Source organism: Pelobates fuscus, chromosome 2 (genome assembly GCF_036172605.1).
Source record: "Pelobates fuscus isolate aPelFus1 chromosome 2, aPelFus1.pri, whole genome shotgun sequence".
NCBI classification, from domain to species: Eukaryota; Metazoa; Chordata; class Amphibia; order Anura; family Pelobatidae; genus Pelobates; species Pelobates fuscus.
Window position 1 is genome coordinate 314,477,718 of NC_086318.1, and position 144,179 is coordinate 314,621,896.

Here is a 144,179-nt window from a genome sequence, read left to right on the forward strand (position 1 = left end):
AGCTGGTAAAGACCTAAGTATAGAGTCTAAGTTGTAAGGGTTCAGCAGCATGTAACTGCAAAATCAACTAATAGTTTGCAGTTTAAATGAAAACCTATTAGATAACTGAATCTGTGCCTTCGAGGGCACCTATGCTATGATATATCAAGCTTTAAAAGCTATGTCGTTCACAGACGAAACAGACAATTGCTTACCCCACTAATATCATATAGATACAACAGACTACGTTATCCGCTGCATGATATACTATACGACCACCAAACAAATACCATGCTGCTTGACAGCCTCCATGGCCTACTTAAAGATGATGATTCCTGGATATGAGACATCAACAAGCCAACATGGGACTAGGTCCAGCCTTACCTGCTGATAGATATTTAGAGCTGTGACTGTACTGTGAACCAGTGTGATGCTGAAGCACATTTGGGTAGTAGATGTTCTACTTCAATATAAATAGTATCTATCTTCCAATAGAGCTGTTTATATAGGAATTCAGTGTGAGGTTTCTCTGGCCCTCCGGGATCCAGACAAGTGGTCCCCTAGTAGCTTTCTCCAGGGCCAGTGCAAGGATTTGTGTCCACACAGGAGAAAAAACTATTTTGCCACCCATGCCACAGAATACTGTGAGTTGTATTGCTTTGAAGCTCTGAGTTCTAATTTACATTGTCCTCCTTGACAGAAATGTGCAGTGTGTTTCCGTTTTTCACAGAACTCCACAACAATAAAACTTGTAGAGATGTGCAGTATGTATGATTTTAACATGGAGGTCTTTAACATTAGACCACCCCATAGGAAACCATTATTCAATGCTTTCCTATGGGTATTTTGGCGACGTTAAAGGTCCTCACTTGGCGTGAGGACGTCCAGCGGCGTTTAAAACACTTAGACAGCCACTAGAGGAGGACTTAACCCAGCAAGGTAATTATTGCAGTTTAAAAAAAACTGCAATAATTACACGTGCAGGGTTAAGGGTGGTGGGAGTTGGCACCCAGACCACTCAAATGGGCAGATGCCTGGAGTGTCCCTTTAGTAAATAAGTCCGAGGGAAAAAAACAATAAATAAAAATTTACATATTGTTTGCAAGGGCCCTTCCCACATGTTAGAGCTCACAAGAGCAAAACGTATGTAACAGTAGTAAACAGTATGAAGAGAAAAAAAAGTAAAAATGAGTATCGAGCAATAATCAACCAAAACATTATAACATTATAGTAAGTACGGGAGCACAACAGTGTAATAGAGTGAGGCAATTGCTGTTTGCTCATATAACTTTATTGTAAATAGCGTTGGTGGCAACCTGTGAAAGATATAATTAGCTAGTGCAGTATGCCCAGCACTATATAAAATAATGCTTGTAATGGAATATATTTTCATTAAATTGAGATTCAGTCCAGGCTCTCTAGAGCTATCTTGAGTAGATATGTAACATTTAATTAGTTTCAAACACCAGGTAAAAAGCAAACAAATAAATAATATTAATACAAAAAAGAAAAAAAGGTAACTTCAAAATATTAACAAACTGGAAAAAGAGTCTCATGTGATGTCCCCATAAACTGGGTCCCCCAACCCTTCTGGACATGGGATCCAGGCTCAGGGAGGATAAAGATAGCCATAGAGATCAAGACCCTCAAAAGGCTAGGCAAGCCTGCAGCAATAAAAAAAACCTGTTGCCAAAAATAACAAAAACATATAAACCATTATACAGAAACCCCCTTCAGTACATAGGACATATCAATAGACATAACACTCCTCCAAATGTGGAGCAGCAGACACATGTATAGTCAGGGACACAATACTACAACAGTGCATCTCCCCACACATTGGCAGTGTAATCCTCACACATGGACCTTCATCGGGATCGGGACTCTCCAGATCAAGTCCTCCTGCGCAATGGGAATCAGGTAAGCCATGCCAGATTTAAGCCCCACCCACCACTAAGGCTCAGACAGCACCAGCCATCAATACTCTGAACATTGTAGACAGAATTTACTCAAGAGCACCACTGGACTGCTTGCCAGGCACTCCTCGTCACCAGCTGCTTGGCTAGTGCAGACAGGTCTCAGATGACAAACTGCTCTATAAAAAAAAAATCCAGTGGCGGCTCTAGACTTAAGCACAGCTCAAACAGTGCAAAAGCCATCTTAATAAAGTTATTATATGAATTTTTCTTTTTCAATTTTTCTTTTTGAAGTGCAAATAATAGCAAACAAGCTGATGATGCCACGACAGCAAAGACAAGCAAAGTCATTACAGACAATTAGAGACAATTAAAGATAGTAACCAAAGAAAAGAGTTACTTGCGCACTATCCAAAATTCCTATTCATATTTAAATAAATTGAGGTTTTGGTACCACTCCAATGGTCATTTGATGTAAGCTCCCCTGCCAAGTCAAGGCAAAACTCTTAGGCGGGTCCTACTCTAACAATTCACCTTGCTTGCTTCAGCTTCAGGCAAAAATAATTCTAATGAGACAGAGGGCTGGGGGGAATGAAACACATTGAGGGAATGGGGGGAGGCGGGGAGAGTGAGACACGTGGACGGATTGGGGCTAGAATGAGACATGTGGAGGGGCTGGGGCTAGAATGAGACACGTGGAGGGGCTGATGGGGATAAGACATGTGGAGGAGCTAAAGGGGAAGAATAAGACACATGAAGGGGATATATAAGACACATGAGGGGAGCCAGGGCAATTTTTACACGGGGGCACAGTAGTTTTTAGTTATGCCTCTGGGGCACTCTCTTTATTTGACCCTGTAACTTTCCAAAACACCACAAAACCTGTATATGGGGGCATTGTTACACCCGAGGGCATACACATATGTGTATTTTTTTTGTAGTAAAAGCAGTATTATGACATTCACTATTATAATGCCATGCAGAACTTGGGCAGTAACATTTCTTAATTTCTCACAGTTTTTTAAATTTCATCCCTATCAAATTATGTTTTATATATAAATATGTGATGTGGTGGAATGAAATACCTATTTTCCTGAACAAAGAGGTAAAAGTATGGCTCAAATTAAAGGTATTGTTCTGGTTCAGAGCTTGGACAATTCCTTCCATCCTTAAACCCTTTGTCAGGAGAGGACTGGCAACTTGTGGCCTGAGAGGGGCAAAAATAATTTAGCCCACAATGCAATTTTACCAACCCACCTGTTAATTAACATAAGTAATAGACACAAGTATACAAACAAAATAGATGTGTTGATAGACATACAAGATAATTGAATAGAATTGAAGTGCTATGAAATTGGGCATCTAGATGTGAAATGTGGCTAGAGAGCAGCCCGTGGAGCTATTGCCTGTCCACTTGACACTTGGACATCACTAATCAATAAGAAAGATCTCCCCAACCAAGCAAGCATTTATTAAAAGGAGTACATTAAATGCATAAACCTTGTATTTCATGTCAAAAAGCATTAAATGCATGATTTTGGTATATCTTGCCAATAAGCAGTAAATGCATAAACCCTGTATATCATGCCAATGAGCAGTAAATGTATAAAATTTGTATATGATGCCAATGAGTCCTGTGTCTCAAAAAAGCCTGTCTGTGGCATCTCTCAGCCACCAGCCTCTCTGTAACATCTTTCTGCTCCCAGTCTTTCTGTGACATCTTTCTACCCCCAGCCTCTCCATTCCATCAATCTGCCCCAGGATTTATGTGCCATTGTTCTGTCCCAGACTCTCTGTGCCATCGCCCTGCCCCCAGACGCTCTGTGCCATTGCCCTGCCCCCAGCAGCTCTGTGCCATAGCTCTGCCCCCAGCAGCTCTGTGCCATAGCTCTATGCCATATCTCTGCACCGGCAGCTCTGTGCTGTACCTGCCTCCAGCAACATGCCCAGGCACCCAGATGGCATCCCCAGCATTTGCTCTGCAGCCTAATGTGAATGCCCAGCAAGCACCAAGTGCGTATTAGGCCTTCCCCATATGAAAACATTAACCCAAGATGCAAGACCTTGGACATTTAACACTACTGTTTGTATTTCTGACCCTATAGTGTCCCTTTAACAATGCAAAGTAAACATTTGCAATGTTTTAGATTTCAGGGTTAAAGGGACTGGGACACTGCCCCCTGACCAATTCAATAAGATGAAGTGGGCTGGGTGCCTATAGTGTCCCTTTAATAAAGCTGGGACTACTATTGGAGTACATTGCAGGAGTGGAATGTAACTGGAAGCTGTGAGGCATTTGGTCTGCTTGTTAGTGTTTAGGGAGTACTGTTAGTTCGAGGAGAGATTTCTGTCTCTTCTCCTCCCTCCCAGAACAAACTCTATGTCCATATGCCCTGGCTGGGAACTTTCCTCATTATATTATCACAAACACAGCAGCACTAAACCCAGACAAACACACAGCCTTGTTTTTTAAGGTTCTACCTCTCAGCCTTCCCTCTCCAGAAAACCTTTGCACAGAGGTGACAGCCTGATAAGAACTGGAAGCAATACATATATGACAGTCACACCAACTCAGCCGTAACTGGAAACTCTGCAAAAAAAAAAAAAAAAAAAAAGATGCACCCTTCACAAGGCACATTGGAATAAGCACAATGAACAGTTAAAAGAGTGGGACTGCACAGACAGCAGACAGTCTGCCCTGGTACGAGAGTCACAACATGGAGCCACTCTTTGACTATGTGGGGCACTTTGGAAGGTAAGTAATGAAACTCTTCTTACTAATATGGAGACTGGAGGGAGCATGGAGATAAAAATAAACAGGGCTTGCTGTGTGTTTAGCTGGGTTAAGGGGGGATTAGAAACAGAGGCTGACCAGTCTGATAGTGACCTGCTCTGCCTGAAGTCTCTGATAGTGACCTGCTCTGCCTGAAGTCAGTTTTCAACGTTATTGCTGTAACTTATCATTTAGTAAGGCCAGTTTCCCACACCATGACAAAAACCAATGATATGATTTCTGTGTTTGTTTATAATTGTTTACAATCACACATATATTGTTTTAAAGACAGATAGGCTATAACCAATCATTCAGTATGTGACTACAATGTAAACTGTTGTGGAGTGTTTTTTTTTTTTTTTTTTTTTACAAATATAGGTGATATATCACAGGGAATGTTTGTATCATTGTTTCCAAACTAAATTATTGCACCATTTTATTATTGTCTTATTTAAAAGCATGCTGTAGTTTTTTATGATGCCAGGAGTACCATGGCCCGTTTCCTGGGTACGTGGCAAATCATTTTGCAATGGTTTGCCCTCTTACTTGAGTCCCTGCGGAGCGCCATGAGTCCTCTATGGTCGGTGATGACATCTGGCTTCTGCAGACCTGCGAAAGCCAGAAGTCAATCCCTCCATCTATTCAGTTTCAACTGAGCAATAAATACAGAATTGACATTGGTCAGCCCAAAACTCTTGTTGTGAGCTGGTAAATAAATCTCCAGCGATGGTCCCGGAGGTGGAGCTATACGTCTGGCAGGAGAGGGGTTAAACTCTGTATGTTTAGCGTTTCAAACCAAAACATTGCACATGCAGACTCCAGGCACCACGACCACTTCAAGTCACTGAAGTGGTTATAGTGCTTAGAATAACACTTTAACAGTGATCATGGAATCCCAAATCACCCAAGGAAAGTACATATTTTTGAAAAGTAGACATACTAGGGTCATTGATATTTTATTTGCCCAATTTTATATCCAAATTCTGCGAGAGCCTTCTTTAATGTTTTTGTGTGGTGTGTATAGCAGCATTACATTGTTGCTGAAAACTTAGATCCCCAAATTCTGCTCTGGATTACCTCAAAATACGTTATCTATGAATAACTGTTTGCTGGTGATTTGTGACTCTTCAAGCTTAATGTTTTGACTGATTTATTTGCTCATCAAGGTTATTCATGAGTGTGAATTGTTGGGCACATTTTCTTGCCATGGTTCACAGATTTAAGTGAGAATAAGCAACAAAGAGAGGAGGAAAAGGAGGAGCAATAATATATATATATTTTTTAAAGCTATATTTAAATATTAATTATTTAAGAGATATATTGTGAAGGAATACCCCATCACTGTTTGGCTATTTCTGTTCGGTTTGCTTCATGTCCCAGTTTTGTTAGTTTATTTTGTTCAGTTCCCAAATTGAGACCACCCCAGAGACCAATTAGAACGTGGAACGTTATGTATCTTGTACGAAAACCGCAAAGGAAATAATTAATAGAATACTCAACTGGGTGGCCGCCATTCCATCGTATATGTGAATGCACGTGGCTGGGACAATGGATGTCGGCATCTTGTCTCCCGAACGCTGGCAACGGAACCTGGTCGTCGAGTGCCCGGAACTCATTTCGGCCAGGCATTCCCGCGAGTACTGGTCACCATGGATCTACTGCCCGTTCTAGTTCCCGTTCACTTAGACGAATGGCGTTCAGGAGTTACTCTCCACGAACCAGCTTTCCGATTTTGTACAAAATCTCACGAACGGAGACCAGCTCTTGCCACAATTTCCATGGAACTATTTTGGGCTTCTACCTCGTGGCAGACCGGTCAGAAATTCCCTGCAGTGCTGATCGAAAACTACCGAACGGATCTGAGGATTTTTTAATATATTGTTCACCCAGATCCCAGCTTCCCATGTATTTTGGGGTGTTGTAATATTGTTCATTTTTCTATGTCTGGAGATAATTGAGTTTAGTGCAGTTCTTGACTCAAATATCTCACAGGCACAGAGGAGGAGTCTTCTCCCAGCATTAAGCCTTGGCTCATGTATGGGGGGTTATGTGATACCGGCGATATTATAACCTGTGGATTATTGGCTTGTTATTATAGGAAAAGGATATCCGTGGCGGTGATACCTTGGCAGACCTCCACTTATATAAATATAGATTTTCTTTTTACTGCTTCCCATTTCCCTGTATTGAAACTTCTCACTTGATCTGTGAATAAAATCAACATTTAGTGACTGTCCCATAACCATCAATCATCTTTTTTCCCCATCAATTATCTCTTTTTTTGGAACTCTGAATTAGGAATCAAACGAAACTGTTCATCCATTGTCTGTTTTGGTTGGTTCACAATACATCAGTATTGTGTTTCTGAGTTATTTTATTGGGATGAACCACCGATCACTCAATATTCTGATGAAATTCATTTGAAACCAAATGGAAGTATGAGAAATGCTTGTTGCAGAGAAGCACAAGATAGAGATAGAGAGCAGGAAAGCAGGAGAACCATTGCTATGATGTCTCTACTGCTCTACTGCTCTCTGTACACAGTACTGGAGACCATATCTTCAGAAGGATATTGATACCTTAGAGAGAGTTCAAAGAAGGGCTACTAAACTGGTTCATGGATTGCAGGATAAAACTTACCAGGAAAGGTTAAAGGATCTTAACATGTATAGCTTGGTGGAAAGACGAGACAGGGGGGATATGATAGAAACATTTAAATACATAAAGGGAATCAACACAGTAAAGGAGGAGACTATATTTAAAAGAAGAAAAACTACCACAACCAGAGGACATAGTCTAAAATTAGAGGGACAAAGGTTTAAAAATAATATCAGGAAGTATTACTTTACTGAGAGGGTATTGGATGCATGGAATAGCCTTCCAGCTGAAGTGGTAGAGGTTAACACAGTAAAGGAGTTTAAGCATGCGTGGGATAGGCATAAGGCTATCCTAACCATAAGATAATGCCAGGGACTAATGAAAGTATTTAGAAAACTGGGCAGACTAGATGGGCCGAATGGTTCTTATCTGCCGTCACATTCTATGTTTCTATGTTTCTATGTTTCTCTTTGTCATCCAGTCCTTGGCTTAGATTAAATTAAAATAAATACAATCACAGAATCAGATTGTCTACCTCTATGATGTTTACTTGGCTATTTCAGTGGAAGTGCCACTAGTGTCTGTCCGAGTTACAGTCACTAGAGGGATTTAAAACCCTGCAATGTAAACATTGTCATTCTTGCAAAACAGAAATGCTTTACATTGGAGGATTAAAGAGACAGGCATATGGCACCCAGACCACTTCATTGAGTGTCCCTTTAAGGGAGTACCTTATTTTTGATATATCATATAGTTAATGCATTGAAGTTATTGAAAAAAAACATCACCTATCTGGACCTGGAGCTCCAACTCTGACCAGCCCTCACTGAGCTGGCAGGTAAATTAACAGATCTCCCAGAATGGCCGTGTGCCTCCTCACTTCACACGTTGGGGATCTGCACAATTATAAGGTACAGACCACTTTAAGAGTGCCCTTCTGGTTCCCCAGTGCTTCTTGATGGCTCGGAGTGCCACTTGGTGAGTGAGGTAAGAGTGATGAGGTGACTATGTCCAGCTTCTTCAGGCTGATCTCTTAGAAATGTTTAAATCTTTTACATTGAGTGTGACTTTAAACTTTGCAGGATAGAGAAGTGTGAGTTTTACTTTTTTTTTTTGAATAAGGAAGAACACAATGAATGTCAGCTTTTACCCTTTCAGAGTCTGATCAGGCACACTTGCGGTTAACAAGCCATAGATGTGATCCAAGGCCAAATTGGGGTTAAAGGATGCCCAATGAAAAGCCTAATAAAGATTATTTGAGCAGGATTACATTTTGTAAACCAAGGAGCAGATAACAACACATCATGAAGGTGCTCTTGGAGCTCTAGTGAATTGTATGTTAAGATGGCGGCAGAACTATTCAACAGTGTTGTGTTACAAAAGAGAATGGACATATTTGGGTAAATTTCAAAGTTTTTGGATTATATTTATCACACTTTCTAAATGTATTACAAGTGTAATAATGTAAAAATGAACCATGTATACATTTGGGATTGCAAAGAACACCATGGGATTGAGGTGCTACATATTGTTATTGTCATAACATCTTTACCAGCACAGTATGTTGCACTACCATGAGGTATATGTAAGCCCTAGGTGGGCAAATAAAGTGTTTCTTTTGTCATAGAATTTGATTATTTTTTTTTTTTTTTAAATGGAAGTGGCACCAGAAAAAAAGACATTATATAGGAAACAGTAAAACTCCTAAATATAGCTTTTCTCCCCTAGCTCTTCTCCCTCAGCTTCTTCACAGAAGAGGCCTCCTCTGTGATGGTCCAATCCAATGCTCCTCATAGAGGGGACGTATTGTGCATGTGTGGCAAGCATTGCCCTTGCATTCAAACTTTGAATCAATGCATTCTGATGGGGCTTGGACGTCACGCCACCAAGTTTTAATTCCAATAGGGACACTTAATAGTTCTGGTGTCTATGGCTTGTCCCTGCAGGCTGAGCACTGTAATTACTGCCTTTTCAGAGAAAATCCAGAGTTTACATTGCTACCTAGGAACACCTCTAGATGCAGCCACTCACACGGCCACTATATTTGGATTCCTGAGTCCTGACGCTATAGTGTTCCTTTAACCCTGGAATATAAACATTGGAGTTTCTCAAAAACCACAATGTTTTATTAACCCTATTAAGGGTTAATAATATATAGGGGTGTATATAAAAAAATACCCCTTGCTGTCCTCATTAGAGATGTCTTTGCCATAGGCTCAAGGAAGCAAGGTGAATGGTTAGAGTTAGGACCCACCTGGGGGGTCTGCCTTGATGTTGGCAGGTGGGCTTATCCTCTCATGGCCATTGGAGGTAACTAAAAAAACTCAATTTGTTTAAGAATACATATGGATTAAGGAGAGAGCGCAGGTAACTTGTTTTTCTTTGGGTTTTTTATATTACAGTGTTTAGAGGACATCGAGGACAGGGATACTGGACCCACAACACTTCATTGGGATGAAGTGGTCTGGGTGACTATAGTAACAAACATCCCCACATGTTATATGTTGTAACACATGCTAAAAATACCCTGCCAGGCTTTAATTCTTAAAGTCTTGTATTGTATTTCAGTGGAAAACTGCCTGCAACTCAAAGGATATAGATCTAAGCAGAATCTTACTATAGGCTAATTGCCCTCTGCCCCCCAAAACATATATAATGTGGGGGTTTATACACTGCATTGGAAATCGAGGAAACTTGCTGTTAAATATTGGAAAAATTCTCCCCATGAAGTATATTTTACCATTTCAGCCATTGTATCCTAAAACCTGCATGGTCATAGTACAGGGGTTTCCAATTAATTTTTTCTGTGGAACCCCCTCTCCCCCCACATTTTGTACTGTAGCAATACGCACTGATTTCTACAAATACAGAGCAGATTATAGTACTTAGGAGAATGTGTGCTTCTTTGTGTAGAGTTGGTGTTTGTATATAATTTTAGCATTTTAAAACAGGGGTTTGTTTGTTTGGATGTAATGTTTGCATATGCGTGCAGCGGTGTGTTTGGATGTAGGGTGGGATTTTAAATTTACATTTGTGTATAATATTGGCATTTGATTCCTTGTATATAATTTTGGAGTTGGAGTTAAGGGATGCCTTTGTATGACAAATTTGTGTTTGCAGGGGTGTGTTTGCATGTTTTGTTGGTGTTTGATTGCTAGGATGTCTGCACATACACTGTCACATACCTACTTACACAGATATACATACACATTAACAAACAGAAACACACTGACACATACACACACTCAGATATACACACTGACACATAGATACCCACACACACTGACAGATACACAAACTGGCACATACACACACATATACATACTGCAGGCACACTGATACACACACTGGCACATACTGATTTATACACTGACACACATATACACACATGACACATACACACAAAAACACACACACTAGCAAATACACACAGGCACACATATACACACACTGACATACAGATTCACACACCTTGATAAACAGATGCACACACTGGCACATATATACACAGATAAATACATATTGGCACAAAGATAAACATTCTGGTACATACACACACACACACACTCAGATACACACACTGATATATACACTTGCACACAGATACACACACTGGCACATATACACACTGATACACGCACTGACACATACACACACAGATACACACACAGGCACATACACACACAGATACCCACACTGACAGATGCACATTGATACATAGGTGCACACACTGGCACAAAAATACACACACTGGCACATACACACACTGACAGATACATTGACACACAGATACACAGTGACACATACACACACACAGATGCACACACTTACTCACAGATGTACACACACTGACACACTGATACACACACCTTGACACAGATACACACACTGGCACATACACACAGATACACACACTCACTCACTCACAGATACACACACTGAAACACTGATACACACACAGCAACATACACACACCTTGACACACAGATACATACACTGACACATACACACAGATATTGGCACATACACACACTGACACATACACACACACACACACAGATTCACACAATTTAATTTAATTATAACCACTGCAGCCCGATGTAGTATTTATAGTGCTTGGACTGTTTCTTTAATTTAAAAGAAACAAAAAACCTAATGGAGATTGATTTTAAACATTAACAGAAAGCTAGATTTCAGTTCAGGATCCAGAGGACATACCAAGAAGGAAGTGATCACTGGAAGAAAAAATACAACATAGTTTATTTGGTTCCAGGGCCTGGTTTCTGGTTTTCTGTTACAGGACTAGGATCGGAACCTGGCATCAGGTCCTGCATTTGCTACATATAAGCATTATTGGTTTTGTAGTGACAACAATTACATTTCAATTTGAAACATTCAGTATTAACTACTTGCTACTCTGATAACCAGACCTTGTAGTTATAAGGATAATCATCTCCTGCCTTATCAGGTTGTGTGCAGAGGCTGGAGAAAAGCATAGAAATAAGCTGTGTTTAATGCAAGGAGTGTTTGTTTACATTTCATCAGATGCACACTTCAATTTGTTTATTCTACCGCATTTTCACACTTCTTACAATGTTATTTAAAATTTGCTTGTGTCCATAAGTAAAATATACTACCGTAAAAACTAGTTATTTTGTTTCTTTAAATTACTTTTTTGTTAAATGAGATCCACCTGACAGAATTATATAATGCCACTACAAATTTGCAAAGTTGTATCACACGTAAAATCATAAAAAATAATAATAATAATAATAAAAATCACTATTTAGTAGATACACCCCCCTTATACAAGCATGCATTTTTCATGCATGTTTTCTTTGGGGGCAGTGACCACTCTAGACTTTTTGAGGCCTTAGGCAAGACTCAAACATGAGGCCCCCACTAACACCCAAAGTGAAAAAATAAGAAGGGGTTGCATTGTGTGTGCATAAGGAGCTGTAGTTAGTTGAGTGCCGGGCTTGCAGCACTGGATACAGAGAGATAGTCTTTATATTCATTGCAGTGTTATGACTCCCTGTGCTGCTGCGTTGTGAGCTCTCTAACTGAGTTATGGCATAATTTGCAAACTAAATAAATTTGCAATAAAAAATGTAATTATCCATTATGCTAATCATTTATACACATTTGTGGGGTAGGGTTGCATAGCCTGGCAATCGTGTATACATAAGTGCTGGTGTGAAGGGATTATAGGAATCAAAAATCAACATTTTAGTTGAGCAAACTTTTTAGTTGAGTTTGCATTGCCCATACCATACCATACCATACCACCCTCGCATGGCAGTCCTGGACACAAACACATTAATACATGCATACATACATATACACACTATGACACACTGATGCACAGGGACACACATTGACAAATCCAAAGATTGATGATATCCGCCATGGAGGAAGGACCAGCCATAGGGTCGGGACCAGCTGCGGCAAAACAGGCAAAGCGTAAGAAAAACGGTGAGTAAAAACACATGGCGACCTGGGATTTGTTGAGCCCTGCTCTAATAGAAAAATACATTAAGTGTATAAATGCACTGAAGCACAGAGAAGCTCCCCTAAGGAGATTCTTATCCCTGAAATTCCTTGATCCCACAACAATGGACAAACAGCAGGAAGTGAAGTAGACTGATCTACAGGGACCTGGAGAGGGGTATATCTAACAGAGACCCTCTCAGTGTCCTTTAGAGAGTGTGTTAGAAAGAATCTCCTCCAGGCCCCATTAGAGACTACAATGGAGTCTAATAGGCTTGGAAGGGGGTCTTTCTAGCAGATGCTATCTCAGTGTCCTTCAGAGAGTGTGTTCGAAAGAATCCCCTCCAGGCCCCATTAGAGACTACAATGGAGTCTAATGGAGCCTGGAGGGGGGGTCTCTCCAACACTCTGGTTCCTATTCACAATATAGCAACACAACATAGCTCGCTGATACCTAGGCCAAGTTGGCTCCTCTTACCTCAATTACGGTTGCTGGTTGGCAGGGTGTGGGCTTGGTGGCTGCGGCTGGCAGGCTGTGGGCTTGCTGGCTCCGGCTGGCAGGCTGTGGGCTTGCTGGCTCCGGCTGGCAGGCTGTGGGCTTGCTGGCTCCGGCTGGCAGGCTGTGGGCTTGCTGGCAGGCTGTGGGCTTGCTGGCAGGCTGTGGGCTTGCTTGCTCCGGCTGGCAGGCTGTGGCTTGCTGGCTCCGGCTGGCAGGCTGCACCTGGCAGGCTGTGTGCCTACTGGCTTTGGCTGGCAGGCTGTGTTGTTGCTGGCTGTAGGCCTGTGGCTTGCTGGCAGGCTGTGGGCTTGATATAGGCAGGCTGGCTGGCAGCCTGTAGTGGCCGGCTGCTGGGCTGTGGGTGCCTGTGGCCGGCTGCTGGGCTGTGGCCGGCTGCTGGCCTGTGGGCGGCTGGGCTGCTGACCTATGGGCGGCTGGGCTGCTGACCTATGGGCGGCTGGGCTGCTGACCTACGGGCAGCTGGGCTGCTGACCTATGGGCTGCTGGGCTGCTGGCCTGTGGGCGGCTGGGCCGGCTGGCTTGTGGTGGCCGGCTGGCTTGTGGTGGCCGGCTGGCTTGTGGTGGCCGGCTGCAGGGCTGTGGGTGCCTGTGACCGGCTGCTGGGTTGTGGCTGGCTGCTGTGGCCGACCTGTCGCTGGCTGCTGGCCTGTCGGTGGCTGGGTAGTTGGCCTGGGGCCTGTGGCTGGCTGGCTAGTTGGCCTGGGGCCTGTGGCTGGCTGGCTAGTTGGCCTGGGGCCTGTGGCTGGCTGGCTAGGTGGCCTGGGGCCTGTGGCTGGCTGGCTAGGTGGCCTGGGGTCGGCTGGCCTGGGGCCTGTGGCTGGCCGGCTAGTTGGCCTGGGGTCTGGGGCTGGCTGGCCTGGGGCCTGTGGCTTGCTGGCTGGGGCCTGTGGCTTGCTGGCTGGGGCCTGGGGCTTGCTGGCTGGGGCCTGGGGCTTGCTGGCTGGGGCCTGCTGGCTGGGGCTTGCTGGCTGGGGCCTGTGGCTTGCTGGCTGGCCTGGGGCCTGTGGCTTGCTGGCTGGCCTGGGGCCTGTGGCTTGCTGGCTGGCCTGGGGCCTGTGGCTTGCTGGCTGGCCTGGGGCCTGGGGCCCTGTGGCTGGGGCCTGGGGCCCTGTGGCTGGGGCCCTGTGGCCCTGTGGCTGGGGCTGGCCTGGGGCCCTGTGGCTGGGGCCCTGTGGCTGGGGCCCTGTGCCTGGGGCCCTGTGGCTGGGGCTGGCCTGGGGCCCTGTGGCTGGGGCCTTGTGCCTGGGGCCCTGTGGCTGGGGCCTGGGGCCCTGTGGCTGGGGCCTGGGGCCCTGTGGCTGGGGCCTTTGGCCCTGTGGCTGGGGCCCTGTGGCTGGGGCCCTGTGGCTGGGGTCTGTGGCTGGGGCCTGGGGGTCTGTGGCTGGGGCCTGGGGGTCTGTGGCTGGGGCCGGGGGGTCTGTGGCTGACCTGGCTGGTTGCTGGTTGCTGGGCCTGGGATGTGAAGAAGATGGCCGACCCCTCTTTTTTGTAGTGTGGATTCCGGTCCCGTGCAGGCGGCGCCCGTCGATGTCAACGCGTCACGTAGTGACGTCGACGCGCCTCCGCGCACAGGACCGGGCCCCTCCTCCTCCACCTCCTCCTCCTCCTCCTCCTCCTCCTCCTCCTGATACAGCGCCGGGCCCGGGCCCCGATCTCCCCGATCTCCACACACTGAATAACTTTGCAGCCATGCACATTATGTGCACGGCTGCGGCGGGCCCCCCTCCCGGCCGGGCCCTCGGACCACGTCCGAAGTGCCCGACCGGTCAGTCTGCCCCTGGCCAGAAGAGAGAGAGAGCAGTTGAACATGTGTGTTAAGAAAGGCACAAGACAGGGGGAGAGAGATCTGATAAGGTGATATTGGACAGGAGCGAGCAAGCAAGTGGTGGGGCGAGAGGAAAGGAGAACAGGATAATCAATAGACAAAATACCAAAAAGACATTAACAGGGTCATTCATTAAAGAGACACTATAGTCACCAGGACAACTACAGCTTATTGTATTTGTTCTGGTGAGTATAATCAGTCCCTTCAGGCTTTTTGCTGTAAACACTGTCTTTTCAAAGAAAATGCAGTGTTTACATTACAGCCTAGTGATAACTTCACTGGCCACCCCTCAGATGGCTGCAAGAGGTGCTTCCTGGGGCAGCACTGCCATTCAGTGTCTCCTCCCTCTGCATGGAGACACTGGACTTTCCCTATAGAGATGCATTGATTCTATACATATGTATGAGGAGATGCTGATTGGTCAGGGCTGTGTTTGACTTGTGCTGGCTCTGCCCCTGATCTGCCTCTTTGACAGTCTCAGCCAATCATATCTGGAAGCATTGTGATTGGCTCAGAGAATCACTTCTTATGATGTCAGCTAAGCAGTCAGATCACGGGCAGAGTCAGCAGCTGCAAACTTGAACAAAAAGTAAGATTTTACTACACTTCGGGGAGTGGTGCGGCGGGGCTGTATGGTGGTTTTAACACTATAGGATCAGGAATAAGTTGTGTCCTGACCCTAAAGTGTTCCTTTAAAGTGAGAATTAAAGTTGAATTAAAAATAGGCAAAATGGACAAAATCATCTATGCATCTGGTTTTGCTATTTGGGCCTAAATTTGAAATTCAATATGAATTTACCTGAAATTCTTATTTTAGTCAATAACCCTGTATATGCTGCTTTATGGAGCGCTGGAAGAAACCACAAAGTTGTAATATATGTATAACAGTTAAAGGGTTACGCCAAACTTTTTTTAATGAATAATGCTCTATTGTGCATTATTTTTTTTATTTTCCTTCCCCTATAACTGGAAAAAAAAAAAAGATTACTTACCTGGACTCCAGCATTGTGCTAAGTTCCCCCTCATGACATCATGGCAGCTGCACGTTGTAGAAAAGCCTTTGATTGGACATTTACCGTTTGAGAGCACATGCGCGCACATTTAGCGGGGTGGTAGGGGAAGAGGAAGTAGAGAGCAAGAGGACAAAATTAAAAATAAAATTGAGCTGATTGGGAAAGCGGAAGGGCTGCACACAAGCAGGGAGGGAGGAAACATCCTGTGCATTCATTGCCTGTGTAACCGCGTAACACCTGCCTTCTGTATGTGCTGACTATGGACATATTTTATGTACAGAATTTACATTTGGCAGTCCGCAACAGAGTTCCAGGCTGTCAAAGTCATATGTACTGGGGGAGGTGTAGCATGCCCCCTGCACAAAAGTGCCAATATATCAGTATGCAAGCAGAAAATCTGAAAATGCTGAATCTTACCACCGTGATCACTTCTAATAGAAGAAATGGTAATGGTAGTTGGAGTAACCCTTTAAATAAGCATGTCTGAGATTATGTTGTCTAGTGTCATAATGCCAACACCGAAACATGCACACTACTATAAAACTGGAATAAGCTTTTCATGGCATATATCTTATAGTACTAGGTTTCAGATTTCGACTTTCTGCAACTGAAAAAAGCTATGTTTAGTCTAAAATATGTAATAATTTTAAAATATTTGAGAGATTTATGATTTGTTTTTACTTGTTTTGTTATGCTGCTTTTTTATTTGATACATTTTGTGAATTGTCTTTTTTTTTATAAAATACAAATTTAACACATATTTAAAAAATAAAAAATAAATGAACATAAACATTACTCATAAAAATACTATATATTTATATGCATAAGCCAAATTATGATATATTTATATGCATAGTGAGTGGTATCTTGACAAAGTGTTTTTTTTTTTCTTTGCCATGTTACTTTAAACACCTTTAAAGGAATGATCCAAGCTCTAAAACCCTACAACTTCTCAATGAGAAGAATTGAATTGGCCAGGAGATCAGCATTAGTGATGATCTCGCAGGGCTGAAGACTTTCTCTCTGTTGGATAAGAGATAAGTAACTTATTTCATTAGAGAAATAGTTGAAGGTCAGGGCATAGTTCTAAAATAACAACAACAAAAAACCCACTCCATTACAAATACATATATTTGTTTTTAACGTGAGTGTCCTCCTTTAATATAGTGACGTACCTATAATTATAGTTTATCTTTACTTTATATCATAGGCCAGCTTTACAAATATCTCTAATAATAGTTAAAATTTTCATGGATTTTATGTTTTATTTATGTGATCTGTAACCTATCTTTTCCATTCTCTGTTTTTCACAGATTCCAGGCATACATTTATTTCACTTCTATTTTTCAAGCAGTCTCATGTGGGATCCACTACTTGGCTTCAGTATTCATGGCTGTTACCCCAAAATTTATATGCAACCTTCCAGGAAATATAAGTACTATATTGCTACCAAATTCCTCTGCTTCAGGGATTGGGAACTTGTGGGGAGCTTGGATTCCATCAAAAGATCCCATTGTTTTCCAGCTGGGAAATGGAGATATTTGGGAAGTTAATCAATGCAGTCGATTTAAACGGGAAGGAACATTGGACCTTGTGTATGCATATGAAGGAAATAAAACCATGTTCTCGTGTTCTGATGGATACCTCTATGATCCCACAAACCTGGATAGTAGCATAGTTACCGATTGGGATCTGGTGTGTGACCAAGAATGGCTTGCTAAGCTAGTTCAGCCCACCTTTATGTTCGGAGTACTGATTGGCGCAGTGATTTTTGGTGATATTGCAGACAGGTACAGTATTAGCAGATCAAGCTAATAATATGCATTTTGTAGAAAAGTAATGATGAAAAAATACAGCACCGTTGTTTTAGGGATTCCATAATATTAACACATACTAGAATGGTATTTCTATACCTGAGTTGTGCATAAATTGTCACAATTTATACACAATACAGGGAATATCATTGCACACTCATGTTATAGAAGCTACATTTTCAGAAAGTATCTCACCCTAATGAAAAATGTGGTTTTGGTGTTTAATCATTTTAATATTACCATGTGATTCTTGGCTATTCCCAGATTCAATGCATAGTGGCAGGCTTAGTAAAACATGGCCATATGGTGTGATTAAATACCATTTTGTTTTGATAGTGTGTATAGTGTAGCAAATAAACCCTATATGTAAAGGATGATATTAATGTGAACCTGTCATGACCCCTGCGGCTTCCTACATCCCACCCATCTCCTATTGATTGGCTCTGCTCGACGCAACCAGGCATCAGCTTTAGAACAGAATTAAAGGATCACTATAGGGTCAGGAACACAAACATGTATTCCTGACCCTATATTGTTAAACCCACCATCTAGCCCCCCTGGGCCCCTCATGCCTCCATAAACATAGTAAAAAATCTTACTGTATTCAAGCTTGAAGCTGTAACTCTGCATGTTCTTAGACTCAGAAAACAAGCAGTCTGCTGACATCATCAGAAGTGGTAGCCTGATTCAATCACAATGCTTCCCCATAGGATTGGCTGAGACTGACAAAGAGGCAGATCGGGGCAGAGCCAGCATGATTCAAACACAGCCCTGGCCAATCAGCATCTCCTCATAGAGATGAATTGAATCAATGAATCTCTATGAGGAAAGTTTAGTGTCTGCATGCAGAGGGAGGAGATACTGAATGTTTGGATGCATTTTAGGCAGCAATGACCGAGGAAGGATCTCTAACAGCCATCTGAGGAGTGGCCAGTGAGGTTATCACTAGGCTGTAATGTAAACACTGCATTTTCTTTGAAAAGACAATGTTTACAGCAAAAAGCCTGAAGGTAATGATTCTACTCACCAGAACAAATTCAATAAGCTGTAGTTGTTCTGGTGACTATAGTGTCGCTTTAAATGTCACCTATTACCAAATTAATTTTTGGGGGGGCAAGACGTGCAGTGGTCTTGCTAGAGAAATAATCACAGCAACTACATTGCATGAGATGTGACAGAGAGCAGGAAAGTCTCCTGTAGGAGGGTTCCTCTGTTATTTTCTCTCAATGAGTTCTTATTATCTATGCCATGATTTACTTTACAGGTGAGAGATGGGACTATGCATGTTTTAAATAATATTTTAATATAATCTATGCATTTGATAGCATTTCTGCCAAAACAACTAATATTTTTTTTTATTTTACTTAAAGAAAAGTTGTGTTTACCCCTGTATAAAGTATTATTTGGTGTATAAAGCATTATTTTTTACTCATAGAAAAAAAAAGACAGGAAGAAACACTTCTTGAGAAAAGTGAACAAAAGAAAGTTTAAAAGAGGTCATAATGTTTGTTTCTTAAAGTAGAGTGCAAAAGAGAGAGTGAATTAATAGCATGTAAGGAGTGCCGGATCAACATCTATTGCTTTTAAAGATATTGCGTTTATAGAGTTTTCTGCTATCTGTGATGGGCTTGGACATTTGAGTGAAAAGGGTAGTATGATGCATTCCAATTAGTAATACATATGTGCTACATTCCCTGTTGGAATTCATTGCCTCTTCCCTGTTGGAAAAGAAAGTGATAATTTTGTCCAGGAATAAAGATTGCGTGATTGTGGATGGAGGAGTTAAAAAAGGAATTATTGTCCAGCCATCAATTTGCAGTTCTTTAAATGTAATTTTATATTTTCAAAGTTGCCAGAGAACAAAGACAAAATGCTGAATCCACTCTACCCACTAAACACATAGTTACATAGTTACATAGCTGAAAAGAGACTTGCGTCAATCAAGTTCAGCCTTCCTCACATTTGTTTTTTGCTGTTGATCCAAAAGAAGGCATAAAAACCCAGTTGGAAGCACTTCCAATTTTGCAACAAGCTAGGAAAAAAATTCCTTCTGGACCCCAGAATGGCAGTCGGAATTATCCTTGGATCAAGCAGTTATTACCCTACATTGAAAGATTATATCCTTAAATATTCTGTTTTTGCAAGTATGCATCTAGTAGCTGTTTGCATATATGTATGGACTCCTTATTGTTCTTACAGTAAAAAAACTTTCATTTGCCTTAGATGAAATCTTCTTTCTTCCAGTCTAAACGCATGACCTCGTGTCCTATGTAAAGTCCGGTTTCTGAATAGATTTCCACACAATGGTTTGTATTGGCCCCGAATATATTTGTATAATGTTATCATATCCCCTCTCAGGCGACATTTTTCTAAACTAAATAGGTTTAAATTTGTTAACCTTTCTTCATAGCTGATATGTTCCATTCCTTTTATTAATTTTGTAGCCCGCCTCTGCACTTTTTCTAGTGCCATAATATCCTTCTTCGTCTTACATCTTATACCTACACCCATTCAAAAAAAAAAACCTCTGTTATAATTTATATATCACTACATTTGCTGATCCACAGAGTTAGTAGCCTACTTCCTCTGCCCCCACTCATTGTCCTCTTCCCCTTGTTCACATCTCTTGCTTTCCCCAAATTGAAATGACCTTTTTCACAATCCCACATTCATTATACATGTGTTGCATCCCCCTCCTCCTCCAACCCCCCCCCTCAGAACACAGTACAGTTCTCTGACTTCATGCTCCAATTGCTTATTCCATCAAAGTATCCCATCCAACGCAATTCATCATCCTTAATTTATATACTTCTTTTAATTTTTAACAATCTATTTCCTCAATACTTTTTTTTGCCCTGCACTATTACTCTCTACCCCTGTCTCTCTCCATGGCCAATTAACATCTGTGTCTCTCTCAATGCCCTCTACCACTGTCTCACTTCTTATGATCCCCTAATTTTTGTATCTGTCCCAATTCTCTTCTCTTCCCCAAGTATCTGCCTCCACCATCCATGTCCTCCACTAACCCATGTGTCTGCCCTTATGTCCTCTTCTACGCTTTGTGTAACATATGCCACCATAATCATATGGATGCCCCCATGTCCTTCACTTCTGTCACTCTCCATGCCCACTCTCACTGACCCCCTAAACCCAGAGTAGGGCATGAGATAGATATACTCCAGTTTTAAACTATAATCCCCATCATTTAATCTATCAAAGCATCATATGAGTTCTAAAACAGCTGCGGGGTCTACCTTTTGGCTAGCTGTGCCCTAACATTGGTGTTTATGTCAATGGTCTTCTCTACACATTGTGTTTCACTTAATCACTTTGCTGACCCACTTGTGTCTTTTCCAGTTCTCTGTACTGTGTGTTTCCCTATTGCCATGTTGCCCATTCACTGTATTAGGGAGTTGCAGTTGCTGCACAAAGAGCAGGATGCAACTTTCTGTTGAGCCGTACTACCCTTGTTCCAGCAACTTTGTTTGAAGCAAGCAGATATCTATATATTTTTATTATGCCATGTGAGGATAAGGGGCAGCCCCTTCATCTAAGTCTAATAGGCTAAACTCAACTGACTCACACAGCGTAGTACAGAGAAAGCAAACCTATGCATGCATGCCAGAGGTGGTGCACCAAACATTTTTTTTATCCAATTATTTTTTTGAGCACAGAATAGGTACAAAAATATAAAGACATTGTACGATCACAATCAAGGAGTAAACAATCACATGTACCAAATTTCTGCATCATTTATATTAGAAAAACAAATAGCATACCTCCCCCCTACCCTAAAACTAAAACAAAAAACAAAACTGAAAAGGAGATAAAAGAGAAGTAGAAGGTGAGGGTATTCCTCTTGGGATTAGGAGACCACGGAATCCTCACATACAGAATGAATGACATATTCCAGACCTTTTGAAAATATGGCATAGTATCTCTGACTTTAGCATCAAATAGTTACCTTTAATGTTAAGGAGAAAATTAAAGGAACAGCATCCTGTATCATGATTTAAGGCAAAAACTTTCCTAGCTGCTAATGTTATTTTATTCAGTTACACCAAAACTTTTTGATGGCATGTTACACCTTTCCCAGACAGCCAAACAACTGCTGTTTGGCAGGGTCAGTGCAGGCTGATCATAAGTCCATGAGATTTTTTGTTGAGCTGCCTTAGCTTGGGTCTAGCCTTCGATTTGCACAAGGATCTAAATTTAATGAGATGGGAAGGAGCTGCGACTGGAGGGCAGGAGCAGAGGCAGCCAATTACTCCTGTGCAAGATGCACTGTATTGTGCTGAAGTAATGAAGACCATAAGTGGGAGTGCACAATGTGTGTGTGTATGTGTCAATGAGTGGTCTATGTGAATGCATGTACGTGCATGTGTAAGTGTGTATCGTTGAGTATGTGGGTGTGCATGTCAATAAGTGTGAGTGTGTCAGTAAGAGTGTATACATATGTCAAGGAGTGTGTAGAAGTATGTGTGTGTCATTTTGTGTGTATATATGTCAGTGTAGTGTGAATGTAAATATAATTGGTTGTCACTGAGAGTGAGTGTGTATCTGTGTCAGTAATTGTGTGTCAGTGAAGTGTGTGTATGTCCGTCTGCATGTGTCAGTGACTGCTTCTGTGTGAGTTAAAATGTGTTTGTGTGTTGGTGAATGTGTGTGTAATCCATGTCATTTTGTACAGACAGTAGCGCATAGTCCTTTTTTTTTTTTTTTACTCAAGAAACTGCCTTTCCATACTTACATTTTTATGTTGGATTATTTTGAATAGTTTCACATAGGCTTGTGTATAATGTGCTTCACATTTTCACTTTACATATAATTAAAACAACAGTAGTCAAATAAGACTTAAAAACTGATTCAAAATTAGTACAGATCACTCTCCAGGTACAAGGTCAGCTGTGTATGGAAGTTTTAGCATAGGAGCAGTACACGCCACTACTTCAATAGTGTCAATTAAGATCTTTCAGAAGCCTTGAAAGAGGTAGTCTTAACACTGCAAAATAAAGATTGGTCTGTGTGCATATAGTGTCCCTTTAAATACGCATATTACTGTGGGTATTATTACTGTGAAACTTTGTTATTCACTCAGACACATGAACAATATGGAGCTCCTAAAAAAGAGGGACATTGGGATTGAAAAGAGGGTCAGAGAGATTTGGGCCCAAAATACGGACTGTCCCTCAAATAAGGGAAGTATGGATACATATACATGTATATCTTATACACAATGTAAATAAATTATATCAAAAAATAATAGAACTTTACAACATATTATAATAGATTATAGTAGAACTTTTGATAAAAAACAAAACGTTTGCTAGTGATATTAATTTGTTTTACATTTAGTGTGATAAAAATATTTAGTTTTGTCCATTTTAAATTTCTGCATACCATACATTCCACAAAAATATAAAGTCTAAGTGTAGAAGATAAAAGAGAAACTATGCGAACAAGCAGCACAATATCTTAATACATATTCCGTAAGTAACCCCCAGAGCTCCTGGAAAAAGTAATTTCCCCACTGAGATTCAAAATCAGTTTGAGTCCGTTTCACTTGATGTCCTGGAGTAATCTTTGTCTATTTCTTCACACGGAACAGAATCAGTCAGTGACATCTGAGTATGAACTGTTCTCATCTTAACACTGTCACCACTATTCTTGACAGCTGGCGAGAGTTTCTCAGTATGGATTGCACAGTTTGTTTTTCACTAGAAATAATGGGTCCCATGTCACACAGAAATAGATGTGTGTATTGGTGAGATTATTAACCCCTAAAGGACACATGACATGTGTGACATGTCATGATTCCCTTTTATTACAGAAGTTTGGTCCTTAAGGGGTTAAAGCTCGCAGATGGTATGGAGTCTAGTATATCCTTTAAAATGACTTCTCTCTTTGTGTTCATAGGGTTTCTTACATCCCCTACTGTTACTGTATAAATATGTAATAAAAAATTTAAGGTATAGAACTTCAAGGTTCAAAGATATTAATTTCACAATTACATATGCAAAAATGTTTTGGAAAAAAAACAACAACTCTTTGTTACGTATTTTATACGTTATGTAAAGAGACACTATAGTCACCAGAACAACTACAGCTTAATGTAGTTGTTCTGGTGAATATAGTCAGTCCCTGCAGGCTTTTTGCAGTAAACACTATCTTTTCAGAGAAAATATTGTGTTTACATTACAGCTTAGGGACACCTCTAGTGGCCACTCCTCAGAGGCACACTAGAGGTGCTTCCTAGGTCAGTGCTGCACATAACGCTCAGTGTATGCACGCTCTGCAAGTAGGTGCCGAAATGTTGATAAAGGCAACCCCAACGTTGATAAAGGCAACCAGTAGGTGCCGAAACATTGGGGTAGTTGGTGGCGTATGTTTCTGCCTTGAGGCTTGTAAGGTTTGGATAAATAATTTTTGATTGCTATTTGCCTTGTGCTGTTACTTTGTTCCTTGCTGTACAAAAGTAATTTTTTTTGTTATTTGCATACTTATTAAAGGATTATACTGATATGTATGGTTGTTATAGTGTGCATTCTGTATTATATAGAAATTATCTGTTGTAAAGCACTGTAAAATATGTTAGCGCTATATTAATGATAATAATAACAATAATAACCACCAAACGCTGGATTTTCTTTCTTGTAACACTACAGGTCGACAATGCAGCCATTATCAGTTTCGGTTTGTTTTGGGACATTTGCCAGTCCAGTTTGCTCATTTGGGCTTAAAGAAAACAATTATCAAAACTGATCCTCTACTTTTAATACATTACATATATAGATCTAGGATCATAACTCCTAGGTTTAGACCCAAAATCGATTTTAGTGAGTTCACAACAGTTGGATCACCTACATCATATTCATCATCAATATGGAAATGAGGGAGCAGCGCTTTACAGATAGTTTCGAATCCGGGAGATCGTCAGTGGATATGTGGAGAGAAAAGAACCAAGAGAAAACAATATAGTGTAGTATCTTCTGTTGGTGAAAGGACTATAAAAACACACTCACAATTTTCAGGAGCTATAGATCAGCTCCAGATTTGCTGTTTTATTTTTGCATACTAATTTACAACGGTGATCCACAATTTCTACTGTGATCAGATCGAGATACAACATCTGCCAAGGCCCTACAAGACCACCACAAACAAAGGTGGGGATTGTACCGCCCAGGCGCTACTATCTGGAGCTGATCTATAGCTCTTGAAAATTGTAAGTGTGTTTTTATACTCCTTTCACCAACAGAAGATACTACACTATATTGTTTTCTCTTGGTTCTTTTCTCTCCACATATCCACTGACCATCTCCTGGATTCGAGACTATCTGCAAGTGCTTCCCGCTCATGTCCATACTGAACTGTACTTTTTACCAGAAGGAAGAGACTCCTTTGGTTTGGGTTGTTTTAGCTGCCTACTAATACTCTCATTAGTGCTAGAAATTGTTTCTTTGTTTTATTGATAATATTCATCATGCTCAGTCACCTACCTCATTTTCATCATGCCCAATCCACTGCTGTCTATGTACATTGTGATTAATATATCATTGTACAGTGGACAAATGAGTCACTGGATACTTTTTCAACTGAAAAATGTCTTAAACATTATTGGTGTCTCTATCTATAAGTTTAATAGCCACTGATATAGATAAGATACACCATGAAAAATACATATAATAGAGTAGTTTACTGCAGTGGTATCCCCATTTTTACCACTGGTAAACACAAGGGATAGGAGAGGAGGTTGTAAACACACAAGGGGATTCATAATACAAGTGGGTGATGATGGTTGGAGAGACTCAATGGACAAGGAAGGGGGTAAGAGAGACATACAAGGGAGTGATGGTGTTTGGATTGACACACAAGCAGGTAAGGGATGCTGAGAGTCCCATAATAGAGTGAGGGAAAGTAGAGAGACACACAAGGTAGTGAGGGGGGCTGGAGAAGGTCTGAAGAGACACACAAACAGATAATGTGTGGGTGGGAGAGATGTATAAAGGAGTATGTCCTCCAGCAGCAGTTCCCCTTATCACATGATTTGATTGAAATTGTTTTGCATACCTATAGTAACCAGGTCATATCTCTTTATACACAGCCCGGTTTTGTAATGTTGGATGAGTGAAGCAATCACCAAATGTGCATGTACATAGCCGTGAATTCTTTCTCTCCAGAGAGTAGACCCTTCCCTACTAAGTAGATGACGTTCAGACGTTGCACAAAGTCAGACAAAACAGACATGGTAATAAGTAAAACTCTTCCTTTGTCCAAAACTGGCTTATAACTGCCCAATTTTTACAAATCACTGCAGTTATAATATCCACTCACACGTTCAGAGAGTGGATGCAGGGTATTCTCTGCACCATAAATCTTATAATTCAAAATTGTTATGGTGCTTAGATTGATTCTTTCAAGGCCAGTAATTTCTTGGCTCAGAAATAACATTTGGCGGTGTGCTTGAGTACGTTATCATCCTGCAAAGTTAACTACCTTCTAATGTGTATTAATTTAAGCAGATAAGATATTTGTGCAAGTTTCACAATCAGTCCTTCCACATCCGTCAGTGGTCACACTATCAATAATGATGATTGTAACTGAGGTCCATACATGAAAAAGCCATACAACTCATGTTACGCAGATACCGTATATATTCGAGTATAAGCCGACCCGAATATAAGCCGAGGCCCCTAATTTTACCCCAAAAAACTGGGAAAACGTATTGACTCGAGTATAATACTAGGGTGGGAAATGCAGCAGCTACTGGTAAATTTCTAAATAAAATTAGATCCTAAAAAAAATTATATTAATGAATGCAGTGTGTGTAAGAATGCAGTGTGTGTGTAAGAGTGCAGTGTGTGTGTATGAGTGCAGTTTGAATGTGTGTATGAGTGCAGTGTGAGTGTGTGTATGAGTGCAGTGTGTGTGTGATGCAGTGTGTGTGTGTGATGCAGTGTGTGTGTGTGTGTGATGCAGCGTGTGTTTGTGTTGCAGAGCCTTGGTGGGGGGTGGGCATTTTTATTATTTTTTTAAAAATTATTATTTGAAATTTTTTTGTTATAATATAATTATTATTTTATTATTATTATTATTTAATATTATTTTATTTATTCTTTTATTTTATTATTATTTTATTTCGTCCCCCCTCCCTGCTTGATACATGGCAGGGAGGGGGGCTCTCCTTCCCTGGTGGTCCAGTGGCATTGGCAGTTCAGTGGCGGGGAGAGGGGCTGGCAGAGAGCACTTACCTCTCCTGCAGCTCCTGTCAGCTCCCTCCTCCTCCGCTCCGGTCCGTGCAGCTCCCCTGTCAGCTCCCAGTGTAAGTCTTGCGAGAGCCGCACTATGACCCCGCGGCTCTCGCGAGACTTACACTGGGAGCTGACAGAGGTGCTGAAAGGACCGGCGCAGAGGAGGAGAGAGCTGACAGGAGCTGCAGGAGAGGTAAGTAAACAGCCCCCTGTCTGTATTATGGCAATGTAAATTGCCATAATACAGACGTTGACTCGAGTATAAGCCGAGTTGGGGTTTTTCAGCACAAATAATGTGCTGAAAAACTCGGCTTATACTCGAGTATATACGGTATTTTTTGATACATCCAGAAATCCAGAATTTAGTCTAAACCACCATAAGGTTTAAGTACCTTTTTTTTTTTTTTTTTAATATAACATTTTGGAATAGGCATTAGCTAAATATACAGACAATGGTTAACTGTACAGTAAACAGATAATGAATTTCACTTACAAGGTGTTCTCGTTTTCCTTAAAGGAACACCCAAGGAGCTAAAACCAATTCATGTCACTGAAGTGATTCTGGCGCCTTGATTACAACAGCGACTTCTTATGATAAATGTTAAATCGAGTTTAGCACTCAGCCTACCACTGGCTGCTTATAGCGAGTAATATTTAATAAATGGACGTATACTATAATGAAAGGTAGTGCTACCTATAACTGGTATGAACAATGAAGAACTTGAGGGAAGTTAATCTTAAAATCATCTCAATCTCCACAGTTTATACATGTGCTTGGTTATTGCTGCGCAGCTTATATAAGGGGCATGCAACATCCATGGAAAAGTCATTAGAGTCCCAATTAGCAACCAAGAATATGTATCCCCTGGAGCATCTGGGAGATGTGTGCAGCTTGATAATATAATAATTAGTTGGGTGTTGCAACACTGCCGATATGCTTTGGTCTATACATTTCATTCGTAGATATACCACAATTAAAAACTTCATTTCATTGGGATATATATTTTTTCTGGTTGTTTATTCGATTTATATATTTACACAAGACAATAAAGAGAATTTCTCAATTGTGCATATACGTTTGGAATTAATATGTGGGGCCTTATGAGGAGCAGACAATAAAAAAATTTGGCCCAGGTATTTAAATACAGAACGGAGAAGGGCCAGAGAGGGGGCGTGTTAAAAGAGCTAAAGAGCTCTTGCATGGGGAAAAGACCATGTGTTTGTATATTTAATTAAATGCTTGTTCTTTCCTTGCTTGTGCTTTGTCTCTGTTGTCTTCATAATTTGAATGCCATAGGAAAAAAGAGGGACGGAGTTCAGAGACGGTACTATGTGAGGGAGAGAGGCTGTGTGGAGTGTTGTGTGTGCATAGGTAAGCTGTGTTTGGGGGTGTGAATTTGGGGGAATTCCGCTTGTGAGTTGGACACTGCTTGTGAGCTTTATGTGTGGAGGGGACACAGCTTGTACATTTGCATGGGAGAATATGCTATTTTAGGGATTGTGTGACAGTGGATGGGTTTGTTCTGTGTGTGCATTGAGATGGCTGATTGTGGTGTATTCTGTAATTGTTTGTTGTGGGGATGGGGAGCTAGTGTGTGGAGAAATAGGGGATGTAGGGTATATGCATGGGGGGGGATATAGGCTGTAATGTGTGATTGGGGAGAATTGGCCTGTAGTGTGCAGGGAGCTATGTGGTGTGTGGCGTGGGTGAGGCTGTAGTGTTTGTGCATGGGAGGGATAGGGTCTGTGGTATGTAAGGGATGAACTGCAGTGTTCTAGATGGTGATTGGCTATACATTGTTGGGGGGGAATTGGATTCAAGTCAGAAGTCATAAGGGGACATAAAAACCTTAGATTAGCATTATAAATTATTTTAGAAACTACAGTTTAGTGCCCCCTCCCATTTTCTTTCCTTGTGCATGGTGGTTCAGTTGTTGAAGTTTATTTTCTGCACTCTGGTGCTTGCAGACTGGGCAATAAAATGTGTCAGAGTGTTGCTGTGATATCCTGCGGCAATGCTGTGATACACTGACTAGAGTAATTCATGTGGTCTGCACTCATCGGCTTTGCAAACCACAAGTTTCCTGGGCCCTCTCTTCATAAATGAGCTGGCTGGTGTGGGACATCTCCCTGGTAGCCAAAGAGCTCCCTATCTTGGCCAGTGCCCAGGAAAGCACCATGCCGGGGCCAGCAATGGAGGTCTTTTGATCTCCCCTGTCAGCCTCAGCCCATGTCTATTGTGTCCCACCGGGTAACTTCATTTGCCATTTGAAACCACTTTTAACACCAGGAATTTTCTGCCACTACAAATTTCTATTTTTTTTTTAATTACCTACTTAATAGACATGCCCCTAACTTGTAGTCTCCTCCCTGTAATTAAACAAACAAACGAGCAACTGAAGTGCATGAGTGTCATTTCATTAAATAATTAAGTTGTAATTTTGTTGTGTTCTGCATTCAGTTGTTTGTCATTCTGAAAAATGTCCAAAAGCTGTCATTTTAGACAAATATGTAGTTGTCAAAAAATGAATGCAAAGTCTAGATATTTCTACGAAAATTCTACTTGAATTAACTGTGAAGAAAATAATTTCTTAAATCACTTCAATAAATATGATCAAAATAATGATTGAATTTAACCAAATAACATTGGTTTCTACTAAATAATGTCACATCTTGTCTGTTTTGTTTGCTCTTCTGTGCAAGAAATAGATAAGCAACAGGTTCCTGGCTGAGCGCTAAGTCAGTAATTGTTACATATTTGCACCTAATTTGAGGGACTATGTAGAAAACCATCTGTAATTCCTATACAGCTATTAGAGTATGATTTGGATTTTTGCAAGCTTTTTTTTCAGAATTGAATGCAGTTATATTTTACATTTCTTTCTGCTTGAGTTCTACAAGGAATCCGACCATTTTTAAGTGTAGGTATGAACCAGTTAATTGTTTCCCACTATTTCTGTGTGTTCTACAAAGGCAGATCTACATCTGATCTGCACTTTACTAATCTTCATAGTTTCCACAAACTTTGCTCCTATTTTTTCAGCACTTCCAAATAATAGATGAAGCAGGCAGAGCCGGACTAGCGAAACAAAGCAGCCATGGAAAAAAAAATCTATGCCAGCCTAATAGGTCAATCTCACTGACACACACAGACAAGTTTACTGGTACACACACATACATTTAGTACACTGACACACACATACTCTATACACACAAGCACACTGGCACACACACATGCTCACTACAGACAAGTTCACTAAAACACACACATGCTCACTACAGACAAGCTCAGTGACACACACATGTACAAGCTCAAACACTAGCAGACACATACACACAAGCTCACTGACTAGCAAGCACACTCACACACAAGCTCACTCACTAGCAGGCACACACACACACACACACACACACAAACAAGCTCACTCACTAGCTAGCACACACACATACAAGCTCATTCACTAGCAGGCACACACGCATGCTCACTCACTAGCAGGCACGCACACACACAAGCTCACTCACTAGCAGACACACACACACACACACAGAAACAAGCTTACTCAGTAGCAGGCACACACACAAAAACTCACTTACTAACATGCACACACAAACAAGCCCAATCACTAGCGCAGACACACACACACACACAAGCTCAATCACTAGCAGGCGCGCACACACAAGCTCACTCACTTGCAGGCACACACACAAGCTCACTCACTAGCAGGCACAATCACACACAGAAGCTCACTCGCTAGCAGGCACACATACACACACACACACACACACACAATCACTGTCATGGCTAAAGCTTACCTGGCACAGGTAGGTGAATGTGTCATTCTCTGGCCTCTTATTTCCAGCGAGGCCAGCAGCCTGCATGTGGGGGGTTGCTTACTCACGGGAGGCAGGGCTTATGTTAGGAGGCGGTCCATAAGTGCGGGGGCGGGCAGGCGGCGCATAATTGCTTAGTATTGTGCCCTCCGGCCACGAGTAGCCTAAAGGCGGCTACACCAGCCCCCAGCACCTCCCTTCTTAATCCCCTCGGACTGACACAGGCTGGCACAGTCCGAGGGGAAAATCATTTAAATGAAACTAACTTAATTTAGGGCTGTCTGATTGGCCCCAGGTGTCGTGGCCCACTGGGAAATTTCCTGTATACCAGTGGGCCAGTCCGGCCCTGCAAGCAGGTTCCAAAGTCTGAGTGTTTTATTTTTTATTTTGTAAACAACCTTTAGCCTACATACATTTGTTTGAAATCATGAGCTTTAAATAAATGATTATATTTTCACTAGAAAATAGTATTAATCCAGGTTTTAAATGAACACTTAAACTTTAGGAATACAAGCCACGAATAACACCAACACTTTAGTGTTCCTGTTCATAGTTTAATACAGCCCCCCTCCCCGCCCCCGCTTGCCATAGAAATAATAAAATTAAGCTGTTTACTTTTCTTTTTTCAGTGCCAAGGCTTCCTCGTAGATACTTACCTCTCACCTCCCACAACATCCTGGTTGAAGCATGGTCTTCTCCACAATGGTCCAATCCAGTGCAATGGCGACATGTTGCGCACCTGTGGCCAGTCTTGTGAGCACATCCAATGTTTCTTATAGGAAAGCATTGAATTCATGCATGAGCTTAATCACGTGACTGAGTTTTACCATCAGGGCAACTGAAGCACCTCTAGTAGCTGTCAAGAAGACAGTTTTTTTTTTGTTTTTTTTTTAACTGCCATCTGTTACATGGCAGAGCTCAAAAGGAAAGGACCACTGCTCCAGGCCACTTCATTTAGATGAAGTGACCTGGGTGACTTCAGTGGTTCTTTAAGCCTTGCTAAAAAAAAAAAAAAGACAGCTGGCTGAGCTGTTACATGGGTAGGGCCAGCCCTAAGAATTGGGCAAGAGCTCACTGAAGTTACAACTAAAAAGACACAATCCCCACCAACAAGAAGACAGCATTGTCCCTAATACCAGGACATCAATATTTTATACCCAGACACTCCAAACTAATTCACAGTTCACTGACATGCCCCATGATTGGTACAAAGAATGATGACTTTTAACATACGTTTCATGTTTTCCTGTATATATTGAGTGCAACTGAACTCGGTAAATTGGTCGGATGACCGAAATAAAACTGCTGCTAAATGTAGATCAAAGGTGTTTTAATGAATAACCCTATTAAAAATATTTTTAAAGAAAATTACTTAAAATAAGGCTGCAATTAAAACCTAGAATTTGGTAAGCTTTTGCTTTCCAGTCAATAATAAAATATGAGGGAGACCTAGCACAAGTGCCCCTCATAGGCATTAGATGGGGGCTAAAAATTAAATAGTGGGAGGTGCACAGGACACTATCCACCCCCTGCCCGCAATTGTGGCAAGCGGATGGGGACTCTATTAAGTAAAAAAGATGGGGACTTATGGGTGGCTGGTGGTGGCTATATTATAATCACCGGGGGACTCATAGTGCCCCCAGCCCTTACTCAGTGGTGTCGGGTGGGGGGGTATTAGTGACAGTAGTGTGGATGGATATACCATTGTCCTTTCCCAAGCAGTGTACCCAAGTCTCCTTCCCTGGGGTGGCTAGGGGTCCTTAGGCCCCTAGCCAACCCCTAATTAAACAATATATATCTATCGCCCTCACCTAACACTATAGGGTCTTCTGATTGACATTGCACATTGTTGCATTTGATGAATGTTGAATTTGATGAGGCGATTTATCAGTCTTTATGTGACCAATGGATGGAATTAAATCACCTCAGCAGATATTGTCAATATAAAGAATATTTATCAGGTTTGATATTAGAACCAATAATTATCAGCTTCTGAAAACTTTCAACTACGTTTATGTATGGCTTATCAGGAGCAGATAAATTTCCAATAATTGACCATCAGCTCTGTTTTAATCAAAGCATACTCTCCAAACCCCTCAAGTCAGGCTTACCTTTTTCAAATGCCGAGACTCCCTCTGTGCTGCTTACCTCTCCTCCTCCCACGGTGTCACAGAGGAAGCATAGCCTCCAAAAATTGGGGACCTGATGCGCATGCTCGGTGAGTGCCGCATGTCGCATCAGGTTTCACCATAGAACAGCAATGCTTTTTATTGAGATGAAGTGGCCTGGGTCTCTTGAGTTGTCCTTTAACGCTTCCAGAAAGATCAGGGCATCTGAGACCAATCCAATTTGGTGGTGGCCTGGAGCTCTAACTGAATTCTTTGCCGTCTACGAAACAGTTCTAGTTCAAAGACTTATATGGGAAGAAGGGTTTCTTTCAAAAATGTATCTAATATTTAATGAGAACATTTACTGTATTTTGGTTAATTTAACATAATGGCTGTCGGTTTCCTATTACCGTATATACTCGAGTATAAGTCGAGTTTTTCAGCACATTTTTTGTGCTGAAAAACCCCAACTCGACTTATACTCGAGTCAATTGTCTGTATTATGGCAATTTACATTGCCATAATACAGACAAGGGGCTGTGTGCGTTTACTTACCTCTCCTGCAGCTCCTGTCAGCTCCCTTCTCCTCCGCGTGGGTCCGGTCAGCTCCCCTGTCAGCTCCCAGTGTTAGTCTCGCGAGAGCTGCGGGGTCATAGTGCGGCCGAGAGACTTACACTGGGACTTGCAGAGGGAGCTGACCGGACCGGACTGAGCGCGGAGGAGAAGGGAGCTGACAGGAGCTGCAGGAAAGGTAAGCGCTCTCTGCCAGCCCCCCTCCACTGAACTGCCAATGCCACTGGACCACCTGGGAGTGAGAGCCCCCCTCCCTGCCATGTATCAAGCAGGGAGGGGGGGACCAAAAAAAAATAATAATAATAAAATAAAATAATATTAAAAATAATAATAACAAAAGAAAAAAAAAATAATATAACAAAAAAATGAAAATAAAAAAAAATAATAATAAAAATGCCCACCCCCCACCAAGGCTCTGCAACACATACACAAACACACACTGCATCACAAACACTCACACTGCACTCATTCACACACTGCACTCATACACACACACACACTGCACTCATACACACACACTGCATTCATACACACACACACTGCACTCATACACACACACTGCATTCATACACACACTGCACTCATACACACACACTGCACTCATATACACACACTGCATTCATACACACACACTGCATTCACACACACACACACACACTGCATTCATTATATACACACACTGTAAATAAATATTAAATTAATATAATTTTTTTAGGATCTAATTTTATTTAGAAATTTACCAGCTGCTGCTGCATTTCCCACCCTAGTCTTATACTCGAGTCAATAAGTTTTCCCAGTTTTTGGGGGTAAAATTAGGGGCCTCGGCTTATATTCGGGTCGGCTTATACTTGAGTATATACGGTAGTTTTGACAGACAAATTCAAACTACACATGTACTATACAAAATGTTTTATTCCTGTACACTCTAGAATACCAGAATGTATCATTATTGCACTTAGTAGGATTTTATTTCTTGATCCCACACATTTGTGACATTTCTTCTAACATATGTGTTAAACTTGATAATGTGCACTACTATTGAAATCTGGTATAAGGCCTGGCTGGTTGTTTTGCATTTCTTGGGCCTGGTCTAGAAAGGTAATTGGACCAGTTGGAAGCAACCTCTCTCACATGACAGTACTCCACCCTATCTTTAAATATTTAACAAGACTTTCGGTGTAGTTCCTCTTCACAACGTATGTAGGCCATTGTCTTAATTTCCATATAACTCGTGCCAGTGTCAACAGCAGCATGTTCTGTTTATGCAACCTTATGTAACCAGTTTTGAAATGAAAAAAGAAAAAAAAAAACTTGGAAAGAAAAATGTAGAGTTGACATTTCCATACACAACAACCCTGAACCATGAAATGTGCTGTTTTTTTTTTGTTTGTTTTGTTTTTTACTTTAGCCAAATGATAAAATTAAAGTGTTACTGTCAACAGAAACCGTAAAAAAATTAACCCAATCTGATGTAATGCAGCTGTTATTGGAATGGATCTCACTTTTTTCTGTTTAGTTTTCTTTACGACACATTTGTTAACTGTTAATTCATCCTTAACTCATGCATTTATTTTATTTATTTATTTTAAATTCTAATAGTAAAGCAGTTTATTTTTATAAGACACTGTAAGGTGGAATATGATAAAATGGGGGGAGGTGGGTATTTTTTAAAATAAATAAATGAGTGTAATGAGTAGTGAGGGGGTGCAGCCTAAATAGGTAAAACCTTTAACCTAAGTTTAAAGGGAAACTCCAGTGCCAGGAAAACAATCCGTTTTCCTGGCACTGCAGGTCCCCTCTCCCTCCCACCACCCATCCCCAGGAAGCTGAAGGGGTGAAAACCCCTTCAGGTCACTTACCTGAGACCCCGCTGATGTCCCTCGGCGGTGGTTTCTGCTCGCCACCGCTCCTCCCAGTGATTACGTCAGCCGGTGGGTGAGACTGATCCCGCCCGCCGGCTGAGGAAACCTAATGCGCATGCGCATTAGAGTTCTCCATAGGAAAGCATTGAAAATACTTTTTGTAGCGGTACTTACCCTTCCAGGTGCCGGCCGGGGTCCTCTATTCAAGCCGCGCACGGCTCATCCGACGGCTGGAACTGGAGGGCGGGCAGTGACCGTGAGAAGGGGTCACGTGTCCCGCCTGACTCTAAGAGCGCGCCGCGAGTCTCGGGCGCGCGCTTAAAGGGACATTGGGAGCCTAAATTAGAAAAGGTCTCCCATTGGTCCCTGTCATGCCACACTCCCCATACAATTACCTTTTGGGGGTGTGGATATGACAGGGACCAATCAAAATAGATGTTTAGCTATTTATACTTACCTCTTTCCCTTAGTTCCTTGCCCTATCGTGGTTTCTGCTACAGTTCCCTTTAGCGCTTGTGGTGTTCAGTTGTGTACCTTCGTATTTGACCTTGGCTTTGTATTTTGACTTTGTTTACTCTTGATCCTTATCTGTTCTGTTTGCCGGCTTTCTGTTTACTGTGTACCAGACCCCAGCTAGTCCTAGTTTTCGCTGTCTCTTTGTGCCCTTGACCTCGGATCGTTCCTGACTCTGTACTTCTCCTATATACGTCGAGTCCGGCCACTTTAAGGACCGGTAGACGTATCTTCCCTCTGTGTTGTCTTCTGTTTAGCTGGATCCTGCGTGTTGGGGTATAATCTCGTTACACTTTTCAATGCTTTCCTATGGGGAATTGAGCGACGCTGTAGGTCCTCACACAGCGTGAGGACGTCCAGCGACGCTCTAGCACAGGTTTCCTGTGTTATGGACATGGAAGTGCCCTCTAGTGGCTGTCTAGTAGACAGCCACTATAGGTGGAGTTAACCCTGCAAGGTAATTATTGCAGTTTATAAAAAACTGCAATAATTACACTTGCAGGGTTAAGAGTAGTGGGAGTTGGCACCCAGACCACTCCAATGGGCAGAAGTGGTCTGGGTGCCTACAGTGTCCCTTTAAGATACAAAATATGAGTAAATAGAGGTCCCCTCTATGGATGTATATGACGTTGATAGAAGACATAGAGATGACTGCAAACTCAGATAAAGTTGCTAATATATTTATTTAGAAACCTTTTATTTACAGTTACTCTGACCTCCATAGAGCTCACAGATGTGTTCTGACATGGTACAGGTGTAATTTTTGTTCTTCAGGAAAAATACTGGGTTTCCATGGTAACCCATTTTCAATATTCCTATGTAGATTTTTTGATGGGTATCTGTTATTCTCTTTCAAGCGGGTGACCTAGTAAAGCTACAATAGTGTGATTAGTTTTAACTATATTATTTGTTATGGGCACCATCAAATGTCAAGTTGTTGCTGTTATCTGGTTACCATGGTAGAATTTCCGTGATTATTTCTATTCTGTGTTTAAGTCCTGCAATTAAAATCCAACCTATTTAAGCTGAGTATAGTTTATTCAGCATGGATATCCCCAGGGTTACACTTACTTTACCGTGGGGTTGTTTTCTATATAGCAGTTGTCATGGTAACCATCACTGTGTGCATTATCTTGTTATGCACGGATTGTTCTGGACTTATGTGCAATTCTTTTTACATTTGGAATATATGGCTGGAATTTCCTAGTTCCATTCTTGTGCTATCTGTTCAATCTTATTAAGTCAGGCAGCTTGTAATTTAGTTATTTCTTTTACTAAAACTTTTTTTCAATGTTACAATTATTGGGCATATAATTAAAGACTGTTTTTTAGTAGCTGAAAAATATCCTATTAACTAAAATTTTTACTTTGGACTGATTTAAGGCTGTCTGTGTGAAGTGAAATACATAAATGTTCATCTGAATCACTAATTATGAGAGATAGTGTATCCCAGCCTGGTATACCATCTGGTATTGATGGGTACCAAAATTAGTCTCCATTGAGGGCTATTGGTCATTCATGGGAGGATTCTATGTAGGCATCTGCACTACATACTGCAACATTCTAGGATTCAGGAAAGGTGGAAAAGGTGTAGTACTCATAGGGCTGGGGTGAGGGGATTATGATGGATAAATTGTAGACCACTGAAATGAAGTACAACATGTCTTGTGCCAGTGATTCCTCTCACTCCCATCTTCTAGGGTTTAATACTTGGGATGTGGGTTAGAGTTCCATCAGTAATTGTTTTAATAAAATCAATTATATAAAAAGAAATGTTTAAAGTATATTGGTAAAGATTTTGTAAAGGTTTTTTTTTCCTATGGGGAGTTGAATTTCTTTCTTTAATAATTACAGTTCTTCAGATTCACCTCATATCTGATTGAGGGCTATCTAGGCAACCTTCTGACAGCAAGTAGGTATATCAGGTTCATGGGTCACTTCAGACAGGCTCAGTCATCTCCTAAAATGGATTTATTATATAACTTTTTCATTTTTCATTGGGATTTTTGAGTCTGGGCACTCTAGAAAAAAGACGTGCACAAACTGAAAAAACTCCAGTTTTGAACAGAAATTAGTGTAGGTGGTCTACAATTTGTCCATGTAGTGTTTTTTCGGCTCAGGTGAATTTCGTCCATAAACTATTATGAAAACGATGTGTGGCAGGGTCTAAATTGCAGAGAATTGAGCCGTGAGACAGTAGGGGCATGATGTATACACAACTTCCTGAAGCTTAAAGTTGTAAATATAATGTTGTTTAAAGTTGTTAAATGTAATGTTGTGTGATATGTCCTCTATAAACATAAATACATATATATATATAGATATAGATAGATATATATTTAGATAAAGTAAAGTAAAAGTAAACAACCTTTAAATATATAATTGGAATACCCTTTTCCCTAGGTATGAATAACCATAACTTGTCATTCTTCTCCCAATCTCTAGAGTGGGACGGCGCCCAATAATGTGGTTCACAAGCACATGTCAGTTTGTGTTCGGTGTCGCAGTGGCATTTACCTTCAACTACTACAGCTTTGTGATCATGCGTTTTTTCCTGGCTATGGTGTGTGTTTATTTTTAATACTTGTTGAATTAATGCTTTCTTGCTATAAATGTCAATATATACATGCTATATTGTTAAATACATGAATATTTGTCTGGCCCATTCATTACTATAAAATTGATTTTCTTTCCCTGTAAAATGTTTGTTCAGTTTGAGATAGATAGATGGATAGATAGATAGATAGATAGATAGATATTGACAGATCATATTTGTCACTCAATTTATGTTGTAGTTCAATCTTCTAAGAAGACCACTCCCTAGTTCCTAGGGGTCTCTGATACAGATAGTCATGTCCCAATAATACACCATTTCCTTATTCTGAATGCATATGGTGCAGTGGCATTATGCAGTAAGCAGATGTATGAATCTGTTGCCTTTCCTGGTTATATGTACAGCAGTGACAATGACCATATCATATTCTTGCTACTAAGTCATTAATATATGGTCCTTATGGTTTACTAGAGCCGCTGCTAATGAATTTAATAGCTCCTATTAAAATGTGTCCTTTTTTCTGGGCTGTACTGTTTATGATGCTTGGAGTAATCATTTAACTTTTAATATAGTCCAAGTAAAATTAACACCACAGGAGCACATGCAGATGATGTGGCTTGTACTGGTAAGAAATACTCTACCTAATTCATATATATGATGGTGTTGCTCAATTGTTCATTTAACCCCTTAAGGACCAAGGCTTTATTTTGAGCTGTAACACATTTGTGACCACTTTTTTGCACTTTTGCCATGCATTTATTCTCCCACAATGTCCCCTTTTCTGTTTAAATGCACTTTTTTTAAAAGGAAAAATATGGCTTTCTTTTGATACCCTATATGTATACATAACATAATTCTCTTAGTCTTTCATTTAATAATTTCAACACACCAAGTGCAAATAACAAAGTGAAAATAACGAAAGCTAACTCTAAATAGATTCACTAATTAGTCCTGAGTGATAAAATGCTCAATAGGTCTAGGATTGCAATTCATTTTTCAAAGTTATAAAACAAATACTACAAGGAGGAAATTTGTTTTTTTAAGCTAAAACTTAGCAAAATTTGAAATTAGAACTTTAATTGTATATACAGAATCCAAAATCACAAGACGGAAGTATGTATTTGTAGAAAGTACATTTCCCAGGCTGTGTAGGATTTGTTTTTTTTTTATATTCTTTATTTTTGCCGTGCATAGTGAAAAATATAGGATGGTATTGACATTTCAAGAAGATATTACTACAGAATGTAGCAAAATATGTTGAGTAAACTGCACCTTTTTAGAAAGTAATGTAAACTGAGGCATTTGAATAATACATTACAAGCAAGCGAGGAGTATGACTAGGATTCTGTAGTAGTGATGTCCCGAACGGTTCGCTGGCGAAAAGTTCCTGGCGAACATTGCTTGTTCGCGTTCGCCACGGATGGCGAACATATGCGCTGTTCGGTCCGCCCCCTATTCGTCATCATTGAGTAAACTTTGACCCTGTACCTCACAGTCAGCAGACACATTCCAGTCAATCAGCAGCAGACCCTCCCTCCCAGACCCTCCCACCTCCTGGACAGCATCCATTTTACATTCATTGTGAAGCTGCATTCTTAGTGAGAGTAGGGACAGTGTAGCTGCTGCTGATTTGATAGGACAATTGATAGCTAGGCTAGTGTATTCCGTGTCCACTACAGTCCTGAAGGACTCATCTGATCTCTGCTGTAAGGACAGCCCCCCAAAAAGCCCTTTTTAGGACTAGAACATCAGTCTGCTTTTTTTTCTGTGTAATGTAATTGCAGGTGCCTGCCTGCCAGCCTGTGTGTCAGGCTCACAGCATATACTGTGCCCACTTGCCCAGTGCCACCACTCACTCACTGGTGTCACAATAGCTTGCATTTAAAAAAAACAAAACTTTTTTGACTGTAATATAATAGCAGCCAGTTTCCTTCACTAGTGTGCATTTCAGGGCCTGCCCAGTGCCACCACTCACTAACTGGTGTCCCAATAGCTTGCATTTAAAAAAAAACAAAAACTATTCTGACTTTAATATAATAGCAGTCAGTTTCCTTCACGCGTGTGCGTTTCAGGGCCTGCCAGGGCACAGTGTCACACCAGTGCAACTCATATCTGGTGTAACAGTAGTGTACATTAAAAAAAAAAATACAATTTTGACTGTAATCGATTGAATAGCAGTTAGTTGTCTGCCAGCGTGTGTGTCAGGCTCACAGCGTATACTGTGGCCATTTGCCCAGTGCCACCACTCATATCTGGTGTCACAATAGCTTGCATTTAAAAAAAACTAAACTTTTTGGACTGTAATATAATAGCAGTCAGTTTCCTTCACAAGTGTGCATTTCAGGGCCTGCCCAGTGCCACCACTCACTCACTGGTGTCCCAATAGCTTGCATTTAAAAAAAACTAAAACTATTTTGACTGTAATATAATAGCAGTCAGTTTCCTTCACGCGTGTGCGTTTCAGGGCCTGCCAGGGCACAGTGTCAAACCAGTGCAACTCATATCTGGTGTAACAGTAGTGTACATAAAAAAAAAAAAAATTTGACTGTAATAGATTGAATAGCAGTTAGTTGTCTGCCAGCGTGTGTGTCAGGCTCACATCGTATACTGTGCCCACTTGCCCAGTGCCACCACTCACTCACTGGTGTCACAATAGCTTGCATTTAAAAAAAACAAAACTTTTTTGACTGTAATATAATAGCAGTCAGTTTCCTTCACGCGTGTGCGTTTCAGGGCCTGCCCAGTGCCACCACGAACTCATATCTGGTGTCACAATAGCTTGCATTTAAAAAAAAAAACTTTTGGGGCGGGGCCGGGCCGCCAAGCAGCATGGCAGCAGAACACGGAGGCTCCGAGCTTAAGCCCTAAAAAACGGCATAAAACTTGCTAAAAACCTGCCCCAGGACCGGATTACATGCTGCAATACAATGGGGCACTACCCGAGCACCCATATGATACCAGATTACGGCCAAAAATTCACGGGGAGCACCGAAACGGATTAACCCGGCCTACACACCTGCATAAGCCTGCTTGAGGGCAGCTGCAGACAGAGAACAGATGCCTGATTGCCTGACCGGAAGAAAAAGCACACCAGCTATGTGAACGCTGGTGGAGATGTACACGGGTGAGAGCAGCGGCCCCGCTCCGCCCCCCCCCCGGCCGGTGGGGGTAATCCCGGCCTCATGGAGGATGCAAGCCCTGGGACGGACGCAGCCGCCCGGGGTACACGCTGGCCTCCTGTACAGGCAATGACTGCCTAACCGCGTCCGCCTGCTATCTAGTCCCTGGACTTAACGGCCTACAACAGCCCTGTCTTACCCTCAGAAGCTGTCTCGTGGATGCTACAGCTGCGGATGAAGCGGGCCCTGGAGGCGATGCACGTGGGCGGGGGGGCCAGGCGGGATGTTGCTGCGATGTTCCTGGGACCCGCTGGCCAGATGCCGCGATCCTTGGACTGTGCCATGCGGAGACTGAAGTGCCGCCACCCTCAGGTTTTGAGGAGGGCCTGGAGGTAGCTGTCCCCGACGCTGTGAGCCCTCGTAGGGTGGAGCGCGGCAGCCCCCGGCGGACCGGTGGCTGGGAGGAGGCTGGCGCTTGCCCCGAGTGGCCGGAGAAGGGTGAGACACAGGGCGGCCTTCACCCCGACCATCTGGGGCCCCAGTGGCGCGGTGGGGGTGCAGGGGATGACTGGCAGGCACACGGACTTTAGGTGGGGGGTCCTGTGGACTGGTGGGTCCCCGAGTGCCCGCTGTGCTGCGGATCTCCCGGATGGAGGCTTGGCGCAGCCTGGGGGGATGCTGCAGAGGACCGGTGCCCCTGGGATCAGCCGCGGATGCATCAGCAGCCGGTCCCCCCGCTCGGAAGGCTCGTCTCCGTGGCCCCCCCAATGCTTGTGGACTGAGTTTATACACGCTGTCAATGACAGGAGAAATCACTACTGTTGATTTAATATGCACAAAAAAGTTGGTTTTTTTTATTTTTTTTATTTGCTTTACGTTGCCCTCAGAGGCCCTAGTTAACTGTTATTACACAACGCGCTACACACAGGCTGATTTAAACAGTTAAAGCCCTCTCCCCGCGAGCAGCGACCTATATAAGTCAGTGGACGCCTACCAAAATACACAATTAGGGCTGGCACTTTTCTCACGCATTGCCACCAGGTACTATAACACATAGCCACTGACAGCGGTTCTATTATTTTAATGGGCACGCCCAGGCCACTGGACGCCACACAGATAATACATATCTAGAACGCATTAAGCGCATCAGGCCTACCCGGAGTGCACGAAAAAAATAGGTACATAAGCACACCCAGGCGCGTAGAACCGTGCTTTACTTACTCCCGACAACTAGCCTGTCAGCCTGCAGAACGAACACACACGATCGCCTCGCATTATGCGCCTATTCTATCTGCATGATGTCATGTGTATGCCTCAGTGACGATGATCAAATGCTCTCTACGTTATTATAAATTTTGCAAGGAATTACTGACAGCTTAGCACTTGACTACACAGTGATCAGTTAAACCTTAGTTCCTTATTGCTATTATAGGCTTTACTTATTGACATAATACCACATTAATATGCCGCATGGCCGAGTGCAGGTCAGGCAGTCCATGTCGCTGACTACCAATACTGAATGAGGGAGTAGAGCTTGGGCTGAATGACTCACAGCATGATACCTATGCTATACTGATTTATGGTAGTGCAGAATACAGTTTAACCTGCGTTCAACGCTCCCATATACGCTGCTGTAAACATATAGGTTGTTATTAGCGTTGCCGTTATATGTTAGTAAAATGTTGTAACCAGACTAAATCATTTCAGCACAATAACCTATGCTAACACTTGTTAACTGTAACAGACCTAATGATGCCTGCATATTCAACCTTTTAAGCCTCTGCGCAGGCGACCAAATACCGTATGTGACTTACCCTGACTTATTACGCCTCTGCGCAGGCATCCATGCAATGATTTTTTGAATTTGCTCCATAATTGCTACCATTTTGCATATAAAATAAAAACGATTTAAAACAAAAAAAAAATAAATACAATTTGCAAAGCACAAAAAAAAAAAAAAAAAAAAAAAAAAAAAAAAAAAAAAAAAACTTTTTTCACTATAATATAATAGCAGTCAGTTTCCTTCATGTGTGTGCGTTTCAGGGCCTGCCCAATGCCACCACTCACTCACTGGTGTCCCAATAGCTTGCATTTAAAAAAACAAAAACTATTCTGACTGTAATATAATAGCAGTCAGTTTCCTTCACGCGTGTGCGTTTCAGTGCCTGCCCAGTGCCACCACGAACTCATATCTGGTGTCACAATAGCTTGCATTTAAAAAAAACAAAACTTTTTTGACTGTAATATAATAGCAGTCAGTTTCCTTCACGAGTGTGCGTTTCAGGGCCTGCCCAGTGCCACCACTCACTCATATCTGGAGTCCCAATAGCTTGCATTAAAAAAAACAAAACTTTTTTGACTGTAATATAATAGCAGTCAGTTTCCTTCACGAGTGTGCGTTTCAGGGCCTGCCCAGTGCCACCACTCACTCATATCTGGAGTCCCAATAGCTTGCATTTAAAAAAAACTAAACTTTTTTGACTGTAATATAATAGCAGTCAGTTTCCTTCACGTGTGTGCATTTCAGGGCCTGCCCAGTGCCACCACTCACTCATATCTGGAGTCCCAATAGCTTGCATTTAAAAAAAACTAAACTTTTTTGACTATAATATAATAGCAGTCAGTTTCCTTCTCGTGTGTGCGTTTCAGGGCCTGCCCAGTGCCACCACTCACTCACTGGTGTCCCAATAGCTTGCATTTTAAAAAAAACAAAAACTATTCTGACTGTAATATAATAGCAGTCAGTTTCCTTCACGCGTGTGCGTTTCAGGGCCTGCCCAGTGCCACCATGAACTCATATCTGGTGTCACAATAGCTTGTATTTAAAAAAAACTAAACTTTTTTGACTGTAATATAATAGCAGTCAGATTCCTTCACGTGTGTGCGTTTCAGGGCCTGCCCAGTGCCACCACTCACTCATATCTGGTGTCCCAATAGCTTGCATTTAAAAAAAATAAACTTTTTTGACTGTGATATAATAGCAGTCCGTTTCCTTCACGAGTGTGCATTTCAGGGCCTGCCCAGTGCCACCACTCACTCACTGGTGTTACAATAGCTTGCATTTAAAAAAAAAAAACTTTTTTGACTGTAATATAATAGCAGTCAGTTTCCTTCACGAGTGTGCGTTTCAGGGCCTACCAGGGCACAGTGTCACACCAGTGCAACTTATATCTGGTGTAACAGTAGTGTACATTTTTTTTTTTTAAATACAATTTTGACTGTAATAGATTGAATAGCCGTTAGTTGTCTGCCAGCGTGTTTGTCAGGCTCACACTGTATACTGTGCCCACTTGCCCAGTGCCACCATTCATATCTGGTGTCACAATATCTTGCATTTAACAAAAAAAAACTTTTTTGACTGTAATATAATAGCAGTCAGTTTCCTTCACGCGTGTGCGTTTCAGGGCCTGCCAGGGCACAGTGTCACACCAGTGCAACTCATATCTGGTGTAACAGTAGTGTACATTTAAAAAAAATACAATTTTGACTGTAATAGATTGAATAGCAGTTAGTTGTCTGCCAGCGTGTGTGTCAGGCTCACAGCGTATACTGTGCCCACTTGCCCAGTGCCACCACTCATATCTGGTGTCACAATAGCTTGCATTTAAAAAAAACAAAACTTTTTTGACTGTAATATAATAGCAGTCAGTTTCCTTCACGCGTGTGCGTTTCAGTGCCTGCCCAGTGCCACCACGAACTCATATCTGGTGTCACAATAGCTTGCATTTAAAAAAAACAAAACTTTTTTGACTGTAATATAATAGCAGTCAGTTTCCTTCACGCGTGTGCGTTTCAGGGCCTGCCAGGGCACAGTGTCACACCAGTGCAACTCATATCTGGTGTAACAGTAGTGTACATTTAAAAAAAAAAAAAAAGCGTGTGTGTCAGGCCTACAGTGTCTACTCTGCCAACTTCTGCCACTGCACAGTGCCACTCATATCTGTTGTCACAGTAGCTTGCACGCATAGTACCACTAATCGAAAAAATCTGGTACCCGTGGTGTTGTACGTGGCTGGGGGGAAGAACATACCTTCAGAGAGATCACTGAGGACGAGGAACAGGATATGAGTAGCTCGGCATCCAACCTTGTGCAAATGGAGTCTTTCATGCTTTCATGCTAGGTCCCCGGTATAAGCAGAAAGTGCCTGAAATGTTACTGAATTACGGCAAGTCGGAAAGGATGCAGCAGTTCCAAAATCAATTTAAAAGTATGCTTTACACAGCATATAAGGGTGATGTCACAGCACAACGGGAATCTAACAGGTGAAGAGGTGAAAGTAATCCTCCTCCTCCCACGACCACGCCGGCTAGGACAGGACACTTTACAGACGTGTTGTTGATGGAGGACATGCAGAGCTTTTTAAGTCCTACGCATCGCCACAGCCCTTCGGGGTCCACCCTTAGAGAACTACTCGACCGACAGGTAGCAGACTACCTCGCCTTAACTGCAGATATCGACACTCTGAGGAGCTATGAACCCTTTGACTACTGGGTGTGCAGGCTTGACCTGAGCTATCCCAATTTGCGATAGAACTTCTGGCCTGCCCCGCTTCAAGTGTCCTGTCAGAAAGGACCTTCAGTGCAGCAGGAGGTATTGTCACTGAGAAGAGAAGTCGCCTAGGTCCAAAAAGTCTAGATTACCTCACCTTTATTAAGATGAATGAGGGATGGATCCCGAAGGGACTGACAGTGGGCGATACATTCGACTAAAAAAGGCCTGATGAGAGGGACGTAACAGGGTGTCGCGGCTGCTGGCCCGCCGCGTGATATTTAAATCCCTAGCTCACCCCAGTACCTTGCCCTGTCGTGGTTTCCTGGTCCTGGTTTCCTGAGAGTGCTTTATCATTGTGAATCTGATTTCCTGGTATCCTGATCTTGGCTTTTCCCTGGTTATTCTGAATTCTGATTTCCCTGACTTGGCTTGTGTAAATGGTATTGTGTATTTTCTGGCTTCCTTGACCTCGGCTTTCCCTTTGACCATTCTCTGTCTCTAGCGTATTAGTCCGGCCATTTTAACCCCTTAAGGACCAAACTTCTGGAATAAAAGGGAATCATGACATGTCACACATGTCATGTGTCCTTAAGGGGTTAAGGTCTGGTTTACGCTCTGTCCTTTTATTTTCCTTTTCTTGCCTATGTATATGTTTACATAGTTTCTGCGTGCTGGACCACACTAGAAGTCGTGACATTGGGATTAAACTGATAAGAATAGTACTACTTAACACACCACTCCTATCTGGTGGCACATTAGATTGCACGCGCAGTGCCCCAAATTGGAAGTAGGAGGACCGACCAAGCATCTTTTTCCATCTCCCGGTTCCTAAAATCGATGTCATTGTAACCCTGTAAGCCTTTTTTGCCCTGCTCCTGGCAACAAGCCGTAGCTAGCAGCAGTTACACCTTCTTCTGTGGCTGACAGGGATCCTGAGACTCCGCTATAGTTGGGAGATCAGGACATCTTGATCTGACGCAGTGCCTCCACTCAGTGCAACTTCTATTTATGGGGAACCCACCCCACTGAGTAGATGAGTACCCTCCACTTAATACCTCAGAGACATGAAATAAATACAGACATGGGAATAAACACTGTATTGTGGTCAAAGGGATACACATATAACAGCCACATATAACAACGCAGTTCCTGGCTAATGTTAAACACAGTCACAAGAGTATTTAGCAGCAGGAATGCAGACAACAAACTTATCTTATTAACATTAATAACTACATCTGAACAGTTAAACTTCTAGGTACCTGCAGGTAAATTATGTGCACAACGTTGGGGCCCTTAGGTGTAGGTAGCGCTACCCAGGTACAGTTATAAGGGAGAATCCTGAAGCAATCTCTTGAGACAGTACCTTTGAGTGACTTCTCTAACTGCAGAATGTAGGACAGCAGCAGAACAGCAATGGCAATCCTTTCTCTTCCTTCTGCTGGCAGGATGCAAGAGCTCATTCACACTCCTGCAGAAAGTTCCAGAATCTGCAGGGAGTTGAACATAAAATGACAGTCTTCTAATTCTCCTAGCAGAGCAGTAGACCGTCTCCAACTTCTTGTAGTTGCAGTGCATTAGCCTTCCCCTGTTATTATCTCACTGTCCCAGCAGTAATAGACCATATAAACAGGTAGGAACACACTTTCTTTATAGCAGACTCAGAGAACATGGCTTCTCCCTTGTCCTCTTCTTCCTGCCATCCTAGCCCCTCCTCCTCACAAGACAGGGCAAAGGGCAAAGTTCAGTATCTCAAAACTTAAAGTAAAAACAGTAAAATATAGCAGTCTGTTACATCCTCCCCTCTGTAGAATCCTTGCCTTCCACTGACAAGAGCAGTCCATCTAGTTTATAACCATTTAACAAGATGGTACAATACAATCTAATACAGGGAAATTCTATCACTCAATATTTCAGTCAAAGTATGCAATACATTGATTAACTTAGTGCACGTGTGGGAGTTCTGAGAATATGTGGGTTCCCCAATGTTGTCATAGGTCAAGAATCTCGGGGCCCTCCAATTTCTTCTGCCTCTACCTAGGTTGCTCGGGGGTTGTCCACTAATTTCTTCATTACAGGGTCTTTCGCCCACACCATTGGGAAGGGATCTAGTAGACAGAGGTCCAGATCCTCGTATGGAGTTAGAGTCCCTAACTGGTGAATGAGGGACAAAGCTGGGACTTTCAGGATTCAATCCAGATGAGAGGGAAGAAGGAGAAGGAGCAGAGGTAGAAGGGACCAACTGTGTTTCTGGCGCTGTCCGACAGTCTCTGTCAGGGCTGGAACCTATAGCTTCTTCTTTATCATTAGTTGGTGAAGTCCCGCTGGGACCTTCTCCAGGGTTGTCTTCTGATAGGGGACATAACAGGGATTAAACTGATAGGAATAGTACTACTTAACACACCTTATAATAACGCAGAGAGAGGCAACGCAAAGAGAGAAGAGTCTGAAGAAGAGGAGTCAGAGGAGGAAGGTGGCTTTGAGGAGGTGGAAGACCAAACACAGCAGGCGTCCCAGGGGGCTTGTTGTCACCTTTCGGGGACCCTTGGTGTTGTACGTGGCTGGGTGGAGGAAGAGACCTTCAATGACATCAGTGAGGACAAGAAACTGGATATGGCTATCTTGGTATCCAACCTTGTGCAAATGGGGAGTTTGCGGTTGTGCAAATGGACTGTTTGCGGTTGTTTGCGGTGCGTTAAACGGGGAGTTTGGTCTGTCACTGTGAAGCGGGCGTAACCCTTACACTACCTGATCGATACAACATCATACCTGATGTTTTAAAGCAGGTTATTCCAAACAATTTAGGAATGTTTAAAACCAGACTCTGCATCAGCTATGTCATTTTCCATGGGAGTTTTGCCATGGATCCCCCTCCGGCATGCCACAGTCCAGGTGTTAGTCCCCTTGAAACAACTTTTCCATCACTATTGTGGCCAGAAAGAGTCCCTGTGGGTATTAAAATTTGCCTGTCCATTGAAGTCTATGGCGGTTCGCCTGGTTCGCCAGTTCGCGAACATTTGCGGAAGTTCGCGTTCGCCGTTCGCGAACCGAAAATGTTATGTTCGCAACATCACTATTCTGTAGAATATCTTAGATTGACGTATGGAAACTAACAGTGAATAACGGAAAACCTTCTATTAAAATAAGTGTGTACAGATAAAACAACCGTTTGTTGATGTGACAGGGATGGAGATTGAGTAGACACGGCTATTCTCAGTGAGTCTGTTACCTAGAAATACATGGTAATGACAATAAAATTATCAACTGCCTTGCACTACAGGAATATAAACCACTGGGCACACCAGAAGCCTTGGCGTTGATGAGATTAGGAGGCTGTGTAGGCTTAACTCAAACCTGCAAACGTTAGCTAGAAGTTAGGCAGAGTGAACATAGGTTACCCTTGAACCCTTGTGGGAACCCATACCAAACGTTCGCTGACCACTCTGCACTAGGTGTTAGGGTCATGGCCCTGCTAAAGTTACCCATGGTAGAGACCTTCCCCAGGTTGTGGAGGGAGGTCCGGAATTCCCTGGATTCCATTCCTAGAAGGAGAGCAAGAGGTCAAGACATCCCCTATGGCCGGCATATCTGCAGGATGGTTGTGATGGGATTTGAGGTCCGGTGCCAGCATTTTGCACAGATGGTCTTAAATTTCTCCAAGAGTGTTTCTTCCCACCTCTGCTCCATTTCTCAAGTAACAAGATGCTGTGAAATAGTTGAGTCGGCCATGGGACTTCCATGATGACCCAGAGGAAACAGGTGGATGGGGTAGTGAACCCACGGTAGGTGATGCTTCTGCAGTAGGGGGCGTCAATGTGGCTAAGAATGAACGCTGTGTTCAGCTTTCCACAAGCTGGGAGATCTCCTGTCTGCAGAGGTAGCCAGTGGTGCTAAGCCTCAATCACTCAGAGTGCCGTACTCTGCAGAGTTGTGCTATCCCGAGCACACCAGACAGTTCCCATCGGCATTAGACCGGCTCTGCTGTAGCCCGAAGGATGTAGTTGAGGTAAGTATTTTGCTTCAGAAAAGTACATCCAGCTATCTTGGCAGTCAGGCCCAGCCCCAATGAAGAATATTTTCACATATTTCATTTAACCATTATATCACAAACCTAAGTCTATCTTAGTAAAATTCACAGACTACATGTCTCACTACTATAAACACCCCATATTTGTATTCTGCTACTGTTCTGAAGAACAATGATACCCACATATTCTCCCTAATCCAACCCTAATCCAACTTCTGCTTCAAACGCTGCACATACAGTCAGCCCGCAACTATGAATGCTAATTCTATTCCAACTGTCCCGGAACTATGTATGCTAATTCTATGCTGACTGCCCCGGAACTATGTATGCTAATTCTATGCTGACTGACCCGGAACTATGTATGCTAATTCTATGCTGACTGCCAAGTGCAAAGGACAGAGTTTATAATAATGATTAACAGGGAGCTAAACTGGAGGCACCCATCTGCAGAATAAAAAACTGTTGATGTCTGTCTTAAATTTAACCCCACAAATAAATTCCACACACAGACTCTTTATATACTCAATATAAATTAAAATAAAAAACATAAAGGAAAGATTTAAAAGAAAAATACATCATGATCCTAATTAGCAAGCTAAAGTGGGCAGATTCATTTAACCTCTCTTAGTGAGATTGTTTTTTTCACTTATTATTTTTATCTATTTGGTGTTTTGGTGTTTAGAGATATGGTTGGTATACCTGAAGGACTGGTGTTGTAGATGTTGTGCTTTTGGGATGTTGGTCAGTTAGCATATATTCAGGCCAGTAGTATACAGTCTTATGAATTTTGGTATTCTTCATTATATAGAGCCTTCACAGTTAAGAAACATTTCATCAGGGCCAGCCGCACAGTATGCCATGGCAGCTAAGGTGCCAGGCAGCCAATATAGCTTGCAAAGGCCCCAAGTGACATGCGTGAAGAGGGTGGTAGGGGCCACATCGGCAGTTGGTGCGGAGCTAAATGTGACTTGAACCCGCTGTCTGGTAACTGCTGCACACTGAGGGGGAAGCAGGAAGGAGACCCTGCTTCCCCAACACCTAGACACCAGGGACTGCAGTGCCTCCACTACCTCCCCTTCAAAGTCCATTAAGGACTGTCTGTAATTGTGTATGTGACTGTCTGTAACTGTGTGTGACAGTAACTGTGTGTGTGTGAGAGACTGGCTGTAAGTGTGTGTGTGTGTGTGTGTGTGACAATGTCTGCCTGTGAGTGTCTACCTGCAACTGTGTGTGTGGGACTGCCTGTAATGGTGTTTGGGTGACTGTCTGTCTGTAACTGTGTGGGTGGCTGTCTGTAACTGTCTATGTGTGTGTGAGACTGTTTGTCTGTAACTGTGTTTTTCACTGTATGTGTGTGACTGTCTGTAAGTGTGTGTTGTGTGTGTGTGTGTGTGTGTGACTGTCTGCCTGTAACTCTGTGTGTGGGTGACTGTGTGCGTGTTACTGTTTGTAACTGTGTTTGGGTAGCTGTCTGTCTGTAACTATGTGGGTGGCTGTCTAAAACTGTGTGTTTGTGTGTGTGTGTGACTGTCTGTCTGTACCTGTGTGTGTTACTGCCTATATCTGTGTGTGTTTGTGATTGCCGGTATCTGTGGCTACCTGTGATTGCCTCTATATGTGGCTGTCTGTACCTTTGTGTGTATGTGACTGCCTGTAACTGTCTTTACCTGTGTTTGTACAGATTAAGGAACAGCGCTCACAAAAATACAGTTTTCAATTTTACAAGGCTACTTTAATTCTCAGCATGTTCTTCATATGCTCCCAATTTCATTTTATTACTATATACATCTGTGTCTGTGACTGCCTGCCTGTACCTGTGTTTATGACTGTATGCCTGCACCTGTGTGTGTAACTGCCTGTATCTTTGTATTTGACTGTATACCTGTAACTGTGTGTGGCTATGTGCCTGGGATTGTGTGTATGTGGCTGTATTTGACTGTGTATTTGTATAACTGTGTGCATCTTAATGTGGGTGTGTGTGCATGTGACTCTGCAAAAATATACACCTGCATTCACACATGAGCCTACATGCATATTTGTATTTTAATTAAATAACCATCACAGACAGCCAAAAAACCATCACAAATATCACACACCGTTAGTACACACATATATTACACACAGTCAATATACCCAACACAAATATCACACACAGCCAACACATAGTATACATTTCAGACACACGCCTATCTCACACAGACAAAAAACACATAAACACATTACATCATATTATTGCGAGTGGAATTCTGTCACACAAAATGCACATTACTCTGTGTTTTATAGTTGGGTAGTGATTCACATTAGTGTGAATTTTATTGTTATGGAGCTCTGTGACATTCTCATACACTGCACATTACTGGGAGTTTTAATGTTGTGAAGTTCTATGATAAACTGGTACATACCACAGTACTGTGATGGTGTTTTTGTTTTTCCTGTGGATTTCAGTGATAAATGGATCAACAACACATTACTGTGATCTTTTATTGCAAGGAGTTCAAGGTAAATAAGGAAAATCCACAGCTCCAAAGCAACACAACTCAAATGTGATGTGACAGCAGCAGGTAATAATACTTAGTCTGTCCATCTGTCTGCCGAGGAGGATATCTGGCCATTGTGACTGCACCTCTGTTGGCTGCAGACCATAAGTAGCTGTCTCCCATGTTTTGGACAATCAGAGCGTTGACACAGTTTACCATAGCTAAGCATTGATTGCTTGAGAGACAGTTACTTGTGGTCTGCACTTGGTTGAGGCACAGGCCAGATTCCCAATACTCTGAACCACCAGAGATCAGCATGTCCCTCTTTCCTGCAATGTTACAACAGAAAAGAGGGAATGATTATTTGTTGTTTTGTTTTAAAATAATTATTAATTTACTAAATCCCCTATAGCAGTGTTTCCCAATTGCTGTTCCGTGGAACCCTAGGGTTCCACGAGAACACAAATGGGGTTCCCCTAAAATTTCTAAAAACAAAATGGCTGCGGTCGACGAGGGAGCAGTGGGCAAATGACCTCGCGCACACAGCAGTGATGCCGGAGCCGGAATATGACGTCACTAAGAGGCACACAAGGGAGCTGAGCAGGGAGATAACTGCTCCCTCGTCGCCTGCATGCCAGCCGCTCAGCAGCCCCACTGGACCCCAGGGACCGCACGCCAGCCGCTCAGCAGCTCCACTGGACACCAAGGTCCGCACGCCAGCCTCTCAGCAGCCCTCTGGACCTCAGGGACCGCACTCTCAGCCCAGCAGCCCCACTGGACCACAGGGACATAGAGACTCCATGCCAGCACTCCCAAAGGTAGGGAGGCTGGGTGGAGTAAAATTCTAAAAAAAATATAAATTGTATGTGTGTCTACTAGGAAGTTTGTATGTGTTTGTGTGTCTGTCATAGAGTATATGTGTGTTTGTCAATGAGAGCATATGTGTGCTTGTCAGTGAGTGTGTGAGTGTTTTTGTGTTTGTCAGTAAGAATGTATGTGTGCTTGTCAGTGAGAGTGTATATGTGTTTGTATGTTTGTCTGTAAAAGAGTATGTGTGTTTGTCAGTGAGAGTGTATGTGTGTCTGTCAAAAAATATGTGTGTCTGAGTGTGTCAGTGTGTGTATCTGTGTGTCAAGGTTTATGTATGTCACTGTGTGTATCTGAGTGTGTGTGTGTGTGTATGTGCCAGTGTATATCAGTGTGCTTGTATGTGCCTACGTGTGTGTGTATCAGAGTGTGTCAGCATGTGTATATGACACTGTGTGTATGTGTCAATGTGTGTATCTGAGTGTATGTATGTGCCAGTTTGTGTATCTGTGGGTGCAAGTGTGTGTATATGTCACTGTGTGTATATGAGTGTGTGTATTTGTAAGTCAAGATGTGTGTGTCACTGTGTGCATCTGAGTGTGTGTATGTGTTTCTGAGTGTGTGTATCTGTGTGTCAGTGTGTATCTCTGTGCCACTATGTGCCAGTGTGTGTATCTGTGTGTCATATAAATACACACAGACATACACAGATACACACTGACACAGAGATACACACACACACAGATACACATTGAAACAGAGATACACACACTGGCACATACAAACACAGATACACACAACTTGACACTCAGATACATACATACACATACACACACAGATACACACTGTGTGTCAAGGTGTGTGTATCTATGTGTCGGTGTGTGTATCTTTGTGTATCTGTGTGCAACTGTGTGCCAGTGTGTGTGTGTGTATCTGTGTGTCAGGTACATACATACACACACACACACACAGATACACAATGACACACATATACACATACTGGCATATACACATCGACACATACAAAAAAATGAGGGTTTTTTTTCCGAGGGGAGAATGGGGGTTCCACGATGTTGATACACTATGTCAAAGGGTTCCACAGGAAAAATTAATTGGGAACCCCTGCCCTATAGAAACACTGCACCCCTGTACACACACACACACTATACATGGATGAGGGGGTCTGACCAGGAAGGGACCCTGTCTTGACATTTCAAACAATTCCATTGCAATTAACACATATCACAAGACAAAGTATCAACACAATAATCTTTGGCAAAATGTGGCAATTGGCAGAGTTTCCACCACTAGGTGTTGCCATTTTCAAATAGATGTCACATGAGACTAAATGTCAAATAGATGTTTCCTTCTGACAAAAGAAAGAAGGAAAAAAGAAAGAAAGAAAGAAAGAAAGAAAAAGAAAGAAAGTAAGACTTACCTGTGATCCTATGTCAAAGCCGAGTCCTATTGCAACCCAATCCTCCTCCAGCGACATCATTCCCCTCACTACCTTGGCTGAAGGGAGGACTATGGTGCATTATTGGGCTCGCTGCCATTGGTCTCCATTACAATGAAAATACATTTATGCATAGATTTAACATAAGCCACCCCATAATCAGAAAATGGCTGTGCTGGAGATAGAGTTGACAGTCCAGTTCTTTAACTCTGTTTATGAAACATTTCTCAAAACCATAGAATTTTAGGATAGGATTTTAAAAAATAATACTTAAAAAAGTGGTGCCCCTTCGATCTGCCATCCCAAATAAGTGCAAATTAAAAGTAAATATTTAATTCAAATCACCATTCCCTGCCCTTTTTAGTCTTCCTTCACCCATGTGCCAATCGTTTTATGATCTTTCCCCTTCTTCTTCCGATTCTGTATTCAGCTGCCTCTTAAACAATAGTAGATAACTAATGGTTCTCACACCTCAAAGTCCTGTTGTTATTCCAGATGAAACAGAAATGGGTAATCAATACACCCTGTACTGCTGATAACCCTTGATTAGTGGTTTGACTTGAGAAATGCTGAATGGGAGGCTTTTCTCCCTCATTAGTTTATGAGGATGTATAACATCACAGAGCTTTCTGTAAATTCTTAATAACATGAAAAACGTGTCCTGGAGTAACAGGCAGACCAAATTGCAAATATGTTTTCTTTAATTCAGATTAAGTGGAAAGGATAACACATAATCTATAGGAGGTGACATTGCTCCACTCCATACTTTGCTATAATACTCACATGCATGTGCACAGAGTATAAAAAAAAAACGTTGTTTAATCTTAGGTGGGAGGTAAAATACAGGTGATGAATGGAGCACTGTGTTAGGAGTCCGCAAATCCCAAACAAAAGATGCAAAGAGAAACCACAGGCGTCACAATGTAGTGCAAAAAAAGGAAAAGGTTTATTTAACCACGAGGACAAAGGACAAAGATACAAAGTTTTTGCCGTTTTGGCCGTATCATATACATGTTTTTCTTCGTCCTTATAGTTAAATAAACCTCTTATGTGGAATGTGTGAACCCAATTGATGTGTTTACATACATTTATAATTATAGTATATGCATCTAATAGAGAACTTTAAATCCGAGCTAACATTTAATTATTTTGCTTCCATTTCAGAGAGTCTGGAATAATCAGATTAGATGAACTCATACATTCTACAACAAAAAGTAACATTAAAGGAAATTTCATTATTATTATTATTACTATTATTATTGGGCTTTGAGGAGTGTTTTTTAACTGCCATTAATTAATCTTTTATAAGGGACACTCTGTTCTATCAGACCATTTAAAAGAAACACATGTTTTTATGGTGTCTGATTTCGTTCCAAGACTCCTAGTGTTAGCATAACAGAGTAAATCAAGACTTAACTACATCACAGAATAGTAACCACTGTGTATTATGGGAAGAATCCTGTTTTATGATTTCTCTGTAAGGAGATTGGCTTGCATATAATCCTTTGTTTTTCAAATGCGCAACATTTAAACGTTTTGTTAATTTTCTATGAAAAACAAAGATATAGTACAGGTATTAATCTGAAGGAGGTTGTACGTGATTGTGTCAAGTAATGATTTGGAATTTCAATGTGCTATGTTTAGCAATATTATTTAATTATTTTATTACACTACTTAACATCTCACCTTTAACTTCTAGGTGTCCAGTGGTTACTTAGTTGTGGTGTTTGTTTATGTGACTGAATATGTTGGAATTAAAGCTCGCACATGGGCATCCATGCACGTCCATGCAGCCTTTGCTGTAGGAGTTATGGTGGTGGCCCTAGTTGGATTTTTGGTGCGTACCTGGTGGATTTACCAGATAATTCTTTCCTTAACAACTCTGCCATTTATATTCTGCTGCTGGACTCTTCCTGAAACCCCATTCTGGCTCCATTCCCAAGGGAAGTACAAAGAGGTGGAAAAAATTATTACCAAAATGGAACGCTGGAATCAAGTCAAGAAGGCTCCCTGCAAGCTCTCTGACTTGTGTACAGTACTGAATGATACTAATGATGAAGGGAAGGAGGTTTCTTCTGTGAAAAAACACAATGTCTTTGACCTGTTTCATAACTGGAGCTTTGCAAGGAGGACTATTTCTGTGTGGCTGATATGGTTTACTGGGAGCTTTGGATACTATGTCTTCGCTTTAAATTCTGTCAACTTAGGAGGGAACGAATATTTAAACCTTTTTCTCTCAGGTAAATCCTATTCTTATTATAACACATGTTTAAAACGAATGTAAAATGAAAAATATGGATTTTTTTGCCGCAACTTCTTTCAGAGTAATATTGTCCTCCAAGACATTCTCCAGTAAACTGTTTATTTTATTTAATTCAGTTTACTACATTCCATTTTTTGAGAGGTTTTCCCAAAACAGCTGCACACCATACTGCATACGCCATTAAAAAGACACTCCAAGCATTATGAAAACTATGCTTTGTGCATAGTGAATTGTGTAAATATGTCTCTTGTATCTGTCTCCCTCTTAAATGCAATGATCCTCAAATTTAAAGGTACTTTTTTACTCTTAAATGCAGTGATCCTCAAATTACTGCAGCTATAGTTTTCCCCTGCCAGTGCATGACCTGCACCATATCAGTCCCAATTACTTCCGACAGTCTCCAGAAAACAAACATGTATTCCTGACCCTATAGTGTCAAAACCACCATCTAGTCTTCCTGACCCCCCCTTGCCTCCCTAAATATAGTAAAATCTTACTTGTATACAAGTCTGCTGCTGCTGCCTGTGCCCTTGATATGCCTGCTTGGCTGACATCATAAGTGATTCTCTGAGTCAATCACAATGCATTCTCATAGGATTGGCTGAGACTGTTAAGGAGGCAGCACAAGCCAAACACAGTCCTGGTCAATCAGCATATTCTCATAGAGATACATTGAATCAATGCATCTCTATGAGGATATTTTAGTGTCTGCATGCAGAGGGTGGAGACACTGAATGTCAGTCCTGCACACTGTGCAGCACTGCCCTAGGAAGCACCTCTAGCAGCCATCTGAGGAGTGGCCTGTGGAGGTATCCCTAGGCTGTAATATAAACACTGCATTTTCTCAGAAAAGACAGTGTTTACTGCAAAAAGCCTGAAGGGAATGATTCTACTCACCAGAACAAATACAATAAGTTGTTGTCCTGGTGACTATAGTGTCCCTTTAATAAAGGAACTTGTGTGGATGGCTACATTTTGCATGTATGGAGTAATTACACAGTTTAGCTTTTACAAATACAAAAAGATAAGTCCTGCGCTCACTCCCATCACCACTGGGCCAGCAGCAATGTGAGCGCGGGTCTTATCTTTTTGTATTTGTATTTACTTTGTATCACACAGCCTTGTTGCAGTGCTGCCGCCCATCCCATGTGTTCCCTATTGAGGGTTGGTAAGTATATGGGGGTGTATATAGAAAATGCCCCTCTCTGTCTTATTGGAGATATCTTTGCCGGAAGCTCAGGGAGGCAGGCTGAAGGGTCAGTCTAGGACCTACTTTAAGGGGGTCTGCCTTGACGTTGGCAGGCGGGCATTCCCTCCAATGGCCATTGGAGCAACTGAATGACCTCCATTTGTCTAAATGTACGTAGGGATTGGGGAGAGAGCGCAGGTAACTTTCTTTTCTTTGGTTTACACTTTAGCTTTTATTTGCATTTTGTATGAATTAAACTGCTGATAAGTTCATATCCTACATATGCCATAAACCTTTGCTGGGCAAGTATATATGGCATATGCTCATTGCTTCCTTTGAAAATGAAGAGAGGTTTCATACACACCCTGATACCTGACTATCTCACTGATTCCACACATGTGGCATATACCAGTTGGAGGATTTTCTTTTTTTTAGTCTATTTACATAGTTGAGCATAATTGTTATGCATTAGCTATATAATGTATTAAAACTCCAGCCTAAAATTAAAGCAAAACTCTGCCAACAATGACTTGCATCAACGTAACATCTTCAGTATTTGGGGAGTGAAAACCACTTTGTGAGTTGCTTCGTTAATACTGGAGTTAAAATGTTATAGGTGCATACAAATATATTAAAAATGCAATAGTAGGTATTAAGGTATTATATAGATTTTTGTTTTACTCATTAAAGTTGTGTGTGGGTCATTTTACTTTACACTGGTAATGTAATACAAGTCTCAATGACAGCGGGACAACTCAGCAAGCTCTTATCTCATTTTAACGTCCCTTCTCTAAATATAGTTGTTGCAGACATATAAGAACCACTTGTCTCATCTAGGTAACCAATCTGTTTTACTTAAAGAGAGAATCATTTTCTTCTTCTTGAATGAATGGCTCTGCTATTCAATGTTTACTACGCCTTTCTGAAGGTTTCTGTGTTGTACATGCAAGAGCATATGATTTAGAAAATTGTATTTTTGTCCCTGGTAGAAAATGCACAAGATTGCTGTCAGCCTCAATTAGGCATCAGGTGCTTATTGGTTTTTAGTCAGTAAGACAGGGGCAGAAAAGGTCTCCAGCAAAATCTCCAGTCACCAGGCTTTCCAAGTTTGGCATGTCTGAAATGGGGAGTGAGAGGGATGGGTAAGTGCAGGGACTGGCAGTTGGCTATATTGTGACACAATTTACACCACATATAATGTGTCATCTCAATGTCTGTCAGGTGAGCTGAAAGGGTTAATGCTGTAATGGACTCAACTCCCCTCGGTTCTCGATCCCTCGGTCACCATAATCAACGTTGATGGAGAATCATTGTCAGCATTAAAGACACGGACAACAGGATGCTTTGACAAGATTTCTCGAATGAGTATATTGCAGAGCTGACTTTTATAACGGTTTCTTATATAAACAATAAGATTTATCGTTTCCTTGTAGCTAATAGTACATACTAGTCTGACAATAGAAAGATAAGCATTTGAATAAAGTCTGGGCAAGAACAACACTGAAAGAACATAATTGTATCTCTATCTCTAAATTGAACTTTAATCACATACAGGAGGCTCTTGCAGGGTCTAGCAAGCTATTAACATAGCAGGGGATAAGAAAATCTTAATTAAACAGAACTTGCAATAAAGAAAGCCTAAATAGGGCTCTCTTTACAGTAAGTGTTTATGGAAGGCTGTGCAAGTCACATGCAGGGAGGTGTGACTAGGGTTCATAAACAAAGGGATTTAACTCCTAAATGGCAGAGGATTGAGCAGTGAGGCTGCAGGGGCATGTTCTATACACCAAAACTGCTTCATTAAGCTAAAGTTGTTCAGGTGACTATAGTGTCCCTTTAAGCATTCCTCTAATCTTCTCTAGTTTAGGAATCATTAGTGTGTTTTCTAATACCAATCTTTGTTATTGCATCCATAAATATCTGATGGCACAAGGACTCCAGTTACTTATACCTGTAGTGAATTTTACAGTTGCAACAGTTAAATTACCTAAACAGTTATACATAGATTTATCTAAATCCAATCCTGTAACCTGTGATTTAACAACAGTTGGAGCCCAGTTTGCAGTAGCATGGAAACCAGTCCCTAAATGCATGCTGGCCGTGTTTAACTTATTCTTGAGGGTCTCCATATCTATACTATTTAGTATACCCATAGTGGTTCCAGCACCTCCTAACAGTGTGTCATACCATTCCCATTTCTGCCTTTGTTTGTTGTGTTACATAATGTTACAACAGGAGTAGTGATTTTTAATGACACATGTACAGCTTGTAAGAAGGCAGTAGTATTAACACATGTGGACGGAATAGGTGTGTGTGTGTGTGTCGTTGTTGACTTTTGGTTCTATGGTAGAGGATAAAGGACAATAAGGTGTAAAAATATAAGGTAGTGTATAGTTCTCAATTGCAGTGTCGTTCATAATGACTAACATTTGTTCCTTTCTCCAATTAATGGTACCAGTTGTATAATCATTATTAAAAGTAATAAGGCCTGTCTGTTTACATTGATATGCATCCTTATTAATTTTCTTATAATATATATCCCAAACCTGTTTAGGTGTGTTTTTTCTTACCATCAGAACTTATATTAAATAATGTGACACAGATATTAGTGTAATTAGCAACCTTGAAATGTGAATATAGAAAGAATGTAGCGCTTGTTTAAACACAAATTGGTAACAAAATAAATCACCTGTTTGATTCTTAGTTGAACTTCTTTTTAGAATGAACAGAATTCATATGGGTATCTAAAAAGAATAATATTCGAACATAGTGTAAATCATACAAGGTACATTTAAAATTTCAGTGTAAATAAATGCACACTCACAAACGGAGAGCTGATAGCCCAGCTCTGGTTCGAATCGTGTATAGGTCTATTTAGGCGACCTATAAAAGGGCATTAAAGGATTTACAAACGGATAAAAATTTGATTATTAAGCCTGCTGATAAAGGGGGAGGAATAGTTCTCATGTCTAAACAGTTTTATAATTTAGAGGCAGAAAATATTTTAAAAGATCCAAACACATATCAGAAACTAAATAGAAATCCTAGTGAAGACATCTGTAAAACATTTGTAGAATTTTTTTGAAAACGGTTTTAGAGAGAATATTTTAAATGCGAAAGAATATCAGTTTTGAAATATGAATTTTCCCAAAACCCCGGTATTTTATTTTTTACCCAAAGTCCATAAGAATGCTAAAAATCTACCTGGGAGACCCATTATAGCTGGGATAGATTCTATTTCAAGCAGACTATCACAGTACATAGACATCCAACTCCAACCATTGGTGTTAAAGACTAAATCATATATCAGAGACACCATTACAGTTTTAAATCATTTGGAAGCCAAAGTTTGGGACAATGACTGCTTTTTAGTTACATGTGATGTGGCGGCCCTATACAGCAACATCCCTCATAGTTATGGATGCAAAGCGGTAGAATATTTTTTAAAAGATTCTAATAATTTTTTACCTGAACAAATCACCTTCATTATAGAGGGTATAGAGCTCATCTTAAAAATAATTACTTCTGGTATGATGATGCCTTCTTTTTACAGATGAATGGAACAGCCATGGGGACCAAGTTTGCCCCCAGCTATGCCAACCTGTTCATGTCATTCTGGGAAGAATCCTTCATATATAGAGGGCATGGCTGGGGAAGCAGCTTGGTCTACTATGGCCGATATATTGATGATATTCTATTTATATGGAAGGGAGAAGAAATCCATCTAATAGAATTTTTAGAATTTCTAAATAAGAATGATTGGGGTATTAAACTAAGCAGTGTATGGAGCAAGGCACATGTCACTTTCTTAGACTTGTATATCTACATAGAAGCAGGAAAAATCAAGACAAAAAATAATTTTAAAGGGGGGCGGGGCCGGACCGCCAAGCCGAGCGGTCGCAGGGAAGAGCAGCTCCTGCATAACATGGCCTTTCCACGTTATAAATCGTGACTTTCACGGACCCAGGCGGCCAGCAATCGTGACCGGCAACACAGGCGGGCTACCGGAGCCGGGGTGAGGCTTGCTCCCCGAGTTCTAGTCCCCCGGGGGAGGTTTCCCTGCAACGTCCAACGGGATCCAGCCTGGCGGTGAGTGGAGTGGACGGCCGCCGCTCCACTATCCTGCCCAACGGAGCCCATCAAGCACGCGACATAACGGCGGGTCCGGTCCTGAACCCCCCCTGGACCGGGGGGGTGATCCCGGTCCATGCCCCAAAACTACATTCGGAGGCATTACCAGACCACCATGCAGGCCCAGGGCCAAGATGGCGGGGGCCACGTGTGCGATGGCCGACCAGCAGAACCCGAGCCGGAGAGCAGATACAACCTGGCATGGCACACAAGGCTGCAACTCACACCATAAAGCGGTGTCCAAGCCCAGAGACTCACCGGGCGCAAAGCCCTGAAGACACTGCTCGATATACTGCTCACGTGGATGGGGCTGCCCATGAGACCGCTTGCCCTTCTTCTGGGCTGAGCGCTCACCAAGAGGAATCCCTCTACAGCCTGCCATACACCCTGGGGGAAGAGTGGGAGCGGAACCCAGGGCCCACGATCCTGCTGAAGGGATCAATGGCATAAGGGCGCGAGCGCCTACAAAGGCCTCAGGCCTAAGGATGGTGGCTTCCGGACGCAGTACCACCACAACACCGGAGACACTTGAGGACGAGCGACATCCACCTCGAGATGCAACAACGTACCCGGTGGAGTATGAAGACGAGCAGGGGGAAACTACCACGTAACCTGGACTTGGGCCAAAAACCTTTGAAACAACCGGACGCAATATCTCTGTATACTGCCTTGATCTGACCGATAACCTAGCCACACACACCTTGGGGCGCAGCGGGCAGGAACGATGCTCATCGGGATATGGCGGACATGCAACACTGGGCAGCTGGCAGCACTAGGCGGGACATAAGTACTCAAAGCACTTACCGTGTATATTATCTGCATAAGCCTTCTGACTATGTTCAGCCATACATGTATATTCTTTTGCCCATACTAAACGGCGAAACTTTAATTTTTGGTTAAATTTGTCGGCCCCGTCATAACCTTTAGTGATGGGCGAGATCCAACAAAGTTTAGCCTGTACAATTCACAATGTGCCTGTATTAACGCTCCAGCCCTACCAATGTCACGTATGTGTAGCCATACAGGTCTAAGGGGCCATGCCATCTAGCCCACATATCTAGCTTACACCCAAGCATATATTCAGCTACTAGGACCAGCATATAATGCCTGCATGCTCTCCTTGTTGTGTTTCCCTTGCCTCCCGGCCAGCTAATCATTAGCCTTCGCATAGCATATTGTAAATTTGATATGTACTTAAGTGCAGACCTGACTCCTGGGGGCTAACACCATAAACTTGTGTACCTTCTATGTAATCGACTAACATTTCCAAGGGGCCTACTGTATGATACCTAGCATGTACCCAAACAGAATTGACACGAATAATCGCAGTTGAACCCTGTCCAGCATGTAACCTAATCTTAACAATAACCTAAGCAACCATACCGTTAGCAATGTTTAGCCTATTTTACATGACTCACATAACCGTTGTTTCCTTACCTTCAAAATGCAATATATCTTTTTCGATAATCGACATAACAAACAAAAAATGTGGCATTACTGAACAAGGAAGTGTATTTACCAGATGCAAATGTTGTATTAACCCCATTTTGTGAACAAACCGTACATTATCCTTTTCTCGTCTGTATCCCATCTCATATGCCGCAATAAAACAAAGATTGACAAAAAAAATAATTTTAAAGGTAGATTGTAATAGTTTTATTGAAACTATAAGCGGTCACCATTCCCCATGGCTCGAGAACGCCCCGAAAGGACAGTTCCTAAGAATCCGTAGAAATTTTAGTGATCTTACCAATTATGATGAACAATCCTTACGGATAAAAACAGATTTTATGGAAAAAGGCTACGATGTGGTTAAGTTAGAGAATTCAAGGAAAGAAATAAGAAGTCAGGAAAGAAAAGATCAGTCACCAGATCAGATTATCAAAAAATACTGGCCTATCTTACTACAAGATTCAGCCCTTAGTAAGATCCTACCACCTCAACCTAGGATGATTTTTAGGGGCGCAAAAATGTTTAAGAATACCCTAGTACGAAGCTCTTTGAAAGAAAAGAACCATTTATCAACTATATTTAATAATGAAAAGGGCTTCTATGGCTGTGGCCAATGCACAGCCTGTAAGAAATCTGGATGCGGTCGGAGAGTTAATAAAGACATAATCCCTGAGGGAAATAATAAAATTAAACAATTTATAACTTGTTACACTAAAAATGTGGTCTATCTCTTAACCTGTCCATGTGGATTAAGATATGTGGGCAGAACAACTAGACCCCTACATGTTAGAATCAAAGAACATATTTACAAGATTAAAACTGGCTATGAACAACATAGTGTTTCTAGCCATTTCAAACTGTTTCATAATCAAAAACCAGAGGGTTTAGTATTTACAGGAATAAAGTTAACAAAAACTGGAGAGGAGGGGATTTTGTTAAAGAATTGGGAAGGAGTGAGATGGAGTGGATATTTAGACTTAATACCCTTATCCCAAATGGCCTTAATTCAGATTTCGAATTGTGCCATTTTTTACAATATATTTCTTAACTGGACTTATTACTAATTTAACTTTTTTGTATTTGAATTAGGTTTTTTGTATTAATTTTAAATACTAACCAATTTTAAATAAACTGCAGTATTTTTAATATGGTATTTGTTCCATTATATATATTTAATTTTAATGATTATTCTATTGGCTAAATTTTGTATTTATTTAATAGTTTATATTAACCTATATGTTTAGAGGAATTTATATAAAGGAGATTAAACTACCCCTTTGATTAGATTTGGATTATCCCACATCTATATACTAGATATATTCTTAATATTTAGTTTTAACATAAAACAAGATTAATTAAGCGGATAATCCCTTAGTGGAAATACGAATGATTTATTTCCTCATTTTAATATTGAATACTTTCAAAAACTACAAGTGTCCAATTCGGAGAAATAATAAGAATAATGTTGAAAATAGATTTTATTTTGTTTAAATATCAACAACACTAACGATATATAAAAGAATTAGTACAGACAATAACATGAATTGATACTTTTTATGTATCCGTGTGGTCCATTATGAACATTGACAAAAAGCAACTATTAAAAACATTGTTAATAAATGAAGTCTTAGTCTCTTTTTAAAAGATGGACGATGAACTTGTTTATTTGCACATAAGTTCCAAAGAGAAGAATGGAACGAAAAAAAAGAAAAAACGAAGAATCACCTTTCAGTTTTGGATATACGGCGGCATGAGAAAGAGGTATGAACCGCAAATGTAATACCTGTGGGTGGTACTAACGTAAGGTGGCAATCCCGGCTCTCTAACCGCCACTTTGAAGGTATTTAAACCGAAGAAGGGAACCAGGAGACAAACAGATTTTTTGCCCAGTTGATGAAGTCACGTTTACAGTGGCGAAACGCGTTCCGGATTTTGCACATTGTTGCTATTTTTATTTGTGTATTTTATGTGAATAAATAATTTCTTTTGGAAAAATCTACATTTTGCATCCTGAGTTCCAGTTACCTATTCTTCACAAGAAGGGAGTGCAGCCCTTAACCTGCACATCGCTCTGGAATTGAGTCATTACTTGATGACTCTAAAGTTTGTGAGTACCCATTTGGGATTACACTGTCTCTAATTTTCATCTTATACTGGCTATACTGCGCAATTGTATATATTTCTATTCCTCTATAGAGAACGAAAACTATATTACCGATAAGGGGTGGGTCGCCTAAACGGACCTATACACGATTCAAACCAGAGCTGGGCTATCAGCTCTCCGTTTGTGAGTGTGCATTTATTTACACTGAAATTTTAAATGTACCTTGTATGATTTACACTGTTTGAATATTATTCTTTTTAGATACCTATATGAATTCTGTTCATTCTAAAAAGAAGTTCAACTAAGAATCAAACAGGTGATTTATTTTGTTACCAATTTGTGTTTAAACAAGCGCTACATTCTTTCTATTTTCACATTTCTTGTTATAGTGTCATTGTAAGGAACACTTGAATGTATAGCAGCTTAATTAAATATATACGTTATATTTATCTATTGAATTGATAGTTATACTGAATAAGCGCTGGTTCCCAATCAAATTTTAATTAGCAACCTTAACTGTGCACATTTCTGCGTTATCTAACAATTTTCCGTGAACCTTTAAACAAACATAATGCATCGGTTTCATTAGCTGTGGACACATTCCACATGGGTAACTGGTACTTAAGGGTTATTATTTGTCCAATTCATCCAAATGCATTACATGCTGATAGAAAGGTGGTGGAGAAAGGTTCTTGAGGGAGCGTGTGTGACGAATGCTAGATAAGGGTCTAAGGCCTAATTGGGCTGGGGGTATTGAAGAATTGTTCATCATGTCAGAGTCTTTTCTCCAGAAACAAACAGGTTTCAAACTCCCCATTGACTTGTACTCATAATGGCATTCAAGGAACAATATCAGAGGGAGTATAACAACTCCAGAAAGCATAGCACAAAACATAATCTTGGTCTCAGGTACGTATGATCCTCTCAATCTACGATATGGTGTGAAAGCCATGATGCTTCGCTGAGGAGAAATTCTTCTGTTTCCGAGCGAGGAGTGGTGTTGTCTTCCTTGGCTCCCCTCTTTGGACACAGCTTCACTCGGGATGTGTGAATCCAGATGTCGTGGGAATCTGTGAGGAAAGCGGTTCTGGGTACAGCAATCACAGTAGCAGGTGGTCCAAAAGGGTATCCTCCTTTCTTGGTCCTGTTCAGCTGACGGATATACACCTTGTCACCGGGCTGGTATGGATGAGTAGGTTCCTGTGAAGGTAAGGGAAAACTGCGAAGAAACATTGTCATACATACCATTCAGTTTTATCAACAATTCTTGTACATATTGTTCTTGTATTAGCTGTAAATCCCCAGACATTATAACAAGCGGTTGCCTGGCCCAGGGTGTCGGAAAAGGTTGTCCCATCAAAATCTCAAATGGAGATAATTTAGTCACCTTGTGGGGATTCATTCTTATCTCAGCTAAAATAGCTGGTAGATATCTAGTCAAATTTACCCATGTTCCTGGGTAAATTCTGGGCTTTTCCTTAATAGTCCTATTCATCCTTTCAACTACCCCTGTACTCTGTGGATGATAAGGTATATGAAACTTCCAGGTAACTTGCAAGAATTTAGCAAGTTCCTGGGCAACCCCACTGGCAAAAGCTGGGCCATTATCAGAGCCAATCTGCAGAGGGCAGCCATACCTGGGAATAATTTCAGTAACAATAATCTTCACTACAGTCCTAGCATCTTCCCTAGATGTCACAAAGGCCTCATGCCATCTACTAAACTGATCAACTATGACCAGTAAGTATTGCTGTTTCTTACCAATTTTGGATACATGAATAAAATCAATCTGTAAGTGTGTAAAAAGAGCAGCTGGAGGGGGCAAATGTTCGTGCTGTGATTTGTGTGGAATATTAGGATGTGTTCTCATAAATGGTTCACACGATCTTACAAAAGACTGTACATGCTGCCTGAGATTCCTAATATAAAACGAATTCATGAGGAATTGGATGGTGCTTGCTATGTGCCGGACTGATGAAAATAAAGCAGCTGGCTTCAAGTATGCCTATTCTCCCCTCTTTAGAGAACAGATCATTCTGATCTTTCTCTAAACCTTGTTTAATCCAAAAGACAGATTCTGGGTATTAAGAAAAAGAATCTCATAACCACGTAAGCGCTGGGCTGTCATGTGTTGTGTGGTGAGATTTTTTTATCAGCTGAGTGACCTGGTGACTGGCATGAAGTATTGTAGGATGCCCTAGTGTGATAGTAGTAGCAGTTTCAACAGCCATTGCACATGCTGTCAATGCTCCGAGACACGCCGGCATACCCTGTACCGGAGCTGGAACTACTTTGGAAAAGAATGTTGTGTGACGCATACCGCCTCCGTGCTCTTGTGCACAGACCGCGCCCATGGTTTTACAATTGTCCCAAGCATACAAATGAAATGGTTTACAATACACAGGTAGTCCTAAAGCCGGGAAGGCACAATAACAACTTTAAGGGCAATATATGCAGCTAGCATGTCTGGTGACCAGCAGACATTTTCAGGACTGTCAGAACGTACAGCCTCCCTTAGGATTGAGTCATAATGGGAGCATTCAGGGATCCACTGGCGGCAGTAATTAATCATGCCTAGGAAGGTGAACAGCTCCTTCCGAGTAGTGAGTGTAGGAATCCTCTGAATGACCTGAATACGTTTTGGACTCAATTGTCTGGAGCCTGAAGCCAGAACAAAACCTAAGTAATCAACCTTTGATTTGCACAATTGCATTCTGTGTTTTACAACCTTGTGATCCACAGCTGCTAAGTGTTTGAGCAAACTAACAGTATCCACAGTGCTTGCCTCATAGCTGGGGCTACATAACAACAAATCATCAACATTTTGCAAAAGGACGGAACCATGACCGGGGGTCCATGTTTTTTAGAGTATGTTGGAATACCAGCGAATAAACAGCTGGGGAATCCACATAGCCTTGGGTAAGCGTGTCCTGGTAAACTGACAGCCTTCAAAAGTAAAAACCATAAGTAGCTGTGTCTCTTGATCAATAGGTATAGAAAAAAAATGCATTACTTAAATCAATGACAGTGAAGCAAGTGGCATCATGTGGAATGGCTGTAATGAGAGATGTCACATCAGGGACAATGGGTGCAATGGGCACAATTAAACTATTTAGGGCTCTAAAGTCCTGAACTAAGAGATATGCTGGCCAGTGGAGTTGGGAGTGGGCCTGGTGTTGTTCTTGTCTACCAGGCGTATTTTGAGAATTGTGGGGTTGCTGGGGTGTGGACACTCATTCCTCCAGTGGGCATGCTGGCCACAGTTGAAACAAGTGTTCCTGTCTATTCCTCCTTGGTTACCCCTGCCCCTATAACCCTGATTTCCCTGTCTCCATCCCCTTGCCCCTCTTTGACCACCCCTTCCACGGGCTCTATGTGCTCCATCCCATCCTCTCTCTCGGGTCTGTGTAGGTGGACAGTGTTGCAATCCCTGAGCATAATAAGCAACCTTACTTCCTAAATCTTTTCTTAAGTCAAAACAACCTGCGTTTTCCTTTTCTATAACCTTGGTAAGAAAATCCTAGCCACCCAAATTGGCCCAGTCTGAAATCAATTGTTTCACAAGCAAAGAATACTGTGGCAACATATTACCAAGGCATAACTGTATTTTAACCCCTTAAGGACCAAACCTCTGGAATAAAATGGAATCAGGACATGTCAGACATGTCATGTGTCCTTAAGGGGTTAAGGAGATTCATATCATCTCCAGACATCAAACCTGCCTCATCCTTCCAACACTTGTAAAATCTCTTTACAAAAATCATTTTACCAATCTCTTCCTTTGCACCTTGCTTACATGCCAAAGCAGTGGATATAGACTGCTTATTCTTCCATCATCCCAACATTTCAACTTCCACCTCATTCCACATTTTAGCACATCCTACTGAAGTACTAAGCTCATAAACAACAATTAATTTCAAACATATAACTCATACTCAGCATACAATGTCTCACAAAACAGTATCTTTGTAGAAACACATAATGGGTACCCAGCAGATATGCCAATACAGAAATCACATTTATGGGTACGCAACTACACACTGTCTTCCTCCTAGGAAACACGTATAGACACAATATAAAAGCAATCTTAAACTAACACCTCCAAATCTCCATTCCCATATAGCTATATCAGACCACAACACAGAGCCTCTCTTTGAGCTGATAGAACTACTCCAACTCCAACTACTCTTGGCCAAAACGCTAGTATTCAACAGCTAATAAAACAGTTATTTGCTATGTTATTTGGCTGACATTCTTATCAGTATCACTAGACTGTGACAAACTGATTCACATATAATTTAAAACAATACAGCAACACAGTGGCATACTAAGGGGGGGGCGGGGGGGGCGGTCCGCCCCGGGTGCCATCAGGCAGGGGGGTGCCACCAGGGCTGGCCAGGCTTGTAGTTCAGTGAGCTGTGTGGCTGCACCGGGTGCCGTAGCAGCAGGGCGCCGGGCAGCCGACACAGCTCACACGCAGGGGCTGGAAGCAGGAAACCTGCACGGAGATTTGGGGGCGGAGCTAAAACGGTCGTGGGGGCGGAGCCAAGCCGGATGCGGGGGCGGAGCTAAATGCAGCCTCATACTGCTGCACACAGAGAGAGGGGAAGCAGGAAGGAGTCCCTGCTTCCCCAACTACAGCACAGGAGGGACTGGATCCACTCCTCCTCCAGCCCAATCTTACTGTAAGTGAGAGAGAGAGAGAGTGTGTGCTGTGTGTAACTGTGATTGTGACTGTCTTTGACTGTGTGTGCTGTGTGTAACTGTGATTGTGACTGTCTTTGACTGTGTGTGCTGTGTGTAACTGTGATTGTGACTGTCTTTGACTGTGTGTGCGGTGTGTTACTGTGATTGTGACTGTCTTTGACTGTGTGTGCTGTGTGTAACTGTGATTGTGACTGTCTTTGACTGTGCGTGCTGTGTGTAACTGTGATTGTGACTGTCTTTGACTGTGTGTGCTGTGTGTAACTGTGATTGTGACTGTATTTGACTGTGTGTGCTGTGTGTAACTGTGATTGTGACTGTCTTTGACTGTGTGTGCTGTGTGTAACTGTGATTGTGACTGTCTTTGACTGTGTGTGCTGTGTGTAACTGTGATTGTGACTGTCTTTGACTGTGTGTGCTGTGTGTAACTGTGATTGTGACTGTGTGTGCTGTGTGTAACTGTGATTGTGACTGTCTTTGACTGTGTGTGAGTGTGTAATTGTGATTGTGACTGTCTTTGACTGTGTGTGAGTGTGTAACTGTGATAGTGTGACCGTCTTTGATTGTGTGTGTGTGACTGTCTGTGATTATGTTGTGTGTATGTGTGACTGTCTGCCTGTGTGATTGTCTGCCTCTGATTGTGTGTGTGACTGTCTGTGACTGTGTGTGTGTGTGCCACTGTGTGTGTGACTGTCTGACTGTGATTGTCTGTGTGACTGTGTGTGACTGTCTGCCTGTGATTGTGTGTGTGCGTGCGTGAGTGACTGTCTGTGACTGTGTGTGCGTGTGTGTGTGAGTGACTGTCTGTGACTGTGTGTGTGTGTGCGTGTGTGTGTGTGTGTGTGAGTGACTGCCTGTGACTGTGGGTGTGACTGTCTGTGAATCTGTGTGTGTATGTGTGACTGTCTGCCTGTGTGATTGCCTGCGTGTTTGACTGTCTGCCTGTAACTGTGTGTGAGTGACTGTGTCTGACGGTCTTCGCCCTGCAGTGAGCCGGCAGCCAGGATATGATGTCATCGCGGCCTCGGCATCATTACAGGGCGTGCGATGGAACTGTGCAGAAAGAGCACAGAGATCCCAGCAGCAACCACTGACTACCAGGGACTGAGGATCCACTCCAGCCCTTCTAGAGCTAGGTAGGGAGGCAGGGTGGACCTCTTAATGATTAAATGTGTGTATGTATGTAATATTTGTGTGTGTGTATGTGATTGTGGGTCAGTGATTGTGTTTGTGTAAATCTGTGATTATGTGTGATTGTGTGTATCTCTGTGTATGTGTTTAGTAGATAGCTCCCTTATTTCCTGTCCTTAAATATTGCAATCCCACATAAGGATAACAAATAAGGGATTTATCTGCTAAACAACTGAAAATAAGAAAAGGGCATTTTTTTTATCCTTTAGCTGTTTAGTAGATCATTCCCTGAATTAGTGCCCGTATGTGAGATTTCCATATTTAAAGATACTAAATGAGGGTGCTGTTTAGCAGATAGCACCTTATTTGGTGTCCTTAAATACGGCAATCCCACAAAGGATAGCAAATAGGAGTTATCTGCTAAACAAAGATTGAAATTAAGAGGTGTCAGTCAGCCCACAACAAGAAATCTGGGTGGCTAATGTGAATAATATGCAAATGTGTAGTCAGATGCCAGCATGCAGAACACAGCATGCTGGCATTAGATAGCCAATGGCAGCATATTACCCCATCCCCTAGTGAGAAGTTTTACTGCTCCCCCTCCCCCTCCTGTTTTGACTGTGGTATCTTATGTGCCCCCCCCCCCCATATATATTGTTCCTAGAGTCACCACGATGTCTGCATGTGTGTCAATGTGTATCTTTGTGTGACTGTGTTTGTGTGTATGTGTATCTGCATGTGTGTATGTCCGTGCATGTGTATATGTGCAGACATCTAAAAATCTCGCCAACACTACACACAAATACACTCATGCATTTCAACGTCAACACTACATACACACCCCACCATTATATATAACCATACCACTGCATTCAAATACCACACAACACACAAATGCATGCTTGCATTCAAACGCCAACACTACATACAAACACACCGCTACATTCACTCACATATACTCCATACAAAAACATGCATACATTCAAACACACAAACACTGCTTAGTGCTAAATACATAAAAAAAAAAATTGGTTGTTTTTATATTTAAATTTGAAAGGGGGGGGGGGGGGGGCAGGGGGGTGCCAAAAATAGGACCCGCCCCGGGTGCCAAATGCTCTAGGTACGCCCCTGCAGCAACATATAAATTAAACCACTTTCAAGTTAAGCTGCACACTTCACACATTATCACAGTCACCATTTACACAGAATAAACAGTTAACAGCTGTAATCAGAACATATTTTTGTAAGGTATACCAATATTAGATTTATTTTAGGGATTCGTATTTATACATGTTTTTTCTTAATTAACTTCATTACTTTAATCTACTATACTAGTATTGTATATAAAGAAAGGATCCATTTATATAGCGCGCTTATAACTCAACTATTTGTATAAAACTTCCATTAACTAATCTGAGATGATGCTGCATCAACTTAAATCTTATAGAAATTGAACAAAAATCTGGACCAGATTACACAGACATGGTTTCACCAGAATCATTCAGAACTCTCAGAGACTTAAAAAAAAATTCAACTATACCATGTTTAAAAGGCATGGCAAACCTTAGACCGGTCAGTCTCCAAGAGCCTTAGTACAACAGGTAGAAACCTTTGTCCATGATTTCTGATCCAGGCTATATATCACCAATTAAAAGAACACATAATGTGAGACATAGAAGACACAAGCAGTAGTTATTGTACTGGATCATCTGTAGCAATAAAAAGGTTATTTTACAGCACAAAATAAAGCATGTGTTGGACCACTGAAAATGTAAATGTTGCTCTGTTATTTTCAAACACAAATCATGTTTACAGTATGGATCCTTTGCAACAAACCCCCAGGGCAGGGAAGATGTGCTGATTGGTGTTCTATACAATGAATCCCATATGGGGAATTAACTTTCAAATACTAATGAAGTGCCTCTTTTGTCTCAGTATAAAACTACTGAGCTCATCATTTAAACAATGTAACTCATTTACACGTATCTCACTCTCATAGAAAGTGTAGTGGGCTTATGGTATTTTAAAGCAACAATCATACCAGGCACACAGATCCCATGTGAAATTACTTACAATAAAGCAGAGTAATAAACTTGTACTTCTATGCGACAGAAAAAATAAAGCAAAAGATTTAAGTAGGTCTATCAGGTACAACCTGTGAGTCAGTTCTTTTATAATATACAGTACTGCTATCTTGCAGAAAGATAAGTGCTGCGCTCACTCCCATCACTGGGAGGCAGCAATGACTACAGTACACATCAGCCCCAATATATAGTAAAAACCAAATAAAAACAAGTTACCTGCGTTCTTTCCTTAATCCCTATGTATTTTTTAAAAAACTCCATTTGTTTAAAAGTACTGCTATCTTATATATATATATATATATATATATATATATATATATATATATATATATATATACACATATATACATATACACACATATATACATACATACATATTGGTCACTCAGGACCTGAACTCACATTTACTCAGAGTGGGGACACTACTAATTTACCAAAGTGTGTCCCCAATATAGACAAACAATCACCCACAAGGAACACTTAAGACAAACAAAGGTGACCGGGAGAAAGAGAAGTTTGGGGTATGCTTATAGATCTATAAACCGTGCTCCTCAGAACACCTATAGTCTTTTTTTTTTTTTAAAGATTCTTTATTTTTCAGTTTTCAGTTTTCATGAACAAAAGTTAATGAACGTTTTTACAGAAAAAAGAGGTTGGTTAGTTAGGGGGTTACAATAGGATACAAAATATTTTCAGTAGCACATATTTCTGGCATTGCGTTTTGGTATCTCTTATAACATTTTCTTTTGAGGACCTTGAATCAGGGAGGTTACGTGTGTGACCTTACAGATCGTGTTATCTGTGGTCAGGTGGTGTTACAGGGTTCCTGGGGTGGTTACGATGCGTCCATCAAGGTACCAATTCCGGGATATTCCGGTTAATAGAGATAGTTGAGGTCGTAGGGTCATTAGGCCAGGAGCTTTCGGTGTTGGTCGTCCCATTGTTGGGGGAGGGGGACAACTGTCTGGAGGGGTGTGGCCTTCGAGTCGGTCAGTGATTGTGATTGTGTCAGTAGGGCCAGGTAGTTAGGATGGGTGTTACAGGGAGGGGAGTGTTAGGTAGGGGGGTTATTTAGGGGGTAGGGAGAGGAACTGCGGAGAGGTGAATAGGGGGCTGCTGCCCTTCTGGGTATTCCCCCCGAACCCAGGGCGGGTGGGGTTGGGTTAGGGGTGGGTTGGAGCGGTGCGCTTCTCCCTAGTCGTGGTTGGCGTCGGTGGTGTTGGTCGTTTGGTCTGGTATGTCACCACGGGAGGGCATTATTTCCGTCGAGCCATGGATCCCAAACTTTGTGGAATGATTTAGGGGTGTCATGTATCTGTGCAGTTAGTCTGTCCATGTCTATGCTATCTGTGATTTTCGTGTGTATTTGAGGGTGAGTGGGTATACGTGGTGTGGACCAGTTTTCGGCGATTGCTCGGCGTGTGGCTAGGGCTATTCTCGCTATGAGCTTATTTTCACTGCGGGTGAAGCTGTCCAGGGGTTTAGAGAGCAAAAGGGCCCACGGGTCAAGGGGTACTGGTTTGTTGAGTAGTCTGGATAGGAGGGTCGTCATAGTTATCCATAGGGGTGTAAGTTTAGGGCATGTCCACCAGCAGTGGAGGAATGTGCCTGTTTCTCCGCACATTTTCCAGCAGAGGTTGGTGGGGCTTTGTTTCATGGCCTTTAGGCGGTAGGGGGTGAGGTACCATCTGAAGAGCATTTTGTATGCCTGCTCTTGATGGGTGACGCAGATTGAAATAGATTTAATAGATGCCCAGATGTCAGCCCAGTCCGTGGGGTCCACGGGGGGTCCGAGATCTTTTTCCCACGCCATGATGTATGGGAGGGCTATCTGAGTGTGGTGTGTGGTTAGATTTATGTAGATAGATGATATTTGGCTCTTCCTGGATGGTGACCGAAGGGTGTCTCTTTCAAACCCGGTTAGGGACGAGGTGGCTGCTATGCGAACCGTGTCGGTCGCTGCGAAGCTTCGGAGTTGGAGGTAGCGGAAGTAATCAAATGTGGTCAAGGTTTCGGAGTTGGGGAGTTCAGTGTATTGCAGGAGCTTGCCGTTAGGATAGAGGTGTCCCAACCTAACTATGTCGCGATCTTCAAAATGGGCGTAGTGTTGTGGTGTGAGGCCAGGTTGGAACATTTTGTTGCGGAGGATTGGGGTGAGGGGCGAGAGGCCTGTGGACAAGTCAAATTTATCGCTGAGTCGGTCCCAGAGGTCTAGGGAGTGGGTGATTGCCGGGGAGGTGGGGGGTGGCAGTGGCCTGTATTGCCTTTGGAGCCACATGTATTGGGAGGGGTGGTCTCGGCCAAAGATGAGATGTTCCAAGTCTACCCATCGTTTGTGTGCGGGGGGAAGATGCCAATGTTGGATTTGTGTCAGGTGGGCTGCATGTAGGTAGTGTGTAAGGTTGGGGAGGCCCAGACCTCCGGAGAGTTTGGGTACATATAATGTGGCTCTGCGGATACGGGGTTTTTCCCGTTCCAAATGAATCGGTCTATGGCAGTTTGTAGTCTTTTGAGGTCAGTTTTATTGCAGGGGATGGGTAGTGCTTGGAAGGCGTAGAGGAATTTGGGTAGGAGGTTCATTTTAACGGAAGCTATTCTTCCTAGCCAAGATATGTTCATCGGTTTCCAGCGTTCCAGGTTTTGGATTGCTTTCTGGAAGAGTGGGGGGTAGTTGGCTTTGTATAAGGCGGTGGTGTCACTAGTGATTTGGACTCCCAGGTAAGTGATTGCCGTCGGGCAAATACGGAAGGGGAGGTCTTGTTTTAGGGAGTGGATAATGGGTTCTGTAAGGTTGAGCGGCATGAGGTCCGATTTAGTGGCATTGAGTTGGTATCCCGATATCTTTGAGTATTCTTGTAGGGTTGTTATGAGGGTGGTCAGGGTCGGAATGGGGTCGGTCAGGGTAAGGAGGATGTCGTCTGCGTATGCTGCGATGGTGAATGTGTCGTCCCTGATTTTAAGCCCTTTGATGTGTGGGTTGTTACGTATGGTCTCTAGCAGTGGTTCGAGGGATATAGCGAATAGTAGGGGGGACAGGGGGCAGCCTTGACGGGTTCCGTTCAGTATAGGGAAAGAGGGGGGGGTGATATTGGGGATTAGCAGCTGCGCGGTCGGAGTGTGGTACATGGCTTGGAGAAAGTGAGTGAGTTCTTGTGGGAAATTGAATTTGCGAAGGACTTCGAATAGGTAGGGCCATAGAAGGCGGTCAAAGGCCTTCTCGGCATCTAGAGAGAGTATGGCGGTCGGGAGGCGTTTATGGTTGGCGTACCAAATTAGGTCTATGACCCGTCTGGTGTTGTCTTGTGCTTGTCTGTGGGGGATGAAGCCTACTTGGTCTGGGTTGATGAGTTTCGGCAGGAGGGGATTAATTCTTGTTGTCATGACTTTGGTCAGGAGTTTTAGGTCTATGTTTAAGAGTGAAATGGGGCGGAAGTGACCTGGGTCTTCATGGGATTTCCCGGGTTTAGGAAGGAGGGTAATGTTGGCTTGTGTCATGTCGGGGGGTAGTGGGTTGCCTTTGAGCATTGCATTAAAGACTTTACATAGTCGTGGGGTGAGTATGTCTCCGAATGTTTTATAATAGATAGCTGTTAAGCCGTCTGGGCCGGGGCTTTGATTGGGTTTCAGGGATTTTATTGCTGCTTGTAGTTCTTCTGGGGATATGTCTGCTGAGATTAGTGTTCTGGCTGTGTCAGTGAGGGAGGGGAGGGAGAGTTTCTTGAGGAAGTCGTCCGTTAAGGATCGAATGAGGTCAGATTGGGGGTCTGGGGTGTGGTTGTAAAGGGACGTGAAGTATTGCTGGAAGGTTTTCCGGATTGTGTGTGGGTCAGTGCTCATTGCACCTTCTGATGTGCGGATCTTAGAGATTCGTTTTGTGTCTGTTAGGTTTTTGAGGCGTTTAGCTAACATCGAGTCTGCCTTGTTGCCCTTTTCATAATACTTTTGTTTGGTCCATGTGAGTGCTTTGGCCGTGGTTGAGAGGGAGAGGCGTTTAAGTAGGGCCCTAGCTGTTGTGAGCTGGTCAAGGTGAGAGGGGGTCGGGTGGTGTTTGTGGAGGGTTTCTAGGCGGCCTATTTCAGAGATGGCATCCATTAGTTGTCTGTTGTGTTGCTTTTTACGTGCTGTGGCTATTGCTATCAGTTTGCCTCTGATTACTGGTTTGTGGGCCGCCCTTAGGGTGATAGGGGAGGACACGGAGGGGTCGTTCAGGGTGAAATATTCCTTGATGTCTTCTGCTAGGGACAAGGTTATGAGCTTGTCTTGTAGGAGTTGTGAGTTAAGTTTCCATGTCCAGGTGCGTGTCATGTTGGGGATTGAGAGGGTAAGGGAGATGTCGGCGTGGTCCGACCAGGTTATGTGACCAATGGAGGTGTGCGTGATTCTCGATGTTATGTTTGGGGAGATGAGGAAGTAATCCATGCGGGAGTAAGTGTTGTGAGGGTGGGAGTAGAATGTATAGTCCAAAGTTGAGGGGTGTTGGGCTCTCCAGATGTCCAGGAGGTTATGTGTGTGTAGGAAGTGGGAGAAGGGAGCGTCGTTGTGTGACGGTCTTGGGTCGTTCTGAGTTCTGGTGGTGCGGTCAATGGACGGATGGTGTGTGGCGTTGCAGTCGCCACCTACAATGGTGAATGTGGCTTTGATTGTAGTGAGATGTGCTGAGAATGTTTGCCAGAAGGTTGCGTCTGGGGTTGTAGGGGCGTATAGGGAGGTGATGGAGTAGGTTGAGGAGCCTATTTTGCCTGTGAGCGTGAGGTATCTACCTTGTTTATCTGGGAAGGCTTGGATGTCGTTCAGGGGACAGGATGCTTTGAGTATGATAGCCACCCCTTTAGTTTTGGCTTCTGGAGAGTTGGCGAGAAAGCTGCGGTTGTAGTGTTTGTTTTTGAGTGGGAAGTGTTTGTGGGGGGTGAAGTGAGTCTCTTGGATTAGGAGAATGTCTGCTTTCTGGTTGTGGGCCCATCGTAACAGGGCATGGCGTTTTTTGGGATTATTAAGGCCCTTTGCGTTAATAGAGATACAATGTAAGTTGAGTGGCATGGTCAGGGGTGGCCTGGTCAGGTATCGTAGTGTATGAGGAGGGTGTAGGGCAAGTCAATGGGGTGGAAGGGGGGGAGTCTGGGCCCGGGTGGTCCCAGAAGGGCAGCAGGAGGATTCAGAGGACGGGTAAGGCGTATGGGGAGGGGGGTAAACGTGCTGGTCTTACGTCAATTGCCAGCAAAGGTGAACTGTAGTACCGGGGGTCTCTCTGGTCAGTGTGATCGGAGACCAGCGGTACGGAACAGGTTATGTGGGGGGAGTAATGGTCGTTTGTCTGAGAGTGGGCGGCAAACAGTTAGTAGGTTCTTATGGGCAGTCTTGTCTTAATAAGGAACCGGGGAGAGTGAAACCTGGGAGGTAGGCTTCTTAACTATGTACAATGGAGTTTAGATATTGTCGCGTCTTTTCTTTTTTTTTTTGGCTTTTCCCTTCTTTTTCATTTTTTGTTTTTTTTTTGGGGGGGGGGGAAGGGGGACACACAGGAACAAGTTGTGGGACACAATAGGTGCCTTTCAAAATGAGCATATTTAACAGTTCTTATAAGTTGTTACATATATCATAGGAAGCTGTATGGCATGACTATAAGCTAAGAACAATTTGAGTTGTCATCATGTATTTACGCTTGACCAGCCTTGATTGAAACTGCTTTTAGACCTTGAATGGGTGGGATGTTAGAGTACCAGACCACCTTATTTGCAGGTGGTTGGGAAAGATCCCCCTACAGGGATCCCTGCCATTGACCTCCCAATGGTTTGTCAGGCCTTTTATCTTGTCTTAAGCTACCAGTCGATTAGTAATCAATATTTTAGTCTGAGATTGTCTAGGACATGTTAACACTGACCTGGCTAAACGTTCTTTAGGTGTGGGTGGTCTGGTCGGGTAGAAGGGTCGTGTTGCCCTGGTCCCAGTCTCTTTGGGATCGTGAGGGGCTATTGCGTTTCCTGAGAGTGTCTGGGGTCTCTGTAACTGTCGGGGTACGCCTTTTCTGAGTGGCTCAAGGCCATCGCGGCCCGCCGCCCCCCCCGTCCCGTAGGAGGGGGGGGGGGGGGGACGGCCGCCAGGGCCCAGGCCATCTGCAATTTACTGTCTGTTCATTCCCGCCCTCTGGTCAGGTCATGTGCTCCGTGACTCCGGGGAGCCACCACCTTGTCTGTCACGGGGCCGTCGCGGCCCACCGCCCCCCCACCCCGTTGGGGGGAGGGGGGGGAAGGCCGCCAGAGCCCCACTGTGTTCCATCAAGCCCGCCTCCCCCAGCCCCCCCAGCGCCACAAGACAAGTTGTGTGTAGTCTGCGTGGTGCACATATCATCCCGGTCCGAGGCCGTCGCGGCCCGCCGTCCCCCCACCTCGGAAGAGGGGGGGGGGGAGGGAGGACCACCAGGGCCCCGGATCCTTCCACTTTGTTCCCCCATCCCCACCCCAAACAGTAGGAAGAAGGCAAAAAGTTGTCCCCAATGTGATCTTACTTTAGTCCCAAAGTTCTTAGAGCTTTCACAGTTCGATCTCTGTCAGCTGAGTCTTGGGGTGTGAGCTGGAGTGCTTCACGGCTGAGTGGGGTCTTCTTCGTCTGCGGTTGTGGATGTTGTACAGCATCCTGTGGATCTTGGGGTGGGTCGCTGGAGTCTGCTGTGGTCTCAGTTCGAGGTCGGCAAGGCCGGTATGGCTCAAGGCCGACGGCGTGGGCAGCTGTGGTGGGTGGTCGCGCTCGCCGGGAGAAGACCCCGTTGATGTTGAGTGTGTCCCGAGGGCCAGAGGGCAGGCATAAGTGCTGAGTGCACTTTGGCAGGTTCTGGGGTTTGCGGTTAGGTCGTTAGTTTCGGCTTGGCGGTGTTGATGGTCTTAGTTCTGTGTATCCGGGGTCGGTTAGCAGGGTGGGCTTGAAGTGAGGGTGCCGTGAGTGGAGCCAAGACGCGGCTGTGATAGTGGACTTCGGTTTAGGCTGGAGGCTGTCTAGAGCGCTGCCTTCTGTCGCGCTCCCGTTGTGGCTGTTGGTCCCATGGTCCGTGTTGGGCAACTGGTTGTCGTTGTGAGGCGGCGTTCGGATCTTGGATTAGATCTTGAAGGCCTAGTTGTGCGGCGAATTCTTGGGCCTCCGATGGTCTGTATAGCGTGTATGTGTGGTTGTCACGTCGCACCATAAGTTTGAAAGGGTGGCCCCATGAGTAGCGAATTCTCCTTGCCTGGAGGGCTTGGGTCAGAGGTTTTAGTTCTCTGCGTTTGCGAAGGGTCGTGGGTGCTAGGTCTTGGTATAATTGTACCGTGTGGCCCTCAATCTGCAGTGGGGTCTCTCTGGTAGCCCGCATGATCGCCTCCTTAATATGGAAGTAATGGCAGCGAACTATGATATCTCGGGGTTGCGAGGAGCCTGCTGTGGGTGGACGAAGGGCTCTGTGCGCCCTGTCCAAGAGGAGGTCGGATGATGAGGCGTCAGGCAGCAGGCTGCTGAAGGCCTCAAGGAGCATGCCGTTGAGGGCTTCTGGTGCAGTGGATTCAGGCAGACCCCTTATGCGGATGTTGTTTCGCCTGGATCGGTTATTAAGGTCTTCTTGTAAGTCCTCCAGGTAGGCTATTTGCTCTTGTATATCTTTGAATTTGTCCTCATGGTTGGAGGTTATGGCGGTAACGTCTGCCATTTTGGTTTCTAGCGTGTGTGTGCGCTTAGTTAGGGCGGTCAGGCCTTCATTGATTGGGGCTAGATGTTTAGTAAGTTCATCTGCCACTAGGGATTTCATGTCTGTGAGTAGTTCTTTTAGGTCTTGCCTGGTAAGGGGTGATGTCTCCTTCCTGTGGCTAGTAATGCTGGTGTCAGAGTCTGAGTCCGAGGCCTGCATGCTGTGTGCGCATGGCGCCTCTCTGTCTGACCTGGTTCTGAAGATTGGTGCCACGGCCGTTCCGGACTTGGATTTTCGTCCGCCTCCCATTTCAGCTTGCTCCGGTGTGGGTCGGGTATGCAGTGCTCGGTTCGTGGGTGGATTGCCGGCGTTGATGCCCGTATTGTGTGCTTATGTTTTGTTTGCCGCCACGGAGCTCTCTCAGATCGTGGCCATCTTCATCGGCGGTCAGGCTCCGCCCCAGAACACCTATAGTCTTAATAAACCGGAGACCTCTTATGGTCTCAAAAACCTGTATCTACCTGAGATACCCTGTATCTATCTTAGATACTAACCTGGGTTACCAAAACCCTATATATTTAGACCAAATGTCTAATAAACCGGAGACCTCTTATAGTCTCAATATAAACCGGAGACCTCTCATGGTCTCAATATAACTAAAGTCCTTACACCTTTCCTATCTTACTGGATACAGGCTTACTGAACCAAAGGGGGGGGGTCATAGACAATCAGCGTCAACAAGATACAAAAAGGCTACTCACCGCAATGTTTTTGCTGATCCATCCCACTTCTAGACACCAAGCTGAAAGGGTTAATGATGTAATGGACTCAACTCCCCTCGGTTCTCGATCCCTCGGTCACCATAATCAACGTTGATGGAGAATCATTGTCAGCAATAAGACACGGACAAGATGCTTTGACAAGATTTCTCGAATGAGTATATTTCAGAGCTGACTTTTATACAGTTTCTTACATAAACAGTGAGATTTATCATTTCCTTGTAGCTAATAGTACATACTAGCCTGACAAGAGAAAGATAAGCATTTGAATAAAGTCTGGGCAAGAACATCCTGAAATCGGACTGGGCAAGAACATCCTGAGATTGAGCAATGTCGCACATCCTCTAGAAGGAACAATTTTATTGTTTAAGTCTTGCCACAGTTAGCATAATGATGTTGTACATTATTTTAAAGCATACAAATCAAAAAGAGTTTCAACTGTTTCATATCCTTTCAGTCAGCAATAATGATTATAAACCTTATCTAAGCATAAAATACATATGAACAAGAAAAGTTAACTATTTCATTTTCTTACAATCTGGAGGACTGTTAGAATATTGTGTGTTGCACAAGAGATACTGGCATCACTATACACTTGACACAACGTTTAGATGTGAGAGAGTCTTGGGAAACAGAGTTCTGTGCTGTTATTTATGGAATAGAGCAAGATCTACATGCACCTAAGCGGTACCTACTTTTTTATTTTAGATGTTAGTAATAATTGCATACTCCATAATTTTATTTTTTGCATAAGCTTTTCTATTGAGATGTAATGCCGAAGTGCTCTCAATAGTGTTAATGTCATATTTGTTGAATAACGGTATTCCCCCGCCTCTTCTCTTTGAGTGTAGAGTTAAAAAGAGCTATACAGTTTTGATAATACTTTTAAACCTGAGAAACACTTCATCAAGTTGGTGGACTGGAAAAAGACAGCAGATGTGGTACTGAGGAGAGGTGATGTGGAGATGTATTTACTTGACAGTGAAGGAAATTGAGTGTTAATGCTAAAGAAAGTATTGCTTACCCTTCATAACCCCAAGACATATTTTCTGTAGAGGAAGCAATAAATAAAAGGGCACCATTAAACTTTAAACAAGGCTGTAATGAGCTCTTTTGTTACAATGGCACCACATATCTAATTCAAAGATACAATAGACTTATTTACGATTTAAGTACATTTGGTGAAAATTATGATAGCTGTAATGAATGTTACATTAGATATTTAAACATTGCACGAAATTCTAGGTCACTGTAATTACAATGACATTGCAGAGATACAGAAAGTTGTAGAAGAAATTAAGATGAAGGTAAAATTGACTGTGAAGTTTGCATCAAGGAAAATTTATTCAGAGTAGATTATAGAATATAATATGAAACAAAGTGTATGAAATCTGACAGTAGTACTGAGATTATGGCTAAACATTTTCAGTCACTACTAAACAAGCAAGGTAGAAGACATGAAACATTGACACCTGAATCATCCCATCAAATTGAACTGTGAGAAAAACTAGAGAAATGGCAAGATGTCTGTTGATCAAAAGTAAATTACCAAAATAATTAAAGACATATGCAGTAATGACTGGTACTCCGATTTAAAACTGGTGCTTTAACAACCAGCTAGTACAAGCTTTGTATTATCTAGCAGGTAAAAGCCCTAACCACCAAGTGAAAGTTTTGGGGTCAGAATGTTTTGCATGCATGGCAGCAATAAGCTAGAGAGAGGGATATTTGTTGGACATTACAGGAACAGCCCTTCTTATCCAGTTTATTATCCAAACACCAAAAAAGGTTCTTAAACACAGGCGTGTAAAATGTATTACAAATGAAATAGTTTAGCGACAAAGTCCAACTGACCTACTACATGATGGAGAGGATTGCAACAGAGAGAGCAATACATCACCTGTAACAAAAACTAATAATACCAAAATAGGAAGTTCAGAGGAGATCCACATTTTTGAGAGGGAAACCTCAAGGAGTGACAATGGTCAGACAAAGAATGATCATGGTACACTTTGCACTAAAAGAGATTTTTTTTAAACTCCCCAGTACGTAAAGGACTATGGCTAACATTTCAAATGTAATGGCCATGTATTAATATTGTTATTGTTACATGGTGTTTGATGTACCACACACCTTTGAAGATGCCATAAACTCATCCAAGTCACAGTTCTGGCTCAACAGTATGAAAGAGGAAATAGATTCACTAAAGAGAAATTACACATGCACTTTGACCACTTTCCCAGAAGGTAAACTTTCATTGGGCGGGTCAATGAGTGTATGTTATAAAGATCAAAATTGAAATATACAAGGCCAGATATGTTGCTTAAGATTACAATCAAATAAAGGAAACTCATCCAAATAAATTTTCTCTGTAGCTGAAAATATGATATCATTATGAATTCTAGTGTAACTAGTGGCACAGTATCAATACTTCTTCATCAAATGGATTTGAACACAGCCTACTTACACTCTCCAAATTATTATGAAATATATGTAGAACAACCAGCAGGTACTGAGGACAAGCCAAACAGAATGAAAAAGTAGGTCTCAGATTGAACAAGTCTTTGTATGGCATAAAGCATTCAAGAAAATGGAATAAAATGCTACATGACCGTTTAAGAAAAATGGGTTTGATCAAAATCCAGCAGACCACTGTGAATATGCCAAACAGTATGAAGATGAGAAAGAAATACTGATAATATTGGCATATGATCTTATTATTGATGCAAGTAATGAACCATTACTCCAGAATGTAAAAGGAATGCTTACAGCTAAATTTAAGATGAAAGACCTTTCAAGAATCAAACACTTTCTAGGTATCGACCTTGAACAAAGTGATGGTTTAGTAAACATTAATCAAAAGAGATAATTATCAAAGATTCTGGAGAAGTTCAGTATGACGGATTGTATCCCCATAGCAACACCATGTGAACAAAAACATCTCCTGATGAACACAATGATCTTGTAGATACCAAAAGTATCGAGAGATAATAGGTTGCTTACTGTTCACAATGACCTGCATAAGAAGTTAAGATGAATAATCAGTAAACTATAACAATGCATGTCAAAACCAACAGAACAACATTTGATCACAACCAAACGGGATGAGATGCTTGAATCATGTTACGAACAAAGAGGTATGGTACAAGCAGGACTGGTGCAAGGATTTTTAGCTACACAGGCGAAGATGCATTTTTCAGGCAAACAATCAAACAAAGTCATATAGGTACACTGTCATACAAACACAGGCATTATCATACAGATACATACACACACAGAGAGACACACAGGCAGAGACATATAGACACACAGGTAGAAACATAGAGACATACAGAGACAGTCACACAGAGACATACAGACACAGTCACTTGGAGATATACAGACAGAGACATACACACATACAGAGACATACAGGCATACAGAGACATACAGGCATACAGAGACATACAGGCATACAGAGACATGCAGGCACACAGACACATGCATACATACAGACACATACATACACATACATGCAAACATACAGTCATACAGAAACATACATACAGAAACATACATACAGAGACATACATGGGCACAAAGACATACATGCGTACATAGGCATAAATATATGAGTACAGAGACATACATGCACACAGAGACATACATGCACACAGAGACATACATGCACACAGAGACAAACATACATACAGGCGAACAGAGACATACATGCATACAGACACACAGAGACATACATACATGCACACAGAGACAAACATACATACATGAACACAGAGACAAACATATATACAGAGACATACATGCACACATGGACATACATACATAGATAGATACATACATACAGGCACACAGAGACAAACATATATACAGAGACATACATATATGCACACAGTGACATACATACATACATACATACATACACGCACACAGAGACATACATGCACACAGATATACATACAGGCACACCGAGACATACATACATACAGGCACACAGACACATACATACAGAGACATACATACATACATACACAGACAGTCACAATTACATACAGGTCCCTGGGGTGCATGCTGTCCGGCTCTATGGAGTCCTGTCTTGCAGCCCAGACTCATCACAGGGCGCCAGCTGTGCTGTGTGGTACACAGGGAGCAGGGATATGATGTCATTCATATCCCTGCCCCCTCCACACAGCCTGTGGCAGACACCAGTGTAGGAGGCTCATTGGGCGGCAGTAAGCTGGGCGGGCGGTAAGAGTCTGGGATGCGCTGAGGGGATGTGCGTGCACTTGGCCACACTTCATACAGTAACCAGCTGGAGGGGAGCGCAGAGTGCCTCCTGCCAGACAGCCTGATATTGCACCCCCAGGGCCGGTGTGTCCTGGGTACAAGAAGTGTAATCAAAACTTGAAACTCAAAGCATACAGTGTTGCTGATTGGGCCTTTGATGTGAATGATAGAATGAGACCAGTTACTGCTTTAGTCTAACTTACAAATTGGATTGATATCGAAGTTACATTCCATGCAACAGTAGCTTTGTCTTCATATGAAGCTGAATATATGGCTTAGCTGAGGCTACACAAGAAAGTTAATACTTAGCACAGTTACTCAGAGGGATGGACAATCAATGTCAGTATGAGCTGGTTCTAGCCTTTGGGGAATGGAAATTAAGGCCTTGATTTAATATTTTGTATTGTGCTTTCAAATTATTTTACATTTTTTGATAAACTTTTACATTTATTTTATATTTTTTTTAAATGTGTAATTTTTAAATATTTTGATATATGTATAATATATATGTTATGTATATGTAATATCAGTAGAACGATCTATCCTCTGTCTTGAAGCAGTTTTACCTGGACAATTAATTAGATTCCCATGAGGGAATTTAAAAAAGGAACAAAAAATCTAAATTTGAATGAAATTCAAATATACCATTAATTTATATGTGAAAGATCCACTTTAAATATTTAGTACAATTGCCAGTGCATTAATGTGACATCTTTAATGAAACTTTTCCCATAATAACTTAAGTTCTCATAATTACTTTTTCAGGTGCTGTCGAAATTCCTTCTTACATTGTTGCTTGCATTGGTATGGACAAACTGGGAAGAAGAAACACGCTGGCTCCCTTCCTTATACTGAGTGCTGTCATCTGTGGTGTCATTATGCTCATTCCTCAGGTCAATTGTTAATCTATTTTATGTCTTATATAACTAGACCGATTTTTCAGAATAAACAGAAAAATAAAATAAAGGTACACCCTGCTCTATATGCATATAATACAAACAGAGATTGGCAATACAACAGTGTAACAAATGTGTCCTAAATATGCATAAAAATTGTAACAGTTTGATATTGTGTCAAAACTTATGTATTAAAATATTGAGTATCTGGGACCACAGATTGGTTTAAGACAGTGGTTCCTAAACCTTTTAGGTTCAAGGCGATCTTAATACTTCAGTATTTTTCCAAGACACCCCAAGTCAAAACTATTTTTTAGGTTGTATATATGTACACCGCTGCAGCAGAGACTGGGCCCCTAATCTTGGGAATGGCAATGGTAGATTATTTAAAGAAACAATCTGGGCACAACAACCATATTACGTTGTAGTGGTTATGGTGCCAGTTTGTCCGTAGTGCCCTCCCAGGGTAAGTAGTCAAAATGTTTAAGAACAGTTTGACAACTTACCTGGGGTCTGCTGGGATAGGGGTTGTAATGTGTGTGTGTGTGTGTGTGTGTGTATGTGTGTGAGGGCTGCAATATGTGTGTGTGAGGGGTGGATTGTGTGTGTGAGGGTTGCAGTGTGAGTGTGTGTGTGTGTGAGGGGTGCGTGCGCATGTGTGTGTACAGGGGTGCAGTGTGAGTGTGTGTATGAGAGGTGCAGTTCGTTTACAGGGGTGCATTGTGTTTGTGAAGTGTGTATGTGAGGGGTGCAGTGTGTGTGTATGTGGGGCAGGTTGTGTGAGGGGTACAGTGTGTGACGGGTACAGTGTGTGTGTATGGGGCAGTGTGTATGGGGGGCAATGTGTGTGGGGGGATTCTCTGTGTGTATGGGGGGCAGTGTATGTGTATTTGGGGGTAATTGTGTGTTGTGAGTATATTTATGGGGATTAATTATTATTAATACATTTTCATTAAATAAAAATAATATTTTCACAAAAAATTATTAAAATGAAAAATCTTTATTAAAATATCAGGGACTGATATTTTATTGGTGCTATTCCCATTAATAATTTAAAGTTAAGAGTTACTCACTATTTTAACTCTTTAGACCTGGAGTACGTTGTTCAAATTTAATACTTCATACATTAATATAACAACTTTTTATAAAAATTATAATATTTATTTTTGTCAATAAGTGTAATTATACATGGTAATTAGTGAATAGATTTTAATAATATTGAACAAGATATTGCATGGCACAGTATCACAATCCTAACAATTTCAAGCTCTTTAGAGTGATAGGATTGTTAGTTCATGACAAATTCAATCAACCGGGTTAGGATATGGAATATGTGCACCAAGGGACAGAGAGGGGAGGGGAGAGAAACACCAAGGGACAGGGAAAAGAGGGAGGAGGGGATATGAACACTAAGGGACAGGGAAGAGGGAGGGGCTGGTTAGGAGGCCCATAGGTGAAGATGTTAATTTTAGAGGGGGGGAGGGGGGCGGAAAAATGCATCTTCGCCTATGTACCCAAAAATCCTTGTACCGGCCCTGGTCACTAGTCATCCCCTCCCTCACTCTGTCACTAGAGTGAGTGGGTGACTAGTGACAGAGTGAGGGAGGGGATGACGAGTGACAGTGAGGGAGGGGGTGACACAGTGACAGAGTGAGGTAGGACGTGACACAGTGACAGAGTGAGGGAGGGGGTGACACAGTGACAGAGTGACAGAGTGAGGGAGGATGTGACTAGTGACAGAGGAAAGGAGGGGTGACTAGTGACAGAGGGTGGGGGTGACTAGTGACAGATTGTGGGTGGGGGTGACATAGTGACAGAGGGAGGGAGGGGGTGGCTAGTGACTGAGGTGACAAGTGACACAGAGGGAGGGGGTGACAAGTGACACAGAGGGAGAGGGTGACTAGTGACACAGTGAGGGAGGGTGACTAGTGACACAGTGGGGGGTGACTAGGGACACAGTGGGGGGTGACTAGTGACAGAAGGGGTGACTAGTGACAGGGAGGGGTGACTAGTGACACAGGGGGGTGACTAGTGACACAGGGGGGTGACTAGTGACACGGGGGGGGGGTGACTAGTGACACGGGGGGGTGACTAGTGACACAGGGGGGTGACTAGTGACACAGGGGGGTGAGTAGTGACAGGGGGGGTGACTAGTGAAAGGGGGGGTGACTAGTGAAAGGGGGGGTTAGTAGTGACGGGGGGGTGATTAGGGACACAGTGGGAGGGGGTGACTAGTGACACAGTGGGGGGGGTGACTAGTGACACAGTGGGGGGTGACTAGTGACACAGTGGGGGGTGACTAGTGACACAGTGGGGGGTGACTAGTGACACGGGGGGGTGACTAGTGACACGGGGGGGTGACTAGTGACACAGGGGGGGGTGACTAGTGACACAGTGGGGGTGACTAGTGACACAGTGGGGGGGTGAGTAGTGACACAGTGGGGGGGTGACTAGTGACACAGTGGGGGGGTGACTAGTGACACGGGGGGGTGACTAGTGACACGGGGGGACTAGTGACACAGGGGGGTGACTAGTGACAGGGGGGTGACTAGTGACAGGGAGGGGTGACTAGTGACACAGGGGGGTGAGTAGTGACACAGGAGGGGTTACTAGTGACAGGGGGGGTGACTAGTGACGGGGGGGGGTGAGTAGGGACACAGTGGGAGGGGGGAAGGGTGATTAGTGCCTACCTTTCTCTCTGCTTCCTCTTCTCTCCCAGGCTGCTGCTCCTTCCTCTGCTGATCGGCTCTGTGTGAGAGGAGTAAACAGGAGGTGATGTCCCGCCTCTCCCATCACACAGAGCCGCGAGGGACAGGAGAAGGAGACCTGGCAGAGAGGAGATGAAGCTGCCAGGTCTCCTTTGAGGATGGGGGGGTGACATGCAGAGCGGTAGGTTGTGGGGCCCTGCACTCCATCAGGGGCCCCACAACCTATCAATTAAATTGTTTTATTTTTTGCCGTTCTAGTTGGAGAGATCTCTGATCTCTCCAGCTGGAGCATGGCTGTGCGGCCGGGCCCCTGGCTGTCTAGGGCCCTCGGTCCATGACCGATGTGCCCGAGTGGTCAGTCCGCCCCTGGCTAGCACATAATTTTAACCAGCTCAGTGCTATTTCAGAGTAATTAATTATGATTAATGAATTCATCCAGTAACTCAATTCTTGCAGGTTTAGTTAAAATATTTCTTATTTGATAAACGTTTCCTAAAATATTATATTATTAATATTCCTCTCGGTAACTGTTGATGTTTGATTTTTTTTTTCTATTTCATGATTAAATAATATTCCAGTCTGCAGTTTGAGATATCAATCTTTATCATGAGCTATCATGAAACCCAATCTGGCGGATATCGTATCCGCTTTTACCCAGAAAATATTAGCTTTTAGTTATGTAATTTTATAGTTAGTATAATTGGCTGATAATAAAAAAATAAAACACAATAGTAAGAAGGTGATAAAGAAGGTTGCTCAATCACCTATGTGAATCACTCTAAAAACACACTTAACAGTGAAATAAATACAAAATGAGAGCACACAATATTGCATAAATACCACAAAAATCTGTTGAATATGGGATCTGAAAAATGCAAATATAAAAAGACCGTGGAGTAATATAGTATACACAGTTAAAACTAATATACACTTCTACTGGTCCAACTCACATGGTCCTGTGCCACTTAAAAAAAGATGTCTCAGACTAGTAGCATGTAAAGGAGGATGCAGTGGATAGTAGTTGTAGTGGGTCAGATGTTTATTTTTACCAGCCTCATTAAAGTTGATAATACACCATAAATATTCCAGGATGCAGGAAATAGGTGATAAAAACAATAAATGTATTATGTAAAAATAAATAAGCTCACATATAACAAATAAGTCCACTATCCACTTGTGTGCATGGGAGGGTAATTGTGTGTATGGGGGGTAATTGTGTGTATGGGGGTAATTGTGTGTATAGGGGATAGTGTGTGTGTATGGGGGTTAATGTGTGCATGGGGTGCAGTGTGTGTGTATGGGGATAGTTTGTGTGAATGGGGGGGGGTAATTTTGTGCATGGGGTAATTGTGTGTATGGGGTGTAGTGTGTGTGTGTGTATGGTGGATAGTGTGTGTGTATGGGGAATAGTGTGTGTGTGTGGGGGGGTAATTGTGTATTTGGGGGGTTATTGTGTGTATGGGGGTAATTGTGTGTATGGGTGGTAGTGTGTGTGTATGGGGGATAGTGTGTGTATGGGGGGGCATTGTTTGTGTATGGGGGAGCTATTGTGTGATATTGTGGGGGTAGGAGGGCAAATTAATAAATATATACTTTTTTTTAAATTACAAATAAAAATTATATCCCCCCCACCCCCTGCTTACCTTTGCTTGGGAGGGGGGACATTTCCTGTAATACATTGTGGTCCAGTGGGGAAGCCCTGGTGGTCCCAGTGGTGAGAGTGAACTCTAGTAGCCTCAGGAGTTGCTAGAGTTCACATTTGGAAGATTCGGAGCGTTGCCGTGGTAACCGCGGCATTGCTCTGACCTCGCAAGAGAAGAACCCGGGTCCTCTCTCCCTCCCTCCCCTGCCGGCTGTCAGCAAAGTGCAGGCTGGCCAGAGAGGGAGATCTCTGATCTCCCCTCCGGTCCTGCAGAGCAGGCAGGGGAGAGCACAGCTCCTGGTGCTATGATTATACAGTTTGGGAACCGCTGGTTTAAGAATAGTCTTTAGAATAGTTCATTAAATCCACAATCCTGGCTTTATATCCAACAATTCCAGTAGAGTCCATTATATGCAATATAAACGAAATATTAAAAAAAAAAGTTTTTTATTAAACAGACATTTTTGTAAAATACTGTATATATATTTAAAAAGAGTATATGGCTCTCTGGATTTACATATAAAAACAAATAGTCGTTAAAGTGCAGACCTTGCCTGATATGCTTGGCGTCCTGAGTATCTGCAAGTGATGTATGCTCTAGTCTCGACTTTGACAATATCCTGTGCAGGCTGGATGCCAGTGGTAGGAGTCAAGTCCTTCCAAACGCATTTCTCTGCGGTCGCGACTTTTTCAATGGATCTGACTTGGCTCTCATATCGTTCGTATATAAAGGCTGTGTAATCCAATTAGTGAATCATCGTGCACAGTACGGTAATGATCAAAAGTATAACTTGATACATGTGAGATATTAACATATATTCCTAGTTTATATAAGTCCTTCAAAAGTTCATAAATCAATATGCATTCGAATTCAAGAAAAATATTGTCATAGTAACTCCCACTTATTTTGTTTTTACAAACTCGCTATATTGAGCTTCAAAAAATAAATATAAGCATTGAAAGGTGCAGATGCATATTTAATAACTTAAACATAAATAAAGTGGCATGTAAGAGCTTTAATAACTTCTATTCATGTTATTCAACTTGCTGTGTTAGAAGCCTACAAGGCTAGTATCCACTTAAAGGGGCCCAGTACCAAAAAAAAGGGATCTACCATAATTCTCCAAACAAAGGGCAAAAACAGAATCCCTATTAAGATTACTCAAATTAAGAATACTCGGCAAATATGTTAAAAATTGTGAGAGGTTGTATATTAATCATTTCAATTAATTAAAAATTGCTCTGATTATTATATAACGTGTTAACAATGTCCTTGTTGTAATGTGCCTTGAACATATATCTAAATAGTTAGGGGGATCAACCTAAGAAATGACATAATTCAAATTCTATGTTCAATCCTTTTGGATGCAGGGAGTCTATTTTAAAGATCGATTGCATCTCTGCTATCCCCTATTGTTTCGTATGATCTCCTCCTCTCCAATTCCTTTTCACTTTGCAGATAGCCTTAAAGGTTAGAACACTCATATCTGATTTGTGGAAATTCTTGAAGTGGGTTGACACAGAGTGTTGCATAAATCCTTTTTAAATATTTAACATGTGCTTGTCTTTTTGTTCTTCCTACGTACTGGAGTCCACATGGGCACTGAAGTACGTAGAATATGTTGGTGCTTTGACAAGTAAAAAAATCTCCAATCTTAAAATATTTTTGGGAGTGATTGGAGATAATCTCAATACTGCCTTGAGTCGAAGTCATTTTGCTGGCTCTGCCGGTGATGCAATTATGACAGAAGAAGAAGCCTTTTCTATTATACTCACTTCCCTCCTGTCGGAGTTTCAAATAACTGTTAATTTTGTCTTTATATTTGGTGCTCCCCTAAAAACAATTCTTGTTTTTTTCTGGTAGATAGTTAGCTAATGGCGTATCCTTTTTCAGCATATGCCAGTGCCTCTTAATGATTTTTTGAGCTGTATATTCTCCTTGTTATAATCTAAAATAATAGCTGGACAGGAGTTCTCTAGACCGTTACCTTCTTGTCTTACTTTTTTCTTTAGCAGATCAGATATTTCAAGGTCTCTTGCTCTATAAAGTGCATCCTGTACTTCTGAAGGGTCATCATTTTTCTTTAAGAATTTAGCCTCCATAGCATTTGCTTGTTTCATATAGACTTGAAGGTCTGTGCAATTTCATTGTAGCCTTCTAAATTCATAGTAGGGAACATTTTTGAGCCATGTTGGTAGATGGCAGCTTTCTCTCAGGAAAAAGCTGTTAACGTCCACCTCTTTAAAAAAAAAAGTGTTTTAGTCTTCACTATATTGGATTCTATCTAATTAGTGAGATCTAGAAATCTGACTGATTTATTGCTATAGGCCATGTTTAATTGCACTCCCCAGGTGTTGTTGTTCACAGAATGCAAGAACTGATGTAGATATTCTACATCACCCTCCCAAATAAAAAAAGACATCATCAATGTATCTCTTATAATGATGAATGTTTCTATTCCAGGAGTGTTTGTTCCAGATGTGGTGTTCTTCCCAATCTCCCATGAACGAATTAGCGAAACTTGGGGCAAATTGGGTCTCCATCGCTGTTCCCTTCATCATTTGTTTAGTATCCTGTAAGTGTGGTTCGATCTTACTTACGTATGGCTGTAGGAATGAGTCGATGTATTGTGACAGATTGGAGGTGATTGAGTTGATACCCAAAATGATTGAGCTCCCCGGTGGTCTTTCCAAGTTCTTATGTATTTTAGGTAAAAAATAGAACACCAGGATGTGATGTTAAGGAATCTGAATTCTGACTCTTTTAGGATGCCTATGTCCTTGGCCTTGGAGAGCAATGTTCCAAGTTTTCCTTTCATCACTGTGAGGGGATCACTGTGAAGAACTTCATAGGTTTCTGAATCACTCAATAGTCTGGAGGCTTCTTCTAAATAATACTCCTTGGACATAATCACCATTCCTCCCCCTTTGTCCGCGGGTTTGATACTGATTGCATTATTCTTTGTTAGATCTTCTAATGCATCCATTTCTTTTTCCATCAAATTGTTCCTTGAGTGTTTGATTAGTTTAATTTTCCTGATGTTGTTAAACACAAGTTCTTTAAATATCTCCATTCCCGCTGAGACAAGGTTAGTCGGAAAGAAGGTAGATGTAGGTTTCAGTTGACTGTGTTTAAAAGTGCTACTGGTATTAGACAATTCTTCCTCTTTCAGGAGTTCTTGAATTTGATCATTGAAATGTTTTTTAATACTTAGTTTCCTAATAAATCTTCTGATGTCATTTGCATTAAATTTATTAACATGTGTAGTGGGAGCGAATTTGAGGCCTTTATTTAGTGCGGAAATGTGTTGGGAGGATAATGGAATTCCAGTGAGATTGAAAATACCTAATGGTTTCTCTTTTTGTTCTTCTTCTTGTTTCCTTCTTGATCTTCTTCCTCCTCTATTTCTTCTATACTGGGTTAGTTTCTCTTGGTTCTCCTGGGTGTCACTGGGTGGAACCACGCCGCGATTTCTCTGAAATTCCTCCCTTAAAAAATCCTCCTCGCTTCCAAAATCACGAACATCTGCTTCTACGACTACCACATGTATGAATGTACATTCGGAACGAAACAAATCGCACATGTCTAGAGAATTATGGATAAATGGATACTAGCTTTATAGGTTTTTAACACAGCAAGGAAAAATTAATAACATAAATAGAAGTTATTAAAGCTCTAACATGCCACTTTATTTATATTTAAGATATCAAATATGCATCTGCACCTTTCAATACTTCTATCTGTTTTTTTAAAGCTCAATATAGAGAGTTTATAAAAACAGAATAAGTGGGAGTTACTATGACAATATGTTTCTTGAATTCGAATGCATATTGATTTATGAACTATTGAAGGACTTATATAAACTAGTAATATATGTTAATATCTCACATGTATCAAGTTGTACTTTTGATCATTACCGTACTGTGCACGATGAGCCACTAATTGGATTACACAGCCTTTATATACGAACAATATGAGAGCCAAGTCAGATTCATTGAAAAAGCCGCAACCGCAGAGAAACGCGTTTGGAAGGACTCCCACCACTGGCATCCAGCCTGCACAGTACATAGTTAACACGCTATATAATAATAAGAGCAATTTTTAATTAATTGAAATGATTAATATACAACCTCTCACAATTTTTAAAATATTTGACAAGTATTCTTAATTTGAGTAATCTTAATAGGGATTCTGTTTTTGCCCTTTGTTTGGAGAATTATGGAAGATCCCTTTTTTGATACTGGGCCCCTTTAAGTGGATACTAGCCTTGTAGGCTTCTAACACAGCAAGTTTTTTTTGGGGGGGGGAGGGGGGAGGGAAATATGAATAACATAAATAGAAGTTATTAAAGCTCTTACATGCCACTTTATTTATGTTTAAGTTATCAAATATGCATCTGCACCTTTCAATGCTTATATTTATTTTTTGAAGCTCAATATAGCGAGTTTGTAAAAACAAAATAAGTGGGAGTTACTATGACAATATGTTTCTTGAATTCAAATGCATATTAATTTAGAGAAACGCGTTTGGAAGGACTTGACTCCTACCACTGGCATCCAGCCTGCACAGGATATTGTCAAAGTCAAGACTAGAGCATACATCACTTGCAGATACTCAGGACACCAAGCATATCAGGCAAGGTCTGCACTTTAATGACTATATGTTTTTATATGTAAATCCACAGAGCCATATACTCTTTTTTAACTATATTCATGGTAGAAATATCTGTTATAATAAAAGGAATAAAAAAAGGAATAATAAAAGGAATTTTTTAACAGTAAATAACGTTTTTATTGCATATTCCGGACCCTACTGAAATGATTGGATATAAAGTCAGGATTTTGGATTTAATGAACCATTCTTAGGACTATTCTTAAACCAATCTGTGGTCCCAGAGACTCACTATCAAATTGTTAAAAAAAAATGTATGCATTTTAGAACACATTGTCACACTGTTGTATTGGCAGAGTATATAAACCTGTGTTTGTATTATATGCATAGAGAGTAGGTTGTACTTTTATTTTATTTCTCCGTTTTTCCAGTATTTAATAGATTCATAGGTTACCTATCTGCTCACCCTCCTTTCCTCCTAAAGCTTTTTCTCCCGAAAGGCGCTCGCTCCACTTTACACATAGTTTATTGTGATTTTTCAGAATGTCTCAAGAAGACTTTTATTGACCCAGATTTTAACTACTTAAAGTGCCTCTCTAATGCCTACCATGGAATGGTGTCCGTTTAAAGAACATAAACTTGAACTATACATTGTGCAAGCTTAATTGCTAGCAAATGTATAGATTAAACCTTGTTTAGTGTTTTATTAAATTAACATTTCTGGGCCTTACTGTTATGCCTTTGCATTAAAGACTGCATTTAAGAGTGCCCTCAACCCAAATAATGTAGTTGTTCACAATTTCTAATTTGATCCTGCACGTTAGGAAATGTAGGATGTGGTTCAAATAATTTAGATATAGGACAAGGATAGGAACTTCCGTTAATTATATATTTTAATCTCTTCATATGTTGGTAGCTTGTTTCAGTTCGGCAGTGCTCTAACTCTTAATTGCATTTTGGCACAGCAAAATACCACTTACTCGAATAAATAAAATTGACAAATCGTGGTGAAAGTGATACAGAAAGACCAGGAACTGCATCAGTGGAGTCCATGTACCATAACCACTACAAATGTTTGTATTCCTAACGTTAGTGTTCCTTTAACAAAGATGATGATGATGATGATGATGCCAATACCTCCTTTTTAAACCAAAGCTAATGTAGAATTTAGTTGAAATCAGTGAGGAAGTTAAGACCACAAGATTTGCTTCCAATCAACAAGTTTTATGAAGTCTTCACCTATAATTATAATAAAATGTGAGCTGCTTTGTACCCTTCTCCACACGAACAGGTCTTGAGCTATAACTGAGTGATAATTTAATTCAGTTTAATTCTAGTTTTTATTAAAGTGAACACGTCCTGCTCCATATTTCCCTTTCAAATCATAAACAGAATTCCAAATAAAAATCCTGAATCGTGCCTGTGGCATGTTATGGAATCCCTACAGCCAGTTTTTAAATAAAAAGGTTTAGTAGAACAACATGGACATACAAGGGGTTTATTTTATTCAATCTCTCCCAAAATATATTGGGTAAACATGTAATATATCTAAATCCATTGAATATGTTGTAAATAATTTGTATGAAATGCTTTTTCTCAAACTATGCATTTGTTCATCTATTAGGACTATAGCACTATAATCGTCGTCATCAGCATGGCAGGGAAGTTTTCGATAGGCGTTGCTTTCGGATTAATTTACTTATACACCGCTGAGTTATATCCGACAATAGTACGGTAAGGCAAAAAGCAATTACAATTTTGTCTTATTCATATCAAGCACCCTGGCCTGATTGGTAAGAATCTTTTTTATTGAATTTCTCATATTTTTTTGTGTGTATATTGCTCCTCATTCTGTAATCAAAGCATTAAAAGTTTAAATATATATTTTTTAATGTTTTACCTTCATGTTAATTTTGATGATATTGTTGCTTTATTTGGTATTTTAGGTCCCTTGCTGTAGGCAGCGGAAGTATGATGTGTCGTATAGGTAGCGTGGTCGCCCCATTTTGTGTGTACCTGACAGATGTTTGGATATTCATGCCACAGGTAGAGATATATATCACTTAATTTAAAAATTGTTTTTTATACCACTGTCTATTCAGTTAAGTTAAAGAAAACTCTAAGCACCATACAGGGCCGGTCTGACAGCTCACAGGGCCCTCGGGCAATAGGAGATCAATAGCCTCCCTCCAAGGTTTAGCTCCCCCTTCTTTTTGCCACTCACACACAGTGGTGTATCTTGGTTTTGTGCTGCCCTAGGCAGGACAAAACTCAGACCCCCCCCCCCGCGCGCGCACGCGCGCCACCCCCACCCAACCCTTCCCCCCTGCCCCGCCTTCTAAATACACACACATTCACTGACAGATACGCATACACTAGCTAACAGACACACACAGTCAGACACACACAGTCGGACACACACACACACACTAACAAACACACACAGTCGGACACACACACTAACAAACACACACAGTCGGACACACACACACTAACAGACACACACAGTGAGACACACACACTAACAAACACACAAAGTCAGACACACACACTAACAAACACACAAAATCGGACACACACACACTAACAGACACACACAGTGAGACACACACACTAACAAACACACACAGTCTGACACACACACTAACAAACACACACAGTCGGACACACACACACTAACAGACACACACACTAACAGACACACACTGTCGGACACACACAGTCAGACACACACAGTCAGACACACACACTAACAGACACACACACACTAACAGACACACACACACTAACACACACAGTCACAGACACACACTAACAGACACACACACACACTAACAGACACACACAGTGAGACACACACACTAACAAACACACACAGTCGGACACACACACTAACAGACACACACTGTCGGACACACACAGTCAGACACACACACACTAACAGACACACACACTAACAGACACACACACACACTAACACACACAGTCACAGACACACACTAACAGACACACACACTAACAGACACACACAGTGAGACACACACACTAACAAACACACACAGTCGGACACACACACACTAACAGACACACACACTAACAGACACACACTGTCGGACACACACAGTCAGACACACACAGTCAGACACACACAGTCAGACACACACAGTCAGACACACACACACTAACAGACACACACAGTCACAGACACACACAGTCACAGACACACACTAACACACACAGTCACAGACACACACTAACACACACACACACACACACACACACACACACTACAGACACACACACACACACTAACAGACACACACACACACTAACAGACACACACACACACACACACACTATCAGACACACACAGTCAGAGACACACACACACACACTCACATTAACACATTTTTTTTTTATTTACTCCCCCCCCCCCTACCTTTGGGAATGCTGGGGGTGGGGGGGTTCTCCCATTCCCTGGTGGTCCAGTGGCTGCAGGACGGCACTGGCGGGCAGGCTGGGCGGCCGGCGAGGGAGCTCTTCCCCTGAGCTCTCTGCTCAGCTCCCTCGCGCGCCGCCCGCAGAGTGAGGCTGGGAGGCGGAGCCGGAATATGACATCATATTCCGGCTCCCAGTCTCACTCTGCGGGCGGCGCGCGAGGGAGCTGAGCAGAGAGCTCAGGGGAAGAGCTCCCTCGCCGCCCGCCCAGCAACCAGCAACCAGCCCAGCATGTCTGTTAGCCGCAAGGCTAACAAGACATTTGCCTTGGGCATTTGGGGGCGGCGTTTTTTGCCGCCCCCTGGAAAATGCCGCCCAAGGCAAATGCCTTGTTTGCCTCGCGGCTAACGCTCACGCACAGATATTATGTGCACCAGTCATGGTTCCCACCTGCAAGTTCCCCAAACAGGACCAGATTTACTAGACCATTGCTGGCCCCCCACCCCAATTAAAATAAAGAAATAAAGCTAAATAACATTTCCTCTGTGTTTTCTGTTGACATCACAAGCAGCGTCGCTCACATATGCAACCATACAAGTAGCCTCATGTTTGCGGGGATACTTGTGGGGTCCCCCTTCTTTTTGCCACTGCTTGTAATGTAGTTTTGCTGCTTGTAATGTAGTTTTCCTGTATGTCAATGTGTTGTGCTAGAATTTGTTTATCTTGTTTTACCTATTCTACAGCACTGCAGAATATGTTGGTGCTATGTAAGTGATTGTAATAAGTGTGTGTGTGTGTGTGTGTGTGTGTAAGGAGACTGTATGCAGTATTACATGTGTGGGGAGGCCTCTTGTGGATTGTGTGCATACAGTGAGGTTCCTTGTGTGTTTGCATGTGTGGATAATGCTATTTGTGGTGTATTATATGAGTGCAGAGAGTTGGTTGTGTTGCAGTGTGTGTGGATAGAGGCTGCAGTATGTAGTGGGTGAACAGGGAGATAGAGGCTTTATTTGGGGTGGGGTGGCAGAGGGGCTGTAGTGGATGCAGGAAGGCATCGGGGCTGGAGTGGGTACAGGGAGGGACAAGTGCTAACATGGGTGCAAGGAGGAATTGGGGCTGGAGTAGGTGCAGCGAGTGCTAGGGGCTGGAGTGAGTGCAGTAAGGCATAGGTACTGTAGTGGTTGAGGTGGGTAGAAGGAGGGATAGAGACTGAGGTTGGTGCAGTAAGGCATAGGGGCTGTATATAGGCGCAAGGAGGCATAGAATCTGTTGTGGGCACGGGGGAGGGTGGGGCTCTTGTGGGTGTAGGGAGGATATAAAAGCTGTAGTGGTTCCAGAAAGGCAAATTGGCTGTAGTGAGTGAGAAGGGTACAGGGAGGGATAGAGGCTGGGGTGGGAGCAGGAAGGCAAAGGGACTGTGATGGCTGTCGGGGGTTGAGGTTGGTACAGGGAGGGATAGAGGCTGTAGTGGGTGAAAGGGGTATAGAGGCTCTGCTTGCAGGGGCAACCTATCGCTTGAATATATGAGGAATTAATGTTTTTCTAGTTGGGGCGATCTTAGAGATCTAAGGCCTCTGGCCCTCAGTCCATGACCAATCTACCTGAGCGGTCAGTCCACCCCTGGCACCATAACAACTTTATAGTTTTGGTGTATGGATCATGCCCCAGCAGTCTCACTGCTTAATTTTCCCATTTAGTTTAACTACTTTATTTCCTGTTTATACCTTCCATGCAAAACAATTGTTTAATTTTCAGTCTAGATCTTAATCCCTTAGGGACGGAGGAAATTGTCCACATTCTGAACCAAAACTAAACCTTAATTTAAGGACTACTCTTCAAGTGTCCTCATACCTACATATTACATATAAATTTTTAGAGGACAGAAAGATCTTTCATTTAACATCCTATATGTATACCTAACCAGGGACGTGTTTTCCGCGAGGCAAATAAGGCATCTGCCTTGGGCGGCACTTTGCAAGGGGCGGCAAAAAAAGCTGCCCCCCAAATGCCGAGGCAGATCCCTTGCTTGCCTCGCGTCCTGAGGGGCTCAAGAGACGGCTGGCCACTTTTGAGCCCCCGGGCGGCGGGCAGCAGGGGAGCGAGGGAGAATACTTACCTGAGCACTTCCTGCTCAGGTCTCTCCGCGCTGCTTAATGAAGCCGGGAGCCAGAATATGACGTCAGACCAGCTCCCGGCTTCACTAAGCGCCACCTACTCAGCCTGTGCGCCCCCTGCCTGTCCGACCAGCAGCCACACTGGACAGGTAAGGAATCCACTCCAGTTCTCCCATGGAGGCTGGGTGGATTTAAAATAGAATGAGTGTGTCTGTAAGTGAATGAGTGTGTCTGTAAGTGAATGTGTGTGTGTATGTGTCTGTAAGTGTGTATGTGTGTGTGTCTGAGTGAATGTGTGTGTGTGTGTCTGTGAGTGTATGTATCGGTCAGTGAGTGCGTCTGTCAGTGAGTGCGTGCGTCTGTCAGTGAGTGCGTGCGCCTGTCAGTGTGCGTCTGTCAGTGTGTGTGTTTGTCATTGTTTGTCAGTGTATATGAGAGTGTGTGTCTGTCAATGAGTGTATGCGTCTGTCAGTGAGTGAGCGTCTGTCAAAGTGCGGCCTTGACAGGAAGGGATGGGGAAAATGAAAATTGGGGGGGTTGAGGGGTTGCCTGAGCACCGTCCTGCCTAGGGCAGCCCAAATCTTAAATACACCACTGTAAAATTTAAAAAATGGGAAATAACTTTTTTTTTTTAAATCACATTTTACCTTCTTATAATTTTTATACATAATGTGCAACTAATTAAAAAGAACCCAAAATAGACTTATAGATCAGTCCTGCTTGTTAAATAACTACTATGTTTAGAATATAAATGACTTTTTCATATAGTTAACACTAACCCTATACCAACCCCCACACTAATGCTATACCAACCATAGCCCTTAGACAATGCTTATACTAACTCTAACTTTATGCCTACCCTAATCTTACTCCTAACTTCAACCCAACAATTAATGTATTTAACACAGTAGATGGTGATATGTTGCCACCATCTGCTGGCCATTTTCATAATTACACTTGCTGGCAATCTAGCAAATCCCAGCACTGGTCGTAACGACTGGGGACACGCTGTGAGGCCCTGCCAAGGTCTCAGCGTGTCCCCTACTCAGCAGTCTGCACCCCACAAAAAACACAGCTGAGTGCAACCGTTCAGCCGCAGTTTTATGGATACAATTAGAGGGCTCTGTGCATCACATTTAAATTTATGAGGACATTAATATGCAGCACTGATTGAAATGCTTCAATTAACTTTAATTTATATGTTTCCTATTTTTTTAATTAATTTGTTTTGTAGACTTAAAGTCATATGAGAAGCAGTACATTACCTTTACATTTTAAGAACATATGATTTAGTTTTGCATTCAACACATCTCTCTCCCCATTCTGCATTTAAATTATTACAAAAATGTCCTTGCACTTGCACATGTCAATCTTTATATCTTTCCCTTAATGTTCTATTCTGTTCTCTTCCAGATGTTAGTTGGGATCATGGCCTTCCTTACTGGAATGTTAACCCTAATGCTCCCAGAAACACTTGGCAAACCTCTTACTAGCACCATGGAAGAAGCTGCAGAAATGGCAGCCAATGGTGTCATTAATAAAAAGAAATCATTGCCAGAGCCCAATGGAGAAGTGATGGACAAACTAGAGATGAAGAAAATAGACATGCCGGAAGCATAACAAAGTATATATTAATCATGACTGGAAGACCTGACTATGAATGGTATAGAAGTGTTATGTAAAGAGACAGAGAGGATGAGTCTAACGACAGGTCTTGGAATCCTTCAGATCAATCACCAAATTATTTACACTGTGTTGAAATATGTGTAGTAAAATAAAACTATGCTTTCGTAAGATGTGTAAAATTAAGATTTATTATAAAGAAAACATTCAACCGAATAAAAAGAGTACATGTAGTCTTTAAAACAGTAAAGAAATTAAGCCACACAAACCATTAATGAAATGTTCAACAAAACTACTAAATACAGTAATTGATCAAGCTGACCAAAATGCAAATGTCAATGTTGGAAAGAAATAAATGCTCAAACAGGGAATCTCAAACAATATAGTAATGCTCCTCCACATATGTGAAATGTCTTCCATATTGTAGCAGTGATATCGTATAGCCCTCGATGCTCTTGGCCCGACCATGTCTGTCCTCAGTACGTTGTCCATACCCTTCTTCACCTTGCACCTTTTTCAGTCGCTGCCAGTCCACTATTTCACCTAAAATTGTATTTGTTGCTTTAGCAGAACATTTGGGGTAATTGTTATGCTACATTGTGACATTCTGTGGAATGAGCTTAAAGAGTTTGGTTGCATCTGAGAAGATATGATGTGATTGTTCATTACACTTAAGTAGCTTAGTAGTGCTTTCAGTAGACACGTCGTCAGTAAAAAGAAGTTTGGTGACCTGTACAGCTAAAACCACATAACTACCAAGTTTCCCTATTAGGAAGGCATATACTAAGGATATCACTACTTGCTTGCAGTTTCTTTGACTGTCTGTAGCCAGGTTGTATATTATAAGCAGCTCACTCATTGCTGTTGGTTGAGCTGTGTGCATACCTTTTATAAGTAAGTCGTCGTGGCTAAGAAGGCAGGTTTATGGTGCAGCATTCTGCAAAACATTTATTTATTTTGGGCAAAAATTATAAAGATTTGAGCATTTAAAAATATAGCATATTAATGAGGCCAAAATCTATTAAATGCATTAAAGTTGCATTAGGTGGCCGAAGTGTTCCTTTGGTCCAACAGGTCAAAAGGCAGGTTAGTGGTTTGAGGTCTCCCCTCATTTTGCACACAAGGTTGTTAACTGGGCCCTAGGAGACTGTCTAATGTCACTTTATGATAATCTAGTAGGTATGCAGCAGGAGTGGGCAGCTGAAGGAAGAAACGGCCTGTCTGCTGTTATGGAGCCAGACAACATGAGGACAAATCAAGGCAACTCTTGTTAAATTGGTACCTGCTACCAGGATGGGACAATAGTGACTGCTGACTGTCTGTACTGATTTCATTTAAAATAGTATGCCCATCAGGCCCAAACAGGGGAATGATCAGTGGACAAGGGAAAAGCATATATAAGTAGGAACCTATTACCAATTAAGCTTGCAAAGACTTTGAAATACATGGTATGCAAACACTTGTATATTAAAAAAAATATATATATATATATTCTATATTAAGAATAATTAAACATTAAAATCTATGTATAAGCCTGGTGTATGTAGTTTTCAATAAAACCATCTTTGTTGTCCATACAGTTTTTTGTATGTGTGCTCTAGGACCCTGTAATACTCCAGCACTGCCTGAAAAGCTTGTATGGTTAAATTAACTTACATCTCAGTCTTCTGACATCTCAGACATCTCAGTCTTCTTACATCTCAGACATCTCAGTCTTCTTACATCTCAGACATTCGTACAATATGAGTACCCTCCCACATACAATAACCTACTTGAATAAGCTTGATTTTAAAATTGCCAGGTAAGGAATGGCCTATGGACAATGTGCTTTCCTATGAGTTTCATAAAGAAAAAGTGAACCAGAAGTATCCCACCTGTTCTCACCATGTCTTCACTATTAAGAAAAAATAAATACATTCAACCGAAATCAAAGTTTTTTGAAAATTGAGTTAAATGTATTTATGATGGCCAAATTAAAAAATATTTTAAGAGTATATAATCCTTTTGTTATACTGGATTCCTAGAGACATTCAACAGTATAGTTAAAAAAATATAGACCAAAGACAGTTCACTTTGGAATAAATTTTGTGGAGTCTAAAACTTTTTTTTTTTTTTTACCATTTCTGGCTCACAGTTAAGAGCATGCCAGTGTAATATGACCTTCAAATGTGCAGAAACAATTGTAAAAAAAGAAAATAATTCTATGCTTTTACTGTAGATCCCGTAACATATATCACAAAAATGTCACCTGGTGGACACTTGCATAAATACCAGGCAGGTAGCCCTCAATAAACCAGACCCACATGCACCTTTCTTGAAGCCTTGGCTCATGCTTGGGGGAAGGGATAACTACACTCTGGGGATTGCTATAATCACATACTCCCCAGTCAGCTCTTGCAAGAGCTTGTTTTGTTCCTGGTTCCTGCACTCTGGATTTAGGAGAGGTTCACCCAGGGTGGGTGAGAGGCGCCGAGACCCCAGCGCATCTGCATCGCTGGAAGTGGGGTTTGCAGTGCTGATGGTGTCGGTTGGAGTGCTTGGAGTCCTCGGCAAGCGCTAGGAGCATCGATTGGCGGAGGTACTCGGTCGGAGTGCCAGCGGTCCGTCACAGTAATAATTTCATTACTGAAATCGGAAATTGGTTATAGTGCCTAGAGTCCTCTGGTGCAGTCCCTCCATTAAGTGTTATATCATTTTCAAGCAATAAGGGTTAAATAATGGTTTCTAGCCACCCATTGTCCATTCCTTACTGGAGGTTTGGTTAAGGCAGATATTGCACAATTCCTTATAGCCATACCAATTCAAACCTGAAATGAGCACTGTGACGAGCTGAAATTGGTCAGCTGACACTCTCAGTCAACCAAAGTCGGCCATTGTTTCTCAGGTTAATATTTCCTCATTATTTCTGTCACGGCACATGCTGGGTGTGCTCCAGTACGGCATTTTCCATCACTGCTCGTGTGCATGCTGGAGCAGCCACACTTGATCCCATGTCCTCTGGCTGCAGGTTGCTTCACCGTCGATTTGAATGACATCGGCCACTGTCAAATGTGTAAGGATATGAAATAGTTAACTCATTTTGCTTTATATGTTTTGCTTTAAAATAATGTCTATAATGATTATGCTGACATTAGCAGATGTCTTTTGTAACATGCTCCGAGAGATCTTCCGCTTCCAGGATGTCTGACCTCGGGATGTTTTTAGTTCTGCCTCTTTCCTTGACCTCTTTATCACTAACTGTCTCCTTTAAGATGAAATACTAACCACCTGAAATGTGTAATTTTAGCTGCTTGCGTGACAGGCTGTGTATAAATTCTGTTCACGAAATATACTTTTTGTTAAGCACTTTCGAGTCTGTGTCTTTTGCTAACAAGAGCTCCATCAATTGATTTGGTGACTGAAGGTTCGAGAACTGAGGGAGTTAAAGAGAGGTCGATTAACCCTTTCAGTTTGGTGGGATACAGCAAGACCATTGCGGGTAAGTAGCCTTTTTGTGTCTTATTGACGCTGACTGTCTATGACCCCCTTTGGTTCAGTAAGTCTGTATCCAGTAGAAAGGAAAGGTGTAAGGACTTTAGTTATATTGAGACTGTAAATAGGTCTCTGGTTTTTTAGACATTTGGTCTAAATATATAGGGTTTTGGTAACCCAGGTTAGTTTCTAAGATAGATAAAGGGTATCTCAAGTAGATACAGGTTTTGAGACCACAAGAAGTCTCTGGTTTATTAAGATGTCCTGAATGGTTCGCGAATAGATCCTGGCGAACATAGCTTGTTTGCGTTCGCCACGGATGGCGAACATATGCGATGTTCGGTCCGCCCCCTATTCGTCATCATTGTGTAAACTTTGACCCTGTACCTCACAGTCAGCAGACACATTCCAGCCAATCAGCAGCAGACCCTCCCTCCAAGACCCTCCCTCCTCCTGGACAGCATCCATTTTAGATTAATTCTGAAGCTGCATTCTTAGTGAGAGGAGGGACAGTGTGCTGCTGCTGATTTAATAGGGAAATTGAAAGCTAGGCTAGTGTATTCAGTGTCCACTACAGTCCTGAAGGACTCATCTGATCTCTGCTGTAAGGACAGCACCCCAAAAAGCCCTTTTTAGGGCTAGATCATCAGTCTGCTTTTTTTTTTTCTGTATAATCTAATTGCAGTTGCCTGCCTGCCTGCCAGCGTGTGTCAGGCTCACAGCGTATACTGTGCCCACTTGCCCAGTGCCACCACTCATATCTGGTGTCACAATAGCTTGCATTTAAAAATAAATAAATACATTTTTGACTGTGAAATAATAGCAGTCAGTTTCCTTCACGTGTGTGCGTTTCAGGGCTTGCCAGGGCACAGTGTCACATCAGTGCAACTCATATCTGTTGTAATAACAGTAGTGTACATTTAAAAAAAATGTTTTGACTGTAATAGATTGAATAGCAGTTAGTTGTCTGCAAGCGTGTGTGTCAGGCCTACAGCGTCTACTCTGCCAACTTCTGCCAGTGCCACTCATATCTGTTGTCACAGTAGCTTGCACGCATAGTACCACTAATCGGAAAAAAAATGACAGGCAGAGGCAGGCCACCCCGCAGGGGCCGTCGTGGTCGTGCTGCTGTGATTCCCTTTGGCCCTAGAATAATGCCCAGTGTTCAGAGGCCACGTACCCTGAACTAGAAAAGTTTTGAGGACATACTTGACTGGCTAACACAGGACACCCAATCTTCTACAGCTTCCGCTCGGAACCTTGATGCACCATCCTTCTCCAGCTTAGCTTCGGGCACCTCTCAGGTTACCACTCGCCAGCCTGCCGCCACCAACACTAGCACCACAGTCGCTTCACTTCACATCAGTTGGTAGAAATGAGTGATGCGCAAGCATTATTGCCAGAGGATGTAGATAACAGGGATATGTCTCAGTCAGGCAGCATTACACACATGGACGTACGGTGTGGTGATGATGATGATGTTGTACCTGCTGCTGCTTTCTTTGATGAGTTGTCAGATACAAGTGAAGCGGTTGATGATGACGATGCGTCCGTGGATGTCACGTGGGTGCCCACTAGAAAAGAAGAAGAACAGGGGGAAAGTTCAGATGGGGAGACAGAGAGGAGAAGGAGACGAGTTGGAAGCAGGGGAGGCCGTCGCAAGGAGCTAGTGGCACAGTCAGACAGCATGCATCGGCACCCGGGGTCAGCCCGACAGCACGCCAATCAACGCATGCTGTTGCCACCACCAGAATGCTGTCATTGCAGAGCTCAGCATTGTGGCATTTTTTTTGTGTGTCTGCCTCTGACAACAGCGATGCCATTTGCAACCTGTGCCAAAAGAAACTGAGTCGTGGGAAGTCCAACACCCACCTAGGTACAACTGCTTTGCGAAGGCACATGATCGCACATCACAAATGCCTATGAGATCAACACATGAGTAAAAGCAGCACACAAACTCAAAGCCGCCATCCTCCTCCTGGTCCAGCATCTTCAGCCACGTTAACCACTGCTGTCCTCCTTTCCCCCTCTCAACCATCTGCCCCTCCGTCTCTCGCCTTGAGCAGTTCCTGCTCATCTGCCCACAGTCAGGTGTCTGTCAAGGACATGTTTAAGCGTAAGAAGCCAATGTCACAAAGTCACCCCCTTGCCCAGCGTCTGACAGCTGGCTAGACTGAACTCTTAGCCCGCCAGCTTTTACCATACAAGCTGGTGGAGTCTGAGGCGTTCAAAAAATTTGTAGCGATTGGGACACCGCAGTGGAAGGTACCCGGACGAAATTTCTTTGCACAAAAGGCAATCCCCAACCTGTACTCGATTGTGCAAAAGGAAGTAATGGCATGTCTGGCACACAGTGTTGGGGCAAGGGTCCATCTGACCACTGATACCTGGTCTGCAAAGCATGGTCAGGGCAGGTATATCACCTACACTGTGCATTGGGTAAACCTGCTGACGGCTGCCAAGCATGGAATGTGTGGCTCTGCAGAGGAGTTGGTGACACTGCCACGACTTGCAGGCAGGCCTGCTGCCAACTCCTCTACTCCTCCTACTCCATCCTCTTCCATAACCTCCTCGGCTGAGTCCTCTTCTGCTGCTGCGTCTTGCTCCACATCATAGGCACCCCCCCAGCTCCCCAGGTACTGTTCCACATCCCGGATACGGCAGTGTCACGCCGTCTTGGGGTTGACTTGCCTGAAAGCAGAGTCACACCAGACCAGCACTCCTGTCCGCCCTGAACGCACAGGTGGATCAGTGGCTGACTCTGCACCAACTGGAGATAAGCAAAGTGGTTTGTGACAACGGAAGAAATTTGTTGGCGGCATTGCATTTGGACAAGTTGACACATGTGCCGTGCATGGCACATGTGTGTAATCTGATCGTACAACGCTTTGTGCATAAGTACCCAGGCTTACAGGACGTCCTTAAGCAGGCCAGGAAGGTGTGTGGCCATTTCAGGCATTCCTACATGGCCATGGCGCACTTTTCCGATATCCAGCGGCGAAACAACATGCCAGTAAGGCGCTTGATTTTCGACAGCCCGACACGTTGGAATTCAACACTCCTAATGTTCGACCGCCTGCTCCAACAAGAAAAAGCCGTTAATGAATATTTGTATGACCGGGGTGCTAGGACAGCCTCTGGGGAGCTGGGAATTTTTTTGCCACGTTACTGGACGCTCATGCGCAATGCCTGTAGGCTCATGCGTCCTTTTGAGGAGGTGACAAACCTAGTCAGTCGCACCGAAGGCACCATCAGCGACATCATACCATTTGTTTTCTTCCTGCAGCATGCCCTGCGAAGAGTGCTGGATCAGGCCGTAGATGAGCGTGAAGAGGAAGAGTTGTGGTCACCATCACCACCAGAAACAGCCTTATCAGCATTGCTTGCTGGACCTGCGGCAACGCTGGAAGAGGATTGTGAGGAAGAGGAATGTGGCTTTGAGGAGGAGGAGGAAGACCAACCACAACAGGCATCCCAGGGTGCTCGTTGTCACCTATCTGGTCCCTGTAGTGTTGTACGTGGCTGGGGGGGGAAGAACATACCTTCATTGAGATCACTGAGGAGGAGGAACGGGAAATGAGTAGCTTGGCATCCAACCTTGTGCAAATGGGGTCTTTCATGCTGTCGTGCCTGTTGAGGGACCCTCATATAAAAAGGCTGAAGGAGAACGACCTGTACTGGGTGTACACGCTACTAGACCCCCGGTATAAGCAGAAAGTGGCTGAAATGTTACCAAATTACAACAAGTCGGAAAGGATGCAGCATTTGCAAAATAAATTAAAAAGTCTGCTTTACACAGCATATAAAGGTGATGTCACATCACAACGGGAATCTAACAGGTGAAGAGGTGAAAGTCATCCTCCTCCTCCCACGACCACGCCGGCAAGGACAGGATGCTTTAAAGACGTGTTGTTGATGGAGGACATGCAGAGCTTTTTAAGTCCTACGCATCACCACAGCCCTTCGGGATCCACCCTCAGAGAACGACTCGACCAACAGGTAGCAGAATACCTCGCCTTAACTGCAGATATCGACACTCTGAGGAGCGATTAACCCCTTGACTACTGGGTGTGCAGGCTTGACCTGTGGCCTGAGCTATCCCAATTTGCGATAGAACTTCTGGCCTGCCCCGCTTCAAGTGTCCTATCAGAAAGGACCTTCAGTGCAGCAGGAGGTATTGTCACTGAGAAGAGAAGTCGCCTAGGTCAAAAAAGTCTAGATTACCTCACCTTTATCAAGATGAATGAAGGATGGATCCCGAACGGACTGACAGTGAGCGATACATTCGACTAAAAAAGGCCTGATGAGATGAGCTGCCTTGGGCTAAAAATGGTGACCCTATGTAGGAGGAACAGTGCCTATTCGGCTCTGTGTCAGTGTGTATCAGGGTCTCTGAGGACAGGTGTCAATCCATATGTCAAGGTGTCAATCCATATGTCAAGGTGTCAATCCATATGTCAAGGTGTCAATCCATATCCATTATGATTTAGGAATGTTAGGTGATTTATGCCCTTTATGGATTAAAACCAGACTCTGCATCAACTGTGTAATTTTCCATGGGAGTTTTGCCATGGATCCCCTTCCGGCATGCCACAGTCCAGGTGTTAGTCCCCTTGAAACAACTTTTCCATCACTATTGTGGCCAGAAAGAGTCCCTGTGGGTTTTAAAATGCGCCTGCCCATTGAAGTCTATGGCGGTTCGCCCTGTTCGCCGGTTCGCGAACGTTTGCGGAAGTTCGCATTCGCCATTTGCGAACCGAAAATGTTATGTTCGCGACATCACTACTCATAGCTAACGAGTTATAGAATGTCACACTGTAGATATACCGAGTTAAAGAGCATGCTACACTGTAGATATACAGACTTATAGAATGTGTCACACTGTAGGAATACATAATTATAGTAACACTTTAGACAGACAGGTATAGAATGTGTCACACATAAACAGAATTATTGTAGATAAATAGGGACACACTAGCCTGTGTAATACAGAAGATTTCCCCTTTCTAGATGTAAGATTTAGACACCAGATATTCTAATCCCTGTGTGAACAAGACATGATAGACAGGAAAGAAAGATTAGGAAGAAGTAACAGCATACAACCTCCAAGGAGAGAAGAAAGTGCACATATACACATACACATACATATACAAGAAACCCATATAGAATACTATACACAAAACTGCACTCGATTTATACACGAGATCGACTTATACACGAGTATATACGGTAGGTAATCTTAAGAGAACAAAATTTCTATTTAAATTCTAAAAAAAACTTTCACACTCCTTTAAACCTGTTTGCCTACATGCTGAGTGTCACAACAACCAGTAATATAATTCCTTATAAGATCATTCTCTTAAAGGGCCTGAATTAGTTGTGACCACGACAAGTGAGAATAAATCAATCCACATAATGAATAAAAACCTGAGGCAGCAGTGGACTTCACATTGGATAGAAGTGCCAAAAATAAAGAATATTTTCCATTCTCTGAGGTAAGGCAGGCTGGAAATCACTGCAACATGTCTTGTTGTAAACCAGGTCCAGTGTAGACAAAAAGGCCAGTGTTGATATTCTCTGAAATAAGGACTGCCGGAAATTACCCCCACAATCTTGTAATAACAAGGGCCATTAAATACATTATCTGAGTTAAGTCCTGCTGGACACCATACCCACACATCTTGAAAAAACAAGGACCAAGGTGGATTTTCTATGTGCTGGAAAACACAGTCACCTTGTTACAGACAAGGCCAGGAGTGGACTCTCTTGGAATTAAGGCCTGATTGGAATCACTTGTCACACATCTTGTTAACACAAGGCCCAGTATGGACAGTCTCTGTAATTAAGCCTGATGGAATTCACTGCCACATATTCTGTTAAAAACAAGGGCCAGTGTGGGCTTAGAGTTAGGTTGAAAATTCATGAGAACATGTTCCATATAAATAGTGCTACCGCCAAGATCATAGCAATATATGTTTCTCCTTGAGCACCATATTTTAAGGAGGTTCTATACATCCTTCATCCAGTGACTTATATGTTTACCAATATTTGCAGGTATCAATATTATACCGCTACCCCAAGGATCACAGTGGCCGATATCCAATACCATACATATGTACACTGCAGTTTTACCGCTACCCAGAGGGTCACTGCGGATTTATATCATTATGAAGTATGTGTAAACACCATGCACCACTACCAATAGGATCACTGCGGTAATAGTCTGAATGTTATAATGTACGTGTCACACATAATAACCGCTACCAAGAGGATCACTGCGGATTTATATCCTATGACATATGTGTATACACCATGCACTGCTACCATTAGGATCACTGCGGCAATAGTCTGAATGTTAAAATGCATGTGTCACACATATTAACCGCTACCATTAGGATCACTGCAGAATAATCATAGTTAAAAAGTGTATACATCACGCACCGCTACCATAAGGATCACTGCAGTAATGTCATAATGCATGAGTCACTTATAAATAACCGCTACCCTTAGGATCACAGCGGATATAGTTTGCCATCACAATATACCCATATATTACCGCTATCCTTTGCTGCGGAATTCTTCAAATAGTAAGCATACAAGGCATATATTTACCACTATAGCTTACATTGGATAGGTTTTAACGCTACCCAGTGGTCTGATCAAGAGAATCCTTATGTACTTTCCAAAGAGTACGGCTAAACCCTCCTGGGTAAGAAGAGGTAAACCATGTCCAAGTCCAAGTCCGGTAATGCAACTTACCTGAAACCATGTCCACAGCCAAGAGGGCAGGAAAAAAGACTGGAGATCCGGTCTGGTAGGAGGAGTATTTATACCTTTATTTCCTGTCCTAAACAGCCAAGTGGGCGGAGCTAACCCTATCGTAATGCTGCCATGGATATATCCAGGAATATATTTGAATCAGTTTGTCTCAGTCTAGTGATACTGATAAAAATGCCAGCCAAATAACCTAGCAAATAACTTTTTTATTGGCTGTTGAATACTAGCGTTTTGGCCAAGAGTAGTTCGAGTAGGAGTAGTTCTATCAGCTCAGAGAGGTTCTGTGTTGTGGTCTGATATAGCTATATGGGAATGGAGATTTGGAGGTGTTAGTTTAAGACTGCTTTCATATTGTGTCTACCCGTGTTTCCTAGGAGGGACACAGAGTGTGTAGTTGCGTGCCCATGAATGTGTTTTCTGTATTGGCATATCTGCTGGGTATCCATTATGTGTTTCTACTACGTCTGTTTTGTGAGATGTCTGTTTTGTGAGATGACGTGTAATATTACATTGGATGCTGAGTATGAGTTATATGGTTTGGAATGAATTGGTGTGTTGTGTATTTTATGTATTTTATTGTCCATTGTGTAGGTGTTTAACTAGCAGAGTGATTTGCATGTCATTAACGCAAGCATGTAGTGTTTTTTTTTTTTTTACAAAAGGTGAAATGCTGTCAAGCCGGCTAGAATTAAACAATTGTATCGCTCCTGGAGCAAGAAAAGCACTTGTTACATCCCACTGGAGCAAGAAAAACGCTTGTTACATCCTACGCAAATTTCTGCTGTTCAAATCGTGGATCCACGTTTCCATTTGTAAATTGACTAATCCTGAAAGTCATTATTTTACTGATAAAAGGGATTGCATGGATAAGAAGATGTCTCTCCCTCATAAAGGCGTTCTAATAGGGGAGTATTGTCCAGCTCAGAGTTAACTCTACTTTTAAAGTACATTGCATTATTTGTGTCTAAGTAATCTACTAAACTACTGTATTATATTTGTATGGGTAAATTGAAAGCATTTTGCAGATCCAGAAGAGGATTAATAAATAATATAATAATCTCACTAGGTGTCAAATTCTGCAAAGAGGCTATCCAAAGTACGCACTTAGGTTAAACTTGTTTTCTTGATAAGCGTATAAAATTTAGTTTTGTGGTTAGACTTTTGATACTCAATTTGAAATACCGTATTTATCGGCGTATAACACGCACTTTTTCCCCCTGAAAATAGGGGAAAAATCGTGGGTGCGTGTTATACGCCGATATCCCATAATTACTTACCTGTCTTGAAGCGTGGGCCGGTGTTCAGCGCGCACCGCGGTAATGGAACTTCAATTTCAGGTTCCGGTTTCCGGCGTGACACTTCCTTTCAGTCCCGCCGGAAACCGGAACCTGAAATTAAAGTTCCTGTACCGCGGTGCGCGCTGTGAAGCCGGCCCACGCTTCAAAACAGGTAAGTAATTATATAGGACAAGGGAAAGTACACTATGGGAGAGGAGGGGGGAGAATACTATGGGAGGGGGGGAGAATACTATGGGAGGGTAGGGGGGAGAATACTATGGGAGGGGAGGGGGGGAGAATACTATGGTAGGGGGTGGGGGAGAATACTATGGGAGGGGGTGGGGGATAATACTGTGGGAGGGGGTGGGGGAGAATACTATGGGAGGGGAGGGGGGAGAATACTATGGGAGGGGAGGGGGGAGAATACTATGGGAGGGGGGGAGAATACTATGGGAGGGTAGGGGGGGAGAATACTATGGGAGGGGGGGGGGAGAATACTATGGTAGGGGGTGGGGGAGAATACTATGGGAGGGGGTGGGGGATAATACTGTGGGAGGGGGTGGGGGAGAATACTATGGGAGGGGAGGGGGGAGAATACTATGGGAGGGGAGGGGGGAGAATACTATGGGAGGGGAGGGGGGTTGAATACTATGGGAGGGGAGGGGGGAGAATACTATGGGAGGGGGTGGGGGAGAATACTATGGGGGGGAGAATACTATGGGATGAGGGGGGAACACTATGGGATGAGGGGGGAATACTATGGAAAGGGGGGGGGACACTATGGGATGAGGGGGGGAATACTATGGGAGGGGGGGAAATTTCCTGGAATTTCCTTCTAAAAATGAGGTGCGTGTTATACGCCGGTGCGTGTTATACGCCGATAAATACGGTACGTCCCAACTACATCCTTGCACGGCGCCAGGTACAGGAAGCAATATGCGTTTTTAATATTTGCAAAGTCTTAGTGTTTTCAATATATTATAACAATGGAAAAGTACCTAACCGTCAGGGCCGGACTGGGAACTAAAATCAGCCCTGGAAAAAAATTCTATACCAGCCCAATAACGCGTCGCGACAGCATAGTGTGCTGATATAGAGGGTGAGAAAAAAACTTGAAATTGAAAACTCTTACTCCAACGAAGGAACGCATATAGGGCTTCAAAATAAACAAAAGAGCGCCTTTATTTTAAGTAGACGTACATTTGCATGTAATCAATGTTTCAGTACAACTACTTTGGCCTATTAAGGACATTTTAGTAATGGGACTGAAATGCTGAATGTCTGCAGTTGCACAACTAAAAAAATGAAGTGATCTGGTTAATTTTGAAGTTCTATGGGTGCGCTCTTCACTTTGAATATGTTATTGTGCATGAGTATGCAACTAGCAACAAGACAGGGCCAATACCTGCTCATTACACACACACACACACACACATATATATATATATATATATTAATGACCTTTATGTGTGTATTATGCATATTATTATTATTATTATTATTATTTTATTATTTATATAGCGCCAACAAATTCCGTAGCGCTGTACAATGGGTGGACTAACAGACACATAATTGAGATCAGACCACTGGACGTACAGGAACAGAGGGGGTTGAGGGCCCTGCTCAATGAGCTTACATGCTAGAGGGAGTGGGGTATAGTGACACAAACGGGTTAAAGTAGGGGAATTAAATAGTTTGTTAGAGAAGGGTTTATTGAGTGCTTGGTAGGTCATTTTTGACAGTTGCAGGAAAGGAGTCATGGGGTGGGGGATGAGAAGCCTGCTGACAGTTTAATTGATACGCTTTAACGAAGAAGTGAGTTTTCAAAGATTTTTTGAAGGAGTGGAGGCTGGGTGAAAGTCTGATTGAGGAGGGAAGTGAGTTCCACAGAATAGGTGCAGCCCTAGAGAAGTCTTGAAGGCGAGCGTCAGAGGTGGGGATCCGGGCAGAGGATAGGCGTAGGTCTTGGGATGAGCGCAGGGGTCTCGACGGGACATACTTGTGTATGAGGGAGGATAGGTATGTTGGAGCAGCATTATGTAGGGATTTGTAAGCAAGTGCCAGAATTTTGAATTGGGCCCTATATCTAACTGGAAGCCAATGCAGGGACTGACAGAGAGTGGAGGCGTGGGAGGTGCGACCGGACAGGAAAATAAGCCTCGCAGCCGCGTTCATTACAGATTGCAGTGGTGCAAGCTGGGAACATGTAAGACCGGTCAGAAGGGGATTGCAGTAGTCGAGGCGAGAGAGAACAACAGCATGAACCAATATCTTAGCCGCGTCCGGCGTTAGATATGGGCGGATGCGCGCTATGTTCTTGAGTTGGAAGCGACAGGATTTGACTATCGATTGGACATGGGGAGTAAAAGAGAGGTCAGAATCGAAAAGAACCCCTAGGCAGCGAGCCTGCGAGGTAGAGGTGATAGTAGCGCCGTTGACTTGGATGGAGACAACAGGAGTAGCAGCACTTGAGGGAGGAAAAACTAGAAGTTCTGTTTTGGACAGGTTGAGTTTAAGGAAGTGAGCAGCCATCCAGTTGGAAATAGCAGAGAGGCAGTCAGAAACACGAGTCAAGGTGGGCGGAGAGAGATCAGGGGAGGACAGGTAGATTTGCGTGTCATCTGCATATAAATGATATTGGAAACCAAAGGAGCTGATGAGTTTACCAAGGGAGGCAGTATAGATAGAGAACAATAGGGGGCCGAGGACAGATCCTTAGGGGACGCCGACAGAGAGGGGTTGGTGAGAAGAGGCAGAACCAGAGAAAGAAACACTGAAAGAGCGCTGGGAGAGGTAGGAGGAGCACCAGGAGAGAGCAGTATCCCGTAGACCAAAGTTACGAAGAATGTGAAGAAGCTGTTGATGATCAACAGTGTCAAATGCGGCAGAAAGATCAAGGAGGATTAGGATAGAGTATTGGCCGTGAGATATAAATGTATATGACTATATGTGTAAATATTATAGGCATAGTTATATGTTACTAATACACACATCAATATACATGCATATATATGTGTGTATTACTGTCAGGATCAGATCAATTTACGTCTATTACCTTTACCTCGTTTAGTGTATCTTGTCTCCAATTGTCTCCTTTTTTTTCTCTTACAGCGACCCTTGTGCATCTTTTACTTCATCCCAGTCCATGTGTGTTTCTTTTTACCCTTATCCAGCCTCTGTATTTCTCTTTCCCCCAGCCCCTTTTGTGTTGTTCTTAGCCCCAGACACTTTGTCTCTTTCTCCCCTTCCAAATCTCATCTGTGTGTCTCTTTCTAACACCAGACTCTGTGTCCCCTTCTCCTGTGTATCTCTATTACCCCCCTGTCTCTTTGCCCCCCTTGCCCTACCCCCCTTACCCCCTATTTGCCTCTCCCCTTCCCCTCTATTTGTCTCCCCCTTCTCCTATATTTACCCCCCTTCCCCTCTATTTGTCTCCCCCCTTCCCCTCTATTTGCCCCCCTTCCCCTCTATTTGTCTCCCCCTTCCCCTCTATTTGTCTCCCCCCTCCCCCTCTATTTGCCTCTCCCCTTCCCCTCTATCTGTCTCCCCCTTCTCCTCTATCTACCCCCCTTCCCCTCTATTTGCCCCTTCCCCTCTATTTGTCTCCCCCTTCCCCTCTATTTGTCTACCCCCCTTCCCCTCTATTTGCCTCTCCCCTTCCCCTCTATTTGTCTCCCCCTTCTCCTCTAGTTACCCCCCTTCCCCTCTATTTGACTCCCCCCTTCCCCTCTATTTGCCCCCCTTCCCCTCTATTTGTCTCCCACTTCTCCTCTATTTGCCCCCCCCTTCCCCTTCTGTGTGCCTGCTTAACTTGTCACAGGAGGACTGAGGGAGGGGGCGGAGCTAACGACCATGCTCCCTCACGGTTCCCATAATTCCCAGCATCTACACATCATAGAGTAGTGATTACTCTATGATGTGTCCATGCTGGGAATTATGGGAACCGCGAGGGAGCATGGTCGTTAGCTCCACCCCCTCCCTCAGTCCTCCTGTGCTGACAGCTATGATGCTGTCAGTATCAGTGAGTGTGCCGCTGGATCGCTTAGGCGGCCGCCCGGCTCACTCACTGATACTGACAGCAGGTACAGCTGTCAGCACAGGAGATGGGGCCGCCGGCTGCAAGGTAAGTATAAACCCTCAGAGTGTGCCGCCGGACCGGCCACCCGGCGGCACCGACAATGCGGCTGGCGGCCGCAATATTATTAAAATATAGGGAGCAGGGCTCCCTCTCTCCCTCCAGCCCCCTAGGTGCCGCAGCCCACCGGGAAATTTCCCGGCATCCCGGTTTGCCAGTCCGGCCCTGCTAGCCGTATGTCTGCATTACGCTCATGACACAGACTGTCAGTATTGCAAGCCCTATATGAAGGCTATGCTTTCATTGTCGATGTATATACCCCTAGACAACCTTGCTTTATATACACAATTTAACAATACTTTAAACCTTTAAAAGCTCATTAATATTATATCTGTGTGGTACACAAACAGGGGTACACAATGAGGGTGTGTGAGTTAGGTAATCCCGACCTGCATATGGAATATGCTTCCTTCTTGTTCCTTGTTGGTCTGTGACTGGCCCCCTATAACCCCAAATTAATTTCTTGGGAAGATTCATGAGAAAGATACAGCAAATTATTTTGATAGAAAGAAAGAAGAAAAAGGTATGTTGTATCAGTCACAAGGATTGTGATCCTAAGCAGGCGAGTCAAAGAAATTTGCGAGGTGATAGGAGATTGAATCAGAAAAGTTTTAGAGGCAGAGGTAGAGGATTTGGTCAAAGGGTCTAACTTTTGTAGAGGTGGCAACTTCAGCATTGGTGGAACACACTGTTCTAATTGTGGATAGCAGGATCACTGGAAAAAATTAGCGCCTAAACCCACCCCTACAGATTCCTCAATACCAACCACAGCTTCCAACCTATACCCACACCCAACAACCCCAGCCTAATACACAGATGTGTTATGTGTTTAATATTTTATAAATAGTTTTGGGTGTTAATCGGGAATTTTACAACATGACAGGAGGCTTCATATTTGCATATCTTTCTTTACTGAAAACTCCAGCAGCATAGAAACATAACAACCAATCAGAAAAAAGTTATGATGCCCATAAAAGGCCCTGTCTATGACATCACTTCCTCTTTCTTTGCTGCTCCAGCCTCAAACAGGTCAGAGTATTTTACCTCTCTGGTATACTCTTATTTGCTTTACCTTACAATTGTATTAATTACTTCTTATCCCTACTGCTACCTAGTCCTCTTATGCCTGTCCCTACACCTTATTCTTCTATTTTTTCACCTGTGTTTTACATTGTTATTGCATGGCGGTCCGCGGGTGTCACGACGGTCCGTGTCGCGCTCGCCTCGCGGACCTGCCCTTCTCATATTCAAGGGGTGGAGGGAGGCTAGGTCAGCTTTTATATTTATTGTAATTATTTTCCTTCGGTTTTTCGCCGCGCGACCGCGATCGTTGCGCTCCTCCACATGCGGGCGGCGGCCATCTTGGTTCTCGCGGCCCGCGAGATGCCCGACGGCCGCCTTTCCAGCTCGCTCGGCGGATCGGGAATCACCCGACCGCCGGGCTCCTTATATAAATCATCACCACACGGCTATACTAAATGCTACCTGGCACTGAGTCATGCCATGATATTTATGGATTATATGTAGGCAAGCATGCTATTCTTAAAGGAGACTGACTGGTTTTCCTGTAAACTGAAAAGGATCATATACTTTAACTGTACCACACAGGATCATCCTATATTACTATACCCAGGGCCGGTGCTTGGATTTTTAGGTACATAGGCGAAGATGCATTTTTCCGCCCCCCCTCCCCCCCAAAAAAAACATCTTCACCTATGTGCCTCTTAACCAGCCCCTCTCCCCTCCCTGACCATTAATGGTCCCTTCCCTGTCCCTTAGTGTTCTTCTCCCCTACCCCCTCTTTTCCCTGTCTCTTGGTGTTTCTCTCCCATTCCCTCCCTGTCCCTTGGTGCACCCCACACCCCTTTAGTGGTCACACTCCCCTTCCTGGTGTGTCAGTGTGTACAGAGTGTAGCGGAGCGGAGCGCGGTACAGGAGCTTCAGTTTTCTGTACCTGGCCGAACTGACAGGGAGTGCTCTCTCTGTGAGCACCTCCTGTCAGTCTGGCCAGGTACAGGAAACAGAAGCTCCTGTACCGCGCTCCGCTACACTCTGTACACACTGACAGTCACACACTCAATGTCAAACACACAGACGTCACTGACAGACACAGACTCATTGATCTGACACACACTCATTCATTGACACTGACAGACACACACTGATTGACACTCATTGACAGACACACTGATAGTCACACACTCAATGTCAAACACACAGACTCAATGACAAACATACTCTCACTGATTTGACAGACACACACTCATACACTGACAAACACACTCATCATACACTGACAGACACACTCATACACTCACATGCACACACACAGACGCACTCACACACACACGCTGTCACTCACAGACGCACACACTCTGTCACTCACAGACACATACTGTCACTCACAGACACACACTCTGTCACTCACAGACGCACACACTGTCACTCACAGACGCACACACTGTCACTCACAGACGCACACACTGTCACTCACAGACGCACACTCTGTCACTCACAGACGCACACTCTGTCACTCACAGATGCACACACTCTGTCACTCACAGACGCACACACTCTGTCACTCACAGACGCACACACTGTCACTCACAGACGCACACATTGTCACTCACAGACGCACACTCTGTCACTCACAGACGCACATGCTGTCACTCACAGACGCACACGCTGTCACTCACAGAAGCACACTCTGTCACTCACATACGCACACTGTCACTCACAGATGCACACTCTGTCACTCACAGACACACACTCTGTCACTCACAGACACACACTGTCCCTCACAGACACACACTCTGTCACTCACAGACACACACTCTGTCACTCACAGACACATACACTCACACACAGACACACACACTCACACACACACACACAGACACATACACTCACACACACACATACACTCACACACACACACACACACACACAGACACATACACTCACACACATACACTCACACACATACACTCACACATACACAGACACATACACTCACACACATACACTCACATACACACACTCACACACACACAGACACATACACTCACACACATATACTCACTATATATCTTATAAATAAATATTTTCCACCCAGCCTCCCTACCTGGAGAGCTGGTGTGGATGATGAATCCTTCCCTGGGGTCCAGTGGGGCTGCTGGGCGGCATGCGGCTGTGCTGAGATCAGACGCGGCGAGGGAGCTCTAACCTCTCTGCTCTGCTCCCTCGCGCGCTGCCTGTCTGCTGATACCGCGGGAGCCGGAATATGACGTCATATTCCGGCTCCCGCGGTATCAGCAGACGGGCAGCGCGCGAGGGAGCAGAGCAGAGAGGTTAGAGCTCCCTCGTCGCGTCTGATCTCAGCACAGCCGCACACAGCACCGGGGGCCGAGATGGTGCCCCGGCAGGAGGGAGAGCTTCCCTCCTGCCGGTCACTGAAATCTTGCGCCCCCAGAGCCCGTGCGCCCTAAGGCGGCCGCCTGTGCCACCTTATGGACGCGCCGGCCCTGACTATACCCTATACAGGGGCATACTATCTTAGGGTCATACTATATTACTGTACCCTGCACAGGGGCTGTCTATACTACTGTACCCCACACAGGGGCATGCTGTATTACTGTACCCTACTCAGGGGCATGCTATATTACTGTACCCTACCCAGGGGCATACTATATCGCAGTACCCTACACAGGGGCATACTATACTACTATACCCTACGCTGGGTCATACTATATTACTGTACCTGACCGTACAAATTAATGTGGGTGTCCTCTGGGTATTTTTTCATGGCACACCACCTGGGGTGACCCCCCAGATATGCATGCAAGGTCACATAGACCATTACCCTTGATGTGGGTGTCCTCTGGGTTACCACGGCACACCACCCGGGGTGAACCCCGATCATATGCACGGAGGCCTACGCCACAACTTTACCACGGATTACTACATACATATATGGATGTTTAAACACTGCCTGTCAGTTTTACATTAAAGCAACAGTACCACTCCAATTGCTGGATACGATTTGAATGCAGGATCATTAAGGAAACTGAGTGTATTGCAGAGTACCCTTCACAGGGATACATAGATGTATATTTACTGTACCTAGTGTACATACTGAACGTGGGTGTCCTCTGGGTAATTTTTCATGGCACACCACCTGGGGTGAACCCCCAGATATGCATGCAATGCTTGTAAGGTGCCAATAATTATAACATGGGTGTCCTCTGGGTTACTATGGCACACCACCTGGGATGAACCCCATCCGAATGCACGTGGGTCCTGCTGCTGCAGACCTTAAAGAGACAGGCCCCACACGCTTCTATAATAAGCCTGTATGATTAAAAACCATGCATACAGCTCTGACGTACATTTGTAGTGAACCCGGCTAACCAGACCATCACCACTACCAGCCAGTCACGCCTGCACCACGGCTCTCAGTAGCCAGATTAAACTAATAGAGGTGACCTCTCTACACTTGGCACAAGTATTCATACACTCAGACATTCTCAAACAGGCAATTCCAGTCGTTTAACCTGGGTGATCCCCAGTTCTACCAGGAGTCTAGAACCCCTACGTGCTGATCCTCAAACACTACTCCCACTGACTGCCACTATCTCCCAACAGGACGGGTACGAGTCATGGAGGACACTTTTAACCTTCCCAAGATTCCTAGGCAATGATAAACGCCGCAGTAGCGGCCTCAGTGGAGAAGTTTTTCTGTTATGAGCTCTGCCCCAAACTGCTTGATGGAGGCCTCAGGCCCAAAGCCTCCAAGTCAAAACGGCAAGGGAAGGGCTCCAGCCCCCCTGCCACTAAGGTCAAGGGCAAGACGCCCATCAAACAGACCAAGTGAATGGAGCACCGGGAATCCAAACCACGTCCACCAGAATCTTCCGGCAAAGATGATTCCTTGCACTACGCACTTTGGACATGGTAGATGAGCAACAGAGATAGCAGTGACGGCGCTTAACCAGAGTTGCCAAAGACGGAACGTTCCTGGACGAACACTGTTGGCTGTGCAACCCTCTGGAGATAGAAGTATGCGCACGCCTCAGGGTCGAATACCCCAGACCACTGCTACCAGTCAAGTGGCAGTTACGCCCGAGCTCAACAACAGCACTGAGGTCGACACGATTAAGTACTTGATTTACCAGGCCTAATTGCAAATATGCTCCTTTTTTGCGGATCCGGCGCTTAACCAGGGTACACGACCAGCCCCAAGCCCCACCCAGTGGAAAGAATAATCCACCCCCTTCCACCACATGCCCCGAGGACACGAAACAGCCAGCGGACCACATTAAGCAAACGCAGAACCAACGCACACTCCCACCCCCGCACAATCGAAACACACCACGAGGGCCTACCAAAAATAAACAAGAAAGGAGCGGCAGGCGCAAAGCCACATATCACCCCCTTACTCTCTCTTCAATGAACAGCCACAAACAAAAGATCCATACTGAGGAAATCCCCCCCTCCCTGCCAGGGCCCCCCCAACGAGTTCCCACCCACAAAAGTACAACTCTGCAAACGCAGTGAGTACCCCAACACACTCATCCCAAGGATAAACCATGTCCAATGCAAACTTCACGAAATGTGATACCTCGGTATAACAAAATGCTACTTAATGATATTCTTGGCATGTACTCACCAAACAGGCTATTGTATGATAGGCAGTGTACGAGATCTTGAATTATTAGTATAATTCTTATGTTCACACCCTTAACCTCTTTTTTCTGTACCCCACCCCCCCTGTGGAACGAAAACTTTAAAACAAAGAAGTTATAAGAAAAGTATGCGCAATAGTACCCTATCCCCTACCCCTCTCTTTTCTGTACCCCACTCAAAACCCAAGACGAAAGCCTAACAAGTGTCGACACGAACGTAGAGGATGTTTATATGCAATTAACATATGTTGAAACTATCATAAAACAACTAGTATGTACTCCTGGACTGTTCGACCACCAGAACAAGCACATGTGTGTTAGGAGAAGTTTGTACCACAATCTCTAACTCCCTGTCTTCTCTTCTGTACCCCCTCTCCATAAAACAAAACTTTCAAAATAAAGAATTTATAAAAAAAAAAAACAAAAAAAAACACTAACATATACATATGGGGATAATTCCCAATAAAACTCTGTTCCTAAACTTGAACCTGGATTTGATACTCAAAATCAATTACTTTAATAATCCCGAATAATTGAAGATTATACTAGCTTTAGTGTACTAATAATCTTAATTTTAGTAATGACAGGAGGCGAATATTTGCATATCTTTCTTTACTGAAAACTCCAGCAGCATAGAAACATAACAACCAATCAGAAAAAGTTCCGTGATGTAGAGCTATGGAAGGTGAGTCTTTGTCTTGATGAGAAGACGTTCACGCTGTAAGAAAAAGAAAAAGGTGAAAGGACTCTGGCGTGATAACTTGTCCGCATACAATAAACATTAAGAATCTGATATACCAATGGATACTAGAATGAGTAACATATCAATATATATTAATTCTAAAGCAATGATATTTAAGAATCTATAAACACAACATAATTCAAGGTACATATCTAATTATTCAACCTATACAAGTCTCTCAAGCCACATATCTAAGTAGCAAACATACAATCATAACGTACCTGAACATAAAGGGCATATTCTGTTCAACACGAGAAAACATGGGAGGGATCCTATAAGGTGGGAAATATTCGCCTCCTGTCATTACTAAAATTAAGATTATTAGTACACTAAAGCTAGTATAATCTTCAATTTTACAAGCTGTGGTAGGAACAGAGCTTTTACACCGATAGTGTAACAGTTATTATATACATATTGAAACTTTTCGAACGGTAAAACCTTTAAACTTTGCGACAATTGACTGGTCCCTAGTTCTCGTTTCTACTCCCATGGTCGTACCCTGGTAGTCAGGTTTGTCCATGCCCTGGCGTCCATCATGCGTCTGCCCTTTGTTGTCACTTTGGAATGGTGGTGTTGGGTCGTGAGGGGAGGGGTGGAGGGGAGGGCAGGGCAGGGGGGTGGGCTCTTATTGCGCGGCTGTGACCGTTGGCCCTCTGTCTTGGTTTTTTGTTCTCGGTTACACCTGGGCAGGGGCCTCCCTAGCATGTCTTCACTGCTCTATTGAAGCGTCCTTCCCGTCTCCACTGGTATTTCCCCCGTGTCTCCCCTTCATCCACGCCCCCCTGGGAGCCCGATGATGTCATGGGGTCTCGTCTGTCCCAAATGGCACAGTGTTTTCTGTCAGGCCGTGGGGGGGAGGGGCGTCTCTGGTGCCTTGTGTGTCACATCTGTCATCGTGGGCGTCGTCTCATCCTAAGCCGCTCGCCTCCCCCAGCCTGGGTGTGTCCCCTGTGGGCGATCTATTTTGCGCGCGCCCAGGCCCAGCGCCTGGAAGAAGGGCGGGGGTAAATGGTGCTGTCGGAGTTCTGGTCTCTTGCAGTGGCCAGTCTCTGCGTTTCCCCCCTCCCCCTCCTCGGGGGCATACATGTCTCTCGGTTCCAAGGTGCCTCCTACAGTGTCAACCTTTAATATAAGCCTCTTCTATGCTATTCATAGATTTTAGTACACCTCGATTGTTTAGGTTTAAATTTATATATTGACCCTCTGCTTGTTAGGTTGATGCTAGCGTCTCTGGTGGAGCTCCTGCGGGGGTGGGTTGTGGGATTAGCTGTCTCTTTCGGGGCTGGTGTTTCGATGCCTGTGCCCGCCATTGCCCTGTGCGCCCCTGCTGGCCTTCTGGGTTGTCGCTGTGAATATCTTAGCCCCTGCGGCCCCCGACCTGCGCTTGTTAAGGTGGATGCTGTCAGGTTCACTTTGCCTGTGGGCCGGTTGGTCTTGCCTGGGGTTGTGTGATCAGTTCCCTCCCCCGCTGGCCCTAGTGTCCCTGTGGGCCGGGGGATGTCAGTACAGTACCTTATGGGTGGGGTGGTGGTCCGGAGGCCGCCGGGTCATGAGTGTAGCAAGCCGGGGGCTCAGGTGTCGGTTGGAGGTGTCGTGGATCTCGCAGCTTTGTCTTGGTCATGCTGCAATTGTTGACGGTGCTTTGCGGTTGGTGGCCGTGCGCTGTTGTCAGTGGGCCGCCGTTTCTTGGTGGTTAGTCTTGGCAGGGTCATTCTGGGATATCGTTGGTTGTTGCTCTTGAGTCTGTATCCGGGGTATGTCAGTGATGTCTTGTCGAGGGTCCAGTCTGTGTGCTGATGATTGCTGGCTTTTAGTTGTCTGTTCTGGGCACCTGCCTCTGGCTGGTGGATGCCTGTGAGGTTGGCCCATCAGACTCTCGTGGCTGTGTAGGGATTTGCGGCAGGCCCAGCTGGTCTAGGAGCGCTGGTATTTCTGCTGGTCTTGTTAGTGTATAGAACCTGTTGTCCTTCCGAATGATGATCTTGAAAGGGTGGCCCCAGGCGTACCAGAGACCGTGTTGCTGTAGGTGTTGCGTAAGCGGGCGTAGGTCTTTTCTTCTCTTTAGGGTGGTTGGGGCTAGGTCTTGGTAGAGCTGTATCTGTGCTCCCTCCACTTCTATGGGCGAGTCCCGGGCTGCGCGCATTATTTGTTCTTTTATGTGGCAGAAGTGTAGACGTACAATTATGTCTCTCGGCATGGATGTATTGCTGCTGGGTGCCCGCAGTGCGCGGTGTGCGCGATCCATTAGTAGGTCTGCTGCCGTGGCCTCCGGTAGTAGGTTACGGAAGATTGCTGGAAGTGTGTCTGCGATCCGTTCGGTGGATACCGTTTCCGGCAGGCCCCTCACCCAAGATGGCGTCTGGGCCCTCTCTGTGCGTTGCTTGAAGATCGGGGGCTACCGCTGAGTCGCAGGGTTTCCTGTCGCCACCCATGGAGGAGGGTGAGTAAGGGTGTTCAGGCGTGTGGTTTTGGGATTCAGGGGGGGCTCAGGTGATTTTAATGGCTCTGGATCAGGCGAGGTCTCGGCAGAGCTCGCGTTTTAGGCGGCCATTCACTCGCGTGGTTAGGCTCCGCCTCATATATGTTAGTGTTTTAATACTCTGTGGCGAAACCGACCTCGCCACGTGTCCTTGGAGGGGGCTGCTTGCCCGCCTCTTGCCTTTGGACTATGGACCAGACTTTATGTGAATGTGTTAACCCAGATAGCTATACCATGGAGCCTATTCATATAATGAAAGACTATGGGAAAGACTTTAGCTCCATGGCAATTGTACTGTGTGAATAGGATCTGCGCGCTATTCGGTAGTTTTGTGCGCTCAGATCCCAGCTATCTGGGAATATGTGAAATGTCTGTGTGTTATGGATAAAAAGTAACTTTCTGTATTTTAAAGTGTTTTATGTCTTTCTGTAACCATGTGGTTAATGGAGTCTGCTTCTAGCCCTGGATAATTGGATTACTTCCCTCTTTGTCTCCAGGATAGAGGCCTATGTAAAACTTGTCTAAACCGGTTTGCCATGCGGCTAGTAAGGGACAAAAGATACTTTTAGTAACTTTTGAACCCCTGGTCGGATTCATGCCATTTTTTAATATGTTGTTCCCCTGAATGGATTGATATGTATTTTTATGTGAATGTGATGTATGGTTTTAGAGTTATGAAAGTTGTGTAAAAAGTATATTTTAAACTGTATGCATATTGGGATTATGTGTCACACTAAGGGGAGGGGATGTGTGGGTTGCACCCGTGATACTATTGGTCATTTTATGCCTCCCCCTGGGTGTGGCCTGTATGTGTGAGATGGAAATAAAAGCCAGGCTGGATGAGCCAGTCCAGAGTTCCTGTTTTACCCTCAAAGTGAAGTGTCGTCTCATTATTGGGGGAAGGATTTATTGCATGCTGTTCCAGTTTGACTGCTAGGAGTGCAAACCTATTCGTATGGTTCCTATTCAACTGTCTACAGCATTCAGAGGCTTGAGAGGATTCATATGCTTCTCTGATTCGGTGATTGTGGTGTCGGCTAGAGTGCTCGGAGGCCTCAGGAAGCGCTAGGAGCATCCATTAACGGAGGTACCCAGTCGGGGTGCCAGGCGATCCGTTACATTGGTGGCAAGCGGTGGGATGGCGTCCTAGTGTGAGGTAAAGCAGCTCGGAGACACCGTTCGTTTGGATTACAAAGTAAGGGCAACGCTAGTACCCGTACAGCGCCCCTATCTACAAAAGAAGCAACCTCAGCAAAGTAAGCATGGCGCCCAGTTACAGTCAAGAGGAGTTTGACGCTATGTTGAAAATGCTGCTGGCTTTCTTTGGACCAGAACCCCCGGAGGAGAAATACATACAGAGCACAAGGAAAGTAGCGGCAGCGTATCTGCAGGGTCTAGCAGATTTGGGCAAAAAGGGAGCTGAAGGGGCCGTCCTTGCTCCCCAGCGGCAGTCTACGGTTCAGGGATAGGAGCCTGTTATCCCCTCTCCCCAGCGGCAGCTTAGCACACCAAGGGGAGACAGTAAGCCCCACACCAGCGCAGATGGGACCGTGGTCTCTGCGCCCAAGTTACAGGGAGCTGAAGGGGCCATCCTCCCTCCCCAGCGGCAGTGTTATTTGTTGGGAATTGGGAGCCCAGTCTCCATTCCCCAGCGGCAGAGTATCCAGCAGGGAATAGAGTGAGTGCTTCTCTCATCCATACAAAGGCATTTCAAAGGGATATTATGTAAAACTTCATAGAAGACAGATTGCATAAAATATAAGCAAAGATAAGAGAAGTACATGAAGTTAAGGGTTTAACCATAATCTGTAATTTAAGTTTTAGCCTAGGTAATTAATTAATTGATGTTGTATTGATCCTTGTGTTTGTATGATTGTAGAGTCCTGGAGTGTTTGTGTCGCCTGATTTTTGGGACTACAGACCAATCTCTCTGGCTGACCATGCAATAAGTATTTTGCAATTACATCTGTTTGGTCATAATCCATGCAGGCCGAAGAAACTGAGATACTTACTTATGAGCAGGGCTGTATTTTGCGCGAGGCAAACAAGGCATTTGCCTAGGGCGGCACTTTCAGGGGGCGGCAAAAAAACGCCGCCCTAAGTACTTTGTCAAGTGCCTTGTTTGCCTCATGTCTTGGGGAGGCCAAGAGGTTGCCGGCCGGCCACCCTTGGATCCTCCCGAGGCATTTAGCTGACTCAAAGCTTAGACGGGAGGGGGGGCAAGGGAGTGCAATACTCTGAGCACTTCCTGCTCCCTCGCGCGCCAGGAGCCGGAATATGACATCACTCCGGCCCCGGCGGTGCGTGAGGGAGCAGGAAGTGCTCAGCTCCCTTGAGACAGATAGAGACACCGACCGATAGAAAGACCACCTGCACAGTCACACACCCAGACACCTCCCCACCGGGAACATCTGCTGCTGGGACCAGGACCCCCTCCATGCCCGCTCTTACTGGTTCCGGGACCCCTCGAGCAGTCATGGGATGTACCCTGAGCGTGGAGGAGAGAGCTGCGCTAGAGAGAACCAAACAGACCTGCTACTGGGTGAGCTACCCCCATCTACTCCACTGCCCCCTAATCTGCCCAGCTACCCCCCACCTACTCTACTGCTTCCTAATCTGCCCCAGCTACCCCCCATCTACTCCACTGCCCCAGCTACCCCCATCTACTCAACTACTTCCTAATCTGCCCCAGCTACCCCCATCTACTCAACTGCCCCCTAATCTGCCCTAGCTACCCCCCATCTACTCCACTGCCCCAAATTCTGCCCCAGCTACCCCCATCTACTCCACTCTCCCCTAATCTGCCCCAGCTACCCCATCTACTCTACTGCCCCATATGTGCCCCAGCTACCCCATATACTCTACTGCCCCATCTACCCCATTTACTCTACTGCCCCCAAATCTGCCCTAGCTACCCCATCTACTCTACTGCCCCCAAATCTGCCCCAGCTACCTCCCATCTACTCTACTGCCCCGTCTACTATTCTGCCCCCAAATCTGCACCTCTGCTTTACTGCCCTCCAACCTGCCCATATACCACAATCTGCCCCACTGTACCCTATTCTGTTCATATACCCCATTCTTGCGGGATCTGCCTGCTGCAGCCAGGGTACATACTCCCTTAATCTTTTTTTAATCAGGGACATTCATTTTCTCCTCCCCCCCACCTCCTCTCAACTGCCTTACTGGGGTTTTTTAATTATCCCAGGCATGCATCATCAGCACCCCTTATCTACCATACCAGGGTACAGTAATAATCTGCTCTTACAGATAGCTAATGACTACCCAGTACTGTCGGTGTGTTTGTGAGTGAATGTGTGTGTCTGTCAAATTAGTGAGTATGTTTGTGTCAGTGTGTGTATGTGTCTGGCATTGAAAGTGTGGGTTGTTTTAACAGTGTGCGTGCCAATGACTGTATGCGTGCGCCAATAACTATGTATCTGTCAGTGAGTGTACGTCAGTGCATGTGTCAATGAGGGCATGCGTCTGTCATTCAAAAAAGTGGCCTTGACATGAAGTGGTGGGGCAAATTTAGATTAGGGGGGTGCCTGAATTTAGTCGCGCCTAGGGCAGCACAAATCCAAGATACACCACTGCTTATGAGGACATAAACTTTGCACGCAAGAACCTGGAAAGTCCTGAAGGTGCAGTGCTGTCTAATGCCACTGGTTCTGTAATAACCCTTTCAACAATTGGGGTGTTGCACAGAGCATTGTGGTGAAAATACAGCAAACAAAAGAAGAACTATGTGGAACATAGACATTGTCTTGTTGTCAGCCATATTGCTACCCTGTCTGGTGTCTAAACTGATTTCTTTATACTCTGTGAAAGACTTATTCTATTTTTCTGAACTATGCTGAACTATTGAACTATTTTTATTTTTGTAGAGTTAGCCGGAGAGAGGGGAAGTGTTAGCTGACCCAGGGATGGATGTACTATGTGTGTTTTTGATATATGTTGAGTGTGCCAAGGATGGATTCCCATGTTTTGAGGAACTGCGTGAGGATATGACTGGTTTTGACTGGACCTTTGGAATAGGGAAATAGTTAAAAGATATAGGACGCAAGGTCCTGGTTGTGATTATTGTCAGAATTTCAAGCTAGATAATAATTAATCTCATGAATTAATATGTAAGAAGTGTTTCCCAATTCCTCCCGATACCAGAGCTATGTACTCACAGGTGCGGGTATTATAAGTCACAAGTGGTGTCAACTGTGAGGGGATGACATGTCTAACACGATCGCGGCCCCCACTCAGGTTTTCCCCAGATGTGCTTTTTCCTCAAATATGAGTTTTTGCCACTGGGTTTTTTGCCTGGCCCCAGATCATTGAGTGGACAGGTAATCCTAGACCCCGGTCCTTGGACGGGGGATAGATATTATTCCCACTTTGACTATATGCGCCCACTTCCGTGGACGAAGGAGGAAACAACTGTTGGGAATAATACACTTTGCCCATATTTACCCAGGGCTTTTGATATAGATGACCGGCTGTTTAAAATTGGTTAACATGTCAGCTATTTGCAATAATATATTTGCTATAAGCCCAAGTTCCATTTTGTCTTAAACATCCATTTTCTATATATCTGTCTGCAAAAGTATTAAGTGTATTTTTTCATGCTGAGTTTTGTAGACCACATGATTGCTTAGGAATGCCATAATGTGGAAGTTTCTCTGTCCTGGGAAGGTTTTATCAATAATATGAGCAAGGTCATTGCTCAAAGAGGGAAATGTAAGGATGTGAAATAGTTAACTCCTTTTGCTTTATATGTTTTGCTTTAAAATAATGTCTATAATGATTATGCTGACATTAGCATGTATTTTGTAACATGCTCCGAGAGATCTTCCGCTTCCAGGATGTCTGACCTCGGGACGTTTTTAGTTCTGCCTCTTTCCTTGACTTCTTTATCACTAACTGTCTCCTTTAACCCCTTAAGGACATATGACATGTGTGACATGTCATGATTCCCTTTTATTCCAGAAGTTTGGTCCTTAAGGGGTTAAGATGAAATACTAACCAACTAAAATGTGTAATTTTAGCTACTTGCGTGACAAGCTGTGTATAAATTCTGTTCACGAAATATACTCAGAGAGACTTTTTGTTAAGCACTTTCGAGTCTGTGTCTTTTGCTAACAAGAGCTCCATCAATTGATTTGGTGACTGGAGGTTCGAGAACTGAGGGAGTTAAAGAGAAGTTGATTAACCCTTTCAAAATGGAACCCTATTATGGCTCTGAAGTCTCCGCCCCGATTCCTGACACTATTGTGCATGTGTCTTCATGTGAACATCATGTTCTGAAAACCTATCCCTGTCCATGTGTGACCACTTGCACCGTTATGAATGGACTTCAATAATATGGCAGATTGAGAATTGCTGACAATACAGAGGTATATACAACTAAGACAAAGCTGGAATACGAAAGGGATCGAAGCGGCAGCATTTCCGGGTATGATGCCGCTATTGTCACGACGCAAGGAAGCATGAGAACTTAAGCGCCGGACACAGGAAAATAACAGCAAGGATCCATCAGGATAAGGCGCTAAATTTGTATTTATATACGAGACTATGGAGGACAGTGTAGCGGAACCCTATTGTGGCTGTCCTCCCTGTATTGTGGATTGCCCTCATCTACCCTACCCTGGCCCTAAAGACAAACACTGTGCCTGGCCCTTGGATTACCTCAGGGCAGTGGTGCTACTTCAAATGGGCACTTCGGATACCGTGGAAGTGCCGAAGTAACCGTCGAAGCTGTCGAAGTCGTCGAAGTGCACGGCATCGAACAAAGGACCACGTGGCGGTGGCCATTTTAACTCCGAACATCGCCGACCCGTACCATCGACTCCACTTCGACACTTCGACTAACGTCAAAGTACCGGCCGCAGTTCTAACGGGACTTAGACATTTTATGCCAGGAATTGACCGACCGCACAGCTCAAATCTATGGAACTATTTTGGGCAGGAAAATGTGTTTGCGGTCGGTCATAAAGGGACCTCCAACTAACTTTTGATCTGCTGGAGGGATTGGGACGATTTTTGAGAGGATTACTAATTAAAGGCTGCTGATTCTGAAAATGCATGTTTTATGTTTGTAGCACAAATATTATAGAAGTTATGAATATGGTGTAAAAGTTATGTTTGAAACTGTACAATAATGGGATTATGTGTCACACTAAGGGGAGGGGATGTGTGGGTTGTACCCAAGATACCATTGGTTGTTTTATGCCTCCCCCTGGGTGTGGCTTGTCTGTGTACAGTTGTAATAAAAGGCATGCTGGATGTACCAGCCAGCAGTTCTGTTCCTGAAACTGTGTGTCGTCCAGTTATTGGGATTGCAGTGGGGATATCGCTGTGTTATTTTGCCTGCTGGAAACTCTGCCTATGGATTTACTATTGCCTTGTTCCTGAGCCTTCCTGGGATCGTCAGTGGAGAATAGCTGTGGGATATCAGCTCTCCGCTACAGACAGCACAATCAAACCACTTTTTTTTTTTCCTTTTTTTTTTTTGCGTCAGATATTGTGATCGCTTTATGTCATTGCCAAATAACATTATCGAAATCCCATATCATCATATGCTTAAAACAATCCAGAAAAGAAAGGGAAAAAAGACAGTGAAAGGGAAGAAAAAAAGAAACAAAAAAAAGAGAAAGAGAGGGGTTCTGCCAATACTTCTAACATTAGTAGTCTTGCTATGGTGTTGTCTTACTATGGTGTTTCTGCCCAATGCATTCACCATAGTTCCCATGTCCTCTCATACTGGTCTCTCTTCCCCTGAGTGGCCCAATGTGCTTCTTCAAGTTCCCTCAAAGCTTCCACTCTAAGAATCCATTGTTCTTTAGTCGGAATACTAGATTTACGCCAATACAACGGGATCAGAGCATTTGCCTCATTCAATAAATAACTCAACAATATCTGTTTGTTATTCTCCTTGAAGGAAGCTGGCCAACCCAACAAAATCTTAGATGAGGATAATTGATCAAGCATTGGAAAAAATTTATAAATGACACTCAATACCTGTAACCAATAGCTCCCAATAATTTTGCACTCCCACCATATGTGTTCCATATTCGCCCACCTCTCACCACATCTCCAGCAGCCATCCAAAGCCAGTGCTCCGTATTTTTTAAGTTGGTCCGGGATATTATACCATCTAGTAACTCTTTTAAAAAAAATAATTTTCCTAGAAGTGCTCACCTGTGCCTTCATCCCCAATTTGAACACAAATGACCAATCGTTGCTTTCCATTTGAATATTCAAACCTTGCGTCCATTTCAATTGGAATGAAGGGACAGTCTTCTCCATAGCACCTTTATGAATTAAACTATATATACTGGACAAGTAACGCTTTTTCTCTATTCCAGGACCACAGAGTGACTCAAACTCTGTTCTATCTCTCGTCTGCCAATATGGTAGCACTTTTTGGTTAATAAAGAACTTTAAATACCTGATACCCATTCTATCTATAAGCGCTGTCATATTGTCCCATAAAGGGAACTCTCTTAATCTATTGGGTGTTTCATCTGTTATTAAACTTGTTACTAAAGGGTCTGCATCTCCGGTTAACTTTTCCAATAGTTTATGACCCGACCCAAACTGGAAATCCAAAATAGATGCTATTGGGAAGAATACCGATAGTCCCGGGGATAGCCCCCATCTATCTTTAAGCCTTCTCCAAGTCTGTATGGTGTGGTTTATAATTGGGTGTTTAGATGGTGATAATAATTTTAATTTACAATTATGCCAGGGCAGGGTCTCCAACTTCACCTTTATAAAATCCTGTTCTATCCTATACCATGGCTTCCCCTTGTCTATAGCCGTCCATTCTCTAATTCGCGCGCATTATACCGCAACATAGTATCTAAAGATATGCGGGAGGCCCAAGCCACCTCTCTCGATAGGTAGTGTCAATGTATTATACGCAATACGTGGAGTTTTGTGGTTCCATATAAATGAAAGGAATGTAGACCGCAATTTTCTAAAGAAGTCTCTAGGCAGAAAGACTGGCAAAGTCTGAAATAAGTATAATATCTTAGGTAAAATCAACATTTTTATAATATTATCTCTCCCGATCAATGTGAAAGAGGCCTGGTTCCATTTTTTTTAGATCTTCTTCAATCTTTCTCAATAGTTTCCCATAGTTCAATTTGAATAGATCTTTTAGATGTATCGTCAGTTGTGTCCCTAGATATGTTATACTAATGTCTGTCCACTTATATTTATATAGCTTTTGTAAATCCTCTTTAATTCCTCTATTTATCCCCACTCCCAATATTTCAGACTTATCTGAATTTACTTCAAAATTAGATAAGCCACCGAATTTCTCCAATTCCTCATGAACATAAGGAAATGTATATCGGGGTTCTATAAGCGTAAGTAAAACGTCATCGGCAAAAGCAGTTACTTTAACCTCTCCTCCCCTATACTTATATCCTTTAATATCTATGTTCTTTCGTATGGCTTCTAAAAAAGGTTCAAATGCTAAAACAAAAAGAAGAGGGGACAATGGGCATCCCTGACGAGTACCGTTACTAATAACAAAAGAGTTGGAGAGTTGACCATTAACACGGACATTAGCAGAAGGGCCTCTATACAAGGTCTGTACCCAATTTCAAAATCTCGGGTCAAGCCCCCATGCCTCTAAAATAGCAAACAGATAGGACCGATCCACCCTGTCAAAGGCCTTCTCGGCATCTATAGTTAACAAAGCTGTAGGACTTTTATTTATTATAGCTCCATGTATTACATTCAAAATTTTAGTGGTATTGTCTCTGGCTTCACGCCAGAGACAAAGCCAGCTTGATCAGGGTGGATCAGTCCAGGCATAAGGGGCTTAAGCCTATTTGCCAAAAGTTTTGCAAATATTTTTAAATCAACGTTAATAAGAGAAATCGGTCTATAACTACTGTATATTTCTGGATCTTTCCCTTCTTTATGTATCACAGCTAGTGATGTCGCGAACACAAAATTTTCGGTTCGCGAACAGCGAACGGGAACTTCCGCGAACCAGCGGACCGGGCGAACCGCCATTGACTTCAATGGGCAGGCGAATTTTAAAACCCACAGGGACTCTTTCTGGCCCCAAAAGTGATGGAAAAGTTGTTTCAAGGGGACTAACACCTGGACTGTGGCATGCCGTAGGGGGATCCATGGCAAACCTCCCATGGAAAATGACACAGTTGATGCAGAGTCTGTTTTTAATCCATAAAGGGCATAAATCACCTAACATTCCTACATCACAATGGATATGGATTGACACCTGACATATGACATATTGACACCTTGACATATGGATTGACACCTGTCCTCAGAGACCCTGATACACACTGACACAGAGCAGAATAGGGACTGTTCACCCTACATAGGGTCACTTGGCAGATATGGATTGACACCTATCCTAAGGATCCCTGATACACACTGACACAGAGCAGAATAGGGACTGTTCCCCCTACATAGGGTCACTTGGCAGATATGGATTGACACCTATCCTAAGGATCCCTGATACAAACTGACACAATGCAAAATAGGGACTGTTCACCCTACATAGGGTCACTTGGCAGATATGGATTGACACCTGTCCTCAAGGAACCATGATACACACTGACACAGAGCAGAATAGAGAATAGAGGTCTTCCACCTCCTCAAAGCCACCTTCCTCCTCTGACTCCTCTTCTTCAGACTCCTCTCTCTGCGTTGCCTCTCTCTGCGTTATTATAAGGTGTGTTAAGTAGTACTATTCTTATCAGTTTAATCCCTGTTGCGTCCCCTATCAGTGGACGTGTTTCTGGCAGCGATTTTAGGAACCGTGAGATAGAAAAAGATGCTTGGTCGGTCCTCCTAACTGGAGACTGTGTTGCTGTATGGGTGGCAGGTGGAGCCATTTATAAAGTACCCACTGCCAAGGTACATTTGAATTGTGGAGCGGGGCACGGAAACGTGGAGGTGGGGCAGGCAGGACCTACCCGCTGACGTTATTTTGGGCAACGACCTGGGGGAGCTGACTTCAGCTTTTGTTCCTCAAACCGCAGTACAAGAGGCATATCCGGTTGTGACCTGGCAGCAGGCCCGCACCACAGCTCCGCCTAACCACTCTGAGGCTCAGGTAAGCAATGTACCCCCCATGCCCAATGTCACGCCCTGGACATCCCCCCTAGAATTCGGTTCTGAAGTGGCCCTAGATCCCTCCCTGCAGATCTACAAAGATTGTATTAATAAAGACCAGGCAGGATTAGAAGGAGAAAGGTACACCTGGGACAAGGGGCTGCTGTAGAAAAAATAGTGTCCGGATCCATTCCCGACCCATAAAGCAATATAGACTGGAGTTATTACGCATCGCCCACGACATTCCCCTGTCTGGGCACTTAAGGATCAGCCGTACTAAGCACAGGCTGACCCAGAACTTCTTCTGGCTAGGTATCTCACAGGACGTCAGGCGATACTGCCATACCAGTGATACCTGCCAGAGGGTAGGGAAGAGGGGAGACTGATACAAAGCCCGGCTCCGTTCTCTTCCCATAATTGAGGAACCGTTCAGTAGGGTAGCGGTAGATATTATAGGACCCCTATCCAAGCCCAGTCCCTCCGGCAAGAAATATGTACTGACCGTGGTGGACTATGCAACCAGGTACCCAGAAGCAATAGCTTTGACTAATGTGCACGCAGAAACGGTAGCGGATGCCCTGATGCGAATATTTTCCCGGGTGTGATTTCCCAAGGAAATTATTTTGGATAGGGGCACCCAGTTTACCGCCGAAGTCGCACAACAACTCTGGAAGATATGTGGGATTCAGCAAATACTGAACTCCGCTTATCACCCCCAGTCCAATGGGCTCTGTGAACGGTTTAATGGAGCACTTAAACAGATGATCCGTACGTTCATAGACACTCAGACTTGGAAAGGTTCCTACCCCACTTGATGTTTGCCTATAGGGAAGTACCTCAGGAATACTACAGGTTCTCTCCTTTCGAACTATTATTTGGGAGGAGAGTGAGGGGCCCCCTAGATTTAATTAGGGAACACTGGGAGGGAGACGAGACTGTTAGCGGCACCCCCATCATACCCTATGTGCTAGAGTTTAGGGACCGCCTGGAGATGCTGACCCAGAACGTACGCGACAACCTCCAGGCGGCCCAACACAGGAAGCGCAGATGGTACGATAAGGGAGCCAGGAACCGCAGCTTTAAGGTGGGGCAAAAGGTGCTAATTTGGCGACCCGTCCACAAGGGCAAGCTGCATGCTTCCTGGCAGGGCCCATACAAGGTGGTAGAGCAGGTTTGTGATACCACCTTTGTGATCGGTCCGGTCACAGGCACGGGAGGCAAGCGCATGCTCCATGTGAACATGCTCAAGCCATACCACAAGTGCACGGAAGAGGTAACTGCGATCTGTGCACCTGCCACTGAAGATTATGATAATTTGCCACTCCCAGATCTCCTAGACCAAGAGGGCCAGAGCGGAGACCTGGGAGAAGAACAGTTAGGAAAACGGTTAGACCCCCAGAAGCGAACCCAGGTCCAAAGACTAATCCAGGACAAGGGGGCCACGTTTCCCAACCTACCTGTGTACACTCCGTTAACCACTCACAAAGTTGAAACCCTAGACCAGACCCCCCTTCGCCAAACCGCCTATCACATACCCGAAGCAGTTAAAGAAAATATGCGGAAAGAAATTGAGGAAATACTGCAGTTTGGGGTGATAGAACACTCTGACAGCCCCTGGGCCTCCCCGGTAGTACTAGTACCGAAACAGGATGGGGCTAAACGATAAAACAACCTCAGACGCCTACCCTATGCCCCGGATAGACGAGATCCTAGACAAAATGGCCAGAGGCCAGTACCTCACCACTATAGATCTGTGCAAGGGGTACTGGCAAATTCCATTAGCCGAGGACACCATCCCCAAGTCGGCATTTGTCACCCCGTTTGGCCTGTATCAGTTTAAGGTCATGCCATTCGGGATGAAGAATGCCCTGGCTAACTTTCAGAGGATGGTAGATCGGCTACTGGATGGGTTTCAGGAGTATGCCTGCGCCTACTTGGATGATATACCCATTTTTAGCTGCTGCTGGGCCGAACACCTGACCCACATAGGAGCCGGACTAGACCGGATTAGGGAGGCCAGACTGACCCTAAAGCCCAGTAAGTGCCATATAGGAATGGCAGAAGTTCAATACTTAGGGCACAGAGTCGGGAGCCTGCTACAGAAACCAGAACCCGCTAAAATAGAGGCAGTCGCCAAGTGGCCAACCCCCCGCACTAAAACCCAGGTCCTCGCATTCCTGGGTACCGCAGGGTACTACAGGAAATTCGTAGCTAATTACAGCACCCTAGCTAAACCTCTCACGGATCTAACACATAAAAACCTCCCCAAGATAGTAGTATGGGCCCCAGAGTGTGAACAGACCTTCCAACAGCTCAAGACGGCGCTCATTAAATCACCTGTACTTTCTGCTCCTGATCCAACTAAACGTTTTCTCGTCCATACAGACGCTTCTATGTTTGGATTGGGAGCAGTACTGAGCCAAGTCAGAGCAGATGGCGGCGAGCAACCCGGGGCTTATCTAAACCGGAAACTTTTACCCAGGGAAGTAGATACACTGCCATTGAAAAGGAGTGCCTGGCGGTGGTGTGTGCCCTCAAAAAGCTGCAACCTTACTTGTATGGACAACCGTTTACCTTACAGATCACAACCCGTTGGTGTGGCTGAACAGGGTGTCAGGAGACAATGCCAGGCTGTTGCGCTGGAGTTTGGTGCTACAGCCTTTTGACTTTACAATTCACTATCGCCCTGGGAAGCAAAATGGCAATGCTGACGGGTTATCCAGACAAACAGACCTTGAACAGTGATCTGTGAGTACTAATAAGGACTCAGCCGAGGAGGTTATGGAAGAGGATGGAGTAGGAGGAGTAGAGGAGGTGGCAGCAGGCCTGCCTGCAAGTCGTGGCGGTGTCACCAACTCCTCTGCAGAGCCACGCATTCCATGCTGAAGGCCTGACACCCGCTTTAAGGACACTGACTGCTATTAGCTTACAGTGAAAAACTTTTTTTCTTTTTAAAGGCACTCTATTGACACACCAGATATGAGAGGCAAAGTGGACTGGCAGAGGTTGGCAGAGTACATGCTGAAGGCCTGACACTCGCTTGAAGGACACTGACTGCTATAAGCTTACAGTGAAACACTTTTTTTCTTTTTAAAGGCACGCTATTGTCACACCTGATATGAGTGGCAAAGTGGACTGGCAGAGGTTGGCAGAGTACACACTGAAGGCCTGACACTCGCTTGAAGACAACTAACTTTTAAGAAAAACTTTTTTTCTTTTTAAAGGCACGCTATTGTCACACCAGATATGAGTGGCAAAGTGCACTTGCAGAGGTTGGCAGAGTACACGCTGTAGGCCTGACACCCGCTTGAAGACAACTAACTGCTATTCAATCTATAACAGTGGAAAAACATTTTTATTTTTAAAGGCACACTATTTTCACACCTGATAAGAGTGGCAAAGTGGACTGGCAGAGGTTGACAGAGTACACGCTGAAGGTCTGACACCCGCTTTAAGGACACTGACTGCTATTAGCTTACAGTGAAAAAACGTTTTTTCTTTTTAAAGGTACGCTATTGTCACACCAGATATGAGTGGCAAAGTGGACTGGCAGAGGTTGGCAGAGTACACGCTGAAGGCCTGACACCCAGACGCTTGCAGACAACTAACTGCTATTCAATCTATTACAGTGAAAAAAATGTTTTGGTTTTTAAATGCAAGCTTAAGCTATTGTGACACCAGATATGAGTGGTGGCACTGGGCATGTGGGCACAGTATCCACTGTGAGCCTGACACAGAAGCTGGCAGACAACTAACTGCTATTCAATCTATTACAGTGAAAACAAAAATTGTTTTTAAATGCAAACTTAAGCTATTGTGACACCAGATATGAGTGGTGGCACTGGGCAAGTGGGCACAGTATCCACTGTGAGCCTGACACAGAAGCTGGCAGACAACTAACTGCTATTCAATCTATTACAGTGAAAAAAAAAGTTTGGTTTTTAAATGCAAGTTTAAGCTATTGTGACACCAGATATGAGTGGTGGCACTGGGCAAGTGGGCACAGTATCCACTGTGAGCCTGACACAGAAGCTGGCAGGCAGGCAACTGCAATTACATTACACAGAAAAAAAAAGCAGACTGATGTTCTAGCCCTAAAAATTGCTTTTTGGGGTGCTGTCCTTACAGCAGAGATCAGATGAGTCCTTCAGGGCTGTAGTGGACACTGAATACACTAGCCTAGGTATCAATTCCCCTATCAAATGAGCAGCAGCTACACTTTCCCTCCTCTATCTAAGAATGCAGCTTCAGAATGAATCTAAAATGGATGCTGTACAGGAGGTGGGAGGGTCTGGAAGGGAGGGTCTGCTGCTAATTTGCTGGAATGTGTCTGCTGACCGTGAGGCACAGGGTCAAAGTTTACTCAATGAAGACGAATAGGGGGCGGATCGAACCGCGCATGTGTTCGCCCGCCGTGGCGAACGCGAACACGCTATGTTCGCCAGGAACTATTCGCCAGCGAACAGTTCGGTACATCACTAATCACAGCAATTACTGCTCTCAACATTTATGGCGGAATGTCCATAGTTGGAGATAGACCATTAAAAGTTCTTAGAAAATGTGGCTCAAGAATATTGTAGAATTGTTTATAATAGCGTGCAGAGAGACCATCCGGCCCAGGGCTTTTATTAAGAGGCATTGCTTTTATCACTGCCGAAAGCTCCTGAAGGGAGAACAATTCCTCCAATTGGGCTGGTGTATCTTTAGAAATGTTTAATGGAATATTTTTAGATAGATATTGTTCTCTTTTATATGGGGTCTTCTCAAGGGGTTTTAAGTTGTAAAGGTCTTTGTAATAATTCCTAAAAGTATTTGCTATTTCCTCAGTTGTATTACAAATTTTCCCTTGTGTATCTTTCATTTTGGGTATATATGTTTTTTTATACTTTACTTTTAAGGCTTTAGCTAAGAATTTCCCACTTTTATCCCCATGTGTGTAGATTGTACTTTGTGTCAACTGAACCGCTCTTTGGGCCTCATATGTCAATAATGACCTCAGCTTAGATCTGTTTGCCGATAAACATTTAAAATTTTCTTCGGTTGGAGATTGCTTATGCATAGATTCCAGTATATCCAATTTTTTTACAAGCCTTTGAATTTCTTTGGCTCGTTCCTTTTTACATCTAGCACCCCATTTGATTAAGACCCCCCCGATCACACTCTTATGCGCTTCCCATATCCATGATTCATTAATATTATCTTTACAATTATCTAGAAAATATTGAGAAAGCTTTTCTGATATGTCCTTAGAGACCCTTGGGTCATCAAGAAGAGACTCATTTAATCTCCATATGTTATTACCCTTCCCAACACCCTGCAGTTCGATATCCAGGAAAATGGGGGCGTGGTCAGACCACGTAATATTTCCTAGTTTTGCTCCCTTTACCAAATGTAGATACCTATGATTTACAAAAAACATATCTATCCTAGAATAACTATCTGCAGCTGATGAATAAAAAGTATAGTCCCTTTCATACTGATGAAGAATACACCAGCAATCAATCAATTGGTGGGAGTGCAACATTTTTAAGACTAATGACCTCTGACTCTTTTGTGTTTCTCTCGTACTTGAAGAGCTATCCACTGCATAATCCAAGACCATATTATAATCCCCACCAAGTATCAAAACTCCTTCCTCAAAATCTTCCAGTTTCCTTAGACATGTTTTCAAGAAAGATGCTTGGCTAGCGTTAGGCACATATATATTTGCAAGCGTGATCATTTG

At 43.2% G+C, this 144,179-nt stretch overlaps 1 protein-coding gene across 1 annotated transcript; it reads left to right on the forward strand.

Moving 5' to 3' along the window:
* The first annotated feature begins 4,179 nt into the window (after positions 1 to 4,179).
* On the forward strand, positions 4,180 to 103,965 carry SLC22A16 (solute carrier family 22 member 16). The gene is made up of 8 exons (XM_063443516.1): positions 4,180 to 4,650; positions 17,428 to 17,904; positions 38,509 to 38,626; positions 56,692 to 57,232; positions 87,527 to 87,654; positions 98,244 to 98,353; positions 98,566 to 98,665; positions 103,585 to 103,965. The coding sequence occupies exons 1-8, from the start codon at positions 4,613 to 4,615 to the stop codon at positions 103,789 to 103,791; spliced, it is 1,719 nt and encodes a 572-aa protein (XP_063299586.1). The 5' UTR covers positions 4,180 to 4,612; the 3' UTR covers positions 103,792 to 103,965.
* Positions 103,966 to 144,179: the final 40,214 nt, after the last annotated feature.

Coding starts and splice junctions, on each gene's coding strand:
- SLC22A16 (XM_063443516.1), top strand. CDS start 4,613: ATGGAGCCACTCTTTGACTATGTGGGGCACTTTGGAAG. Junction 38,627..56,691: donor TGCGTTTTTTCCTGGCTATG/GTGTGTGTTTAT, acceptor TTTAACTTCTAG/GTGTCCAGTGGTTACTTAGT. Junction 87,655..98,243: donor TCATTATGCTCATTCCTCAG/GTCAATTGTTAA, acceptor TTCATCTATTAG/GACTATAGCACTATAATCGT.